Source organism: Xiphophorus couchianus, chromosome 7 (genome assembly GCF_001444195.1).
Source record: "Xiphophorus couchianus chromosome 7, X_couchianus-1.0, whole genome shotgun sequence".
Lineage (NCBI taxonomy): Eukaryota > Metazoa > Chordata > Actinopteri > Cyprinodontiformes > Poeciliidae > Xiphophorus > Xiphophorus couchianus.
In genome coordinates, this window is record NC_040234.1 from 110,363 (window position 1) to 221,069 (window position 110,707).

General features: G+C 39.3%; 4 protein-coding genes and 3 long non-coding RNA genes across 13 annotated transcripts; 3 read left to right on the forward strand and 4 right to left on the reverse strand.

Annotated features, from left to right (window-relative positions):
- Positions 1–2,371: 2,371 nt before the first annotated feature.
- On the reverse strand, positions 2,372–30,877 carry itgb2 (integrin, beta 2). Its single transcript, XM_028024275.1, has 16 exons — positions 30,737–30,877; positions 29,858–29,909; positions 29,408–29,505; positions 27,659–27,860; positions 26,921–27,091; positions 25,326–25,567; positions 24,417–24,575; positions 24,063–24,158; positions 23,883–23,972; positions 21,154–21,291; positions 20,022–20,209; positions 18,909–19,141; positions 16,825–17,044; positions 16,486–16,697; positions 6,921–7,087; positions 2,372–2,773 (listed from the first exon to the last, which is right to left on the reverse strand). Exons 1-16 carry the CDS (start codon positions 30,860–30,862, stop codon positions 2,708–2,710), a joined length of 2,460 nt encoding a protein of 819 aa, XP_027880076.1. The 5' UTR covers positions 30,863–30,877; the 3' UTR covers positions 2,372–2,707.
- Positions 30,878–38,352: 7,475 nt separating this feature from the next.
- Positions 38,353–46,090, reverse strand: LOC114148643 (acyl-CoA-binding protein). 2 transcript variants are annotated; one of them, XM_028024050.1, is made up of 4 exons: positions 45,933–46,090; positions 41,796–41,913; positions 39,469–39,531; positions 38,353–38,958 (listed from the first exon to the last, which is right to left on the reverse strand). In XM_028024050.1, the coding sequence occupies exons 1-4, from the start codon at positions 45,945–45,947 to the stop codon at positions 38,885–38,887; spliced, it is 270 nt and encodes an 89-aa protein (XP_027879851.1). In that variant the 5' UTR covers positions 45,948–46,090; the 3' UTR covers positions 38,353–38,884. The 2 variants fall into 2 exon arrangements, with proteins under 2 accessions (XP_027879851.1, XP_027879852.1); XM_028024051.1 differs by lacking the exon at positions 38,353–38,958 and adding an exon at positions 39,275–39,328.
- LOC114148644 (uncharacterized) lies at positions 43,091–45,925 on the reverse strand. Its single transcript, XR_003596315.1, has 2 exons — positions 44,767–45,925; positions 43,091–44,304 (listed from the first exon to the last, which is right to left on the reverse strand). It is a non-coding gene; the product is annotated as an uncharacterized LOC114148644 (long non-coding RNA).
- Positions 46,091–54,425: 8,335 nt separating the features above from the next.
- c7h2orf76 (chromosome 7 C2orf76 homolog) lies at positions 54,426–78,724 on the forward strand. Of its 4 annotated transcripts, none has more exons than XR_003596253.1 (6): positions 54,426–54,729; positions 56,646–56,696; positions 58,201–58,238; positions 61,707–61,788; positions 69,627–70,054; positions 78,388–78,724. XR_003596253.1 is itself a non-coding variant. In XM_028023554.1 (5 exons), exons 1-5 carry the CDS (start codon positions 54,567–54,569, stop codon positions 78,462–78,464), a joined length of 411 nt encoding a protein of 136 aa, XP_027879355.1. In that variant the 5' UTR covers positions 54,428–54,566; the 3' UTR covers positions 78,465–78,724. The 4 variants fall into 4 exon arrangements, 2 of the variants coding, with proteins under 2 accessions (XP_027879356.1, XP_027879355.1); XR_003596254.1 differs by lacking the exon at positions 69,627–70,054 and adding an exon at positions 64,883–64,981 and having other exon boundaries at positions 54,427–54,729; XM_028023554.1 differs by lacking the exon at positions 69,627–70,054 and having other exon boundaries at positions 54,428–54,729.
- On the forward strand, positions 64,988–66,724 carry LOC114148340 (uncharacterized). Its single transcript, XR_003596255.1, has 2 exons — positions 64,988–65,475; positions 66,007–66,724. It is a non-coding gene; the product is annotated as an uncharacterized LOC114148340 (long non-coding RNA).
- Positions 78,725–82,694: 3,970 nt separating the features above from the next.
- marco (macrophage receptor with collagenous structure) lies at positions 82,695–101,489 on the reverse strand. 3 transcript variants are annotated; one of them, XM_028023438.1, is made up of 13 exons: positions 101,299–101,489; positions 100,169–100,267; positions 99,839–99,987; positions 99,481–99,598; positions 99,288–99,350; positions 94,778–94,867; positions 94,116–94,187; positions 93,908–93,925; positions 93,246–93,326; positions 85,711–85,746; positions 85,553–85,597; positions 84,496–84,660; positions 82,695–83,801 (listed from the first exon to the last, which is right to left on the reverse strand). In XM_028023438.1, the coding sequence occupies exons 1-13, from the start codon at positions 101,399–101,401 to the stop codon at positions 83,671–83,673; spliced, it is 1,170 nt and encodes a 389-aa protein (XP_027879239.1). In that variant the 5' UTR covers positions 101,402–101,489; the 3' UTR covers positions 82,695–83,670. The 3 variants fall into 3 exon arrangements, with proteins under 3 accessions (XP_027879239.1, XP_027879238.1, XP_027879241.1); XM_028023437.1 differs by having other exon boundaries at positions 93,881–93,925; positions 101,299–101,486; XM_028023440.1 differs by lacking the exon at positions 93,908–93,925 and having other exon boundaries at positions 101,299–101,488.
- A 120-nt stretch (positions 101,490–101,609) lies between these two features.
- On the forward strand, positions 101,610–104,061 carry LOC114148276 (uncharacterized). The gene is made up of 3 exons (XR_003596244.1): positions 101,610–103,437; positions 103,506–103,564; positions 103,654–104,061. It is a non-coding gene; the product is annotated as an uncharacterized LOC114148276 (long non-coding RNA).
- The last annotated feature ends 6,646 nt before the right edge of the window (positions 104,062–110,707 follow it).

Genomic DNA, 110,707 nt, shown 5'->3' on the forward strand with positions numbered 1-110,707 from the left:
ACCATTTTATGTTGAACTTTGGGAACAATGCAGGCTAAAAGTCTAAAGTTTAATAATTATATACTGTATAGCAGAAATAGGGTTAGGGTCAGAGTCAGGGTCAGACTCGCAATCCAAGGGATTTGCAAGTATGTTGGATCACTTTTCCAGATGTGTGTATTGAACATTAAAAAAGATGCAATACAGTATGAAGTATATAACAGATGTATAATACAAATTAGAAAAACAGTTCAAATGATTATGCAAAAGCCAGCAGAGATGTAAACACTGAATTTGTTGGGAGGAGTGATGTTTATAAAGTCTTAACAGCTGCTTGGAGGAAGAATCCCATAACACTTGTGCATTTAGGATGCAGCAGTCTGTTGTTGAAGGAGCTCTCCAGTTCAGCAACAGTTTCATGAATGTTGGGACAAATTGTTCATCAGTGATGTTACAGTATCTTAGTTAAAGTCCTTCTGTTTCTCTCCATTACCTGCACTGGGTCACGGAGGCATCCTATCAAAGAGTTGGCCTGTCTGATGAGTTTATCTAGCCACTTCCTCTCAGCTGCAGATAATCTGCTGCTTCAACATACAATACCTTAGAAGATGGCTGATGCCACCTCGGAGTCAAAGAAGGTCTTCAGGAGCGCCCCCTGCACTCCTAGAAACTTCAGCCTCCTCAGCAGGTAGAATCTGTTCAGATCCTTCCTTCCTCTGTTGTTGAGGAGGTAGTTCAGCTGGCACCAGTTCACAAAGTCCTGAGTCTACTCTCTGTACTCTGAGTGGTATTATGGCAGTCATCAAAGAACTTTTGCACATTGTGGGGAGTTGATGTAGGAGTTTGCACTGCTGGTCCAAGACCAGCAAACTTTGGCCACAAGTTGATTGCCCAAATATAATCTCTGGTCCCAGAACCAGAGTGCTAATCTCAAATTAGTTACCTTAGCTTGAAAGAAAAACTCAGGTAAAACACGTTACATGTTTCAATACTGAAAACATGACTCATTTGATTTTTACAAATCGGAAGTATCAGCTAGCTCCTGAAAGGATTGAATGTGTGCTTACAGTTGGATTTTTTCTCTGGTAACTTTCAGGTCCCTTGCCCTCCAGGACCTTCTACTGAGAAACAACCTCACAGCATGATGCTTCTAGCACTATGCTTCATAGTGGGAATGGTGTGTTTGTGGTGATGTATAGTGCTATCTCAACAGCTGAAACTTGGAACTCCTTCAGCACAGCCATAGTAGCCTGGTGACCTTCTTCAGTCACTCAGATTATGAGGACACAACCTGACACATTGACCAGATTCCTTCCATTTCTTGATGGCTTTAACCGAGCTCCAGAGGTTGTTCAGTTATTTAGTGTTTTTGTTTCCACCCCCTAAACTTATACTTTTCTATAACATTTTCTATTAATTGTCTAGAGTGTACTTTTGTCTTCGTACTGGTTCCAGACCCAGTGTCTTTATATACAACCAGTTGAGACTCACTTAAAGCACTCAGGTTATCTCCATTCTTTCTACTTTGAATTAAGGGGGTGAAGATTCATGCAATCAACTAATTTATGTTAGATGTTTTTGTTTACCTGTCAGTATTTTGTAAAAATCAGTTTTCACTTTGTTGTTTAAGTTTTTTTCTTTTGTAAATGGAACATATTAAAAATCACTTTTTATAGGCACTGTATTTTGTCATTACCTGTTCCATTCTCCACATGGTGTGTGGTAATAGTGCAGCTAATCTTCCTTTTATTTCAGGTCATTTCTGACCCATAGTCTTTTGACTATGGATCAAAGAATATTGACAAAAGATGAGATTTTAACAGACATGTAAAGCATATGAGCATAAAGGGCTGCACAGTGGTGCAGTTGGTAGCACTGTTGCCTTGCAGCAAGAAGGTCCTGGGTTTGATTCCCGGCCGGAGTTTGCATGTTCTCCCTGTGCATGCGTGGGTTCTCTCCGGTTCTCCGGCTTCCTCCCACAGTCCAAAAACATGACTGTCGGGTTAATTGGTCTCTCTAAATTCTCCCTAGGTGTGAGTGTGTGTGTGCATGGTTGTTTGTCCTGTATGTCTCTGTGTTGCCCTGCGACAGACTGCCGACCTGTCCAGGGTGAACCCCGCCTCTCGCCCGGAACGTAGCTGGAGATGGGCACCAGCAACCCTCCCGACCCCATTAGGGACAAGGGTGAACAGAAAATGGATGGATGGATGGATGTAAAGCATTATATAAAAAGCTAAATCAATTATCAAGAACATTATCAGGGACACAATGAGAGACATGAACAAAATTTTTCAAACTAATTTTTCAGTTTTTACCTATTAAAACAAAAGAAAAATCCTTGAAGTTTTTTGTTTATGTCTTAATAATCATGACAAAAGAAAGATAAACTCAGTTTAAGGCAAGTGGTCATATTCTGATGAGTTTATTTGTACTAAGATTTTACAGTTTCATGAAAATAAATGGTGCAATTCTCCAAACTGTTGATTGTTAACGTAGAAAAACTGTACAGCCTCCATAAACAGCTAGATGTTATAATATTAGCAAATAGGTTATATGAGCTCCACAAACCAACTGTACTCCATCCTCAAAAATACACATTTTACAAAGTTAAGTAGATTTTAATACAACATAATCATAAAATCACATAAATCAAATAAATGAAAGCACTGAAAGCATTATATGTTTCAAGAAAAGCTTTGAATAAATGTCAATATGTAGTAGAGGGTCTTCACTCTCCAGTAAACAGAGGGTTAGCCACAGTAGTGGTGGGATTCTTGAACAGCGGATTGTCAGCCTGGTAATAAAGAAAGTTTACCATTAGTTACATTTCTTTGTGCTTCAGTCTTGTGAAAACGGCACATTCTATGGACTGAACTAGAAAAAAGAATGCAATATTGGGCGATATTGATTGCAGTCATAATCTTTATTAGCTCAGACAGACAACGTGAATGATCATCACAATTTACTGTTGGGTCTTATCCAGTTATGTACTTCTGAATTTTCTCAATTTCCCATTCAAATGCTCGGAAGTGAAGCTGGTGAGGCAGCAGCGAGCTGAGCCTCACCTTGGATTGCCCAACCTCTCACTAACAGCGCTGGCTGCCATTATATGAGAGCATGTTCCTCCTGTCTGTACATCCAGGGGCGGAGCCAGAGGGGGTGAGGGTACCAAGTGGTCAGTTGCGCTTTATCACAGTCTGGATACGAAACCAACGGACTGCTCTCTGTACTTATCAAGACGAGGGTGAGGAGGGGATCTGACATATTGCTTCAGTGAGGTTTTAACCGGTTTCGTTTTTTGATCACCATTAATGTAAGCAGAATAACTATATATTGTACATTTTGTCGTTTGTCATTTGATGTGTGATCAATTGGAGCGTAACGGTGAAGCATTTATGTGCATTTATTGTCCAGCATGCTGCGCTTGTTTCTGTCTAATGGACTTCTGCACTTTAATTTCTGTCTTTCCTCTGTCAACAGTCAGCTGCTACTCCTCTATTTAAACTACAATAGATCAACACAACTTGATCGCATATTCTCTTTAGGTTTTGTCTGTGTGCTGCAAACTCATTAAATGCAACGTCACCATCAGGCAAATAATTCTGATCCGACCCAGACCAGATTTTGGGATGGGCTACAGATCTAAATTCTAGCAAAAATGCATCTTTTAGTCATTAATTTGATAAAGCATTGGAAGACTAAGCAATCTGTATGGCTCCATATGTGATTTGTTAAAACAGTCAGAGAAAAAGAGCCAACCTTTTCTAAATAAAATCAATTTGTCTTCAAAAGTTCCTGTGTGAAATATAAGAACCAACCTTTTATACTGGCATCTCTATCAGCAAGTACCTGAATCTATGCAGTTTAACATAATCTGATGGTTTTAAAATATATAGTAAAGTGTTCACAGAGTAGGTTTAAATATTCAACAAAATGATTAACATACATACACTGCTCAAAAAAATAAAGGGAACACTCAAATAACACATCCTAGATCTGAATGAAAGAAATATTCTCATTGAATACTTTGTTCTGTACAAAGTTGAATGTGCTGACAACAAAATCACACAAAAATCATCAATGGAAATCAAATTTATTAACCAATGGAGGCCTGGATTTGGAGCCACACACAAAATTAAAGTGAAATAACACTACACGCTGATCCAACTTTAATGTAATGTCCTTAAAACAAGTCAAAATGAGGCTCAGTATTGTGCTCAGGCCTCCACGTGCCTGTATGACCTCCCTACAACGCCTGGGCATGCTCCTGATGAGGTGGCGGATGGTCTCCTGAGGGATCTCCTCCCAGACCTGGACTAAAGCATCCGCCAACTCCTGGACAGTCTGTGGTGCAACGTGACGTTGGTGGATGGAGCGAGACATGATGTCCCAGATGTGCTCAATCGGATTCAGGTCTGGGGAACGGGCTGGCCAGTCCATAGCTTCAATGCCTTCATCTTGCAGGAACTGCTGACACACTCCAGCCACATGAGGTCCAGCATTGTCCTGCATTAGGAGGAACCCAGGGCCAACCGCACCAGCATATGGTCTCACAAGGGGTCTGAGGATCTCATCTCGGTACCTAATGGCAGTCAGGCGGTATCTGGTGAGCACATGGAGGGCTGTGCGGCCCTCCAAAGAAATGCCACCCCACACCATTACTGACCCACTGCCAAACCGGTCATGCTGAAGGATGTTGCAGGCAGCAGACCGCTCTCCACGGCGTCTCCAGACTCTGTCACGTGTGCTCAGTGTGAACCTGCTTTCATCTGTGAAGAGCACAAGGCGCCAGTGGCGAATTTGCCAATCCTGGTGTTCTCTGGCAAATGCCAAGCGTCCTGCACGGTGTTGGGCTGTGAGCACAACCCCCATCTGTGGACGTCGGGCCCTCATACCATCCTCATGGAGTCGGTTTCTAACCGTTTGTGCAGACACATGCACATTTGTGGCCTGCTGGAGGTCATTTTGCAGGGCTCTGGCAGTGCTCCTCCTGTTCCTTCTTGCACAAAGGCGGAGGTAGCAGTCCTGCTGCTGGGTTGTTGCCCTCCTACGGCCTCCTCCACGTCTCCTGGTGTACTGGCCTGTCTCCTGGTAGCGCCTCCAGCCTCTGGACACTACGCTGACAGACAGCAAACCTTCTTGCCACAGCTCGCATTGATGTGCCATCCTGGATGAGCTGCACTACCTGAGCCACTTGTGTGGGTTGTGGAGTCCGTCTCATGCTACCACGTGTGTGAAAGCACCACCAACATTCAAAACTGACCAAAACATCAGCCAGACAGCATAGGTACTGAGAAGTGGTCTGTGGTCCCAACTGCAGAACCACTCCTTTATTGAGTGTGTCTTGCTAATAGCCAATAATTTCCACCTGTTGTCTATTCCATTTGCACAACAGCAGGTGAAATTGATTGTCAATCAGTGTTGCTTCCTAAGTGGACAGTTTGATTTCACAGAAGTTTGATTTACTTGGAGTTATATTGTGTTGTTTAAGTGTTCCCTTTATTTTTTTGAGCAGTGTATATATACATACATATATGTATATCGTAAATCGAGAGCTTCGCTTTTTGGCTCGGCTCTCTCTTCACCACGACGGACCAGTACAGCGCCCGCTTAACAGCAGACGCTGCGCCAATCCGCCTGTCGATCTCCCGCTCCCTTCTTCCCTCATTCGTGAACAAGGTCCAAAGATACTTGAACGCCCCACTTGGGACAGTACACCCCCTCCGGGTATCTTGGGGCAGCCGGAAAAGAGGGTAGAAAGCACTCTACCCTTTTCCGGCTCAAGACCATGGCCTCGGATTTGGAGGCACTGATCCTCATCCCGGCCGCTTCACACTCGGCTGCAAACCTCTCCAGCGAAAGGTGTAGATCAAGACCTGATGAAGCCAACAGAACCACATCATCCTCAAAAAGCAGAGATGCAATCCAAAGCCACCAAATCGGATCCCCTCATCACCTTGGCTGCGCCTAGAAATTCTGTCCATGAAAGTAATGAACAGAATCGGTGACAAAGGGCAGCCCTGGCGGAGTCCAACTCTCACCGGAAATGAGCCCGACTTACTGCCGGCAATGCTGACTAGACTCTGACACCGGTCATACAGGGACCTGACAGCCTGTATCAAAGGGCCTGGTACCCCATACTCCCGGATAATAATCGGACTTGACGACAGAAACTGAAAATAGTTCCTGTCTTTCCAGCAACAAAAGGCGCATTTCTCTCCTCCCTCCACTGTTAACATTTCTGTCATGATGTGTTCAGCTGCTGCTGTCGCACAGAAACGGCGGTCACTCCCCAAGACGCACAGAGGAAATTAAATTAAAATGAAGCCTAGGCGCAAATTCAAACTGGAAGACTCTTTTAGCCCCACCTGCATCATCCAACCGGAGCTTCCGGCTCATCACCGTTGATTGATCGACGCCGGTCCAAGACTCGTCACGTCCAATCACCGTACGAGCCCCAGCTGATAAGGACCACCATCCATGGCGTCTCGTGCTTTCCAGCAGAGCTCAACCCACCTCCACCCCTTTACCCCCACTCGCTCGGCTATCCGGCAGCATCCTTCACCGCCTCCACCACCAGTGCCGGATCCCGGGGGATGACGTTCCTAACAGCATATGGAGCCCATCGCAAAGTTTGCGATAATCAATGTCCTCAGCCGGGGCCCGAGCGCCAAAGAATTAATTCATGCTGTTAATAAACTTCTCTAATTGTTTCCCTTTTCTCCGTCTGAGTCTCTCCAGACTGAATTACCGTACAAGAGAAAATTACTATTTTCTCAATGCACAATGATCTGGATAAGTAACTTTAATCTGATTACTGGATTTGAAATAGTAATGCGTTAGATCACTCGTTACTGAAAAAGTGGTACTGTTAGAGTAACGCTACACACAAACACATATGCAGACAGACAAACAGAATATTAATTATAAAAACAACTTACATTTGCCCACTTGGATTTCTTTTTTTCATTCTCAAATTTCTTGAACTCCTTCAGGTCCTTCATGTGGATCAGTAACTTGACCAGCATCAGGAGCAGAATCCCAATTACAGCCACAGCTGCAAGCGTACCTCCTATGATAGCTATGACGTTGGGTGGTTCAGGGCATTCTGTAAGATTAGAATCAACCTATTAACGATATACAGTTCATAAAATATCCATGACAACATGGTCCATAAGTTCCCAAACCCATCTAATGTAATACATTTACATGTATTGTGCCCAATGCCCATTCTAGACAACATATGCTGAAATGCATGGTGTACAATGAATGGATATATTTGTGGGTTTTTTTGTGAAATATCTTGGGATATTTGTTGTAAATTGTACTATTTAGATCAATTGAATTGAATTAACTTGTCTTACAAAAATAACTAAACTATAGGTATAAAATTCATTGATAACTTATCCTTGTCTATATTTTGTAATTATTACATATTAATACATTTATTTATCTTAGTACTGGCACTTAATAAACTAGCAATTCTTATATGCCTGCTTTCTAGAAGACATTTGGTATTTAAAGACTCATTTTCTGCAAAACCACTTTCATGAAAACTGAAGACATAGACATAAAAACTTTGGATACCCTAACCCTCCTTTTATTTTATGTAAAACACTTTGTATTTCTATATGTGTGAAAAATGCTCTTCAAATAAACTGTGATATCCAGAAGCAATCCAAAATCTATAGAGCGCCTACCACTGGTTAAAGTAGATTTAACTTCCAGAACCCCAAAAAAGGCTGCTAATTGGTTTGGTTCTAATTTGACTTTGAATATATGAGGTAGTGTACCAAATATTTCCTTCCAATAGTTGCTCAAAGGAGGACATGAGGAAATACACATGGTAGGGAGAGGCCTCAGTAAGGTTACATTCAGTGATGCAGATAAGGATCTTTTCCCCAAGTCATATCAAACTTATCAATAGCATCATATTGTAGCCATGTTACTATGAAGATGGTTCTTTGCACTTTTACTTCCTAATTAAATCCTAAATGAAATATTTTATTACTGTTGAAACCATCCATCCATCTATCCATCTTCTTCCGCTTATCCAGAGTCGACAGCCTAAGTAAGGAGGCAAAGACTTCCCTGTCCCCATCCACCTGGGCCAGTTCCTCCAGGGGAATCCCAAGGTGTTCCCAGGCCAGCGTTCCCCTCCAGCGGACTATGCTTCCAGCTCCCTCCTCTCCGTCTCTACTCTGAGACTCTCTTCACCACAATGGACCGGCACAGCGCCCTCTTTACTGCAGATTCTGTGCCAATTCAGCTGTCGATCTCCTGCTCCACTTTTCCCTCATTAGTGAACAAAATCCTGATATACTTAAACTCCTCCACTTGGGGCAGGACATTCCCAGGCAGGTGGGGCAGGTTAGTGAAGGCACGCTAAAGTTTTCTGGCTCAAGACCATGGCCTCGGAATTGGAGGCACTGATCCTCATCCTGGCCGCTTCACATTTGGCTGCACACCGCTCCAATGAGCAAACCGTTCCGGGCAATGAAAGTTGTAGATTAAGACCTAATGGAGCCAGTTGGACCACATCATCTGCAAAAAGCAGAAAAGCCACCAAAACTGATCACCTCAACACCTTGGCTGCACCTAGAAATTCTGTCCATAAAAGTAATGAACAGCATTGGAGATAAAGGGCAGCTTTGGTGGAATCCAACTCTCACTGGAAAGGAGCCCGACTTACTGCTGGTAATGCAGACCAGACTTTGACACCAGTCATACAGGGACCTAACAGCCCCTATCAAAGAGTGTGGTACCCCATACTCCCAAAGCACCCCCACAGTACTCCCTAATAGATATGGTCCAACATCTTCTCCAAGTCCACCAAACACATGTACATTGGTTGGGTGAACTCCCATGCAGCCTCCAGATGATCCAATGTTCTACAACCAGGACGAAAACCACACTGCTCTTCCTTAATCCGAAGTTCAAAAAACGGATCCTCTTCTCCAGGACTTAAGAGTGTGACCCATCTGTAGTTGAAGCACACTCTGTGGTTTTTCTGTTTAAATAGGGCAGAGGTTGGCAACCCAACATGTTGAAAGAGCCATTTTGGACCAAAAAAACAAAAAACAAATCTGTCTGGAGCCACAAAAAATTAAAAGTCTTATATAAGGTTTATAATGAATGCAAAACAAGCTTTAAGTGTTTATATCAGCTATGTTAGCCTGTTATCAAAATAACTAAGAGTATACATAATTACCATTCATAATTAAATGTTTATTTTCCCTGCTGTGCGTCCTGGACAAACAGCAGGGAATGAAGCACCACGTGACTCTGTTGTACGATAGTGCTTTAAGTGCTTCCGTTACAATATTAATGTATTGTGTTTTGTTGAATTGATAAAATTAAAGAAATGCAATTTTATCACACCCTAAGGAAATCTGATTTTTGATGTCATTTTTATTATGACGATCGACAAGGAAAGGGTCTTTTTTTTTCCTTTTGGAACTCAGAAAATCTGCTTCATAATGCAGTTTTCATAACGACGATCGCGCATTGTAAATAATCACTGTAAAGTGTGTGATTGAAAAAACAACTAAACGGAACGTGCCACTTATCTCGGTAACAAACGCAATAAAACGCAACCTGCAGTTATAAAATAAAACAGCAGCCTTTTGAAAAGGGAAAGTATATACAATTAAATTAATACAGTTTAAGTTTGATTTCTGTGCAAATGCCAAGCAAGTCAGTGCAATGGTAAGACATAGCAGCATCCTCTTCTCTTTTGACACGCAACCATCCTTGGAATTGAGCAACAAAACACAATAATATCGCTAAGTGTCATTCTAAATATATACTGACAAAAATCATTAATCAATTTATAAAAACAACCACTTTGTTACTAAATATATGTGCCTATGGTAAGATTGTGTTCTTACGTGTTTTTTTTTTTTAATTTATTTTTTTATTTATTTATATTTTTATTCAAAAAAAAAAGTACAATGTAAGGTACATAAAAATACGGTAACATGAGTTAAATTTGCTTTATCTTTTAACAACCCGACCCCACCCACCCACATTCAACAGAAGAGAAAGAAAGAAAAAGAAAAAAAAAAAAAGAAATGACGGGGAGCATTACGTGTCGACAATACAATAATTTGTCATCATCAATTATATATATATATATTCATACATACATATATATACATACATACAAACATATACATACACATCTTAGGGCTCTATAGGCTTATGGAGGTGATTCTATATTTTTAAGATTTTTAAAGTATTCCATCATAGGGTCCCACACCCTGTGAAATTGTCTTGTTGAGCCTCTAATAAAGTATTTAATTTTTTCTAATTTCAAGAGAGACATTAAATCAGTGAGCCAAACCGAGACTTTAGGTGGTTCAGAGGATTTCCAGAGTAAGACTATAAGTCTACGGGCTACTAAGGAGGCAAAGGCGAACGCATTCATTTGATCAGTAGATAGCATGTGCTCCTCAAGCAATACTCCAAAGATGGCCAATCCTGCAAACGGTTTGATTTTGGTATTAAATGCTTCATTCAATGTTTTACAGATGGATGACCAAAATTCGGTTAATTTCGGGCAATTCCAAAACATATGGGTCATATTTGCTGGGGCAGAATGGCACCGCTCACATCTGTCATCAATGTCCTTATAAATTCTTGAGAGTTTAGATTTGGTATAGTAAGTTCTATGGAGGATTTTTAACTGTAAAAGGCTAAGCCGTGCACAGGACGATGTTCCATTGATTCTTTCCAGAGCACGTTCCCAGAAATGTTCAGAAATAACAGAACCAAGTTCTTCAGACCATGCAATTCTAAGCTCATCTAGTGTTGTTTCCTGAAGAGATGTTATTATATTTGAGATGTTTGCTATGTGCCTCCTGAGATACAAAGGGTTACGCAAAATCCTCTCAAGCCCCGAGTCTGCTGGAGAGGCAGGGAATACTGGACTTTGACTTTGAATAAAATGACGGACCTGGAAATATCTAAAAAGATCAGTTTTTTGTAATTGGAATTTGGCCGAGAGGTCAGTGAAGTTGGCAAAAACACCGTCTATATAAAAATGGTCACAAGTTTCCAAACCATTCCTCCTCCATAAAGCGAAGGTGTGATCCATCCTGGCAGCCGGGAAAAGGTGATTATTACAAATAGGGCTATATAAAGAAAATTCTTTTAAATTAAAGTGTTGTCTGAATTGTATCCATATCCTAAGAGAGGAGGATACTACAGGATTATGGGTGAATTTAGAGGGTGAAAGTGGTAATCCAGTAGTAACCAAAGCAGAAAGAGAGGAAGAGGTGCAGGAGTTTGCTTCAATCCTACACCAATCAAGCTGCGGGCTTTGATACCAATATATAATTTTTTGGATATTAGATGCCCAGTAATAGTTTCTCATATTAGGTAAAGCCAGACCGCCTTTATCTCTGGGCCTTTCTAGAAACTCTCTGCGAACTCTAGCATTTTTATTTGCCCAGAGAAAAGAGGAGAACAATTTATTTAAAGACTCGAAAAAAGACTTGGGCAGAAATGTTGGGAGACACTGAAACAAATACAAAAAACGGGGTAATACATTCATTTTTATACTGTTAATTCTGCCCGGAAGAGATAAGTAGAGACCGGACCATCTCTGAAAATCAGCCTCCAATTTAAGCAAGAGAGGTTTGAAATTCTTTCCATAAAGATCAGAGAACGTATGGGTGATGTATATGCCTAAATATTTAAATCCGGACTTTGATATATGAAAGGGGAGCGCATTGTCTGGTAGCTGAAGGGCTAGGTAGTTAATTGGAAAGCATTCACTTTTAGAGAAGTTTAATTTGTAACCTGAAAAACTTCCAAAGTCATTAAGAATATTGACAATAGTAGGAATACATGACACTGGGTCAGAAATATACAAAAGTAAATCATCGGCATATAAAGACATTTTATATTCAGTATCAAACCTACGAATACCGAAAAAATTAGGGGTTGTCCTTAATTTTATTGATAAAGGCTCAATAGCTAATGCAAATAAAAGTGGGCTTAGAGGGCAACCCTGGCGTGTGCCCCTTGAGAGAGAAAATAAATGGGAAGATATCTTATTTGTAAGAACAGATGCTTTGGGTGATGTATATAACAAGCGTATCCAGGTTATAAAATTTAAACCAAAGCCAAATTTTCCCAGTACAGTAAACAAATAATTAAATTCCACTCGGTCAAATGCTTTTTCCGTGTCCAGAGAGGCAACTACTTCAGGAATCTCCCCAGACGCAGGGGAATAAATGATATTTAAAAGTTTGCGAATATTTGTAAAAGACTGACGACCTTTTATAAAACCAGTTTGTTCTGTTGAGACGATGTTGGGTACAACATTCTCTAGCCTTGATGCTAGCAGTTTTGCTAAAACTTTGACATCAACATTGAGCAAAGATATAGGTCGATATGAGCCGCAATCATTTGGGTCTTTGCCTGGCTTTAAAAGAAGTGAAATGGAAGCCTCTGTTAGGGTTTGTGGTAAATGGTTCTGATTAAAGGAATGATTAAACATTTCAAGTAGCAGGGGAGCAAGTTGAAGAGAAAATTTTTTATAAAACTCAACGGTATAACCGTCAGGTCCAGGTGATTTGCCATTCTGCATTTTATGAATGGAATCAATAATCTCTTGTAGCTTTATAGCTTCCTCAAGGCTGTCTTTGGCTTGCGTATCTACTTGTGGTATATCAATATTATCTAAAAAGCTAATCATTTTGGATTTGTCTTGCGGGGAACAAGATGTATATAGTCTGGAATAAAAATCCTTAAAGGTGTTGTTTATCTCTATTGGATCTACAGTGAAAGATTGTGGAGTATTAGGTATCTGAGGTATTAGACGGGATGCTGTTTTACATTTAAGCTGATAGGCCTGCCTTATCCCCATGTTCATAATATTGTCCTTTTAACCAAAGTTGGTGTTTTTCAGTTATTTCTGTTGACAATAGGTCATATTGGGTCATCAATGTTACCCTTTCTTTATATAACTCAGGTGTTGGAGTGGTAGAATATTGTTGGTCAATTTGTTTTATTGATACTAAAAGATCGTTTGCTTTTTGCTTTCTTTCCTTACTCCGTGAGATAGAATAAGAAATTATCTTCCCTCTTATAACTACTTTAAGTGTTTCCCACAATATGGATGGGGATATGGAATCAGATCTGTTAAAATATATAAACTCATCTATTTCTTTACCAATAAATTCACAGAAATGACTGTCTGATAGTAAAGAAGTGTCTAATCTCCAAACTCTTGGTTGTGTGACATTTTGAGAGAACAAAATATCCAGGGAGACCGGCGCATGGTCGGATTCAACAATAGGATTGTATTCAATTCTCTTTGTAAAAGGGAGAAGTGTCTTGTCAATGAAGAAAAAATCGATACGACTGTATGTGTGGTGAACATGTGAAAAGTAGGAGAATTCTTTTTTGTTAGGATTAAAGAACCTCCATGGGTCAACCCAACCTGCCTTATCAGCAAACTCACCGAGGGCAAGAGACATTTTAGAGTGAGTTAGGTTTCTAGGGCTAGAGCGGTCCATAGTTGGGTCCATGACCGCGTTGAAGTCCCCCGATAGAATAAGACTATGTCTATTTAAGTCTGGGAAAAGAGAAGTGAGTTTATGTATAAAGCCCACATCATCCCAGTTTGGGGCATAAATACTAGCTAGAATTACAGGAGAGTTAAACAACGACCCAGCTACCATCACAAATCGTCCCTGGGGGTCAGAGATGACCTGAGATGGTGTAAATAATATTTTTTTGTGGATCAGGATGGCCGCCCCTCGTGCCTTATTATTAAAGTTAGAGTGAAAACTCTGTCCAATCCAATTCTTCTTAAGCCTGATTTGGTCTGCTATTTTCAAATGAGTTTCCTGTAAAAATATTATTTCTGCATTCAGTCTCTTTAAGTGAGAAAAAATCTTTGTTCTCTTGTTAGGCCCATTCATCCCTCTCACATTCCAGGTAATGAAACGTGTTGGTGTTACACCTATATCTGCCCTAACACTATCAATGTTGTGCGACATATGACATCTTCAAAAATGAAAAGCAGGCTGAGCACCTCCACATATCTGCCAGCAATAAACAAAGACAGCCCAAACAATACAAGACAGCAGAACGAGGTCTCCGTCCAAAGAAAAGGAAAAAAAACCAAAAAAAACACCCTTCCTAAAAATAAATCTCCCTTTAACCCCAAACTGAACATATCCTATGCCTGTCCTCAAAACATGGGCAGACTGCAGATCCTCTTCTAACTCCTGAACCTTCCGATACACACTCTTCTCTTAACTTGTGAAGAGCCTATGATCTTTTACCAGGGATGGCTTATATTAGTTGAAACCATTCCGGTATTAAAATTAAAGTAAAGGCATAATGTTAAACATACCCTTAATTTACATTCAGTTATGTTAAGTATATAGGTGAAAGAGAAAGAAAAAGAAAACATCCAAAATTCTCAAAAACATTTAGGTTATCCAAAATAGACTTTGGCGAGAGTTCACATACGTGTCAGAGCGTCTTCCAAGCGGTAAGATGGTGTCCACACACAACAGGTACACACGACCCGACGAGTCCATGTCAGTCCTCTTCCCCAACCACCAGCTGATTGCAGTAAGCTCATGCTTCTTTCGGAGTATTGAAGTCGAGGGATTTTCCCTTATGGAAGACTCGTAGGATAGCTGGGTAACGCAAGCGAAACTTGATCCCCTTCTCGTAGAGTGCTTGTTTAACGCCATTAAATTCAGCACGTTTCCTCGACAGAGCAGCGCTGTAGTCGGGGTATATTCTCAGTGTAGCGCCCTGGTAGGTGCTTGTGTGCTGCCTTGCCCACTGCAGTAGCCGTTCCTTCTCCTGGTGTCTTTGGAAGCATACCACAAACGGGCGCGGAGGGCGGCTAGCGTCGCTGGGTTTTGCGCCCACCCTGTGTGATCTCTCCAGCACCGGGGCTGAGTCGAAGAGTGCGTTGCTGCGGAGGCCATGGTGGCTGACTTGCTAGCAGTGGTGTTCCGCGTGGTTATCGAGGAGGTTTGTTTTTGCTTGGAGGTAGCCATTAACCGGCCAAAGTCGTCCAACGCGGTAATGTGTACAAGATACAACAATTCTGTGGTAAAGGTATAAGGTTTGGTCTCATAAGTTAAAAGTTGAGTCAGAGCTCTTCACACTCGCTGCCTACTCCTTCATGACCCAAACCGGAAGTCCTGTTCTTACGTGTTTAATGTGACTTCTGTTCATGGACATCACTGGACAGCTTCTCTACATCGGGCTTGTAAGATGTAACTTTAATCTTGATGCAGCAGCTAATGTACCTTCCCTGGAAATGTCTTTCCACATTACCATATTTTTCAGACTATAAACCGCTACTTTGTCCCCATGCTTTGAACCATGCGGCTTATAGCCCGGTGCGACTTATGTACGTTTCCAGTTATTTAAAAAAAATTGTAGGTGAGGCTTATAGTAAAGTGCGCTCTATAGTCTGGAAAGTACGGTACTCTTTTAGTTATTTGACAACTTCTCACTACAGAGCAAACATTCAGGTAAACCTTCCGCATTGGCAATGAATGCAAATGATTCAGTCTAAGAATTGTAGAATCTCTCCTCGGCTATTTTTCTCTTTTCCTCTTTGCTCTCCATGGCCCAACACACACCCGTCAGTTTGTTTACAACACCCACCTGCCTCACGCCCCGCCCAGCTGGAAGAAACGTGCGTTGCAGGCTAAGACGCAAATCTTTGTTGACAGAAATGTTGAAATTTAATATTTATTCTACACATTTTTATAGCATTGGAAAATGTTAAGAATGTTTGTCACGTTTGTCCTCCTACAGCAACCATATTAAAACAAAAATATATTTCCCACCCCCATCTTTTTCCATTTTCAAACATTTTTGAAAAAACTCCAGAGAGCCACTAGAGCAGCGCTAAAGAGCCGCATGCAGCTCTGGAGCCGTGGGTTGCAGACCCCTGGAATAGGGAGACCCCAGTCTGTCAATCCAGGGGGATTGCTCCCAATGTCCAGGCAATATTGCATCCTCCCCCACCATCAGAGCCAACTCACCACCAGGTAGTGGTCAGTGGACAGCTCTGCACCTCTCTTCAAGACATCCAAGACATGTGGCCACAAATCCAATGGCACTACAACAAATGGCGGCCTAGGGTGTCCTGGTGCCAAGAGCACCAGGACACCCTAGGCCTGATTGTCTTTGTTATTTTTTTTTTGTTTTGTTTTTTTGTCTCCAGTACCCCCTCTAAGGACTCCAAAAACAGTGGGTAATTTGAACTGTTGTTTGGCGAGTAAACACAATCAACAGTCAGAACCCGTCCCCCCAATGTACAGGTGCCAAGATGGTAGCAACAAGTATGGCCACTCCTGCCTGGGGCCTCTCACTAGAGTGGAAGAGTGTCTAACACCTTTCAATGAGAGAGGTTGGACTCCCAGGCCACCCCTCTTTAACATTGCAGTTTATTATTCAAATAGGTAAAAAAACAAAACCAAAAAAACAACCTGACAATCAGTGACATACCTCTCTTTTTCAGAATTTCAGCACTGTAGTTATCCTCTCCAGTTAACTGCTCCAGCTTGAATTTGATCCAGCACCCCTCACTGTCCTTCTGGTGGCATTCTTTGCTCTGCAAGTTGAATTTTTCAACCTTCTCATATTTTGAAATGCTATTGTTGCAAACATTGTTGCAGTTCTCTTTCGACTGACTCAAGCCAAGGCAACTAATGCAACTCCTGAGAATAGCATAAATAGAACAGGTTAAAATACAACAGATAAATAAGATAAGGCATAGAATTTTCACAGGAACCATTAACATTCTGGAAGTAACTTAAAATAAAGTAGTAACTTTAATCTTCTTACAGTTTCGTCAGGCATACAGAAGTGCAGCCACTGCATTCCTTGCAGTATGGACGCTGATATCCCCCTTTGCATACACAGTGGTTACATATGCAATTCCCTCTGCCGTAGCAAACAGAGTTGTCTGGTGTACGACAGCCATCCTCAGAAATTTTGCACTCACAAGCAGTGCCTTGGTAATCTTTTTCGCATTGGCACTTTCCGCAGTTGCATTTACCATGTCCTAAAAGTAATGAGAATTCAACAGGTTGTCATATTTTTTCCACTTTAATTTTCATCAACATTAATAATGACCTCCTTCATTTGAGGCTTCTTAAATTTCTTAATTTTTCCATTGCATTTTCCAGGGGTGGAGATTAAGGGGTTTTAAACTATTACTTTAAATGTATTACATTAAAAGTAATAGTTTCAGTATTCATTTTTAAAATTTATTTCATCAACAGTATGTTTGTTTATTTTAGATCAAGTGCACAGGTAGCAGGAAGGAGAAAACCCTTGACATCCCTCTCCCCAGTCACACACTCAAAGTAGGACCATTGTGGCTTTGGCAGGCCCAAAATGAGCTGGACTGAGAGGTGTCAAAGTCCAATCCTCCTCTCCTGAGAAGGATTGGACTTTTAAAACAGCTGCAGAATAATACTGCAGCTGTTTTAAAATGCCTCTGCAAAGCTGAATGACTGATGCTGAAGGTGGAATTCAGCCATTTGACTCCAGTGAGTTGAAGAGGGAATACATCTAGAACTTGAGGGATGGTAACTTTTGAGTACTGGACGTGGGTACTCCTATGCACACTATGTGGCCTCCGCTTTCTGAATAGGGGGACCGGAAATTGGCAGACTGCAATATTGCAGAGTCATGTCAACCAACACAACCCAACAACATCCAGATCCTTAAAGAACTCCAGACGAATCTCATCCACCCCTGGGGCCTTGATCATTCAGTGAGAGGAAATTTATGGTGAGAAAACTTTGATAAAATGATATTTAAGTTAGGCTAAAGGTAGCCTGACTATTTGCCTTCCTACGCAATTCCACTAGATTCTGTATGTCCGGAAAGAGGAATTTGCTAAGGGAGCTATTTAGTTTGAGTTGTCAGACCAGACATAATAGATTTTTTATCACAGGGTTATGAGTTTCCTGAATGTTTTAAATTGATGTGTATTAGACATTGTGTGATTTGTGATTGAGTTTAAAAACTGATAAAAGACTGTGAAACTCAAATTGTTCAGAGCCTTGCATAGAGTGCATGATGTACTGTTCTAATTGTTGCAGCAAGCCATAAAGCTCAAGAATCAGAAGAACTGTCTTAACTGTCTTTGTTAAAAGTTTTTTTTTCCTTGCAGCAACACAGAGTTGAACTGGCGCATGGCATACATCATGGCCAAATGTTAGTGATTTCATAAAATGTAAAACTTCAACAGAGTCCCCACCTCCAGGAAGCAATTGTTTCTCAAAAGCAGAGAGCCCAGACCTTCTGGATGAAGCATTCGGACCAAGGAGGTTTACCCATGCGCTGATGTGGGTGTATATGACTTATTGTCAGGTTTCAGGTGATATATACAGTATATATACGTATATACTTTCTGCTGGTTATGTTTTCTAATAGGAAAGAACTAAGGATGGTTAAAATGAACCTTCAGGCCCAGAGTGCTTAATTTATGCCTGCTGTCTCTGGCCTTAACCAGCATCTGGGAACAGAAACAACAGTACAGATCCTGTTGGCCAGGATGAGCACAAATGACATTCATTAGCTGGAGAGCAGCAGGATGGAATGTAAAGACATGTTGGGTTTTAAAAGCATTTAGATGGTTGTATTTAAACACAAAATAAATATATTTTGAAATGTTATGTTAAGCTCAAAAAATGCTTAATAGTAATACTTGCAAGACCAAACTGCAAATATAATTATTTTTGCAAGTGTTTGCTGTAAATGTTTTCTTTGGTTTATAAATGACCTTTATGACTTCCACTTTGAATTTGCTTTGTATATTAAAGGTCCCATATCTATTTGGAAGTCTTTGGTTGAGAAATACTTTGATATAAAAATATATGATCTACTTTAAAAAAAACTGTTAAAAAATACTTTACCTGCACATAGCTTGTTCTCATACTTCTCACAGTGTTCATCATCACACTCGCAGTAGTCTCCATGGTAAGAGCTTCCTTGCTCTGTAGTGTGGCACTGGCATCTGCCACATACACAATCTCCTCGACCCTCACACTCTGTCCCATTCTGCCTCCGACAGGATGCTCGAATAGAGCCTTCATCTTTATTCCCAACAGAACAGTTGCAGAACTGACCCACAAAACCTTGATTGCAGCTGCAAAACGAAATATTAAAAATAATATAACAACCAGATCAAAATTAGAATTAATTACAGTTGGCTTTGTTTTTAACAGTCTTTACCTATTTCATAAAAATATTTATTCCATACATTATATTCATCCATTTGGCCAGGTAAACCTGTTCAAGGAGAGGGGCTGAGGCTCACCTCACCAGTCTGATAGAAAATCCAGATGCAATGTACTAACTACTTAGACGATTACAAATTACCTGCTTAAAAAAACTGTCAGTAGGTTATAGTGTTGTCAAAATAATATCTCGATATAATCTATATGACAAAAAAGTTATTTAAGGTACTCATTTTTATCAAAATCAATACAAATGGATCCATTCACATTTGCCCAAATTGTGACAATACTGAAGCGAGGTTCTATGATGATACTTTGCCTGTGGCAAAGATGAACAGAAAAAAGAAATGATGAAATCGTTTGCTTACTTTAAATTCATGTATAGGATGGTAGGGTTTCATGGGATTTTCTATCTGGAATTCGAATGTTCGTGAGTAAAATCGGTTTGTGTTTGGTATGTTGCTCCTGCCCTGTGGCTGGACACCACACATGGTATGATCAAACCTGATATACTTAAGATTTTTAATCGGTTCGTGTGTGGCTTCTCAGATTTTGAAAATTGGCCAACTATTCCAAAATCGTGCTGTTTGAACTAGGCTTTAAAACAATCAGCAAAGATCTCAAATGCCTAGGGTTAGGGGTAACTTACCATCTGGGCCTCCCACTACATGTCTCACTCCTATGGCAATACTGAATAAATACTTATGTTTTACTGAAAACAAATTTTTCCATTAGACATCATTATGTGACTAAAATATTAAAAGAGGGACTTTAAGGAAGAAAACTTACCTACAAATACCACAGGTGATGCTTCCTGTATTGTTACAGTGACGATTGTTGCCTTCAATGTCATTACATTGGCACTCACAGTTGGTAGAAATGGTTACCGTCAGTTTGTCTTTAATTCCCAGTGGGCTGATGGTGAAGGACTTTTCCATCATACATGTGTCCGCAGTCACAGTAACCTCAAAAGATATCTGTAAAGAGAGCAAAGCATCTGTCAGAGCTAACAAGCTATCTAAAGCACTGCTTCCCATGGTACATCTCCAGTTCAAAATTAAATGTGTAAAATGCCTCTGTACCAAAGAATTTTAGAGCTCCAGCCCAGTTAATGCCTAACATTACCACTTTGTCCCTTTCTATTTTATGGTTGTTCCAAGACTAAAACATTGATGTTTTACAACAACAGCAAGTGCACTTACAGAACATTTTTCTGTCTGCAATTACTTTGTGCAGCATCTCTGAGCTTAAGCCAGAATGGAACCACTAACATTATTGTTTTAGTGTTCCCACAAAACTTAGCAACACAACACTTAGGTATATTTACATACACACTAAAACAAGCTTTAGTTTTGTCTTTTATAACTCAGCTTTATTGCCAGTTGGAAAACACACACACACTAACAGATAGCAGCTCCAACAGTTTCCCCCCAGAACCGGACACACAGCGCTCACGCTGTAACCACAGTAACAGCTTCAAAGTAACAGTAACATAAAGTAACAGAGTTCTAAATATGGCACAAACAAGCTAGCAAATAATGAGTTTTGTTAGATGTAGTGAGGGCTGCAAAAGAAAATCTAGATTTCCCTTCCTACTCCAGTATTAGCAGGTTGGAAAGGTTGGAAAATGACTACAGTTCCATAACATGTTTCATACACCTATATAACATAAAGGGCTAAGAAAGCTAAACGCAAACGGTTTATTGGGAAAAAAAATCTACAGTAGTTAATCATTTAATCTGTGTCAACAGTTGTAAAAAATGTCAAACAAATCTGTGATTGGCTGCAGATTGCACTAAAATCTGCTGCCAGATAAAAGTTTATCACATCTTTTATCTGATGTTATAAACCAGGTTCAAAGATCTGAAAAGGTTCATTTTCACTGGATTATGACAGAATAAAAGAATCTCTAAACACTGACCTCTTGTTCCGCTTGCACTTGATCGCAGACGCCTTTATTGGGGCTGTCATTTATTCGGTGATCACACAGTGCCAGGTACTCAACTCTTACGTTGTCAGGAAGAATGTCATGAGTCACTGTGACTTTAGATGTCAGGTTCTGCAACAATATACTGATTAGGCATATTTGTAATTTTTTTGCAAAACCAGCAAACAATTATTAGTCTCAAGTAGCAAAAGCACTGTGAAGGCCTGTGTAATGTTTATTAGAAAGATTCTCAGACAAAAAAAAATCCCTTTGGAAGCTTATAAATTCTAGAAACTGTATCCAAAATTTGAACATATTGAATATTTTAAATATCTTAATTGTATTGAATTTAATGGGTGTGACCAAGCTGCTGTACAGAACCTCCTAATGTGAGATAGGTCACCTGGTAAATTACAGAAAGCTGAAATGTTGTACATAGGTAGAACCCACTCAAACAAGAAAAATGTCTTTTGACAGTATACACTAAACCCTACAAGGAGTTGACCATTTTGAATCAAATATTTTTTGAGAGTTTTTCACTTTTCATGCATGTTGAACTTTAACAAATTTCTCAGAGGGATTTTGGCAAGTATACTTGGTCCCATACTTGGTCAATATGCCCTTAAAGCAAAGGGGATTGAAAGTTATCAAAAGCTTGAGTTTTCATGCATACTAAATGGACGGGGCCAGGCTTCAAAGCTGGCTTTCGCATAAAAACTTTGAAACTCTGTAACTTCCACATGTGCTGAAATGCACAAAACTTGGTGTGAACGATCTTTCTCAGGTGTCCAACAATCATATGTGGTCAAATGCTGACATCATCAAAGCCAGGTGGGACCTAGCATCCCCTTCGAGGTGCAGAAATTACTTTAAACAGGAAATAATGTTGTTAGATTCTGTATGCCTTTTTTGATTCATACAGATTTAAACCTGTCTAATGACGTAGAACAACATGATGCTGACTGCTTCTCTTAAGATGGACTTGTGACTAGAACATGTGAGTGTGGTGCTATAGTGAATTTCAATCCCTCATTGTTTACATATGGGTGGCTCTAAATCAAACATGCATCATTTGATTTGAACCAAACTGAATCTGAATGACCTTGGTTAACCTCTGACGAGCCCAATCGGATTATATTGGAATTTGACTCAGTGCGCCCCATAGGTTATTGCAAGACTTATATCTCATGATGCATCACCTGATTTTTTGTGGGTCATCAGGCAGTAAATTATTTATTGTGTCCTCCAGTTTCTCCCTGTGTATGATACAAGATTGAAATAGTATCCACTACCCGTTGACAACCATACATGACTTGTTTAAAAGTCCTCAATAATCAGTTGTCACAAAACAGGAAGGGACAATAACTCTTGGTTGGAAGGTTGGTTTCTGGTATAAGTTTACAGACCTGAATATTTTCAAAATTACCCAAATGCGCATTTGAACGGCATGAGAGCATTCAGGTTGGCAACAGGCTGGCAGATGGTGACAAGATGGAAGCAGGACGGAAACAAGATGGCAGCAGGATGTTGATGTTGGTGGAGCTCCCATGGTTGCCACAAGGCTGGAGCAGTGCCAAGGTGCGAGGGCCGCTCATTTCTGCTCTCAACTTTAAGGGTGCATTCACTCCGGATAGTCCGCTAGACTCGGTTCGATAGGGGACTAAAATTGCAACATTTGTTACATTTTCAGAACTCTAGTTCGCATTCACACTGAACTGAGTCAAAAGACTAAAACTAACTGAAAAACGTGTTCCCCCTGTCACCTGTGGGGGTGCTGCACCAAGAACTACTGAAGAAATTGACACAAAACCTCAGAAGAAGACCAGCGCAACTTTCTTCTTCACAAAAAGCAAACAAAATTGGAGCAGTGTCAGATTTTAGCGGTTGTAGGATTTCTTCATCAATCTACATTACTGGTTTGGACATCGCCTGTTAGCCGCTAACGCTAGCGTAGGAGCGTTCCTGCAGGCGCCGTTACTACACGGTGAGTCTGTCCACTAAACCAGGGTGTTCCAATGCGGGATGAGCAGGAATCAAAAAATGATCGCAGCGCCTTTATTTCTTATAAACATGGCTTAAATTAAAGCTGAGGACATTGCTGATGTTTGTAAGTTTTCTCCCTTGATATAAACAGTTTGGTTTCTATCAAGATGCAAGAGAGGACTAAGCAAATTCCTCCATCCTATTTGATGATTATGTTTAAACAAACGAGGCAGTTATTTCAGTTTTTGTCATTTATTAAAGGTTTAAAATTTACAGCAGCTGCAGAGCGCCACGGCAACGGGACAATAAGCTGACAAAAAGTTGTAAAACATCTTCAAGCCATTTATATTCTGCTTTTCCTTGCTTAGTGTTAAGCGCAAACTCGTTGATATGACAACCGACACAACATCTTCGTTAACCCGCAGAGCAGAGAGTAATATATGACCAGAATGTCCTGCACTGTAGCTAACTTCCTGCTGTTGCTAACTTCAGCAGGTTTTCTACCGTGTTAGAGTTCACTTCAACCAGACCGAGACCGAGGTTTTTAGGCAGATCAGAGTTTGCTTTTTAAGTCCGTTTTGAAATTCAAATTTGCATTCTCACCTCCCAAGAAAATCTGACTTTCTAGACAAACGAATTAGAGTCTGATTCAGAACTCTAATCCTGGGTTGGTCTGAATGCAGCCTAAGTCTCTTTGACGTGTGCATAGAAAAGTACAAGATAACAAACAACAGACTTACTTTGTAGGCATTTTCAATTAGCTGAACAACATTATTTGAATCTGATGATAAGACTCCCACCACTGACTTTGGAATCATTTTAGTGAGTTCCTAAAAAAAGAATGGAATGAACAGATTTTAGATTAAGTTGACATTTTTTCTGTTAAAACTTTCAGCATTAAAAGAAGTGTTCAACATTACCATGTAAACATTCTTCACGTTTTCTGTTACAGCGAATATTGGCTGAATATTGTTTTGTTCCAGCTGCATAGCTAATTGTCCAACAGATGGGTAGTCCTGCACAGGAGAATTAAAGAATTTGTTAATTAGAATTAAAATACTTTAATAAAGAAGTAGTGTCTTTATGAAGCAAGGAAAAATTTAAAAAGAAGGGAAATGTCAGCAGCTATTTCAGTATTTAGTTTTTGTCATTTACCCAATTACCCCTCATGGATCGTGTCAGGACATACTTAAAACAATAAGACAAAACTGTTCATCCTTAAATTCATTGCTTAATTTCTCTTTGTCTGAAATAAAACACAAATTCATACATACCATCTCATTACTTTTTACATAAAGGTTGTCTTTCATGTGGCACAGTTCATCATTGGGTTCTAGAATGCCCGCTAGTTTTCCATCCCCAGCCATGTGGAATCCAGCATCCGTGGCGAGTACAATCAACCGAGTGCTGTTGTTCCTCCAGCCTATTTTATCCTGTAAAGTGTGTCAGACAGGGAACAATGTCTTACAACCATAAACTTCCATCTTCATTGGAAAATGTGCAATGACGGTGAGTACAACTAATAAGATACTTGCACTGATGATGAATGAAACAAACAGCGCCATCAGTTAGTGTAACGGCATTTGTCAGAAATGCCCCTTGGATGCCCCAATTGCCCTTTTTTGAGTTTTTTGATCAATAATTTAGTTTATTTTTTATTTAGAGGGGGCACAAGCAGCAACAAATGCGGTTGGAGGGCCCTAACAAAAACAATTTAGGAAAATACATTAGTCTGGCTGCCCTCGGTCTAAAAATGACTGAACGGATTCTCAATGCGTCTGCCTTCAATTTCCTGAGGGAGTCTTCCCAAGGGATCAATAAAGTACAAGTCTAAGTCTAAGTCTCCTTGTTGTTAAGACTCCATGGGTCTTACCATGGGTTAAGACCCATGGTAAGGGGAGCTCCTTACCGTGGGCCCCTTGGTAAGGGAATGAGGGTTTAATTGCCCCTTCTAGCTACCAAATTATGGGCAATCATTTTTTTTTTCAACCAATACTGGTTTGTGAATAAAACCGTAAACTTGCTGCTTAAATCATATGGAACTTCTACCACAGTGGTTCTGCAATTACATTACATCTGGAGTATTTTCACTTACATGGAAACAAGCCTTAACAATTGTTCTTATGCAGTTTCACTGATTATCAGATTGTAAATGACTGGGCACTCTTTGATGGAGTCCTTACCTCACAAACAGCAGCCTGCATCATGGCATCAAGACTTCCTTCAGGAGAGTCTAAGTTCCCAGAGATAAACTGCTCTGTCACCTTCTGTGTGAACGTCTCCCGACTCGGTGTCATACTAAGCACATGTCTGTAGCCAAAGGCAGCCTGACATTGACTCTCATTTTCATCACATGGTTTCTTGAGTTTCTCCTCATTGGTGTTGGTGTAAGGAAGGACCGTCTTATCAACAAAGGCCCCAAATCCTGTAATTACACAGATGTAAATAAAGAAGTCTAGTAAAAGTATAGAGTCAAATAAAATGTACTGTGATGAGAACTTTGTCAGCCAAACTTGTTGAAAGTTGTAGAAAAGAACTTTAGCTATAGTTCAAAAAAGTGAAAAAGAGTCATTTAGATAAGGTCCTGTTGATCTTTGTGCGTACAAATCTCACATTGAAGTAAAGTCTAAAATATTTTTCATTATTTCACACAAAGCAGCAGCAGAAAAACATGAAAATAAACAAACAAATAAATGTCTCATTTTGGGCTAGGAGGAATTTTGCAGGAACAGACGTTTTACTATTTTGTTTTGACATTTTAAATGGTTATCAACAAGTGTTCATGTCATTCTTTCATTATAGTTATACTCTAAAGCAGGGGTGCCCAAAGTGGGTCCTGGAGGGCCGGCATCCTGCATGTTTTAGTTCTCTCCCTGGTGGTAGTAACAACCTTCTCAGCATGTCTATGTTTTTCATAGGCCTTTAACGAGCCATCATTGGATTCAGGTGCGTTAAACCAGGGAGAGACTAAAACATGCAGGATCCCGGCCCTCCAGGACCCACTTTGAGCACCACTGCTCTAAAGTGTAACCTCAATCACTCTAAACTGTGGAAAAGTGACTCCTGCTAAAATTCACATCAACATTGAACCACATCGGTGGCTGCAGAGAGCAGCAAAAAATGCATATTAAACAGTTACAGTATCAACAATAGTGGCACAAAAATGAAAGCAACCAGAATCCCCTGGTACTGGATCATTAGAAACTGACTTCAAGAAGGAAAGAATGAAGACTTGTTGCTGCATGGTGACTGTTTGTTGAGAGGTGCCTAATGACTTTAACACACACTTTAACTTGTGAAAAAATCTGTATAACCTTCAGGACCTTTTCTTGCCATTTTGTCAGTTTTTTTCTGACCAGTGACAGACATTTTGTCATGTGAACACACATGAAAGTGAAAAGACTCCTGGAATGGTTCAGGGTAACATGAGTCAAAAGACTGCCTCAGAGTATTTTCATATGTTCACAAATATTTAAATATGATTATATGTTGTATGTATTGTGTGGAATTTCCAAACATTGAATTTCCTCTACTATATGTAAATTATCAAACTTTCTCGTGTCTGTGGTTCCCAAAGTATTTCTTTTTGTTAAGTATCCCATTTGATTGTTTTCCAAATGGGTAGAGCGTCAGCTGCTTATTCCAAAAGATTAAATTCAGCAGAAGAACTGAATTAGAATCTCAGTTTTTTTGGTTTGTGACTTTGTTTACTAGTATTGAGAAACAATTTGAGAAATTTTCTGTGCATTTGATGAGAAATGCTTTAAGAATGCATTACCTATTTTAGCATGTTTAGTAATTTTATTCAAAGCATCAAAAAGATTTCCTCCCAGTTTTTTTACATTAGCCAGATCATCCTTCATGGAGTAGGAGAGATCCATCAAGTAGTAAAGATCCACAGGGTAACCTTCAGCCCTTTTAAAGGACACATTGAATTTGTGTGGAAGCCCTGGAAGCAAAGACAAGATACAATTAGTTCCATTTCAGTGCTCATAAAGAATTCAGTTAGAGAAAGAACCCTGACAGTCATCACTGAGAAGCTCCTGCTCTGCTACAATCTGCTGTATGCATGGACCCACCTACTTATTGGTTATTGTGGTTCCCATAACCAATAAGTAGGTTATGGGCACCACAATAACCATACAATGACAGTTAGTGCAATCTATAAAATAAGAGATGAGTTTTCTGAAGGATGATAACATTTACTCCTCAATGTAATAAGCACAAAATTTTTCTAACATATATATTCTAATATATATGTTAGAATATATGTTCAGGGGCATGCTGTGGTGGAGTAGGGGATAGCACGACCCACGTTTGGAGGCCTTGAGTCCTCGATGCGGCCGTCGCGGGTTCAATTCCCGGACCCGGTGATATTTGCACATGTCTTCCCCCCTCTCCTTCCCCCTTTCCTGTCAGCCTACTCTCATATAAGGAACACTAGAGCCCACAAAAGACCTCCTGGAGGGGAGAAAAAAAAAAGAATATATGGACAGTAACAACTGACTGTACTCACCAGGTCGCAATATCAGGTTGATTTTTTGTGGAGTCATTTGGACAGGTTCTTTACTGTCAAACGATTGGGATAAAGGATCTTTTTGCTTAATGTCCTCTTTGTTCTGAGGAGAAATAATCTGTTCTCTCTCGCAGCCTCTTGCAATCAGCTTTGCTCGAGAGTCACAGCGGACTGCTTCCTGTTCACCAGCTTTGGTAAAATTCTATATGAAAGCCAAACAACAAAATATCAGAAATTATCTTTCAAACTAAAGAGCAAACATTAGCATTAGTAGCTGACAGTCTCTGCAAACGGTGGTAAACAACTGTGCAATACTCTACCCCCAAATATTCACTTTGAGAAAAAAAACATGTTTTAGGGCCAATAAAACACCATTTCTATGTGCTTCCACAAACAGTTAAAACTTTTCCATTTTAAAAGAAAATACTCCTGTGTGGTTGGGTCTTTAAACCTCTGGTTTCAAAGCTGTAGCACAGAAAAAACAATAAGAATTAGTTGTGTTGGACAGCAAAGGATCTCCCTTCAAGTGGTGTCCTGTTATGTGAAAGAAGGAAATACATGTTTTGCTCAACAACATGAAAAATAATTTTAAATGTTTAGCTAAGGTGTATTATTTTCTTGGTTGATGTCTCTGATTCGACAGTTGAAACGTCCATAAAATATGGAGACTGTAGTCTGTGAATTATTTAAACCAGATGGAGGAGGAATGTTTTTAGTTTTTTTAGTGTGTTAGGGTTAGTTTAAAATCATATGAAACCAGCTGCATAGCTACTTTAAGTTACTAATGGAAGTATGACTTCAATAAAGTAACACTGATGACAACCTTCTACATGTTCAAAAAAGAAAACATTTTTCAAAATTAAACTGCAAGACGTTTTTCCCTCCCACCTATCTAGCCAGAACATATTCTGCCTGGATATACAGTTGGGAGCTTTGAATATTACCATATTGGCCTTTTTAGTTCATAGTGCATAATGGAGCTGTGAGCCTGGAAAATTATAGTCAGTTGCATGAAACCAAGGTCTATTGTGAAACAGGAAAAAAGGTTGGGTAAAATAGGGCCTTAACTCAGAGTTGCACAAACTTCCTGTTTGGTGACGAAGAAGTGGCGATGAAAGGACAAGTAAAAATAGAGTGAGTATAAGGGTGAGATTGTTCAACACCAACTTATCTGTTATATGACTCAGTTCAATGGTGATATATTTAAAAGTGGAATATTCACCAGAAAAACAGCTCACTTCCTGTTACCAGTGCTGCTCAAATGATGTTTGCAGATTACCATATATGTGCTGATGAGTGAAGTGTTATGACATGGAAACATTTGTGGTGCAAACAAACTAAATGTGTCTATGTCAGCAATAGGACAATTTAAAACCTTGCAGAGGTAGCCGTTACTATGAAACTTAACAAGGATATGTGTTTGGGGTGGCTAATATTAATCATATTAAATCTGGGAAAAGAATTGTGCACTGGGGTAAATACATTTTAAGCCTTTAACTGGCGTGTTGACACTGGTGTCCACTGGTGGACCCATTGACTAACATGTAAGCTTTTTGAGTGACAGTTAAAGTAAATATGCCAGGAATGCATTTATATGTTATTGCAACAGTGACCAACCTTTGTAATCATTAACACATTACTGCTGACTGCCTGTAGTACAGTAAATATAAAGATCCATAAATGCATATAAATAATGTTAATACATCCAGCCACTTTCATTAAACTACTGATACAATAACTGTTTCTCACCAGCTGCTTACACCATGAACAGAATGGCCCAGATGTGATGCAGTCTTTACACGAAGTGATCACTGACTTTGAGCAAACTTCCTCTTGCAGACACAGCCCTTCAAAGAAACCACAAAGTACATGTAAGAAACGTAACATGGTGTGGAACCAAAATGTTTCATAAGAACTTTTAATGTTTTGTTCCAGCCTTCTACAGATATTTAATATATTAGTAAAATGTGGGTAATGCCTGTAGAATGGAAAATATTTTTATCTGCATAATTTTCTGTGTTTATATTATAAAACACCTTTGCAAACTCTGAGGCTTCCTGCCTTACTACAAACAAAACTAAGTAATAACATATTGTTCAGATGGAGACCTTTCTTTTTTAAATTAATTTGTTGCCCTCATGGAAAAACATACCATAAAACTTATTCATGCAATAATTTTTTCTAATTATTCAAACCTACCATGTTTGCCCAGCATAAGGAGCAGAAGTGAAAGCTTACACCAGTCCATACTCTGATGACAGAAAACATACAAAAGATAATTAACTCCAAGATTACACTAAAACATTATACTAGACACAACTAGTAAATCTCTTTAACAACACAAAAATTAAAGCTACAATATAAAATATAATGGTTCTTGCAGCATCATGGCATCAAAGTTCTGTGTTAAATTGACAAATAATAAATTCAGAGAGATCATATTGCAACTTGTTAAGTTTACACCATAAAAGGAAAAAGCTGACAATAGTGTCAGCTCATCGGTGAACTTCCTCTTTCTGATTTAGCCAAGCAACTCACTCCTTTATTAGCAAGATGTGTTAACATCTTCTAAAAAAGCTTTTGTTTCAGTCATTATACCTTCCACGCATTTATTTTGGTAAACAATTAGATGTAAAATGTGGCCATAAAGTTACATAAATTGCTTATGACAAGCAAATATAAGTAAGCTGTAAAATTAACAATAAAGAGTGATGGCAGCAGTGACAGCAGTGATGGCTTGCCCAAAAAAATGTTCCATTTTCTGTATGCTTGCACATATGTACCGGTGAAAATACTGGAAACTTTTTGCAAGTCAACATGTCGACGAGGACACTGGTGTAATCAAGACAATTAATAAAATTTTAGATTAAAATCCAAAATTCCAATAAATTGAAGGGTGTTTCAGACCTTTTCAAATGTGGGGTTTTTAAGCCCTCAAATTTAGTGCTTTAAAGGGCCTAAATCATTTTTAAGCTCTAGATCACTCCTACTGTTTTCAGAAACCTGCACAGCAAAGGGGAAAAAAACACGAGACAACAAAAGTGGTTACTTACAAAAAATATGTGAAAGCAAACTTACCGCTAACAAGATGGTGCTTTTCTGGTGTAGGCAGATAGATGTGCTGTCAGACAAGGAAGTTAACGGGTATGACAGTATGGAGAACTGAGCCTCGCCCCAAACCCCGTCTCCCTCCCCCACACACATACACACACGAAGTTCCCCATTCTCCTCAAACTATTACTGTAAAACATTGTTTTGACATGGTAAAAGTTACTGGTTTTTTTTACTATGTTTGTTTTTATTTATATTGGCATGAATAAGATGGGCTGATAACTCACTATAAACACCCACTGAAAAAGAATAATAGCAAGAATTTTATTTGAACTGAATCCCAGGTTCACTGAATCATTATTGAATCATGATGTAAGAAAAAGACTAAAGGTACTAAAACAAAAAAATATATTTACATCACTACTGCTACCAATTCCAGAACAGCCTCCACATGCTGCAGGTGAGCAAATAGGCTCACCTGCAGAGGCTTAACGTGAATCTCAAGAAAAATGATAATTTAAACTTAATATTTAAATTTTTTAAATCTTGATTAATTTGTTTTTACTGAGTGGGTGTTGTGGTTGCTCAGGGGTAATTACCTAATTTCCTGTCTAACAACCACTCTCATAAAAGGCCACTAGACTAGAGCAAAAAGAAAAAGAACTTTTAAAAAGTACTATCATCTTTCGGAGCAGTAGTTTTGTTCACCTGTATCCACAACTCCACATCTGCTAGGCTTTAAGAGTCACCAAAACATCGGAGTTACTCACTTCTGTACTTCTCTTAACATTTACTTAACTTCTCTGGTTGCAGAAGGGAAGGAGGAATAGAGTCAGGAGGGCAGCTGGTCAACTACACCCTGCTCTTTATGATTGGCTTTAAATCCTAAGCATTTCACTGAATTACCCAAAAGTAACAACATATTAATCGACAAGATTATGCTGCTTTCCAGACAACTTAAATCTAGAGATATTCAGTTCACTTTCACTTTCTTTTGGTAAATTATCACACAGTAACCAACAACAAAATACTACACAGTAAAAACTGCTGGGTTAAAAACAACCCAATTTGTAACTCAGTGCTGGGCCAAATATGGGTCGACCCAAAGCTGGGTTATGGGTTGGGTTGATGATTTGACCCAACACATTGGGTTATGGCAGCTAACCAAAGTTTGAGTTAAATTGACCAAAAACTGGATTAAAACTCATAACCCAACACAAGGGTTATTATACCACTAGATTTGGTTAAAAAAAGACTTATTTATTTTAAATTTCACCATATAGAAATAGGATTAAAAACAATCTTAATTTAAAGTTTCTTTTATTTCCACGTGATAAATATATAGAGCCATCAGAATTCATTTACAAAAGTTACAAAACATATAAGTTACGTTTTTTGAAAAGTGTATCCTTAAATCACTTCAAGTCATTATTTGGCTACAACTCCAGAAGTATCTGTTACTACACATTAGAAAACATTTCATGTAAAAAATTTCAGCCATTAAACAAGGAGATTTTTTATCAACACTTGATAAAAAATCTTTTTGCCTTACGGCTTCTATGTTGTTACATTCTGCAGAATGCCAGCAGGTTTGTCCCAACCTGGTGGAGAAAGAAGAGACAAAAACAGGCCATTAGTGAATTTAAAGGTAAAGCACTGCATTCTCAAAAACAAATTTTTGATCGATTCCAGTTTAACACAAAACCTCACTATTAAATGTGATGCACTTATTTAAACAGCGAACACTTTGAGCATGATTCAGAGATGACTATATATATATATACAGGATACATTTTACATTTATTGGCCAATTTATTGCCGCCAATTTTCTTAACTTTGGGGGATTGGTGATCGGCTTATACTTACATGATCAGTAAAGGGGTTATTAACCCTAACCCTATTGCTGATCTTATCTTCATCAGGTCTGCACCTTTGTAGTTAACAACATTCACCCCACTGTTGCCAACTCACCGATTTTCTTGCTATATTTAGCAACATTTTAGACAAAAAAAAATTCATATCAGCCAAAATCAAAATCGGCAGGTCAGGCTTTTTAAAGATCAGTAACCAGGGATCGGCCAGAAAACTGCAGTCGGTGCAGCCCAACTTAAGATGGAATACATATGCACATATTCATGACATTCTTTGATTAAATTAATTACTCTTAGGTGTAATTACAATAGATAAAAATTGTATTTATACCAGCTGAGTCATTCTCTCTTGAGAATGTGGATCAGTACTGGGTTGATTCTGTCTTCAAACTATTTTAATTGCAGAAGTTTCACATAACTCATGAGTTGATGTAAAAATACAGTTTGTTTTAGATGCATAAATTATCAGCACCAAACAACATATCGTCAACTACAGCTTAGAGTAGCTCATCGATTTATTAATGCACTAGCCATGTAGCCTGATGGTTTGCTAGACAATATCAAACATTGAGAAGTTTTAATTATTGATATCAAACGTTATCAAACATGTTTTGAAGGCAAATAATCTCAGGAACATCCAGGGTCAACCACGAGAATCAAGTCATTTAAAGTTCAAACTTAGCTTCACACAAATACAAACATTTGTGCTATCAAGCTAATTTTCAATTAGCACTTCCACAAATCTTCCTGATAAACATTACATTACCAACACACATTAAAACATACTTTTATCTTGACTTCTTCTCCAGTCTTCCTCTTTCTTTTCTCTTTCCCTGAAGGATAAATCATTTTTTGTGACATTGTTTTGATAACTTATCTTCTGCTGATGCTTTGGAGGTTTGGATGCGCTCTGCACAGCAGCTCATATTACCGCTCAGTGCAGTACCTACCGCGGCCTCCAGGGGGCCCCAAGAGCAATTTATTTATTTTTCTTTTTGTCCATATAAGAAAGATTTCTACATACATTATCAAATATATATTATTGTTAAAAAAATCACAACTTTATCATGAATTTATGTGTTTTTGTTAATATAATCACACGGAAATCATTACTAAAAAAAAAGAAATCAGCCCTAAGCAGGCACTCAGTTTGATATGCCTTGGGCTGGCCCTGAATACACATAAAATTCCTTATTGATTGCCAGAAGAGTAACTGAGCCCTTTGATTTATGAGGGTTCATCAGAGATTTAGCATGAAGTGCTTTATTGTTCCAACCTGAAGGTAAAAGTCAGATAAAAGTCAAAGTGGTCAGGAAATGGAAGGAGGGCCTGTTATGTCTGTCAGATGCTTTGAAGTTGCTCAAAGGATTTCATGACCACACATGTCAAGGCAATATGTCTGCAGTCATTTCGTCCAGTGATGGTTCTTTTCCTGAGGTCAGGGAAGATGAAGGAGCAGAGAGAACCTCACAGGTCGTTAGACAGGTTGTAGATCAGATTGAAGATCTGGACTAGGCAGTCAGCTCAGCTCAGCTCAGCTCAGCTCAGCTCAGCTCAGCTCAGCTCAGCTCAGCTCAGCTCAGCTCAGCTCAGCTCAGCTCAGCTCAGCCAGGAGGGCACACCATCAGGCCTTGGAGCTTTTCTGATTTTCTGACTTTAGCTGTTTCCACTGACCATAAAATGGCAAAAATTAAAATTATAAAATAAATTTGCTTAATGGAATCTTGCCAATTAAAAAAAAAATCATGTTTTTGATAAAAAGTTTTTTTCCTAATAGAGTGGTTTTTCAGTCATATCAAAATTGATGTATTTTGCAAACGTGCAGTGGAAACACTTTTTTCGCATCACACTAGTCACATGATCACTAACTGGATGTTACTAATGGGCAGAAGAAGAAGACAGGAAATATGCTTGGATAAGTATATTATCCAATATGCTTATTGAATATTATCCAATAATATACTTGGATGTAAGCCAGTTGTACATTCTTTTCAGACAATGTGCAAGTGGCTTTTATCTTACAGAAAAAGCACCAAGCCGCCAAATGTACAAAAGTAAACTGACCAATAACATTTAGGCTTTGTGCGGACCTCCAGGACTCACACAGACTCGCTAGCACAAGATTATTTGACACAATAGATCTTTTTTTTTTCTCCTAAATGTTGTTAATAAAAAGAGGGTTAGATTAAAAAAAAAATCAAAAATTATTCTTTTCTGTTTTACTTAAAGGAAAATCTCAAGTACTCACAATGCGTAGAGCTGCAAGCGCCCTGTGCTCAGCTACTTATTACAAGTCCAAAAAAGACACAATACAGCTACAGGATAGATAGAAATGACAAAAATCACAACTGGTCAAATATTTGGAACATTAAAAAAACAAAAACAAAGATAAAATAGATGTCAAATATCTCCAGCAATACCAGTTTAGAGCAGCAGGACAACCTAATGGTTCCAGCGCATCATCACGTTACAGCGCAGCAGCAGCAGCAACATCTGGATGCCGTGGGTCTGAAACCAAAAGGCAGCGCAGATTATATTTGCTGCATGTTCCACAAATTGTGCAGAAAAGAGATGTCTGAGTGGGACAGATAACCAGCCAGACTGCTGACAATATTTTTGCATTAAAAACAAAATGAGAAACACCATGGAAGAACTTTAATGTGTTTGTTATTTAGCAGACAAAAATTAATTTCAATAGCCAACAGAGACCTGAGAACCATCAGCAGCCATCGATATTTATGGCAACTGATGGCTGATTGGCTTTTGGAAGAGCAAAGAGGAAAAAAACAAAACAAAACAAAATATAGACTCAAGCAATTATTTTTCGACCTGAGCCAAAATGATCTGCTCTGGGCAAAGTGTGGGTGAGCATTTGGTCCGGACCGTAAACGGAAATTGGCCCGATGTTCTTTTTTTTTTCACCCCAACGCTATTAGAAAGAAAACATCGTCACAGTTCTATAAATGGTGACAAATACAGAAATTGGTTCAGACCTGGACCGGATCAGAGTCCAAGCCTTTTTTCAGATGTCAGACCAGTTCATGATCCCAACCCGACCCGAAGCTGCCGCATGTGTGTAAACCTTTGACTGTTATGATCTGGAGCCTTAGATTTGGTCCAGATCTCCGTGCTGGAGGTTTTATCTGTACCTCTGTCTGCATACAAACACAGAGATGTCAGTCACAGATTGTCAGAGTTGTGTGCAGCCTGTGAAAATGTCTGGCGGGACCAGCAGGGCAGGGCCGTGAAGTGTGGGAGGAGGAAGGGGGTCAATGGCTCCCTGCCCCGACCGAACAGGTGTTATGCCGAGAGTTGCATGCCCTGTCGCGGGAGCGCGCATCGCTCTAAACTCTCGCATATTGATGAGAAAACGGACTGAAATATGACCGAAGAGGAAACTTTTAAAGATATTCGTAACATTATCATGTTTCTTAACCATGTAAGCCATAAAATGGTGGGTTTTATTTAGCAGATTAATAAATATGGTTTTTACACCTTTATTGAGACATATGAGTCGAACGTTTTTCAGTCAGTGTCTGATAAATATGTTCTCCGCAGATGGTTTGAAATTCCCTTATTTTTATTTTAACACCAAAATAGATTAAAGCATTACAAAACAGAAGCCCATTATGTAGAACTTTTTATATCATCCTTAACTGTCTAGTCTATTAATGTAGGGGGGATGCATTTTATTTTCTGAGCCTGCCAATATTTGTATCCCCTGTCTGTTGATATGAAACTTATAGCAGTAGCTCAGAGAATAAGTGTCATTACGTGGAAAAGGTGAAATCCCTCTTAACGCTTCATTTCTTCAAGTTAGCAGGGGGATGCATTTTTTGGGGCTGCACAGTGGCGCAGTTGGTAGCACTGTTGCCTTGCAGCAAGAAGGTCCTGGGTTTGATTCCCGGCCGGGGTCTTTCTGCATGGAGTTTGCATGTTCTCCCTGTGCATGCGTGGGTTCTCTCCGGGTACTCCGGCTTCCTCCCACAGTCCAAAAACATGACTGTCAGGTCAATTGGTTTCTCTAAATTCTCCCTAGGTGTGAGTGTGTGTGTGCATGGTTGTTTGTCCTGTATGTCTCTGTGTTGCCCTGCGACAGACTGGCGACCTGTCCAGGGTGAACCCCGCCTCTCGCCCGGAACGTAGCTGGAGATAGGCACCGGCAACCCTCCCGACCCCATTAGGGACAAGGGTGAACAGAAAATGAATGGATGGATGGATGCATTTTTTGGCATAGCAAATTATTAGCTTGCCAATGTATGCAGGCCTTATATATTTTCCCCAAATATTATCCAATTGATATAAAACTTATTCCAGCAGTTCATAGATCAAGTGTGATTATGTAGAAAAGGTCATTTCACTCTTAACTCTTTATTTCTCCATGTTAGCAGGGGGATGCATTTACGGCATCCCCCTGCTATAATTAGCCTGCCAATATCTGCATGCCCTCTCTATTTTCCTCAAATATTATCCTATTGGTGTAAAACATATGCCAGTAGTTCATATAACTACTTTGATTATGTAGAAAAGGTAAAATCCCTCTTAACTCTATTTCTCCATGTTAGCAGGGGATGCATTTTACGGCAAAGCCTATTATTAGCATGCCGATATCAGCATGCCCTCTCTATTTTCTTCAAATATTATCCTATTGATATAAAACTTATACCAGCAGTTAAGGGAACAAATGTGATTATATAGAAAATTTTATTTCTTTATTATCACTATTGCAAGGATACTGAAAGAAATAAATCTGACAATGCATCTTTGCTAAATGTAAAGCATGCACAAACAATTTTTATTTTGGTTTAACATAAAAATTAAATCACTTTTTTAATTTCAACAAAAGAATATTCATAACAATAGGACAGTTTTCCTTAATTCACTTGGAGAGTCCCAAAAATATGTGACAAATTGCTTGGAAGCAACAAGGTGAGAAAAACAAGAACAATTATTGTTTATTATAATAAAAAATGGCATAATTGGATAACTAGAATGTTAATTTAACATTTTATCCTCTCAACAAGGGCATGAAAGTGTCAAGGTGGAAATGTGAAACAGTACAACATGCCATCCAGCAAGATGTGATTTCATGTGGTGTGTTTGCTCTTAAAGTAAGTGCTGTTTAAATATATATATATATTACTTGACTGATTGCTTATATTTCCTATGTAATGTCAAATATTGTCTGTTTACAAATCAATTTGTATAACCTTTATGTGCACTGTTCTCTCTTTCCATATATGTATATCTATATCTGTCTGAAGGTAGAATTATATATCAATATATTGGTATACATGCTAGTTTATGTTTTGATGTTGTGAAAAAAAGATTAAGATGAAAGTGGTGGTCTAATAATCACATTGCCATTAATCTAATGCTATTTTGCAGGAGTAAACTTATGAAATGATGAACAGCTTTGGCTTAACAACTTAAACTGTGCATTTCTGCCAGAAATATAATGTAGTTTATGAAATCTATTGCTTTATTACATGGTTGATTTATCTTAATGACAATGGAAAGAGTCTGAAATAAGTATAGCAAAAGTGTTAAATTATTCATAAATGTCATGACCTCTATATGACAATCTAATACTTTGACAAATATTTTGTCTTTGTAGTGTGTCCACTGTTAATCTTCTTTCTTTTTTCAAAAAAATACATTTGTCTTTACAGTTTGCAAACTCAAATCTCTACCTCTTCTCTCCCCCAAAATATAATGTAATCAGACCGGAGAGGGAAGAAGACATGAGGACAGTCAGTGAGAACAACACACTTGTTTTAAGGAGTTATTTTATTTTGAAATTACAATGGACATTATGATAGTAAAAAGCAAATTTCTAACTAGCACTGCAACATTAGGAGAACTTCATGCCATTGATAACCATTATGAGAAGAGGATCCTCAGCTTTATTACCAACCATGTCTTTAATTGAGAAATCCAGATTTATTTGTATATTAGTAGTAGAATGCAGTGGTGGGAACCCATAGAAAATAATCTTTTTCAAGTCCAGGCAGCTGTCCTGGACAGTAGAAACATTAGGAGTTTGGGTGTACACAACACATGTTTTAAGAGCAGCTATTTTACTTTGAAATGACAATGGACATTATAATAACACTAAAAAGCAAGTTGAAGGCAATTTCTAACTAGCACTGCAACATTAGGAGAACTTCATGCCACCGATTATAGCCATTATAAGTAGAGGATCCTCGGCTTTATTAAAATAGTGTTTAAACAGGTTCATTGGAAGAAATTATTGGACAAAGTCCAAATCTGTGCAGCAGCCGTCCTGACTCATTGGCAGTGATTAGATTCCATGCTTCTGCTTTAGCTCTTCTACCAGCTTGATGTACTCATTCATGGAATCCTCTTTGCTTTTGCCTGACAGAAGAATGAAAGAACATCTTTTTTCAGGAGAATAAATCATTGAATATGTCTTGTGTCTCCACAAGGACTCCAGTTTTGCATGCAAAGTGGCATAAACAGAAATAGCGGTAGGAGTTTGTCCTGCAATCGATGGGTCGCTGGTTCGATCCCCGCTACGCCCACCTCTGTTGTCCTTGGGCTACACACTTCACCCTCCTTGCCTGCTGGTGATCTGCCAGACTGATCCCAGGGCAGCTGTAGCTACAATCCAGTAGCTTGCCACCATCAGCATGTGAATGTGTGCTGAATAAAAATGACTGATTTCATGCTATTCAAGACTGACGCCATTTTATTTCATTTCATTACTGACTCAGTTGTTTAACTTCTGTCAAAAAAGGAAAATGTGACACAATCATTTTACTTCATGAGGATTCTTGACTTTGTATCAAAGTATATTAAGTTTCCATTTATATTCCAGACTGTATGTTGGGAGGTTATGGAGGTGTACACTGTGATTCAACATACCTTTCTGCTTCTCCCAGGCGTCCCACTTAGCTTTTCCAGTAAAATCAAGCATTCCAGGACGAGCTTCAGAAAGATGATAGAGATATGATGGTAAGATGACTTGTGTTGCTTTTAAAGTTACATTGCTTAGAAATTCAACCTGGACTGTCATGTTAGCAGACTATTATTAGCTGTTTGATATTGCTCAGTATTGCTAACCAGCAATCATAGGGCAGGGCATTGGGGGGGAGAGTGACCAAACTTACCTAACATTCATGTTAGGGCTGTGGGAGGAAGCCAGAGTAACAGAGAACTGAGGCAACACACTTGGAAATGGCCAGGATTTGAACTTAGGACCTTGTGTGTTGCACCATCATGCAACACACAACTAAATTAATTTCCTAGTATGCTTGACTCAGTGATGTACAATGAAAACAGAAGCCTTAATGTCTGTTTCTAAAACAAGGTGCTCTGTAATTGAAGTGTAGATTAGTGTATTGAGGACATCAAAGCCACAATGGTGTGTGACTGGCTATATAAACGTCTGGGTGAATGACATCATCCTCACCAGAACAGTGAGATTCTTCCCTAGTAACAAACCCTTGGTCACCAGTGAACTAATGGAACTGTTAAACAAGAAAAGAGTCCTTAGGGAATGAGACAGGGAGTTATTGAGGAGTATACAGAAACAGCTCAAAGTCAAGATTAGAGACAAGGAGAAGTACAGGAAGAAACTGGAGAATAAACTGCAGAGGAACAATATCAGAAATGTGTGGTCAGGGATGAAGAAGATTACAGGCTTTAAGTAAAAGGAGGATCATCTTTGGGATGCTCAAAGTCAAGATTAGAGTCATGGACTCTTCTGTTTTCACAAGTTTGTCTTCAACCAAATCAGGAGATGCTGCTGCTCTCTTTGCCTCCCCCTCCCACTTTTCTGTATCTAGAAGTCAGGTGAAGAGGCAGCTGGAGAGACTGAACAAGAACATGGCTGCAGGTCCAGCTCTGAGGGATTCTGCAACATCTCTTCAACCTTAGCCTGTCCCAAGAGAAGGTTCCACTGTTATGGAAGACATCCTGTGTAGTTCTGGTACCAAAGAAAACTCTCCCTTTAGTAATCATTGACTGTAGACCTGTTGCCCTGACAACCCACATTATGAAGGCTCTGGCAAGACTCCTGTTGGTCCACCTGAATAAGCAGACAAACCCGTATTAAGACCCCCTGCAGTTAGCTTATCGCCATGGAGTTGGAGTTGATGACATCATCATACACCTGCTTCAACAAACCCACTGTCATCTGGACACAGAAGGCAGGACTGTGAGGATCATGTTATTTGATTTCTCCAGTGAATTTAATACAATTCAGCCTGATTTGCTCTGTGAGAAACTCCAGAAGACAAAGATGGAGGCTTCAACAATCACCTGGATCTATAACTACCTGACAAACAGACCACAGTTTGTGAGACTGAAGGACTGTATGTCTAACCAGGTGATCAGCAACACAGGAGCACCACAGGGGACTGTACTCTCACCATTCCTTTTCTCTCTCTAAACTTCAGACTTCCAGCATAAGTCCGGCTTCTGTCATCTACAGAAATACTCAGATTACTCTGCAGTTGTTAGGTTTATCAGAGATGGACAAGAGGTTGAGTACAGAGAGCTGGTGGACCGCTTGGTGGCATGCTGAGGGAACAATCATTTCATCTTGAATGTAAACCAAACAAAGGAGATGATTATAGATTTCAGGAGAAACAGGATTAGATCAAACCCCATTTCCATCATGGGAGAAGAAGTGGAGGTGGTTGAGGAATATAAATACGTCAGTGTTCATCTGTACAACAGACTGGACTGGAGATACAACAGTGAAGCATCTATAAGAAGGAACAGAGCAGACTGTACTTCTTCAGGAAGCTAAGATCCTTCAGCAAGATGCTGCAGATCTTCTACAAGTGTGTTGAGAGCATCATCTCTTCTGCTGTCATCTCTTGGGGCAAGAGACCTAAAAAGGCTCTACAGTCTGATAAAGAAGGCTGGTTCTGTTCTGGGGATGACTGTGGAACCTGAACCTGATGAAAAGAAGGAATCTTTATCAAATAAAACAGATTATGTTTTACCATCCTCTTCATGAGACTGTTCTGGGAAAATAGAGGAAAACACAGTGATTTGAAGAGGCTTCTGCAAATCACTGTGATACCAACCACTAGAGGAGATCCTTCCTCCCAACAGCCATCAGTATCTATAACAACTATTTGAAGAATTGTGAATTTAATTTAATTTCCCTTTGATGAGATCAATAAAGTATTTTTGAATGTCATTTAATTTGAATGCACTCTGTGAGGAGGCAGTCTCACCTGTGTTAACATCTCCCACGGTGGCTTGCTTAAACAAGGAATAGAGCAGCAACATCTCATCATCAGAAGGTTTCGCCTTCAGCTGCTTTACTTCAGCTGCGGCCACATCAAAGTTAGCCTACAGGAAAAAGAGGAAGGCTCTTTTAAACATCAAACTGTTGACCTTCTCTGACCCAAACAACTTTCGGTATTATCAAACTAATTACTTTTAGTTGATTGAACACAGTATTTTGAAAAACATTGTAAATTTAAATGGACAGAGATAATAAAAAAAAAAAAAAGTTGGTGTACCTCATTAAAAAGAGAGATTCTCTAATTTCTTGTCACTGGCTTTTTAAATCCAGAATAAAATTTAAAATTCCCTTTCTCATACATAAAGCTGTTGATAATCAGGGTCCGTCATACAACAGAAATCTGATTGCTCCACATGTTAAGTGTTCACTTCTCATGCCATCAACTTTATACTTTTCATTAACATAGAAAGCAATTGTTCATCAGTTCATCTGCTTCTTTTTTGCATTCTGCTCTGTCTTCTCAAAGCTCCAGTCAGGAAGATTTTCCTCTATATTGTTGCTTCATGCATCGGTATGAATGACTCAACGCTATCTACTGGGATTCCTTAGAATTTAAATTTTTTTTTTTACCAATTTGAATTAAACTGAAAATGACTGTTTTGTTTGATAATTAGTTCCAATTGAAATTTATATTGACTGGATCAAAATGACTTTTGTTAATTTCCTTGATATGACGTATCTTGAATTAGCGCCATATAAACTGAATTTTTGAATTGCACTACTGTCACAGCAGAAATAAAAACAGATGTGGGAAAGCAGCACTGGGAACTAATTCTGCTTTAGGGAATTCTGTCAGGGGCCACTGATTTTCTTGAAGTACTTGTACTAAGTTCTCTGGAATAAGTTTATTTAGACATATCTGTCCTCTTGTATTTAATAAAGTGGTGAGTGTATTGACCTGCCCACTCTGTTTTATACTTAATATCACACCAACATACCAGGGAGCAGTGTAATGGTGCCAAACAATAATCCCCTGTGCATGGCAGATGTACAGTAAGTCTTTGTCCTTTGGTTAGTTGTACTGTTTAAACTTGTACTGTTCATCCAACCAACTCCCTACATCCAGTGGGCAGCGCACGTTGCTACAATCGATGGTAGCTACACAGACACACCTGTCTGTATGACTAAAGCCCTGACGTCTTCATCTTTCTCCTCCTTCAAGCATTTTACGCGAAGGCTCCATCTCATTCTGTATCTTTCTTGTTCTCTAAGCCTCTTTTAAAGATCAGCATTCCCCTCATGTAGTTTTTCCATTTTGCTTTTCCAGCTCTTTAACCTTTAACATGCATTCTTTAACTTCATTAGCATTGAACTCCACCATCTTGGCTAGGTTAGCAAGCAAAACACTGCTGTGTGTCACCTGTTGTTCAATATTGCCCACTTTTTCTCCTAGCGTCATAATACTGTTCATTATATCTCTGAGAGATATTTCCTCCACTTCTTCCTCTTCAACTGACCTGGGTCGCTTTTCTCCAGGTGTCTTGCTTGGCCCACGTTCTCTTTTATTTTGAGGGGAGGTACACGTCCATGACGTAGCCCTGGTCTGTCTTAGAAGTTGCTTCTTTCTTTTTCAGGTGAGTTCTAGACTTGAGTGACTTATTATTGTTATGGGAAGCAATTTCAGTAATTTTGGTGCAGAGTTAACTTAAAAGAAGAGTAGAATTTAGGACTTGCACTGTGAGCTCTAGAAAACATGGCTGCACAACCCGCCATCTTGTCCAGCTCTCTAGCTGGCTGAAGACTAGAGTTGTTTGAATTCACAGCTTTTCTCTTCCGGTCTTCATTTATCCGCGGCCTGCGAAGGACCCGTCCTAGGTAGATCAGGTCCTTCGAAGGCTGCAGACCCTGAATTCAGATACGGCCACTAGCGGAACAAGTCAGTCGGCCCGGGGGGCGGGGCTAATGACTGATCCCTTTAAACCCAAATAATAAAGCTCATTTAACTTTACAACATAGACATGCCCACAACAGCGGAGCTTACAAGTTTCACCACCACTGAGAGCGACTATGTCGCTGATGTCTCATCTGACATGAAGTACAACAAACCAAGAGAACAGCAGAAACATCAGCTTACTAATGATGAAACGACACAAATTCAAAGCAATTCAGAACCGCGGATGGATTTGGATCATTTTTAAAACTTTATCAATTTCAGCTCAGAGCCTGAAGCCTATTAACTATAAACGCCATGCTGCTGTCTTGACTCAAAAACGCTCAACCCAAACTGTTGAAAGCGACTAGAACTCAGCCTTCAGTCCCTGACATCACTGCTGTACCACCGACAGAGAGAAAAGAGGATGTAAGCTAGACGGCTGGGCTGATCCAGTTTACAATCAGTCTACAGTTAACTCACACTTTGTGAATAATGTCAGAGTTGCTACCTGCAACCAGTCCGGCTCCTTCGCTGGGCTGGATGTTTTGGTGGGTCTGAATCGCTGCCAACAAAAAAGTTCGGTTCATCTCCAAGACGAGGAACAAAATATGCGTCCAGTTTTTGGCTTTTCCTTGCTCTCTTTTTTCCATCCTTTTCACTTTGCCGCTCCATGGAGCTCCACTCATGTTAACTTAGTCTGTAGAAATGCTCTAGCTAGTTTGCCATCTGTTGCCAAGTGACTGATGATGACGTTGGTGGACAGCTGGTGACAAGCTTTACCCAGAATACACTTGGAGACAATATGGACGATCCATATTGTTAAATGTAACTTAAATGTAATTTAAAGTTAAATGTAAATAAAGCCAGTCATGTAGCACAACATTTTACACCCACTATGTCACATTTTACACCCACTAGGTCTTGTAAAGTTTTAAGCAACCATGAGTCAACAATGACTGGGGCAGCCTACTATATAATCTACTATATAATCTACTGGGGCTCCATGTTATATAATCCTACATACATCATACTCAACAGGAGAGGGCCCGCTTTCTCCAGCTCTCATCAGACGTGGCAAAGGCTTGGATCCCTGAAGTCATATTCTGCCTCCCATCCGGGCCCCTCTAGGCCCGGGCGGGCCAGGGACCCGCCACACCCCAGCTCCCCCTGAAGCTCCGTCCCTGGATACAGCTAAAGTTTAAGTGAGCAGAGAGTTCTGCAAGAGCGCCAGGAGAAAGGTTTGACGTAAACATTACAAGTTTTGAGAAGAAAGACCTAATCCTGCTTTCAAAATTAAAATGCAAGCAAAAGTATTACAAGCTTTCAGACTGAAAATGTGTACTTTTGAATTATGGCAGAAAAATTCTCCCATAATTTTGTCACTTGCTCACCCACGGGTATGTGGGAGAGAGGCTCTCCATCTCAAGTATATCTATCAGTTAGTGTTTCATGCAGTCTCTCCAGGACACCCACCACATATGGAATGTCCTAAACACTTGCACCTGCCGAAATGTTTGATTACGTTAATACCTTTTATTGTTACGTATTATTATTGATAATAATTTAGGTAAGCTGTTGGAACTATGGTAATTCCTTGCAGGACTCCAAAGGACTTTGGATATTTTCCCATGCACATATGGTTTAGCTTTGAAGTATTTTAATCAGGCATCTTGACAAACACCTAACCCACAACATTGTCACCAGTTTGTATAATATAGTTATCATGTTATTGTTATAGTGTTCGAAAACATATTCCTCCAGGACAGCAGCCTACCGATCAGCCAGACATATGAACACGTGTCTGATCTATGATCAGAGGTCTGTGGTGACGTAATTGAAGGACACTTTTCATAATAGACTTCCGGTCTACTTATTAATAAGATTATACGTGCCGTTAGTCACAGTAGCAGCAAGGTTAATAGGTGGTGGGTTGATAACACTTGCTCTTTGTTACGGCCAGCGGCAGATATAAAACCTGATGAACATTTAGTACACCAACGATCATTTTTAAGCCCGTGCCACCAGAAAAACACTCTTCCCGTTAACAGCTCCCTTTTAGTTATTTTAAAATTTACTATTTAAATGGGATTTGTTTCCGTGTGAAGAAGCTAAACACCACTGAACTAAACTCCCCACTAGTTTAATGTGCTAGAATACGCTTCACACTTTAGTCAGTGTATTCATACTCACTTGTAAGTCTGTCATTTTCAGTCACGATCCTCAACTGCTGTATGAATCTACTGACGACGTGCAACCAGCCGACAATGGAGGGTTAGCTCGGCGCTCCGTCCTTCTTTCATTGGGACCACAGTTCAAAGTTTAGACACGCCTTTCCGAGCACTATTTTTTTAATTTAACTTTATTGTTACAACATTCGTTTGCAAAACTTGATGCAGCTGTTTTACACTGACATCTAAGCATGAAAGATTAAGCATGTATGAAACGTGTTTAATAATAATAAAAAATCACCTGACCGACAAGAGTTTAATGCTTGATGTTACTATTTCGTAGTTGCAAATAAATACGTCAAATAAATTGAAAATCTTAATTTGTTCCCATTCATTTCAGAGAAGGGAATTCATATATTATATCGATTTATTGCACATAAGAAATTAAGCTTTATTTCTTGTAATTTTGGAGGTTATTATTTTACACATAATAAAATATAACGTCCCCAACTTTCCCCCCTTTTCTCCTCCTCCCCAAGAAATGCTCTGTTGAACAGACATAATTCAAGATGTTCAAGTATTTCTTTAATAACTACTAAATATATTTAGTTGTAGTAACGGTCTTTACATTCATTACAGTAAACAACTGTTCTACAGACAGATCACAATTTTAAAAAGAAAGCAGCAAAAACTATCAACCTATTGGAAAGGGATACAAAAGGAAATGACTACGTGCCTGGGCATTATAATGCCCTTAGAGCCATCTTTAACAATAATAGGTATATTCCAGAAAAAAAGTTAAGATTACAGTAAGATTTATGTCTTAAAGACATAAATTTCTTTGTTCCCGCAAAGAAAATGATCACAGTCTCATGGCTGAAACTTCAGCCCCCAACAATCTGACAGTGGAAGAATAGAGTGAGGGAGTGAGCGAGGGAGGGAGGTGTACAACAAATTACAGCTAAATTACAGATGGAAAGTGACATCTTCTTAAAAAAATGGTCCCCAATTCAAACACTCATTTCAAACCACAGCTGATGGAGATTACATTGATAAAGAGATTCTCACTTGTTTTTTGGGTTTTTTTAAGACTGTGGACAAACAAAGCCTCTTATGGAGCACAATATGTGAGGTTGTACATGTAGTTTGTAAAACATATTATATGTATGATGTATGTAATATGACTCACACTGGAAAATCTGAATAAAAAGTTAAAAAAAAAAAAAAGAAAGAAAGCAGCGGTACACCGATTGCAATTTTCTGGGTGATCACCGATCTTTAAAAAACCTGACTTGCTGATTTTTTTTGTGTGTGTGCAAAATGTAGCAAAAAGGTCACTAAGTTGGAACTCCATCATGCAAAGACAAAATGACATCACTACCTTACTTGTAAAACAAACCTTATCGTCTGTTCTCCCATCCAGAAACATCCCTGTGTTTGATGGGGACCCCCTGCAGTACAGATCATTTATGAATGCCTTTGAAAACGGAGTGGAAGCTAAAACTGACAACTGGAGCGACTGTTTGCACTTCTTAGAGCAGATCACTAGGGGGCAGCCTAAAGATCTGGTGCAGCGGTGCTCAAGTCCAGTTCTCCAGAGCTACCGTCCTGCAACTTTTAGATGCATCCTTACTCCAAGAGACCAGGATCAGCTCTGAACATACCGGCTAATGAGCCATTCATTTGAATCAGGTGTGTTGGAGCAGGAAAGCATCTGAAAGTTGCAGGATGGTCAATCTCGAGGACTGGACTTGAGCACCCACGATCTGGTGCATAGTTGTCAGCATTTATCTCCTGAGCAAGGTTATTCAAGGTCAGTTATCTTCTTGAAGAACATTTTGGAAATGAAAATAAAATTGCTTCTACATATATTCAGATAATGAGTTGGACACCAATTAAAGGTGACGATGTAAAAAGAGCAGAGTAAAAGTTGCAGAGCAGTGCCTCCAGAGCAGGGGTCTCAAACTCCAGGCCTCAAGGGCTGCAGTCCTGCAGTTTTTAGATGTGCCACAGGTACAAAACACTGGAATAAAATGATTTAATGACCTCCTCCTTGTGTAGATCAGTTTTCCAGAGCCTTAATGACCTAATTATTCTGTTCAGGTGTGGTGCAGCAGAGGCACATCTAAAAGTTGCAGGACTGTGGCCCTCGAGGACTGGAGTTTGAGACCCCTGCTCCAGAGCATCAGGAAGAGATTTGAAAAGGATGTTCACTACAAGGAGGAATACACTGCATGTGTAAACAACATGCTGCAACAAGGATATGCTGAAGCTGTACTAGCAGATGAGCTACAGAAAGGTGATGGACAACTGTGGTACATTCCTCATCATGGAGGTTCATCTGTAGAAGAGGCCCACTTTCCACTATCAGATCTGATTATACCACAAATTTTGTTGCTGCAAATCGAGAGCTGAACGAGAATTTGGCTGAACTGAGCCATGCTAAAATTCAAAATGCTTTTGTCCAGGACAGATTCAAATGGAACTTTAACATCCCAGCAGCCTCTCACCAAGGTGGAGTTTGGTAGTGTCTGATTCATTCCATAAGAAGTATTTTAGTCTCACTTCTTAAAGAGCAAGTTTTGGATGCTAAAGGACTTCAAACTATCTTGTGTAAAGTTGAAGCCATATTAAACGACAGACCCATTACCAAAGTTTCAGATGACTCAAATGATTGTGAGGTACTCACACCCAAACATTTGTTGTTGCTGAAAAACAAACCAGTTTTGCCACCAGGATTGTTCAACCAAAAGGATCTTTATGTCAGGAAAAGGTGGAAACAAGTGCAATACATGGAAGAGCTTTTCTGGAAAAGATGGCTTTCTGAGTACTTACCTCTGATGCAGGAAAGACAAAAATGGGCGTAAAGGACTAACAAATGTCTTATTCCTGGAGATATTGTCTTAATTACAGACTCCACAGCTCCAAGAGGATCATGGATGATGGCCAAAGTCTTGAGTGTAAACCAGGATGCAAAGGGCTTGGTGCGTTCTGTACGATACAAACAAAGACCAGTGTTTTGGAACGACCTGTGACCAAACTTCTTTTGCTACTGGAAGCATCCTCCTGAAGAATTAAGAACATGTTTGAGGAAATAGCCTCTTTTCCTTGTTAAAGTAATTGTGACAGTATTCACAATTAGGGGCCGTAGTGTTGGAGCTATTTATCCGTTACTTCTTTATCAATTTGAATCTTGGTTTACCTTATATATTTTGTATTATTTACAGAGTTTATTTGTAGGTTAATAATTGTTGATTTTATTTATTTTTTGTTTCATTATTTTTGTTATTTGTTTTTCTAAGTAAGACAGGAAGAGCTGCGGGTCCATTTTTTCTAGCAGTATAGAGATTGGTATAGGACCAGCATGCATTGGGTTTGGGGCCTATGGTTTGTTACCAGAGCAGGAGAGACAGCAGGAAAACAATGAAAAGTTTGAATTTTGTTATTTGCTTGCCAAACTGTTGAAAATGAACAATATAAAGCAACCTTCAAATTTTGAACATTTGACTTCTTTTGCTTGAATACGAAACTTCCCCCCAGTGCAGCAGTAGTCGCTCATTGATTGAACTTTTATTGGATGTTTGGCACAAGCATTTAATATAACATGATCAGCAGATGTTAAATAATAATTTTCCCACCACAGTCTCATCATCAACAATAAATCCTGTGATTTTGGTCATGTTTGCTCATTATTTGCCAGAGTTATGAGGGGGGAACCAGATATTTCAGCTGCCTGAAGTAATCTGTTCCCCTTCCATTTCATAGGAACAAATTACTTTACCAGCAAGTCTTGAACTGTGTTTATTCCTCTCTTCATCAACAATAAATCCTGCAAGTTTGAAAACATTTGCTCAATATTTGCCAATGTTATGAGGTGGGAACCAAATATTTTAGCTGCCTGGAATAATTGTTTCCCCTGTTCAAAGCTCTTTGGAGGGGGGACAGGTTATTTAAGGCAGTTGAAATATTTGGTTCCCCCCTCATAACTTTGGCAAATAAAGAGCAAATCCTAAAGATTTCTGGTTGATGAAGAGAAGGAATAAGCAGTTAAAGACTTGCTGGCAAATTAATTTGTTCCTATGAAATGGAGAGGGAACGGCTTATTTCAGGCAGCTAAAATATGTTGTTCTCCCCTGATAAATCTGGCAAATAATGAGCAAATGTTTTCAAACTTGCAGGATTTGTTGTTCATCGAGAGGAATAAGCACAGTTAAATTAATTTAATCCTATAAAATGGAGGGGGAACCGATTATTTCAGGCAGCTGAAATTCCTCCTGCCCCCACTTTTATTTTGGCAAATGATAATGAGCAAATGTTTTCAAAATCTCAATGATTGCTATAGTTACTATAGCAAATACTATAGTATAGTATGATTGAGCCAGTAAAAACGAACAACTAGAACTGTCTTTTATCCAGAAAATTTTACATTGTACGGGATTTTCCCTCCTCCATGGGCTGCCACCTTATCGTGGTGGAGGGGTTTGAGTGCCCCAATGATCCTAGGAGCTATGCTGTCTGGGGCTTCATGCCCCTGGTAGGGTCACCCAAGGCAGACAGGTCCTAGGTGAGGGACCAGACAAAGTGCAGCCCGAAGACCCCAATGATGAAAGAAAACCTTGGACTTGGTGTTCCCTCGCCCGGACGCGGGTCACCGGGGCCCCACTCTGGAGCCAGGCCTGGAGGGGGGGCACGATGGCGAGCGTCTGGTGGCCGGGCTTTTACCCATGGAGCCCGGCCGGGCTCAGCCCGAAGAGGAAACATGGGCCCCCCCTCCCATGGGCCCACCACCCGTGGGAGGGGCCAAAGGGGTCGGGTGCACTGTGTGATGGGTGGCGGCCAAGGGAGGGGACCCTGGCGGTCCGATCCTCGGTTGCAGAAACTGGCTCTTGGGACGTGGAATGTCACCTCTCTGGTGGGGAAGGAGCCGGAGCTAGTGCGTGAGGTCGAGAGGTTCCGGCTAGAAATAGTCGGTCTCACCTCGACGCATGGCTCTGGTTCTGGAACCAGTCTCCTTGAGAGGGGCTGGACATACTTCCACTCTGGAGTTGCCCAGGGAGAGAGACGTCGGGCAGGAGTGGGCATACTTGTTGCTCCCCATCTCGGCGCCTGTACGTTGGGGTTTACCCCGGTGAATGAGAGGGTAGCATCCCTCCGCCTACGGGTGGGGGGACGGGTTCTGACTGTCGTTTGTGCTTACGGGCCGAACGACAGTTCAGATTACCCACCCTTTTTGGAGTCCTTAGAGGGGGTACTGGAGAGTGCTCCTCCTGGGGACTCCCTTGTTCTGCTGGGGGACTTCAACGCTCACGTGGGCAACGACAGTGAGACCTGGAGGGGCGTGGTTGGGAGGAACGGCCCACCCGACCTGAACTCGAGCGGTGTTCTGTTGCTGGACTTCTGTGCTCGCCATGGATTGTCCATAACGAACACCATGTTCAAGCATAAGGGTGTCCATATGTGCACTTGGCACCAGGACACCCTAGGCCGCAGTTCGATGATCGACTTTGTCATCGTTTCATCGGATCTGCGGCCGTATGTCTTGGACACTCGGGTGAAGAGAGGTGCGGAGCTGTCCACTGACCACTACCTGGTGGTGAGTTGGCTCCGGTGGTGGGGGCGAAAGCCGGTCAGACCTGGCAGGCCCAAACGTGTTGTGAGGGTCTGCTGGGAACGTCTGGCGGAATCCCCTGTGAGACGGAGCTTTAACTCCCATCTCCGGCAAAACTTCGAACACGTCCCGGGGGAGGTGGGGGACATGGAGTCTGAGTGGACCGTGTTCCGTGCCTCCATTGTCGAGGCGGCCGATCGGAGCTGTGGCCGCAAGGTTGTCGGTGCCTGTCGCGGCGGCAACCCTCGAACCCGTTGGTGGACACCTTCGGTGAGGGATGCCGTCAGGCTGAAGAAGGAGTCCTATCGAGCCTTTTTGGCCTGTGGGACTCCGGAAGCAGCTGATGGGTACCGGCGGGCGAAGCGGCATGCGGCTCGGGCGGTTTGCGAGGCAAAAACTCGGGCGTGGGAGGAGTTTGGAGAGGCCATGGAGAAAGACTTCCGCACGGCTTCGAGGCGATTCTGGTCCGCCATCCGGCGTCTCAGGGGGGGGAAGCGGTGCAGCACCAACACTGTTTATAGTGGGGATGGTGTGCTGCTGACCTCTACTCGGGACGTTGTGGGCCGGTGGGCAGAGTACTTCGAAGACCTCCTCAATCCCACCAACATGCCTTCCACTGAGGAAGCAGAGCCTGGGGACTCTGGGTTGGGCTCTCCAATCTCTGGGGGCGAGGTCGCCGAGGTGGTTAAAAAGCTCCTCCGTGGCAAGGCCCCGGGGGTGGATGAGATCCGCCCGGAGTTCCTTAAGGCTCTGGATGTTGTAGGGTTGTGTTGGTTGACGCGACTCTGCAATATCGCATGGACATCGGGGGCAGTTCCCCTGGACTGGCAGACTGGGGTGGTGGTCCCCCTGTTCAAAAAGGGGGACCGGAGGGTGTGCTCCAATTATAGAGGGGTCACACTCTTAAGCCTCCCTGGCAAGGTCTATTCAGGGGTCCTGGAGAGGAGGGTCCGTCGGATAGTCGAACCTCGGATTCAGGAAGAGCAGTGTGGTTTTCGTCCTGGTCGTGGAACACTGGACCAGCTCTACACCCTCAGCAGGGTCCTGGAGGGTGCATGGGAGTTCGCCCAACCAGTCTACATGTGTTTTGTGGACTTGGAGAAGGCGTTCGACCGTGTCCCTCGGGGAGCCCTGTGGGGGGTTCTCCGGGAGTATGGGGTACCGGGCCCTTTGATACGGGCTGTCAGGTCCCTGTATGACCAGTGTCAGAGTCTGGTCCGCATTGCCGGCAGTAAGTCGGACTCGTTTCCGGTGAGAGTTGGACTCCGCCAGGGCTGCCCTTTGTCACCGATTCTGTTCATCACTTTCATGGACAGAATTTCTAGGCGCAGCCAAGGTGTTGAGAGGATCCGATTTGGTGGCCTTAGGATCTCATCTCTACTTTTTGCAGATGATGTGGTCCTTTTGGCTTCATCAGATCGTGATCTGCAGCTCTCGCTGGATCGGTTCGCAGCCGAGTGTGAAGCGGCCGGGATGGGGATCAGTGCCTCCAAATCCGAGGCCATGGTCTTGAGCCGGAAAAGGGTAGAGTGCCTTCTCCGGGTCAGGGGGGGTGTCCTGCCCCAAGTGGAGGAGTTTAAGTATCTCGGGATCTTGTTCACGAATGGGGGAAGAAGGGAGCGGGAGATCGACAGGCGGATTGGCGCAGCGTCTGCTGTCAAGCGGGCGCTGTACCGGTCCGTCGTGGTGAAGAGAGAGCTGAGCCAAAAAGCGAAGCTCTCGATTTACCGGTCGATCTACGTTCCCACCCTCATCTATGGTCATGAGCTTTGGGTCATGACCGAAAGAACGAGATCGCGGATACAAGCGGCCGAAATGGGTTTTCTCCGTAGGGTGGCTGGGCTCTCCCTTAGAGATAGGGTGAGAAGCTCAGTCATCCGGGAGGGACTCAGAGTAGAGCCGCTGCTCCTTCACATCGAGAGGAGCCAGTTGAGGTGGCTTGGGCATCTGGTCAGGATGCCTCCTGGACGCCTCCCTGGTGAGGTGTTCCGGGCACGTCCCACCGGGAGGAGGCCCCGGGGAAGACCCAGGACACGCTGGAGGGACTATGTCTCTCGGCTGGCCTGGGAACGCCTCGGGATTCCCCCGGAGGAGCTGGAAGAAGTGGCTGGGGAGAGGGAAGTCTGGGCCTCCCTTCTGAAGCTGCTACCCCCGCGACCCGACCTCGGATAAGCGGAAGAAGATGGATGGATGGATGGATGGACGGGATTTTCCAAAAATCCTACACTCATCTTTTCAGGAAGTAATCTTTGTGCCCTGCTGTCAGCCAGCATCCCTCCTCTTATATTAGCAAAAAAAAATTGTAAATACATACAATGTGTTGGGAAACTGTGTTTGGTTACTGACCTTTATTCGTCAGGCTTAAGTGATAAAAGTAGGAAAAAGACCGATTCTCTTTGCGATTTAAAAAAAAAAAACACAAAACAGTGTAAGAAGACCCCGTTTATTTATTTATTTTACAATTTTGTTATTGCTTCTTTTTTAAACAGCAGCTGTCGATTAAACTGAAAGTTACAACCCTGACATGATTATGTGACTTGTTTTACCGAGAAATCGACCAGAAGCGCCGAGAAATGAACGGATCCTCTCTGGCGGCAACAGGAGGAACAGAATTTCACACAAGATCTCTTTCCTGTGTCCCTGCATGAGGTTCAAGAAACTTCAATCCAACATGACAAACATAAAATAAAAACCTCAAATCAGGATATAAAAGGGAATTTTATCCTTATACTCTGTAATGTTTCACTGACACTATGCTTTATTTGTAAAATTCCCTTTAAGATTAATAAAGTATATTAATTCATTAAACACACCTGAGATGTTTGCCACGTATCGCTGCATATTGTTATATCAATAGAGGTCCTGTTGACTGAGGACGTCCTCCACACCGCCAGGTGGAGACACTTAAGAGTATGAATCCACTCGACAAGGTGGAAGGGATCATGGATCGATTCGTCTGGTCTTAAACTTATAGTTTCTGTTTTCCACATGAGTAGAGGCTTGTTTTTATACTTTTAAACACATTTTTGTGTGTGCTCTTCTAGACGGATGGCCGGTGAAAGATTATCTCATCCGGAGGACTTGAACGTTCCAGCTGTGGTCACAGTTCGCCTCATCAGGTCATTTGAACAAAGAAACTTCAAGCCTGTGGTGTTCCAGCAGGTCAGCCTTAACCAGACCGTGCAGGACTTCATGCGCTGGGTGAGAGACGGTGAGTCGGGGGAGTTGAGAGAGAGACACTTGACTCGTCGGAATATCCCATTTCTGGCTCAGTTCCAGCTCAATTTCGAAGTAATTCCCCTATTCTCAGAACCAGAAATCATTTGTAGATGAAACTGGTTGCTTTACAAATTTAAGCGCATCAGTTCAAGGGAGGAAATCAGATCTCATTATTGGGGCTCGGCCAAGTTACAGTGAAATGTAACATAACATTTGGTGTAAAAAGTTTTTAATGTGTTCAACCTGCAGGCCCAAAAATGACTAGGGAGAGGTAATGCGCATTAAACATGTTTTTCTCAATAAACAAACTTCTGAGACCCACAGAAGTCAAACTAAGGTTTAAATGTTGTTCAGATACGAGTTTGGTTCAGTGTCACTGATCTAATCTCTGCTACACCTTTACACAAATGTAAGGCTCTAAATAAAAAGCTTTAATGAGTGACTATTTAATGAAATTCCTCATGAATATTAATTTATTGTAGTGGCTCTCAATACAAGTTATGGGCTATTTAAATTATAACTTCTTAAGTTGCTTTAATTTTAAACCTTTTTTGGTTTTCTCATGTCCTGGATGGCTGAGAACCAACAAGTAGATAGAAATAATGAATATCTGGGAAGTATCATAACTTAAAGATAATGCTCAAAGTACCAAGGTTTTTCTGGAAAAATATCCAGATTTTATTTTGTGGATTTAAAGGCTCTACGTTGATTATAGTTAGAAATAAAGGCATACCAACCTTTCTGTTTTTCTTTCTGCTCTATCTCTTTTTTTTCTTAGATATTTTTTTTATTAAAATGACTATTTTTTGTCTCATGAAGTGAAAAAGTTATTTGCAAAACAAACTTATTTGTGCATGTCAGAAATCTTTGGTGTCAATTTTCTAATTTTTGGTTGCGCTTCTCTGCACTCTGCTGGTTGTTCTGGAATAGGGAATTAGGAGAACACCAACTTAATTTCATAACATAACACAGCAAAAGGCATATTACATATAATTCAAAAGAAAACTTTTGAATTAGTTTTCAAAAGTGAATTAGTTTTCACAGACACACCAATTAACACTGAAAAAAGGCAGAAATTATGTGAATATTCTTCCTCGGCCTGCGATCTACCAGCTTGGTTTTTAGTTTTGCAAATGGAAGAAAATATATATTTAAGAGTTACATTGTCTCTCCTCATCCACAGCACTGATTATGTGCTTGGTAAATAAATAATCTGTCAGTTTTTTAACACATGTTTCCTCCAGATACATTTGGTATTTTGCAACTCAACAAAAGAGTGATGGTTAATGAATTCAACATAAGGACAGGCGAATATTACACAAGCCTAGTATATTCACTTTACCTAATGCTAACATTAGCTAGCCTAATATGATAACAGGGACCACGGCAGACAAGACTGTCATCATAAGTTGTGTAAGATTTCTTCTTTGAAACAGGGTGGACACTTTAGTAGCTGTTAACGGTGTAATTTTGTAACGATTACTTACCATTCACATTCTGTGTCCCGTCACTGAAGCAAAGCAGCAAGCCCTGCAGTTTGGGACAGAGTTCTGAGGTGGGGGAGAGTCAGAGTCTTCACTTGAGTCAGCGCTAACCAATAGGAACACATCTTACATCGTTCGTCTGTAAGCCCTGCCCAGGATGTTCATGTAAGATTCGCAAGCAAAAGTTTGAGAAGCGCAACCAAAAATTAGAAAATTGACACCAAAGATTTCTGACATGCACAAATAAAAGTTTGTTTTGCAAATAACTTTTTCACTTCATGAGACAAAAAATAGTCATTTTAATAAAAAAAAGTTATTTAAACAATTTTCTTTGTTATAAAAAAATCATTACAGTTCCAAAAGTTTTGATCACAGTACTAACCTTAAACACAACACTTTAAATTGAGACATACATTTCTTCTAGATATTGCCACAAGGGATGGACTTCCTCCTCCTTTCAGAAAGTATGGATACGGTATGTTTGTTTTATTATTTTCACAATAGGTTTCTGGAACAAAGTGTAATTGATTGTCAGTAGTGTTCTGTCATAATGCAAGATTCCACATTTTCAGTCAGAAAACAGGATTTTATGTATTTTGTTCTCAAAACTTTTAATGCTTTTGCTTACATTTTCATTTTGAAAGCAGGATTTTATGTCTTTCTTCTCAAAACGTCTCACATCAATGCTCACACTTGCATTGTGTGTGCTCACACACACAATGCTCGGACTCTGCTCGCTTATGAAACACGGAACCATAATTTGTAGATTTGGAGGATGTGCAAAGAAAGATTCCAAAAATATAAATATATTCATTCTACTTTGAAGAAGTTGCATGAGGTATTTTAAGAAAAGACTCAAAATGGTTCCTATTCAAAAGTATAAGGATGAACAGGGGTGATGAATTTGGCTGGGAATTACAGCACTGTGGATGACTTGGGCAATTGGGTGCAGGTTTTTGTATGTGTGTGTAAATGTATGTGGGTGTGTAAATAGGTACAGTATATATTATTCATGTATATATGCAGGTAAATGCATATGTATATATATGGATGGGTGTATGACTTTCATCTGGTTCAGGAAATATTATTGTTTTATTTTTTTGGAAAGGATACTGGAAACAGAAAGACTATTCTATGAATTAATGGATGGAAAAGGAATATGATTATATAAGTTAAACTTCGTCATACTCCTTTTCAGACTCTCAGTCACAGAATAAGTGGTGTATTTACATTTATTTGACAATGTAAATTTGATGTTATTTTAAACTATAGACCCCTTGCAGCAGGATGTCACCCACGCAAGTTCCCGCCCTCATTTCTCTGCTCGACATATGAAATAAAAAGGGATGTAGTAGTTTGCTATGAATTGTCTACACTATGACTCAATAACAAGGTCAGAAAAAAGTCTTAATTAAGAAAAAAATAGCGAGAGAGAGGAAAGTAAGTCAGTTACTTGCTTGACTTTGACAAACTTAACTTGGATGTGCTGTGGAATAAGGTGTTTTGGTTCAGCTTAAAAATAAAAAAGGTGACCTACACACAAACTGACATCAGTAGAGCAGGTGTTTAATTTAGCTAATCAACTAGGTTGGCTAATAATAGCAGCTTTTTATTACTGTGGCTAATCTACTACAGCAATCACTTATTAATAATCGCAAAATACACATCAAGCCTAAAAACCCCAAAACCTGAATGTTCTGCTCTATGTGGGGGAAATGTTTGAGTGTTTTTTGTGCTGAATCCTGATACATAAAGTTGCGTTGTCAGTTGCTATGGCAACGTATAGCGTAAAGTTGACACGGACAGCGAGAAAGAAGAATGAGTGGTTTTGAGTTATTTTTCCCATTTCATAGCACTAAATGAATCTGACCTACATCTCCAGGTTTCACCTTAAAAAAAACCTAAGAGATCGGCATGATTTTGTTTAGTATTCTGTTAAAACTCAACATAGCTCTAATTCTGTTATTTTGTATTTTCAGACACTATGAAGATTATTCATCAAGCTCACAGTTCAAAGGTATTTGTCTGTTGGAAAGTCACGCAATGCAACATCAAAATGGTTTGTTTCTAAATAAAAAAAGACTTCTCAGATTAAGATTTATAGAGATAGTGTTGAATTATGTTGCTTAACCCTTTAACCCTCGCTCCCCCAAAATCACCAAAAACAGCTGAGAAGGTACACCCAAATTAAATCAGCTGCTGTTCTTGAACACTTTGGAGTACATGCAAAAGCTTAGTCTCTCTATGAAGATGACAAGATACATTTTCTATTTTAGCAGTCAAAAACTGTAAGTAGTTTGTATCTATTATGTTTGTAACACAAAGAAAATTGAAAATTTTGCTTCACCCAGATTTTTCATTTTTATTTCTTGTAAATGCACATTGAGTGTTGAATGTATGGACCGGAAAATACAATAAATCTGTAGAATAAAGTATTCTGCTCATGGATTTCAAGATTGATCAAAATAGCCCAAAAAGAAATGTCATTTTGGACATGTTTATTTTAGAGGATGTACATGTGTTGTCCAAGTGTGCCATTTGGAGACTCCATTTGGAGACTCCAAATGTGACACTTGGACAACATCTATATACAAACTTCAAATGACTGTAACTCCTCAGTGCTTCAACATACAGTCATCAATGAGGCTCTAATGCAGTGTTTCTCAATTCCGGTCCTCAGGCCCTCCTGCCCTGCATGTTTTAGGTGTTTCCCTTCTGCCACACACCTGGATTGAATCTTTGGGTGATTAACAGGCTTCTGCAGTACTTTGTGGCTGCAGAAGACGTCATGCAATCATTTGAATCAGCTGTTCTGGTATAGAGGCACATCTAAAACATGCAGAGCAGGGGGGCCTGAGGACTGGAATTGAGAAGCACTGCTCTAATGAAAGATAATGACCAGAGGAATCCTCTGGTCATTATCTTTCAACATTACTGATAGTGGAAATTACTTATAATTATATAAATAAAATAGCATATCTGGGGGGGCAGAGGAGGTTAGCATACAGTCAGACCTCCTCCCCCTTCTTGCAATACACTGTCCATCCCTGCCCCCATCCGGCCGGCCCACCCCCCAGCACTCAAACGGTACGCTAGCCCCTCCCTCAATGAAGGACCACCTCAATCCACAGTGGATTGAGGTGGTCCTTCGACCACCCTCCCCTGGCCCCCCTCCTTCTTCGCCCTCCCAATGGTACGCTCAGCCCCCCAGTCCCTCAGATGAGATAGGGGGAGGATCTTATCCCCCTATCTTATCTCCTTCTTCTTCATTCTTCCAACCCGCCCCATTCCATCGGCCCCCCAATCTCACTCTTTGGTACGCTCTACCCCCTGGCTCTGACTGTAGCAGCGGACGACTAAAAGTTTCCAGTATTCTCAAATCCAAAACTTAGTAGCACTCTTACGGCCATAATCATCCACTCCCGTGAGTTGTGTTGAAGTTCTGATGAAGAAATATATCCAGTTTTGACACGTTCTGACAACGTGTCTCTCCATTGGTGAGAATAAGTCCTGTAAACACTGTTACGCATGAGGGCGCACAGAGCCTGACTTTGACGCAGCAAGGGCGCACAGATTACTCATGGTTACGCATGCAGCTGGTGGATTCATGTCAAAACAAACCCCAAAATGCCTTATATCAGGGGTCTCAAACTCCAGTTCTCGAGGGCCGCTGTCCTGCAGTTTTTAGATGTTCCACAGGTACAAAACACTGGAATGAAATGTCTTAATTACCTCCTCCTTGTGTAGATCAGTTCTCCAGAACCTTAATGACCTAATTATTCTATTCCGGTGTGGTGCAGCAGAGGCACATCTAAAAGTTGCAGGACAGCGGCCCTCGAGGACTGGAGTTTGAGACCCCTGCCTTATATCCTTATGACAGGACATGTGTTGGCTACACATCAGTGGCTTTAGATTTAGTCTCCGAGTTGACCAGTCAGAAATATTCCAGAAAGAATACAGGCATGTCAAAACGAGCTCAAGTCGCTCTCTGGATATTATTGGCTCGGAAAAGGCCATTTCATAACATTATTGGTCGAATGTGTGTCAATCAAAAGAGGGGGGAGAAGAGGGGCTCTAGGCTGCCCAATAAAAGCGTCACAATGGACACCAGCAGAGTTTAAATCCGTAAATCTCACCCCCGGAAAATACAATGGATAAACGGCACGCGGGTTAAGGGGTTTTAAATGAAATAAACAAATACATGTTGTCGTGAAAACTGGCATAGGGTTGTGAGATCTTTCCAGGTACACGCAGAAACCAGAGCATAAAGGCCTGGGGGAAATACGTAATCTATGAGTTGATTTAAGTATAATTATAAATGAATATATATGTGCACATTTAAACACTGAATGATTTTCTGACATATATTCTTGTATTTTAATCTGTAAGGCTGATAAAAACATGATGATCATGGTTTTTATAAATCCGCAAGCTGGAAACTTCATCTTTTTTCAGGAAGCCTGTTGTTCCTGTTTCATGACTCTCTTTCTGCCTGACTATGATTTCTTATGATTAAATACAAAAAGAAATAGAATTAAAGTTGCATGAGACAAAACAACAAAAACAACCTGATTTTATTGAAATTTGAGTCTACTGTTGGGTCTAGGTGTTACTTTGTGTGATTAAATTTAAAATTAACTTCATGTATTGTTACTGCTACGCTAAAATCTCCAGCATGGGGAAATGGGCTGATTTTGGGTTTTCTTGATAAGTACTTCATAGAGTACTCTGTGAAGTACTCTATAAATGTGTACTTCAAAGAGTACACACTATGAGCACATTTCATAAGTGCACAGAGGATTACAAACCTTCAAAAATGTGAGAATTGGGGCAGGACGCCTCTGGGTTGTAATTTTGACATCCAAAATGTTACTAAAAAGTACAGCTATAACAAGGAATTGATTTTAAATGTACAGTATAGGTATTTTAGATTTCCAAAGTTGTTGCAGGAGATACTTGGCTGTTCAAATATTTATGACTTGGTGAATACAGAGTAAAATTTGATAGTGTGTACACATGTATTCCAGAGCTGAGAATGTCACTGGTGTGTATCTACTCTCTGTTCAGTAATTAGAGTAATTAGGGAAAGCTACAACATTTACAGACTGTCTGAAAAATGGAGTGATCAAATAAATCCAGGATCTGCAGCAAACCAGCTTTCAAAAACCTGTTGAAGGCTGGTAAACTGTGGTTACGTCTATTTTTGCTGATATCACTTAACTAAGCAGTTTGACAGTGTAAGGTATGGTTTGTATTAAACCTGTGACAGGTTATTCTTTCAGAGTACACCATGTCGGGTTTCAGCTAGCCAGACTTTCTTTACGACAAACAAATCTGTTTTGCACAAGATAAACTTATACAAAAATCAAGATGTGCATAGTATGAATTTTTACCCAAAACTGCTTCTTCAACTACTGATTTAACAGGAAATATTTATTTTAAAGTTATACTTATAAACTATACACATTTGGTTCTATTATTTCAGACAAGTGAGTTGGTAATGAGTTTGGATGATGATGAAAAGTTAATTTTACAAGATGACCAAACCCTCAAAGCTGCTGGAGTTGGTAAGAACTTTTAATTGCTATCCCTTTTGAATTGTCATTAGTATTTTTTACCCTGAACACCAAGTGAAATGGAATGTTGTAATTCTAATTAATTTGGTAACACTTTATTTGACGGTGTGTGAATAAGACTGACACGACACTGTCATAAACATGACGTAACACATGTCATGAACATGAGTAAGTCTTCATGAATATTTATTACTGTTGTCATAAAGTGTCATTTGGTAAATCATGACACTTTTAATACAAAGTTGACATTATTCAAAATGTCTTTATGACAACTTGACATTAACTAAGAAATTGTGATCTGTCATAAATTTGTTAGAAAAATATTACTGATAAACTTTAAAATTATGTAGCTTTATCTGGTAATATTATATTGCCCTGCCATTTTGTTTAGTCTTAAATTTCTAATTGATCTGAAGTTTTACAGCAAGATGTCTACAAAGCAATTATGAACTTTGCATGTGAAACATTATTTAAGGCTGTTTTTAGTATTGCAATACACCATCTCTACCAGTGAGAGGCAGCAGTGCACGAAGAGGTGTGCAGTGTGTTGGTGAAGAAGAAATCTTCCATCTTGTGGCAAGTACACCCAAGTACACCTCAACTACAGCAAACCTCGCTGCAGCAAACGGAAAGGGGCGGGGACGACCACTGTCAGTCTCATACCTCATTTGGAAATAGGACCATTGCACTCCGGAAGTGAAGGGGGCGCTATTTCCTATATTATCCGCAGTCTCCCGTTTTTATTTTCTTTTGAAATCTGTGATATAGCTTCATCTTTAGGAAGGAGTTTCACTCTCAGCATGTACTCTTTTATTTACTTCAGCGCAGCTCACCGTTTTTTACAAATTTCGTAGCTTTCTGTGAACTTCTAAATCTGCTTCTTAGTTGTATCTTTTCGGGCCTGCTACTGCCTCCAGTGGTGTGGGGGTGGTAACACATCTAATATACCATAATTGCGTCACGAAACTAGAATACCACACAGTCTTTATTATTTACTATAAATTACTGGCGATGTAAAATATTAATTATCTTCTAAAACATCATATTTTTCCATTTTCTTCAGGATGTAGAGCTAATTAAGTGACATAAACAATACCTTTATACATTATAAATAATATCTGAGTATCTCCATCAATTATAGGAGGAGCAAAAGAAATAGGACATGAAAAACAACATGATTAATTATAATAAAAGTACCAATTACAATGTATACATAAGAAATTTAATTGAGCAAAAGTCAATAATGAACACATTAATTAGGTTCACAGACGAATAACCAGGGTTGTTAAACAGATACAAGCAATAATTCACATTATTTTTACTGTGCCATATATATTATTTTGAGACTTTCTGTTGGTAGAGTCTTATATATAGGAAAAAATATGGTTAAACTATTTAGTCTTCCAAGGTGGAAATTTTTCTTAGACTCTAAAATGATAAAATAAAACTCATTCATATAATGACGATATCAACAATTTGTGCATCGAGTAAAACACTTTGGATGCTATAGGTAAATGCTATTATTTAGTTTGGCTAAGAATAATTATTGCACCGTCAATAAATCACTTCTAATAAATGTTCTATAGTTACCAGAGGAACACAATAATGTCTTCATGAGCTCAAACTATTACCTACTATTTTACCTGCCATTAAAATTATTTAAAAGATTGTCTGTTAGTCTGCAGCTCATGTGACCAAACCAGCTGAAAAGATGAAAAGTTAAAACACCCAACAGTTAAAACTTGAGCTGAGTTAAAAATCAAGTTAAAATGTTACGTTTTAACATTTTAACTCAACAACCTCTACCTAACTAGAGGTTGTACACTACCTCTAGTTAGGTAACCCCAAGATCACTGAGTCTTGTCAAGTCTGAAAATTTCTGGAAAACCAAGAGTCAAAGTTAGAGAACAAAAACAGCTTTATTACACTTGCAAGTGGAGAGCACTGATCAGTAACATTGTCAGAGAAACTCTGAACTAGACATTGTGATTCCCTATCCTTATACACCGCTTCACAAATCCGAGGGACATATCAGAGGGCGTTAACACATACCCAAGAGGCTTTCAAGATTAGCACATGTACAAAGATGCAATATAACAAACACAGACAGAATCAGCTACACAGGGTGGATCTATAATTAAGAACAGCTACATCCTCTTTTCTGTTTCCCTGTCAAAGTGTGATAATTATTTATTCTTTGTGTGTTGTCAGGCCTCTGATGCACAGCAAGAAGCTTTGAAGCAGTAGTCTGGCAGGTTGAGTTTACTGAGGCCTCTGGTTTGGCCTTTTCCTGTTTTAACCATTTCCTGTAGAGAGCTGCAGTTTCTGTCTGCAGAGAGACGCAGACAGCATTAGCAGAAAACAAACATATAAGTAAAAATAATCCTGTAAATGGTTTAATGATTTAACTATTTAATAAAAGTAAACACACTGAATAATTATTTTATTCCACAGTCTTCTTAAAAGATAGAGTCTCTGAAAACAGTTCTTAAAAATATAGCCAGTGTTTTCAGCAAAATTGAGCTGACTGTCCAGGAATGACAGAATTTGCCACAGTTTCAACAGGAGTGAAACTGAAACCACTTTCAGGTCTTGTTTATGTCATTTAATTAGCTCTACTTTGTAAAGGAAACGAAAAGGTATCGCGTTTTGTGATCAAATTTATCTTTTACAGTTCCAGTAATGCCAGAATTAATAATAAATAATAAAGACGTTGTGGTATTCTGATTTAGTAATATAATTATATTAGTTGTGTTACCAACCCCACGCCACTATAGGCAGTAGCAGGCCCGAAAAGATGAAGACTAAGAAGCAGATTTAGAAGTACACAGAAAGCTACGGTATTTGTTAAAAAGTGTGAGCTGCGCTGCAGTCAATAAAAGAGAGAAGTTCAAGTACATGCTGAGAGTGAAACTCCTTGATAAAGATGAAGCTATATCACAGATTTCAAAAGAAAATAAAAATGGGAGACCTTTGAAAATATAGGAAATAGCGCCCCCTTCACTTCCGGAGTGCAATGATCTCATTTCCAAATAAGGCATGCGACTGAGAGTGGTCTGTCCCCGCCCCTTTCTGTTTGTTGCAGCGAGGTCTTTCTCTCTTGTGGGGCCAACCTAACACAACTTATAACGGTCGGACATCCTGTTTAAAAAGAAGTCGAAGTATGCCACCTAATACATATGAGGTATGTGTCTTATTAACTTAAAATTTTCTTTGAGAAAATAACATTGACTATGATCTCTTTCTTTATAATGTTTGCTATGAGCAATTCAAGTCAATCCTACCTTGCTGTAAGTTGTTAGCTAAAGTTATTAAACTCCATTACTGTAACATTAGCCCTTAATGTTAAACATACTTTAAAGGCAGGCAAATAGGTTTTTACCCTCCAATTTTAATCTAGCAAATTAAAAGCTAATATGTTAGCCAAAGTTATCCTTTATGTGCATTATTTTGCAACTTGGCTGATGTGACATGGTGCTTGTGTTCATTGCTTTAACAACTTTAGCTACATTTTAGCCTAAGGACACATGGTTGGGAGTAGGGGTGGGGGGGTCAACGTTGGCTAATGAAGACATGCTACAGGTGTGGAGGATGATAATGAGGACCAGCCACCGGAGAAAGAAGTCCCTGTTTGACCAAAGAGAAAGAAGCAGATGAAATATTCTCCAAGAAAATTAGGTAAGTCATTTTTGTGTTACTATTTTCTTCAGGTGAAGTGGGATGGGACGGGACAGATAAGTCGGGAAGGGGGAGCAGGAATCAACATCCATCAGCTGAGTTAATTACGTTATGTTTTAGACAACTAAACACTGGTGTTAAATCTATTTATTTATTAATAAACGTCTTAAGCTATAAGCCAGAGTATCTGGTTGGAAATAATTTTGAATGCTTAAGTGAAAAGATACACTCGTGCCTAATACTATACATTAAATGATGCATTCTGAATAACAATAGGCTGTATGAATTTCTGCCAAACAAATATTTGATCAGAATAATTTTGTTCAGTTATAGTCATTATGCTCCTTGTATTAAGAAATAATTGTATTGCACTTTATGGCAACCAGTCAAGTTAACTACTGTAGACTTTGTCTGCCAGTCTAGTATTCTGACAGTGTGCAGCAAGGGACATTATTGGAATGATATTTAAATAAATGCTGAAAAAAGATCACATTGCATTTTTGTTCATTTGTTTTTGTTCCTTTTTTGAAGTGACCATAGTGGATTGAGTCATCACCCACTATAAAAATGTCCAGAAGAGATTCACCAAGTTTGAATTCATGAAAAGGCTTTCACCATGATTAACATTGACCACAACCATAGCAAGAACAGCTATAATTTCGAGCATTTCCAGACACCTTTAAAGTGCTGCTTCCAGGAAATTAAGACAAGATGAAGATCTCCCTGTTTTCAGAGCGTTACAGGAAGGCTATAACAAAGGAGATGGCTGACACAATTAAAGCAAAAAATGTTAGGACTGTTTAAAGAACCTATTTTCTTAAGTTAAAGAATAATGTAATTCTGTTTGTTTTTCAATCAGTATTTCAGAGTTACATTATACTGACCAGAAGTTAAATCTTCTGTTTGAAGAACAAGTAATGCTTTGTTTAATTCCAATGTACAAAGAGTTTGTTCTTCAGCTATGATGGTAGTTATAAATAGTCTAGTGTTTTCCACTTCACTTGAGGTAAAACTTAGTATTAATGACTGTTAATATAGGACTTGACACTGTAATGACAATTAATGAAATCTTTATAACTGTTGCTACTTGTTTCACTTTAATTGAGGTAAGAGTTAACATTAATGACATTGTAATAACACTTAATGACATGTCCATAACTGGTGCTACTTGTTCCACTTGATGTAAGAGGAATTATTAATGACTCTGTTATTAAAATATTTGACAGTGTAATAAACAGTGAAATCTTTATTTCATTAAGCTTGTTCCACTTTATTTCAGGTAGGGGGAAATATTTTATTTATACTATTTCTTTCAAGCTTTTGACAGCATAATAACACTTAATGACATTATTACGCCTATGCCTATGACATATTTATGACATATGATGATTCTAGGTTAATGTCAAGTTGTCATAACAGACATTTTGAATAATGTCAACTTTGTATTAAAAGTGTCATGATTTACCGAATGACACTTTATGACAACAGTCATAAATATTCATGAAGACTTACTCATGTTCATGGCAGGTGTTATGTCATGTTTATGACTGCGTCATGTCAGTCTTATTCACACACCGTCAAATAAAGTGTTATCATTAATTTTAATTTATTTGAAAATTGTGGACGACAAATGCACTGTAAAGAACTTTATAATGCGTAAATGTGAGAAAATCAATCTTAGGTTAGAGGTTTGTCACGTTTTTATAGCCAAATTTGAAGCCAGCTGTAGCATATATAATTTTAGTCTCCGTTTTTCTCTAGAGCTCAATTTAGGCTGTCAGTTATTTATAGCTGCTGGTCATAAAATTAGAATATCATGAAAACATTCATTTAAATCAGTAATTCCATTCAAAATGTGAAGCTTGTATATAGTATTCATTCATTACATACAGACTCAGAAATCAGAATATTGTGAAAAGGTTCAATATTGAAGACTACTGGTGCCACAGACTAATCAGCTAATTAACTCAAAACACCTGCAAAAGCCTTTAAATGGTCTCTCAGACAAGTTCTGTAGGCTACATAATCACGGGGATGACTGCTGACTTGACATTTGTCCAAAAGATGACCGTTGACACCTTGCAGAAGGAGGGCAAGTCACAAAGGTAAAGAGACTGACTGCACAGAGCTCTGTGTCTGAGCACATTCATAGAGAAGTGAAGGGAAGGAAAATATGTGGTAGAAAAAGTGTACAGGAAATAGAGGTAGCCACACCCTGGAGAGGATTGTGAAGCAAGACCCATTTGAAAACGTGAGAGAGATTCACAGAGTGGACTGCAGCTGGAGTCAGTGCTTCAAGAACCACAGACAGATTCAAAACGTGGTTTTCAGCTGACACATTCTTCTTGTCAAGCCACTCTTGAACAAGAGCCTGTGGTCTTAACAGAGGGCTCAGTACCAAGAGGTCAAACAGAAGGTGCTGAACTTTTGAGATGCTATGGAGGTATTGCTATTTTTGTCTGCTTTTAACTGGCATGGACGTCTAATGTACCGTATTTTCCGCACTATAAGGCGCACCACATTATAAGGCGCACCTTCAATGAATGGCCTATTTTAAAACTTTTTTCATATATAAGGCGCACCACATTATAAGGTGCATAGAATAGACGCTCCAGTAGAGGCTGGGGTTACGTTATGCATCCATTAGATGGAGCTGCGCTAAAGGGAATGTCAACAAAATATTCAGATAGGTCAGTCAAACTTTATTAATAGATTATAAACCAGCGTTCTGAAAACTCTGTTCATTCCCAAAATGAATAAACAACTGTTTTATTATTTTCCCCGAGGTAAAGTAAGTGTCGTGGGATTTTCATGACAGTTTATCTTTTAACAACAGCAAGGTATAACATATAGTGGAGGGGAACTTTTCCTCGATTCAATAAACACGTAAAAAACAGTCTGATACTGTTACGGTAAATCAAACATTAGTGCAATCACAATATATCCACTTCTGCACCATTGATTCGTTCATGTTAAATTCTCTGGCTGCTGCTCTATTCCTGTGTTCTACTGCATCACTGATCGCCTTGAGCTTAAACTGTAAGAGCGGAAATACTTCTTATGGAGTTGTTTTTTACTGAGGAAATCTGGCGCCATAAAAGGTCAATTTGACTTAGCCTCCCAACTTTCCCTTGCGTGCGAAGCCGAAGTGTGACTGAAAGAATGTCTGGGAAATAAACTGGTTGGGTAGATAAGAATAATAATTGTTGTTTGGCACTTCTGATGCTACGGTGGCAGATGAGAGAAAGGTTGAATACCCCCAGAAAAAGCCCAATACACATTCAGTACATGGGCAACCAAGAAGTCTACGTCAAACATACGCAAGACACGAGCAGTAACATTATTGGTTAAAACTTGCCAGTTCAGACCAGTGAAAGTGAGATTATATATAAACAGGTTGACTCCAAGAAGAGTTTGAGATTTTGGGGAGAGTTTGGGGAGATTTTTGAGATTTTGACTTTATACTAATGAAGCTGTAAGATAATCTGTGGATCAGTGTAATAAATGTCCACCTGGCGTGGCCTGCAGCAAAAGGACTTGTCTCTGAGTATTATTTCTTATCTATAAAATATAATTAAGAGTTTAAGACCTTTTTTGATCCTACAAAACTCTGCATCGTAAGCGTGTCTCTTAAAAGGAGCCATTTTGGGGTCTTTACACAAAACCCAGCGTGCACCACGCGCTTCTTCTTCTACGGGGGAAAATGAAGTCGGCGGCTGCTTACCGTAGTTGCGAGACCTGTTGTGGCTCAATATTGGTCCATATATAAGGCGCACCGGATTATAAGGCGCACTGTTGGCTTTTGAGAAAATTGAAGGTCTTTAGGTGTGCCTTATAGTGCGGAAAATACGGTACACTCACTGGCCACTTTATTAAGTACATCTTGCAACTACTGGGTAGGACATCCTTTTGCTTTCAGTACTACCTTAATCTTTCATGGCATAGATTCAACAAGGTACTGGAAACATTCATCAGAGAGTCTGTTTCATATTGACATGATAGCATCATGCAGTTGCTGCAGATTTGTCGGCTGCACATCCATGAGGCGAATCTCACCATTCCACCACATTCAAATCAAATTCAATTCAAAAATACTTTATTAATCCCAAAGGGAAATTAAATGTTGTAACTCATCAATTTATATTCTTCAGAGTTATTGAAGATGGTGATAGCTGTTGGCAGGAAAGATCTTCTACAGCAGACTGTACTACACTGAATCTGAAGAAGCCTCTAACAGATTATGTTCTGCCTTCCCAAGATAGCATTGTGAAGAGGTTGGTCAGGGTTGTCCATAATTGTCTTGATCCTATGAAGAATCCTTCTTTGCATAATAATCTCCATAGTCGTCCCCAGAACAGAACCAGCCTTCTTTATCAGACTGTTGAGTCTTTTTAGGTCCCTGGTTCTGATGCTACTGCCCCAAGAGATGACAGCAGAAGAGATAACACTTTCAACAACAGACTTATAGAAGATCTGCAGCATCTTTCTGCAAACCTTGAAGGATCTTCGCTTCCTTAAGAAGGGCTGTTGCTTCACTGTTGTGTCTTCATTCCAGTCTGTTGTACAAATGAACACAGAGGTATTTATATTTCTCAACCACCTACACTTCTACTCTCATGATGGGAATAGGATTTGATTTAACCCTGTTTCTCCTGAAGTCTACAATCGTCTCCTTTGTTTTGCTCATTTTTGAGATGATTGTTCCCTCAGCATGCCACCAAGCGGTCCACCAGCTCTCTGTACTCAACCTCTTGTCCATCTCTGATAAACCTAACAACTGCAGAGTAATCTGAGTATTTCTGTAGATGACAGAAGCCGGACTTATGCTGGAAGTCTGAAGTGTAGAGAGAGAAAAGGAATGGTGAGAGTACAGTCCCCTGTGGTGCTCCTGTGTTGCTGATCACCTGGTTAGACATACAGTCCTTCAGTCTCACAAACTGTGGTCTGTTTGTCAGGTAGTTATAGATCCAGGTGATTGTTGAAGCCTCCATCTTTGTCTTCTGGAGTTTCTCACAGAGCAAATCAGGCTGAATTGTATTAAATTCACTGGAGAAATCAAATAACATGATCCTCACAGTCCTGCCTTCTGTGTCCAGATGACAGTGGGTTTGCTGAAGCAGGTGTATGATGATGTCATCAACTCCAACTCCATGGCGATAAGCTAACTGCAGGGGGTCTTAATACAGGTTTGTCTGCTTATTCAGGTGGACCAACAGGAGTCTTGCCAGAGCCTTCATAATGTGGGTTGTCAGGGCAACAGGTCTACAGTCAATGATTACTAAAGGGAGAGTTTTCTTTGGTACCAGAACTACACAGGATGTCTTCCATAACAGTGGAACCTTCTCTTGGGACAGGCTAAGGTTGAAGAGATGTTGCAGAATCCCTCAGAGCTGGACCTGCAGCCATGTTCTTGTTCAGTCTCTCCAGCTGCCTCTTCACCTGACTTCTAGATACAGAAAAGTGGGAGGGGGAGGCAAAGAGAGCAGCAGCATCTCCTGATTTGGTTGAAGACAAACTTGTGGAAGAAGGGTCCATGACTCTAATCTTGACTTTGAGCATCCCAAAAATGCTCTGTTGGATTGAGATCTGGTGAGTGTGGAGGCCATTTGAGTTCAATGAACTCATTGTTGTGTTCAAGAAACCAGTCTGAGATGATTTGCGCATTATGACATGGTGCGTTATCGTGCTGGAAGTAACCATCAGAAGATCTTACACTGTGGTCATAAAGGGGTGGACATGGTAAGCAACAATACTCAAGTAGGATGTGGCATTGACAAGATGCTCAGTTGGTACTAATGGACCCAAAGTATGCCAGGAAAATATCCCCCACATCATTGCACCACCAAAATCAGCCAGAACCATTGATACAACGCAGGATGGATCCGTGCTCTCATGTTGTTGACACCAAATTCTGACCCTACCATCTGAATGTCGCAGCAGAAATCGAGAGTCATCAGACCAGGCAATGTTTTTCCAATCTTCTGTTGTCTCAATTTTGGTGAGCCTGTGCGAACTGTAGCCTCAGTTTCCTGTTCTTAGCTGATAGGAGTGGCACCCGGTGTGGTCTTCTGCTGCTGTAGCACATCCGCCTCGAGGTTCGACGTGTTGTGCATTCAAGTTGCTCTTCTGCATATCTCGGTTGTAACAAGTGGTTATTTGAGTTACTGTTCCCGTTCTATCAGCTCCAACCAATCTGGCCATTCTCCTCTGAGCTCTGACATCAACAAGGCATTTGCACCCACAGAACAGCAGTTTATTGGATATTGTCATGTTTCGGAACATTCTCTGTAATCCCTAGAGATGGTTGTGTGTGAAAATCCCAGTAGATCAGCAGTTTCTGAAATACTCAGACCAGTCCATCTGGCACCAACAACCATGCCATGTTCAAAGTCTCTTAATTCACCTTTCTTCCTCATTCTGATGCTCAGATTGAACTGCAGCAGATCATCTTGGCCTAAATGCATTGAGTTGCTGCCATGTGATTGACTGATTCAAAATTTGCATTAATGAGCAGTTGGACAGGTGTTCCTAATAAAGAGAGTGTATATTATATAACTTCTCCATTTTTTTCACACAATAAACACAATAAACACCATCTATAGAATTACTACGGTGGTCATAGTAAAGCTCTGCCACACTGGACATCATCCTCACCAGAACAGTGAGATTCTTCCCTAATAACAAATCCTGGACCACCAGTGAACTAAAGGAACTGTAAAACAAGAAGAAAAGAGTCCTTAGGGAACGAGACAGGGAGTTATTGAGGAGTATACAGAAACAGCTAAAAGTCAAGATTAGAGACAACAAGGAGAAGTACAGGAAGAAACTGGAGAATAAACTGCAGAGGAACAGAATCAGAGATCTGTGGTCAGGGATGAAGAAGATACAGGCTTCAAGCAAAAGGTGAAGTAGACAGATGGAACTCTGGACAGAGCAAATGAGCTGAACACATTTTTCAACAGGATTAGTTCAGGAACAAGGTCATTATCATCCTCTCCTGTTCCCAGCCATACAGACATCCCATCGTCCTCTGACCCTCAGCTATGTTGTCAAAACTCAGATGTTTCATATTTCACCTCTGTCATGGATTCTTCTACTTCCACAAGTTAAACTTTCATAAGTTGTAGATTCAGGGCCCACAGTTTAAGCCAACGGTCCCCAACCTTTTTAGTCGCGCGGACCGGTCAGCGGACCGGGGGTGAGGGAAGAGAAAGCGTGGTATGAATCGAGTCCGATGCTGTTGTTCGGGGGTGGGGAGGTTAGGGTTAACCCCCTAGTACGCGCGCAGTACTCTGATGTTGTCTTGTTACTCATTCTGCTGTAAGTTGGCTCAATTTTGTCGCGCAAGACGTAACCTGTAAAATCCGGGTTAGGATTTTCAAAATAAAACATCCGGAGCGGCCCGGTACCAATTGGTCCATGGACCGGTAGTTGGGGACCACTGGTTTAAGCGATTTCAAGTATTTGTTCATTGTTACATAATTTGGGCTTCCAGCTCATCAAACCCACAAAAATAGGAATTCAAAAAATGAGAATACTCTGAAGAAATCAGCCTAAGCTACTTCTCAGTTTTTGCAGAAAAAAGAAAAATATTGTTTTTAAACATATTGTTTAAAACCAATACGTCAATCTTCAATACTTTGTTGGGAATCCCTTTGCCTTTATCACTGTCTCGGTGCGATGTGGCAATGCTTGCGCGTTATGGAAGCCAGTGTATCCTTTGTTGTAAGGTAATTTTATTTATATAGCACATTATCAGCAACAAGGCAGTTCAAAGTGCTTTGCATAAATTAAAAAGTAAATACAAACAAAACAAATTACCAAAGGAAAGGGCAAAAGAAAGAGAATCTATTAATATTGATAATCCATTCCTGTTGAGTTGCCAGGGTATTATTTCTGGATTGTAAGTTTTTTTCTAATCCCTGTTCTGGGTTGCTAAAGTACAAGTGAGTATGTATTCTCTGGACGTTCTAATTATGTTCTAATTTTGTAAAGTAACAAGTACTTAACAATTTCTAAGTAGTAATAAAAACTAAATGTTCCTGTTCTGGAAGTAGTTTTCCTGGATTCTAAGTGTGTTCTAATTCCTTTTCTGGGCAGCAAAATAAGAGTCTCTCTGCATAGCAATGTAAAAACATAATCTAAACAGTAAAGCAAGTGTTCTATGGGCTTTCTAAGTATGTTCTAAATTTGTAAAAGTAGTGAGTACTCCACAATTTCTAAGTAAAAATAAAAACTAAATGTTCCTGTTCCTGGAAGTAGTTTTTCTGGATTCTAAGTTTGTTCTGATTATAATAATCTCAAAAGTAATCTAAAAAGTAATTGAATACAAATAAAAATAATTAGGATGAAAAGACAACATTGGGTAGGATATGGCACATATAGCAAGACAGAAACATGCTGGCAAAGACCTTGAGGTCAGGGAGTGTGTGTTTGTCTGTAACTGTGACCCGCTTGCAGATTAGCCCATGTGTCTCAGAGCCTGTTCTCCCAAAGAAAGTCTCTAATAAAGGTGGAATAATCAAGAGTGAGTCCTTGAGAGTTAGGGTTAGGGTAAGATAACGCTTTTTCATGTTGGTGTTCCCGCTAAAGCCTTTTGGGTTTTTTTGCCCCAATTTTTCCTTTACGATAATCTTACAACATCCTGCAGTGTGTGGTGTGTTATGTGGTGGTATGTTGAATATGCCCGATCTAAAATCTGGCATATTCCAACATTGTCTTGGCGCGATTATCCAGCCTGTGGGGCTTTTACTGACTGGGAGCGAGAACGCAACCTGTTGAATGTGACAGGTAGCCAATCAGAAAGCGTGGTGACGTAAGCACGGCGAGGAATCCCAAACAGTTGACATGGCAACTGAGAGTCCAGTGGACATCAGAGGTGATATGTGAAAATGTTTATTACTATATGTGAAGATCATTTTTATATATGTTTACTATATGTGGTTATGTTTAATCAGTTAAAAATGTTAACTATGAACAAACATAACTCACCTCCCAATCATAGTGCAGCAAATAGAGCGGCTGCTCCCGCTGTCTTTTATCAAACGCCTTTTCTTTTTGTTTCATCTTTTATTGCTTAAAATGAATCCATAAACTAACACTGCTGCTTCTACATCATCATCCGGGTTTGATTATTCTAAATTCATGTATGGTATGTTGGGGGTTTTACTGGATTTTCTTGTGGAATCGGGATGTTGGTGAGTGGAATCGGTTCGTGTGGTGTGTTGCTCCTGCCGTGTAGGAGCGAACCGACTGAACCTGTTGGACTTTTATCATCTCTTTGGTCACAGAGGTTTGGAAAATCAGCCGACAATCCTTAAATCGTGCTGTGTGAACCAGACTTAAGACTCATAAACTCTACTCCTCTCATCTCGTCTCGACCACTGCCCTAACGCTCTCCGACTCTGGTTGCTATGATAACGTTTACATATCCCTTCAAAATAAGATACAGATGCGCCACAAAAACGAATATGTTATTTTTGTGAAAATTTTAACTCACAATAACGACTAATGGAGCCCTGAGCTTGTTTCTCTGCATGCAACCAGACGGTCCATCTGGGAGTGATGAAAGAAAAATAACACCAGAAGTGTTGCTGATGCTCAGGGTTCTTGGTCTCTAGTGGAGAAGCAATTTAAAGGCTTCATTGCCCCATTAACGAGCCGGTCACCATATTATGCAGAGCGAGCTTGGAAAGGCGGTAATCACTTACCGGGATAAATCCATTCTCCTGTCTCTTCTCTGGGCCTTTTTCCTTCATAAAGAAACTTTCCAAAGAATCTCATCTTTTTTGTAGGATCGAAAAAGGTCTTAAACTCTTAATTATATTTATAGATAAGAAATAATACTCAGAGATGAGTCTTTTTGTTGCAGGTCACGGCGGGTGGAGATTTATTACACTGTTCCACAGATCATCTTACAGTACAAAGTCAAATTTCCCCAAAATGTCATCGTATTCTTAGAGTCAGTCTGTTTTATAGAATATCATTTTCATTGGTGTAAGTTGGTAAGTTTCGACCAATAGCATTACTGCCCGTGTTTGACTTGTGTCCTTACGTAGGAATTCCATCAGCTTTTAAATGAGTGTGTATTGGAGTTTCTTTGGGAATATTCAGACATATTGACCTCCAACATCTGCTCCGTTTCAAAAGTGCAAAACAAGCCACTCCATCACTCATATGTTGTTCTTATCAGTCTTAACAGCTTTCCTCCCATCGCAATTCGGTCCAATTTTATGCTTTGAAAGCAAGAAAAGGAAAGGGAGTTCCAAGTTATTCAGGTCAAACTGACCTTTAACGGCACCAGATTTCCTCAGTAAAAAACAACTCCATAAAGAGTATTTCCACTCTTACAGTTTCTTACTCATTTTGCTGCTTGTGGACTTTCAAAATAAAAGATCCTCCAGACTCAAATAATACATAAAACGGAAATATTTAATTATTTCTTGCACGGCCTGGTACCAACTGGTCCACGGACCGGTACCGGTCCGCGGCCCGGGGGTTGGGGACCACTGCTCTAAAACATTCTGGTAGACCGTTGCAGTGACCTTGGACTTAAGAAAGCAGAGTTTACCAACACCTGCAGCAGACAATGCGTCCCAAATCATGACTAACTGGAAGCCCAAATTATGTAACGATAAACAAACAAATACTTGAAATCGTTTGAACTGTGGGCCCTGAGTCTATATCTATGAGAGTTTAACTTTTAGAATGGAATTATGGGAAATAAACAACTTTTCCATGATATTCTAATTTTTTAGAAAAGGTCTGTAGTTGGCGTGAGAGAAAAAGACGGGGAAAATAGAATACATGGAGACAGATGACTCGCTGTGGCGATCCTAAAGGGAAAAAGATGAAAGGAAGAGAAGAAGACGGCTCCCCAGGTTGACTGTTCTTCTGGAATATGACAACATTGGAGCAGAAATGTCATGTTTCATTCTTCTCAAAGGCACAGTCAATTTACATTTTTGGATCACATTGAGCAGGACTAGGCCTGTCGAGACAAATAATAAATCAATTAATCGTACGATAAATTAAAGTTATTCACCTCATTTTAATTTATCGGCTTTATCATTTCTTCCGGCCTATTTCTCTTTCTGTTGATGACACTGAATGAAAAAAGACTTAACTCTGGTGCTCTCCACTGACCCCTCCCTTCCTCATGTCCTTAGTGTAATGCCCAGCGCACACTACACGATCTTGGAATTGTCTGCCGATCGCGAGGCCATTTTCAAAATCGGAGAGACCACATATTAGCCGACAAAAAAATCCTAGGTATAACGATCGTGCTGTGTGGTGTTGAGCCACAGGGCAAGAGTAACACACCACACACGAATCGATTTCTCTCACCAACATTCAGATTTCAGACAGAAAATCCTGTAAAAGCCACTATAACACACGTGAATTTAGAAACACGGCTGATGACGTAGACCCAATAGCGATAGTTTGTGAGCTTATTTTAAGTGATAAAAGATGTAACAAAAAGAAAAGGCTTTGGACAATCAATATTTTACTAGAATCTACCTGCAATGCCTAGTGTCAGCGTAAAGTCCTGACTGTATGAATAACCCTATCATTATAACCTATTTACAGTGTGTCACGTTAACAATGAACAGCTGGAAAATTATCAGGTATATGAACTGCAGTACCAGTTTCGCTCCAACTCCTCTCCTTGTCATTTCTGTATTCTTTGCACAAAATGTTGAATAAACATTAAATTTGTTTCTACATATCATCTCCGATGTCCACCGGATTTTAGGTTGCGCCGTGTCAGCTGTTTGGGATTCCCTTTCATGCTTTCCCCTCTGAAAACATGTAGGGGAATCCACGCTTTCTGATTGGCTACCGGTCACATTCAACAGGCTACGTTCTCGCTCCCAGTCATGGAAAACCATTCGCCGTAGTGATAAACTGGCCAAGACAATCCAACATGTTGAACATGCCTGATGTAGAGTGGAGCGGCCACGAGGCTCTACCGACTGAACCCGATTAGTCGTAACACACTACAGGATGATCGGTTACGATTATCGCATCTAAGAACGCTGGATGTTCTAAGATTATTGTAAGGGAAAAATCAGGGCAAAAAAATGTGTAGTGTGAACTGGGCTAAAGGGAGGAGTGAACTATTGCATCAGACAGACTTTAGAATCTGTACTCTTTTGGTTGAATGTAGTTTCTATTTGTACTTTGGTTTTATGTTGTTTAGTTTTTATTCAAGTGCATTCTTTGTTAATGGAGACTGAGTCCATTTTATTTTTGGTTGTTTTGTTTATTTAGTTTACCAGTTCCAGTGCTAAATGTTCTTTTGAAAATAAAGTGTATTTATTTTTTGCAGGATATCATTTGCATTATTATGTCATTACTATTACATCAGTTTAAAATGGTCGTCAAACAAGATTATCGTTTATCGCAATAATTTTTGAGACAATCGCTCAGCAAAATTTGTTATCGTGACAGGCCTAAGCAGGACTTCAGCACAGTCTTGTTGACTATTTGCAACAAAATGAGTCATGGTTGTATGCTCACGCACCGATAGCCTTCATTTTTAAGAGTGCATTTTGACTTCTGAGTTGGTTGAAAACTTTTCTGGAACATATTGCCTAAGAAAGAAAAGCTGCCTGATTTCTATGCATAGCTTGATACAAGACATTGATCTGATTAGGCCCTCAATACACAAATTAACATAACAGGCCATGCTTAAAACCCCATTAAAGTTTATGCAGCTTGATTGATCATTGATCATTCAGGGGGAAAAGAAAATAATTCCTAACAGATGGCTGGTAAGACAATAAATGATACTGAGCTCTTTAATAATTGTACAGTAATGTAATTTTATATGGCAATAATAAATGCTACATAAATTACCAGAACAAGCCGGTCAGTTTAATCTAAATATTTGACTTTTTTTCTCTCCAGCTAATGAAACAGAAGTGGGATTCTTCAGAAAAGAAGATTATGTTTTCTATAAAGCAAACCCCAAATCAAAATGGTGAGCAAACAGTGGAGATTTTCAGCTTGGTTCTTCCTGGAACCACTGCCAGAATCACAACAACCAGGACTTCCATTTTGATGTAAAAATGTGGGTGTTTTTATTTTATTTTATTTTTTTATTTTAGTTGAAGGAACAGTATAACACTGACCTATTATGTCCCTTTATTAATATGGTATGTCTCTGATACATGTTACCATTGAAATGTATATGTTGTGATTAGTTTTACTAATATGTTAATAAACTTTGAATAACTGTTCTTCATTACTGTGTAACAGTAATAACACAATAAAGGTAAAGGTAATTTTATTTATGTAGCACATTTTCAGCAACAAGGCAATACAAAGTGCTTTACATGAATTAAAAGGAAATGCAAACAAAATAATAAACCAAAAAAAGAGCAAAAGAAGAAAAAGAGTCTAATGTTGATCTAAAGTATGTAAACTAGGTGTTCCTGTTCAGGGTTGCTAAATGTCCTCTGGTCTAATTCCTTTTCTGGGTTGGAAGAATAGGAGTCTAAAACATAGTTGCTCAGGTAGTTTTTCTGGATTCTAAGTTTGCTCTAATAACTGTTCTGGGTTGCTAAATAAGTGTAAGTAAGTATCCTCTGGACTTTCTAAGTATCCTCTAAATTTGTAAAATTTAGAGCATACTAAATTTTACTATTATTATTACTTCTAAGAAGTATAATTTTGGTCTAAATAATGAGTAGTCTACAGTTTATAAAAAAATAAGCTAAAGGGCGACTAATTCCTTTTTTGGGTTAAAAGTGAATACTCCACAGTTTCTAAATAATAAAGGGGAATAAAATAAAAAGAGGAAAGGACACATTATGGCACATAGCAACATTCAGACAAAACAAAGACATGAGTGAAGGCAGTGACATCACGGAGCCTTGAAACCACGTTGCTCAGCCTCCCAGCAGAAGTCCGATAAGATGTTGTTTTCAAGGAATGTCCTTGGGAGCGCTCAGCTCCACAGCTGCATGGATAACAGGAGGGGGTGAGATAGGAAGGAGCGTTATGTTTACATATCTTCAAGGAGATTGGAAATATGCAGCCCTTCCAAGGCAACAGGGGAAAGCCAATTCAGATACAGAATGTCTTAGGTCGGGTAGATTATAAATTTCAATCTTCCCTAAAGTCTCTCCGATACATCTCAGTTCCCAATCATCCAAATTAGTTTGGTTGTTCCACTGAACCGAAACTAGCAACTTCTCCAAGATGTATTCCTTTCCATTAGTGAGTTTTAGAGTCCTCAGCCCAGCTGAGGACTCGCATCCAACTCACATCCAACTTGCGTCTCTGTCCACACCAACGGTCTGAGTGTCTGCTAGTTCAGCCAAGTTCGTCACAAATTTGTCGATAAGCCAGGTATCCGCAGGTAACAGCAGAAACCCTGTTATCATGAATAAATCCAGGGTGTTTCCTGCCGGGTGTGTCCCCTGTGGCCACTCTTCTCGTCGAGAAAATTTGCATTGAGAGACCAGTTGAACAGATCCATAATTTGTAGATTTGGAGGATGTGCAAAGAAAGGCTCCAAAAATATAGAAAAAGACAGGACAAAAACAGAGCAAGCAGGGAAAGGAGGGAGCAGAGAAAAAAAGCGTCTGCCTTCACCGAGAGCAAGAGGGAAAGAACTACAATATACTACAATGTAATGTGACTGCTAAGTTATTATTTGATGGTGTTGAACATGAAAATGTGTTTATTGGGTTAAAGATCTATTGGTGTCTTCCTTGAGGTCCTGCTATATTGTGGAACCACAATTTAGTGCTGTTGAAAGACATTGTTTTTGGATGGATACTGAGATTGAACTTCCATTGTTTAATTGTTTTACAACTGCAATAATTGTACAAGACTGAATCAAGTCAGTCCATCATACAGAGTCCAAGTCAAGGACATTGCATTCCAAATCAATCTTAATTAATATAAATTGTTGTCAAGTTCAGTTTATTCATCAAATTGATAACATGATCCTCACAGGCCTGCCTGCTGTGTCCAGGTGACAGTGGGTTTGTTGAAGCAGTTGTATGATGACGTCATCAACTCCAACTCCATGGCGATAAGCTAACTGCAGGGTTCCTGATATGTGCTTGTCTGCTTATTCAGGTGGGCCAACAGGAGTCTCCTTTATCAGGGTTTCCCTCAGTGTATTATAAGCCTGGTGGCCCCACATGCCTTACCTGCACCCTGTGCCAAGTGTTGGTTGTTTTAGAAAATAAATAAGTAAAAATCTCTTAATATATATTTTTAAATAAGCCGGATTGCAAGTGTCTCTGTTGCGCTGAGCGTTTCACTGGCGGAGCAGAATTATTCCTATAAGATAGTTTATAGTTGACGTATTTACTAGGACACAAAGCCGGGAGAGGACCAATCACACCACTGGCGTCTCTGTGCGTTGTCTCGCGCCCTGTCGCTGTTTGATGTCTGAAGTGTACCTCAGTGAGGATCACACACGTCTCCAGTTTGACACAGGTCAGCCTGTATCAAACTGGACACAGGCTGACCGGTATGGATATCTATATGAACCCCTTGTGAGAACTTATGTTTCTTTGCAGAATTTTTCATCAAGGTAGGAAGGAGTCGAGTTTAAAACCCACCACATTATCTCTGGTTATGCAGCTTTATGTTAATCCAGGTATATAACCTGTCGCGCTTTCAGAGGTGCGCGTTGAATGAGCGGTGAGAATAATTTGTCTTTGTGAACAAAGAATTATGTGCGGCGTTTACATCTCAACACATTGCCAGCACTTGGCTCTGTGTCTGCACTGATCAAATGTATGTATTGGTAACAGTTGGCCGGTGCGTTAGTGGTTAAGCGGTTCAGCCTGTGGAGGATTGTTCGTGTTCACCTTGTAGATATGCTGGTTTAATTTGATCATTTTTTTACTATTATTTTTCTGTATCAAATGCTTTGTCCACTTAGTCAGCCAGAGTTAATGCATGTGGTTGTGTGTCCATATCAGAAATACTTGTCCTATAAAACTTGGGCATCCAAATTAGTTTTTGTGGCCATTAAACGTTCAACAGACACAAAATGGAAGAGCTACTAAATTCACATAAATTAAATCTTTGTTTGTCCCTCGGTATCCAGCAAAGATCTACAGTGCAGCGAATTCAACTCATCATGCAGGGCCTGTCTGAGGCTGCATTCAGACCAACCCAGGACAAGAGTCCTGAATCAGACTCTAATCCATTTGTCTAGAAAGTCCGATTTTTGGGGGGGAGGTCAAAATGCAAATTTGAATTCCAAAACGGACTTAAAAAGCAAACTCTGATCCGTCTAAAAACCTCGGTCTCGGTCTGGTTGAAGTGAACTCTTAAAACGGTAGAAAACCTGTCTGAATGCAACCTGACTAGAGACTGTTCCAAATGCAGTACTTAGACAAATTTTAATGTAATTATTAAATGTTAAAGTTCGGTCAACTATTCAATAGAGTTAAAGTACTTTCTATTTGAGGAAACATATAAGAGGAGGTCACATTTGACCTTTTTGTTCAATGTTATTTGTATTGTTGGATGTTGGATAGTTGATTTATTTAATTTTGATTATACATTTATTGCCATGTTCTTGAGCAACAATACTAATGATGTTATTTATATCTTGTACCTTGTTTGACGTCTGTACACATTGGACATCATTTCTGTGAAGATGGAGGCTCTCCTGCGAAGTGCACGCCGCCTCATATGGAACCATCTCATATGGGATTGGTGATCGGCTTATACTTACATGATCAGTAAAGGGGTTATTAACCCTAACCCTATTGCTGATCTTATCTTCATCAGGTCTGCACCTTTGTAGTTAACAACATTCACCCCACTGTTGCCAACTCACCGATTTTCTTGCTATATTTAGCAACATTTTAGACAAAAAAAAATTCATATCAGCCAAAATCAAAATCGGCAGGTCAGGCTTTTTAAAGATCAGTAACCAGGGATCGGCCAGAAAACTGCAGTCGGTGCAGCCCAACTTAAGATGGAATACATATGCACATATTCATGACATTCTTTGATTAAATTAATTACTCTTAGGTGTAATTACAATAGATAAAAATTGTATTTATACCAGCTGAGTCATTCTCTCTTGAGAATGTGGATCAGTACTGGGTTGATTCTGTCTTCAAACTATTTTAATTGCAGAAGTTTCACATAACTCATGAGTTGATGTAAAAATACAGTTTGTTTTAGATGCATAAATTATCAGCACCAAACAACATATCGTCAACTACAGCTTAGAGTAGCTCATCGATTTATTAATGCACTAGCCATGTAGCCTGATGGTTTGCTAGACAATATCAAACATTGAGAAGTTTTAATTATTGATATCAAACGTTATCAAACATGTTTTGAAGGCAAATAATCTCAGGAACATCCAGGGTCAACCACGAGAATCAAGTCATTTAAAGTTCAAACTTAGCTTCACACAAATACAAACATTTGTGCTATCAAGCTAATTTTCAATTAGCACTTCCACAAATCTTCCTGATAAACATTACATTACCAACACACATTAAAACATACTTTTATCTTGACTTCTTCTCCAGTCTTCCTCTTTCTTTTCTCTTTCCCTGAAGGATAAATCATTTTTTGTGACATTGTTTTGATAACTTATCTTCTGCTGATGCTTTGGAGGTTTGGATGCGCTCTGCACAGCAGCTCATATTACCGCTCAGTGCAGTACCTACCGCGGCCTCCAGGGGGCCCCAAGAGCAATTTATTTATTTTTCTTTTTGCCTATATAAGAAAGATTTCTACATATTATTATCAAACATATATTAGTGTTAAAAAAATCACAACTTTATCATGAATTTATGTGTTTTTGTTAATATAATCACACAGAAATCATTACTAAAAAATATATATATATATATTCCACTTAGGGGGCCCCCTAGCGCCCTGGCGCCCTAAGTGGCTGCTTAGTTTGCTTATGCTTTGGGCTGGCCCTGGTGTAATGTATCATCTGTGGAATGATCAATGCCAAATACACCCAAGAAGGTCAGATGTTAAGTTAAGCCAATTGCAGGGGAAGGTTTTTCATTCATAATATGGGACCTACTCCGAGAAAATAGTGCCTCTAAAGTTATGGTCCAATAGTGTATAACTCAAGCGATATGACTGGAAAGAAAAACATGGAATAATGTGATAAATTTCAGTCTAACATAAGGACTAAAAAGTTAAGTTTTGCACAGTTCAATCTCTCTTCTGCGTCTATGTACATTGTACTCCCACATCCTCATCATGACTACAGTTATGAACACCAAATTCACTGTGTGGACAGTCAAAGATGTCAGACTCTGCTCCTGTGCATTGCAGCTCATCCAACAAGATCCTACCGGTACCTAAAAACAGACATGCATTAATGAGACACTTCTTTAAAGAAATCTTTATTTAAGTACCTGGCTAGTCATAGGATGGTATTTTGTTCGTTCTCTTCTATTTATGTTCTACTTATGGCACAATTTATTTTGATTTGAACTATATTATCTCAGAAAATATCAGGAGAATGGTGATTCCCAAAAAGTATTAAGAAAAGATTTTGATAAAGGCCTCTCTCTATGTACTGAAGAGTGCTGCATCTCTCAGATCAGTTAATTGGCTTTTTGATCATTTTCTACTTCTCTACTAGGGTACTACTTTACTTCTGAAATGAAAGTCAGCCGATGTTTGTTCTGCTTCTTAACTACTTGTATTTGTATTTCCATTTTACAAAATTTTTTTCCACATCTGAGTGAAAAAGCATCCAAAGTATACACATATTTACACAAAAATGGTGACAAGCTACAGTGTAGCTACAGCTGTCCTATACTGAGTGATGGTGAGTCTGCCATTCAGTCTCAGCCACCAGGCCTTCTCACCACCAGCAGGTAAGGCAGGTGAAGTGTCTTGCACAAGGGCACAATGACAGACGGATGAACCAGCAACCCCCCAGTTATAGGATAAAGCCCTACCTCCTCAGCCACTGCTGCCATAGGGCCCCCAAAAATGGAGAATTAAGATCTTTGACTGAAAAATAGGCTGAGCATGCTTGCTTACCTGGGGTAGCAGTGAAGGTGGAAACAACAGACTGGAACCCTAGCATCTTACAGATCACTCTCCCATCTAAAGTTCCAAAGCTGTCATCACAAATGGTGCCCCAGATGTTACTGTGCATGACTTCCACTCGTCCTCTGTTTTTTCCAGGCACTAGACGCACTTTGACTGGGGAGGCACAAAGTTTAAGATTTAAAGTCATTTGGATGTGAATTAACACTAATAGAAATGACTAACTCTAAAAGAAAAGACATACTAGCCAGTATCAGATAAAGAAGCATTGTAATGTCTGAATTCTGATTGGCCATATTTCACATATGTTGGAGGAATGGAAAGATGTATAAAAAGAAAAACTAGAAGCAACTGACAGAGTGCAGGGTAACTGCAAGACAACTATTTAACATTTTCACCAGTATAAAACAGTTGTATGTAGAAAAAAAACCTGTGTCAAGCAATAATTTATTAATGGCTAATCACTTAATAATTCTATCCACTTTAAGTGTAATAAAGGGAGTAACACACCTATAAAGTAATAATGATTACAGTTTTGTCAGTAATCTAACAAGTTATTACAGTTAAATCATACAAATCCATTTGTTGGATTTAGTTTGTTTTAATTCTGTACATCAAATCATTCCTTCAGCCAGGATATGTACTATACAGCTCATATGTCTCCAACTATAGTTTCAAATGCTAAGGATGTACATGCCGCTTTTCCATCTATGGCAACAAATGAAAGCAGCTGTTGCTAGAGCCTGATTCATCTGGCTGCACTCGCTGATGCTCTAATCGCTGGACCACTTGGGGTAACGTGAGCATGTGGCAGGAGGAAGGAAGCTGGAATGGAGACCACACAGATTGCAGGACTGTTCTGAACCACACTTTCCCATACTTTTACTAATTACCACTTTCTCCTACTCTCCAAAATAGTAACTATGATTTCTTACCCCATTAATTTGGTTTAGTTGATATTTACATCAACAGATCAATTATGTCAAACGTCTTTTTGTTTTTCGTAGCTGCTGTGTTTAAACTGTGCTCTCTGCTATAAGTTACTTACTCTGTTTTCCTGACTCGCCCTTTTCTCCTTGCAGTCCAGGTTGACCTGTGGGTTTGAGGGAGTGGAGGAAAAAATATTACAGCTAATTCAGTTGATTAAATAGTTGGTAAAAGTTCACAACAAAATTAATCTTACGGTTTGACTAAGTATGTACATACCCTGAGTCCCATTAAATCCAATAGGTCCTCTTGCACCTGGTAAAACAATACAAAGCACAAACAATACATTGAAACAAAAGCTGTTGGGATTTTTTAAAAAACACATCTTTTCAAGCATTGTAAAAAAAAAACTTTGCTGAAAGCCAGACAGTTGAGAGAAAGATTCATAATTTTTCATAATTTTCTTTCAAGTCAGAAGGTTACAAACATTAAGATGATTATACCCTTAAACAACATGGAAAAGTCCTTGTGATAATGACATGGTTCTGTGAGCCTCTGTCACTTCAAACATTTAATTCAGTAGTGAATTACTTGTCTTTTATAGAAACACTTGTTCTGTTCCATCTAGGCATAGAACCAGCTTTGTGAGGAACTAAATGGGTAATTTTATGCCTTATTGTATCCCTCCACTAAGTTTGACTATGTTGGTTTTGCTTTCAGGATAACAACTGATGCTGCCAGCTCCATCGCTTGAAACAGATGACACTAAATGGTTTTTGCTACCCAATATTTGGTCCATGAATGGAAGATAAAGAAAAGACATGCAGAGATGAGGCAGTTTTGAACTCTTTTGTTTGCCATTCTGCAGGAAACTAACTGAAAGAACCACATAGGTCTATTTCATTCACATAAAAAAAAATTGTCAGTGTGTTTTAATAGAATTTGTGCTTTGTTGAGGAGGAACATCATTGTGGGCTAACTCCCTTATGACCAAAAATCTCAACTTTGATTTAATGTCTGTAAAATACTAAGCATTGTCTGACAATGGCAGAATCCATCTGCATACTTGTCATTGACCTATATTTTTTAAAACTTTATTTAAGACAACATAAAAAAGAGAGAGGTACTTCAAATTGGAGCTCTAAGCATGGTTCATAAAATTTAGGTAGTCAGCTATGAGCATGAATATTGAATTACATTTAGAACTAATTCTTGATAAAAATAACTGGATCTCCTAAGGTCTAGTTTATACTTGGGGACAATTTCTAGATGCTTGACAGCACCATGCTCAATGTTTATCTGATCAAAGGGTATGCAAAGAAACAGCCTGGGAATGATCAGCTGTCAATCTGTCCAATCAGGAAGAAGACTGTTGCAGTGTTCTGGAGGTGGACATGCTTTGTGAAGATTTGGTCTTACATGGGTCAGTCAAAGAATAGAATGGAATAGAATAGAATAGAATAGAATAGAATAGATTAGAATAGAATAGAATAGAATAGAATAGAATTCAACTTTATTGTCATTGCACTGTCACAACTACAAGCAACGAGATGTAGTTTGCATCTATCCAGAAGTGCTCTACGAGATATAAATATTCATTTACAGATGTACAAGACTATGTGTGTATGGACTATAAGGGGTTATAGCAAAGAGATATAGATATTGTGTATAAATATAAATATGGGAGCTATATGCACAGATTATACAGAATATACAAGAATGCTAGGGAATGGATTATAGATAAATAATGGCAGATAAAATTTACAGGTTGTATGTGTGTGTGAAGAAAACAGTCCGTGATGTGTGTGTGTGTGAGGATAGTCCATGTGTTATTGTTGTATGAGAGGATAGGGGAGTACAGTCCTTATAGATTATGTTTTATGTCAGGAGGTGTTCAAAAGCGTGACAGCTGTGGGAAAGAAGCTGTTCCGGTGCCTAGTGGTTCTGGTCTGTAGGCTTCTGTAACGCCTCCCAGAGGGCAGGAGGGAAAAGAGTGTGTGTGCTGGGTGAGTGGAGTCCTTTGTGATTTTCCCGGCCCTTTTCAAACACTGCTTCCTGTAGAAGTCCTTGATGGCAGGGAGCGGTGCCCCGGCGATATACTGGGCAGTTTTCACCACCCTCTGCAGCGCCTGCCGGTCGGAGACGGAGCAGTTCCTGTACCAAGCTGTAATACAGTTGGTGAGGATGCTCTTAATGGTGCAGTGGTAGAAGTTCGTGAGGATCTCTGAGGACAGGTGATTCTTCCTCAGGGTCCTCATGAAGAAGAGGCGCTGATGCGCCTTCTTAATGAGTTTGGAGCAGCTGGTCGTCCAAGTCAGGTCCTCGGAGATGTGGACTCCCAGGAACTTAAAGGTGTCCACACGCTCCACCACTGTCCCCTTAATGTGGATGGGTGGATGTGGGTCAGCATTCCTCCTGAAGTCCACGATAAGCTCCTTGGTCTTCTCGGTGTTCAGCTGCAGGTTGTTTTTGTCGCACCACTCAGCCAGACGGTCTACCTCCTCCTTGTAAGCGGCCTCGTCATTATCTCTGATGAGGCCGATCACCGTGGTGTCGTCTGCAAACTTGATGATGGCGTTAGAGCCATGGTCTGCAGTCGTAGAGGAAAGGACTCATCACACAGCCTTGTGGCACTCCGGTGTTTATGATGATGGTGGATGAGAAGTGGTTGTCCAGCCGGACATGTTGAGGTCGACTGGTCAGGAAGTCGAGCAACCAGTTACACATGAGTGGACTGATGCCGAGGAAGATGACTGATTCCAAAAGCAATATAAAAAGCGAAATTATAGTTTTCAAATGTAATCTTGGATTAACAGTTTATATCCTGATAAAATGTTCTTTGGGTTAGAGAGGACCAGCCACAGTTTATTTCTCTCAGATCCACTGTTAGTGGTTGCAGGCCACACATAATCTGTAGTGAAAGGGAATTTTCTTCTTTTTGTCTTCTCACACCAGAATGGAATGCAAAGAATGAAAATTACTTTCTTTGTTGTGTAGATAGAACGTAAAGCTGACATTGTGGCAGATGTGTAGTGGTTATAAAACTATTTTAGACAACCAAAAGGGAAAACGAGATCTAGTGATCTGCGATCGATTGTTTTGGTCTTTCAAGTTCAGTGCTACAGACAGATACAGTAAAAGATAGCCTAAGTTTAATGAAGTTTAAAAACAATGTATTTTTCTTTAATGTTACTTTTCCGGCTATGTTTGTTTATAATTCTTGAAAAGTTCAACCTTTTAGATTTTAAGTTATGAGAGTTTAATCATTCGAGTTTCGATTGGTTTTGTCTGATCGGATGTAGGGCAACACAACGCTTCTGCTCCTCCATTATAACACTGGAGACGAAAGCAGTGACATCGTGTCCGTGTTTTCATTATTCCATGATAATAATTAAGAAGGTGATTGTGGAAATTATTAAACCGCTAACATATATCTGTAATCTGTCATTTCAAACAGGAATATTTCCAAATAAAATGAAAATTGCAAAAGTAATCCCACTATATAAATCGGGGAATAGACATGATTTCACAAATTATAGGCCTGTTTCATTACTTCCACAATTTTCTAAAATTGTGGAAAAAACATTTGTTGTCAGACTAGACAGTTTTCTTAGTAAACATCATCTACTGACTGAAAGTCAGTATGGATTTAGGTCACAAAGATCCACAGCAATGGCAGTTCTGCATTTAATGGAAGAGGTGACCAGTGCTTTAGATAAAAAGAAACATGCTGTTGGGGTATTTATTGATTTGAAAAAAGCATTTGACACAATTGATCATGATATACTACTCAGAAAACTTGAGTGTTATGGTCTAAGAGGAGTAGTGTTGCACTGGATGAAAAATTATCTCAGCAATAGGCAACAATTTGTGCAGTTGGGTAATTTCCAATCCTCATGCTTGGATATTGTTTGTGGTGTCCCTCGGGGCTCGGTATTGGGGCCAAAATTGTTTATTCTGTATATAAATGACATATGTAAGGTATCTAAGAGATTTAACTTTGTACTATTTGCTGATGACTCAACCATCTTTGGCACGGGTGAAGATTTAAGAAAGATGTTGTTTGAAATGAATCAAGACTTATGTAAACTGAAGGAGTGGTTTAATATTAACAAATTGTCACTAAATTTAGATAAAACAAAGTTTATGTTGTTCGGTAAGTTGAAGAGTGATTTAATAATACAAATTGATAATATGATTGTGGAGAGAGTGACTGAAATTAGGTTTTTGGGAGTACTGATTCAAAACAAGATCTGTTGGAAACCTCATATAAGATATGTCCAATCTAAATTGGTAAGACGTATTGCAGTCCTTGCTAATGCTAGAAAATATTTAAACTCCTCTGCCCTATACATTCTGTACTCCTCACTTATTTTACCTTACCTAACTGTGTGGAAATTTGGGGCAACACTTACAGAACGTTACTACAACCACTATGCACATTACAAAAAAGAGCCATTTGTTTAGTTCATAAGGTTGATTTTTACTGTCATACCCACAATCTATTTATAGATTCTTATTTATTGAAATTCACTGATTTAGTAGAGTTTCAAACTGCACAGATTATGTTTAAAGTCAGAAATAAAATATTGCCAGAAAAGATTCAACAATTATTTTCCGATAGAGTGGGGGGATATGACTATAGAGAAAACCTTAACTTCAGAACTTTGAAGGCTCGTACAACAATGAAAACATTGTGCATTTCGGGGGTTGGTGTGAGGATCTGGAATAAACTCTCTAAAGAGCTGAAGCAAAGTCCAAGTATGAGACATTTTAAGAAAGGTCTCAAGGCAGCTATTATTCAAAGTTATAAGGAAGAACAAGGGGGATAATCCTGGTTGGGAACTAAAACTTTAGGTATGATGTCATCAAGTAGGTGGCATGTCGGCGCAGGTGTGGGTAAATATATAAAGGTATGAAAATAACAGTGTATTTTGTCTATAAGCAGATGGGTGTGTGTATATGGGTGTATGTACGTATATATGTTTGTATATGTAAATATATATATATATGCATGTGTACATATGTGTATGTGTGTGTATGCACTATGTTCATCTAGCTGAGGAAATCTTATTATACTTATTTCATTTGTCAGAAAGTATATCGGACATTGAAAATACTGTGATAAATTACAGCTGGAAAAGGGGTATGACTACATAAGTTATACTTCAGCATACTCCTTTTCAGACTTATAATCACCGATGTGATGTGTTTTTGTTTTTTGTTTTTTTCTTTTTAAAAGAAATATATTATGTACTTTGTGTCGTTTACACTGTCGGTGAAAGGTTTGTCTGAAATAAACTAAACTAAACTAAACTAAACTAATTCCCCTACAGGTAGAATCATTACTCATAAGGGGCGTAACTGATGCAATGTATATATTTCACACTTGAATGTATACTTTATTATGAAGGGGTTTTGTGTATTGTGCTAAAGTAACGGACCGCTGCTGGACGTGGCTAACAGCACCCCAATTCACACTTTTGGATCGAGGTTGGTGACTGTCTGTTTCAACAGACGTCAGTTTCAGTGGGACTTTGTAATAACTTCTGTGTCTTTACCAATTTTGTGTGCGGATTTTTTGTGTGCTTTTAGGTTATTAGTACATGTTGCTAATAGCTGCTTAGTAGATGCTGTATCTTTTGATACATACCCCTGTAAACTTGGCGGCCATCGACCCCTCGCCAACACGCTTGCCACAGGTGATGAGTATCAGCGTCTGTTAGCAGAGTTCCCATCTTTAACGGTTCCCACATTTTCTGCTACCGTGGCAAAGCATGGGGTTGAACATTGTACACCTATGGTCGGTCGACCGGTTTTTGTGCGAGCGCGCCACCTAGACACCGCTACGTTAGCAATAGCGAAAGAGGAGTTTGCAAACGTGGAGCGTCTTGGCATTGTACGGCGCTCCAAAAGTCCTTGGACATCTCATTGCACATGGTTCCCAAAGCAGACAAGGTTTGGCAATCCTGTGGGGATTTTTGGCGCCTTAACAACGCAACCAGTAATGACAGGTACCCAATTCCTCACATTCAGGACTTTTCTGCCCGCCTGGCTGGAGCAACCATTTCTCTAAGGTGGACTTGGTGCAAAGTTACCATCAGGTGCCAGTGCATCCTTTAGATTTACCCAAAACCGCAGTTATCACGCCTTTTGGTCTTTATGAGTTTTTACGGATGCCCTTCTGTCTTAAAGGCGCAGCGCAGACTTTCCAGTGGCTTATGGATTTGGTCCTGCAGGGTATTCCGTTTTTGTTCGTCTATTTGGACGACATATTGGTGGCTAGTCCCTCTGCGGAAGAACACATGATGCACCTTGGTCAGCTGTTTATTAGACTCGGTGAACATGGCCTGATTGTGAACCCAGCTAAATGCCAGTTTGGTCTGCCTGTTGTTGAGTTCCTGGGACACAAAATGTCTTTCTCAAGGGGCGATTCCCCTACCTGCAAAGGTTGAAACAGTTTCTGCTATTCCACGCCCTTCCTCAGTGAAGCCCCTGCAGTAGTTTTTGGGGATGGTAAACTTTTATAACCGTTTTATCCCACGGTCAGCTAACCTCGTGCACCCATTGTATGAAGCACTTAGAGACAAAAAATTGGACCAGCAGATAGAGTGGACCCCCGAGAGGGTGCATGCATTTGATGATGCCAAAAAGGCTTTTGGTCTATCCATCTCCAGTGCCTCCCGTGGCTCTGACAACTGATGCCTCTGATTATGCAGTTGGGGCCATTGTGAGCAATGGGTTAGACCCATTGCTCACAATGCCCTGGCTCGGGCATTTATCTCCTCCTTTAGTGTGCCATTGGACTTGACCTCTGACAGAGGTCCCCAGTTCCCTTCAGAGTTGTGGACTGCAGTGGCAGAGAGCCTTTTGGTTTAACTCCACCGTACAGCTGCCTACCATCCGCAGGCCAATGGTCTTTGTGAGAAGTTCCACTGTACAATGAAGGCTGCATTGCAGGGCTCGTTGGTGGATAACAGCTGGATAGATCGCCCGCCTTGGGTTCTATTGGGCCTGAGTTCAGCTCCAAAAGAGTACCTGCGGTTGTGTTTAGCTGAGTTGGTCCAGGGCCAGCCTTTGAGGGTACCAGGGGAATTTCTTCCAGGTCCAGCGGGTTCGGTTGATTCCCAGGGGAGTAGAACAGTTCTAATTGGGGAATCTAGATCTTTTGCCCCGTTGGCAGCACATCACTGCCTTCCACAGGTGTTTGTGCCAAAGGACCTAATGTCTGCCGAGTATGTATTTATTTGCCGTGACTCACACCACTCACCACTTCATACGATGGTCCATTCCATGTTTTGGAGAGGGGACCTAAGGATTTTTTGGTGGAGTTGGGGGATAATCAGGAGAATATTTCAGTGGACCGTTTGAAGCCAGCTCATGTGTTACCAGGGGACCCAGTTGAGTTGGCTCAGCCACCTTGCCGTGGTCGTCCCCCAGTTTCTTTACCCACTCTTCCAGGTCCTCCCTTTCCAGCTGGTTTGTCCCCCTCAGATGGACAGTTTGGTAGCAGTCGATCTGGAGAATTATATTTACGTCTTTTTCTGCTGACTTCCACAACATGACATTTTTTCTTTCTCCCATTATTGTCGCAGTTAGCAAATATTGATAAATGCAGTAGTCCTAACTGACCAAAAATATGGTAAGGAATAAAGTGATTGAATCATTTTATACATTACTGTAGAGTCTGTATATCTGTAAACAGATTGTATTATATGCACTTGTTTTCTGTCACTTCTAAATCCTGTCAATAAACAAACTATGACTTAAATGCTCTGCAACTATATATTGTGGAATGTGAACAAGCAGATGACCTGGGGGTCCCCGAGGGCCAACACTTCCAGGGTCTCCTTTTTGTCCTTTTAATCCAGGTGAACCAGGCAATCCAGACTCCCCTGCAGAAATGAAGAACAAAATGTATTGCGTAAATACATACACCTTTACAAACATTCTGTTGTTGCTAGGATACAGACACAACACCCCAATGCATTTGTGACAATATCTGGTGATTTTAATCATGCCTCACTCTCTTCAACACTGCCAACATTTCACCAGTTTGTCAGTTGCTCCACTCTTGAAGCAAGATTTTGGATTTGCTTTATGCTAATGTCTCCTCTGGAGAAATCAAATCATAATATTGATGATTTCTGCTCTGATTATGAACCCCTTGTTAAAGGGCTACCTGTTAGGAAGATGGCTGTTAGGAGGTGGTAACAGGAAGACATTAACACAGTGGTGCTCAAAGTGGGTCCTCGAGGGCCGGCATCCCGCGTGTTTTAGTCTCTCCCTGGTTTAACGCACCTGGATCCAATGATGGCTCATTAGAAGGCCTAAGAAGAACACTGACCTGCTGAGAAGGTTGTTATTACCACCAGGGAGAGAACTAAACAGGATGTCGGCCCTCCAGGACCCTCTTTGGGCATCAATGCATTAACACAATTTTGGATACCTTTCTGTCCAGACATTCCAGAGTCACCTTTTTCTCCACGAGGGCCTGTAGTCATAAAAATAGATAACACAAGACAAAAACTGTAAGGAAATTGTCTACTGCTAAACCAGAGGGACAATAATTTATGAAAGAAACAAAAAAAAAGCTTTACATGCTGACAGACAAGGTCGGTGTGTATTCATTCTTATGAACTACCATTCATAAGAATACCCTAACCCCTAACCTACAACCTTACCTGGGGCTCCTGAGTCCCCTGGCTCCCCCTTATTGCCTGGTGCTCCTGGATTCCCTGCTGAACCTGTGGGACCTACAGTGGCACACACACATGCGCACGCATAAAAAAATACACACACCAAGACCAGCTGGTTGATATTTTTCAAGATTTTTTTGTTTGACCAATATGCCATCTGTGAAAATATGTTCTGTCTTCCCTTTAAATAGCAGCATGTCAGCAATATTACTGATGATCATCAGATTAAAGGGGGAAGAGACACTTCAATATTTCATAACAACAATCTGCTGACACATTTTCTGTTCAGGAGTTAAAGGAGTTCATATATCTATCCTTATTAAGCATGTAAAGCAAGAGATAAGTTTAATTTGCTTTTAATTTTGGTTCACTGAACTCCAGTTTTAGTTCCGTTTTCCCTTATGACAGTAAGGGTAAACAGGACTGTTTCCTCACACTGTCCTGTGATGGAGTGTGAATTCCGCTTTTTACCCACTGATCTCTAGACATAGATCCCAGCTGACTGGGACTGGGACATAGAAAAGTACCAACAGAGAAGATGGTTCTATATGTCAGCCATAACAAAGATTATGCCAATTTCAATTTGCAAATTTCTTTGACCACTTTCCATACATACATCATTAGTGTAACTGAAAACTAAAACTCACCAACATCACCAGCAGCTCCCTGTTCTCCTTTTCCCCCTTTAAGTCCTGTTTCACCCTTTTGACCAGAATGGCCAGGAACCCCACTGTCACCTGTCAAAAAGAAGCACTACATACAACCCTTTTCTGTTGTGTACAACGCATCACATGAAATGAAAGCATCTTACGACACTTTCCAGTGGCAAGTTGCTCTCTATTACTACGGAAGCCCGTTTCCGCCACTCTGTTAAAATAAATAAATAAATAATCTCAAAATAATGAGAAACTATCTCATTATTTTTGAGATACTATCTCATTACTATCTCATTAGTAATGAGATAGTAATGAGATAGTATTTTGAGATACCATCTCATTATAATGAGATACTATCTCTGTTCGTGGCTATCTCATCACCGGGAGGTGCTGGTGCCTCTCCAGCTAATGTTCCGGATGAGCGGCGGGGTCACCCTGGAGAGGTCGCCAGTCTGTCACTTAAAATTTTAATAGAGGATAGTGTGCCTGGTGTAATAGCATGAATTACCACTTTTTTGTATCAGTTGGTCACAAGGCATTTATTTACAGGAGTATTTGGTTCGGAAATTTACAGTCCCAATGTAAACCTCCAAGCGCTTGAGGAGGGAGGAGTAGAGAAGAAAACAAGAACAACTGTGGCAGTTACTATACTGCTAAGGAAAACTGTAAAGTCAGGTTTCCAAAATTTGTAACACAGTTTTTCTCCAACAAAGGTGAGTACATAGACTGTGAGAGATTATCAACCATTTAGCACAGTTAGCTTAGCTACAGACTACTGTTGGCCTCCATTTCATTTAATGAATGAAGGAACAAATCTACCACCATATTCATATATTTAACTTGCACCTATACTTTCTTAACAGGTGAGTCAGTCAGTAGCAGCTCTGAGCCCGATACCAGCATAACCTTTAACCTTTAACCCCTGTACCAGTGAAAAAAGGTGAGCAACTTGTGTTCAATGACAAGCTAGTTAGCATCATTACAGGGAGTCTAGGGATTTCTCTCTCTTTGCTCTTTTTATAATTTCACAACAAAAGTATGTTACCATAGCAACAATCTTGTTGCTATGGTAACATAGCACCAGATGATGCTCTCAGTTTAATCTTTGAGTTTTAGCTGTTCCTTAATGCATCTTAGTAAACAACAATTACATTTGACTGCTCAGTCAATTAAACTTCCAGATTTCACTAAATCCAAGGTGAAATGGGTTAGGGAATGGATTAGTGGATTAGCACATTAGTGGTGCTGATGTTTGCAGCAAGAGGGGCCCCTAAATCAAATTCTGCTCAAGGCCTCATTCAGCATTGAACTGGCCCTACATGATGAGCTAGACCTGCAGCACAGCGCATCTCTGCTGCTGGATGTAGAGGGACAAACGGGAGATTTAATTTTTGTGGCTTTAGTAGCTCTTTCATTTTGTGTCTATTGAGTTTTTAATAAGCACCACAGAGATTGTTTTGGTTGCCCAACCTTCATGGAACAAGCTGCTATGAGCTTCGCGCGGCTGCGCAGCAACTCTGCCTGAGTTTAAGTAGACAAAGCATTTGATATACATCATGTTGCCACAAAAAAGAAACTGACATAAAAATAAACCAGCTGTCACGAGGCGAGCACGAAAGCTCCTCCACGGTCTGAACCACCGGGCAATAATGCACCGGCTAACCAGAAATTCAGACTTTATCAACGCTGAGAGAGACAGAGAGTTGAGATGCAAATGCACACGCTGCATGCTTTGTAATGCTTTGTTCACAAAGAAATATTCTCAACGCATGCTCAACGCACACCTCTGTACCTATCAGCATCCTGTATATACTTCCATTTGGTAAAATGATCAGATAAGAGGAGTACAATTCCACTGTTTTACTCATGATACACAAACTTTAGACATGTTTTCAGAACGTAGACATTTGGATAACTTTCAGACAAAACAAACGTTTAAAACAGACTAAGTTTCTTTTTTATGGAAAAGAAACTTAGTCTGTCAATTACACATCTAAAGGGTATTAAAGGACCTTTGTGTTATTTTTAACAAGGATGTTTCTTGCTTAATATTCTAATTAGAATATTATGCAAAAGAGTAATATTTCTTTCCTCTCATCTCAGAAAGTGAAACTTGTGTAATATATAGAATCATCATACATGGAGTATATTCCAAACTTTTTGTTCCTGTAATTTTGATTAATATATTTATCAGATATAAATGAGAAGCCAAAAGTTTGTATCTCAGAAAATGAAAACAGTCTGGAAAATGAGATTAATGGAAATTTATGGAGTCACATCCTCATCAGCTAATTAACTCAAAACAACTGCAACGGTTTCCTGAGCCTTTAATGTTTAAATAGACTCTCACTGTGGGTCAGTGAGCTTCACAATTAGGGGAAGACTGCTGTCCAGAAGACAATCATTGATGGCCTTCACAAGGAGGAGAAGACACAAGAGACCATTGGTGAAGAAGCTGGTTATTCACAGATTTCTGTATCTAAGGATATTACTATAAAATTGAGTGAAAGGAAGAAGTGTGGTAGGAAAAGATGCAACAGGGAGAACTGGAGCTATGAGAGGATTATCAAGTGAAATCTATTCCATAAAATCCACCAAACACAGGTGAATACAGGTCTGGTCCACTGGGTTCTCTGAAGTCCACACTCAAAGGACATGCTAAAGCACTTCATGCTCATTTCTGCTGACAATCTGGATGGAGATGCTGATTTTATTTTCCAGCAGAAATTGGTAGCTGCCAAAGATATCAAAAGCTGATTCAATGACCAGCTTCTGCAACCGAGGATCGGACCGCCAGGGCCCCTTCCCTCGGCCAGCACCTATCCCACACTGCACTCAACCCCTTTGGCTGAGTGCAGCCTACTGTTGGCCTCCATTTCATTGAACCAGGTCATTGGGTTGAGCTGAACCCGGTTCTTGAACGCCTCATCCACCGTGGTTCTGAAGGCCCACATAAACCGGGTCAAACATAACCTTTGCTGTTAATGAAAGCAAAGGTTCATGGGCTCATGGGAGGGGGGACCAATGTCTCCTCTTCGGGCTGAGCCCGGCCAGGCTCCATGGGTAAAAGCCCGGCCACCAGGCGCTCGTCATTGTGCTCCACCTCCAGGCCTGGCTCCAGAGTGGCGCCCTGGTGACCTGCGTCTGGGTGAGGGAACTAGAGGGAACTAGATCCATTGTTATTAGTCATCATAAGGGGTCTTCAGGCTGCGCTTGGTCTGGTTTTTCACCTAGGACCTGGTGCCTTGGGTGACCCTGCCAGCGGCATAAAGCCCCAGACAGCATAGCTCCTCAGATCATATGGACACTCAAACCCCTCCACCACGATAAGGTGGCAGCCCACGGAGAGGCCAAGGAGAAGCGGCCAAAATGGCTACCGTGATACAGGAAATTTATGGAAAAACACTAATATGGGAGCATGGCAGGAAAGAGGGGTAAATACGGTAGTTTCCCAGCCAAAACAGAAGACTTGACAGATATGACCTGAAGTCAGCCATAAGCTGTATGGGCTTCCATCCCATCTGTGCAGTGCAACAGACAGGTTGCCTCCATGCCACACCACATTGATGCAGTATTTCATGCAAGAGGAAACCCGACCAAGTAATCAAGAAATGTTCATACTGGACATTTGTGTTAAAACGTCTGTCTTTGATAGCAGATATTATAATTTTCTGACATTAGCTTTTGGTTTTCTTTACTTGTACACTATATTCATAAACAATGCAAAACACAAAAGCTTCAGATATTTCACTCCACAATTAATGAATTTCAATAAAATATCCATTTCACTTTCTGAGGTGAATGGTAAGCAATATTGCAGTTTCACACAATATTGTAATTTTTTTAGTTCCAGTTCATATCCAGAACTAAAGGAGCCTTTTAGATGAAACATCATCAAGAAACAAGTTCACTTGTGGCTATTTAAGCACTTAGGATGAAAACATGGATTCATTTATTAATAAATGGAAAAAATATATTTTAGCACAAGGCCACCTGTGAAACAAATTGATCTGGATTCTGTCCAAGAGAGTAAATCTCCATGTCCATATTTTTTGTGAAATCAAATCAAGAGCAAAGCAACTATAACAAACGCCAATAAACTTTTAAAATCGGTTCTTATTAGTCATGTAACAAGACAAACTCTCTCCTAAGTGGTTGCATCCTTGGCATACCAGTAGCAAAAGCAAGGTTCTAAGGCTGGAGTGATCACATATTTTAACTAATCATAATTCTCACAGGTCATGTTATGTGAGACTAACTGTAATTACTGTATTCAAACTATACCTCTAATTGTCCAAAGACCAAATTAAACCACATATCAACCACTGCTGCAGTGTAAAACCCCTTGAAATAGTTTTGTTTTTGTTAACAACATGCCAAAAACCAAATGTGAGCAGTAAGAGTGTGGCCAAACAAGACACTTGTTCTGAGAGATGCACTCAAAAATCTGAATGTGACTCTTCCCATTCATGTTAGTAATGTCCAGTTGAGATGGACTCACCTTTTGGGCCTCTCTCTCCTTTCGGACCTTGTAGTCCGGGTACTCCGTTTGTACCTGGTGGGCCTAAAAGCACAAAATAAAGTTATTCAAGAGATATATTTGACCTCAGATTGGTTTCTCAACACAAATGTTACTGTATGTAACTATGATGTAAATTTTTAACAAATGTACTAAACCATGCATATATATGTACCTGTTTTGATTTGAATGTTTGTTAGTTTGTTTTCCAGGTTGTGGTTGCTGGTATTGAGCAAGTTCAGGTCAGCCCTTAATCTTTGTAGCTGACCTTCCTCACCACACAGACTCTTGACCTGTTATCATGGTAACCAAAAGATATACAAATGGTTTACATGTTAATAATCAATAACATGTTACATATAGCCTAATTAAAATACTTACATTGGTCATTATAAGTTCTAACTTATTGGAAGACACATTTATATTTTGAGTTTTTGAAATTATTGTTTTTGTGACTCAAGTCTGCACCTCTGAAAACAAAACTCAGAACCAGCTGCGTTAATCTTCTGTGAAATATACAAATGTATGTGAACCTGATTTTGCAAAACCCGTAAGTGGCTTCTCAGACTGTTGGCTTCTTGGCTGTTGTTGTGGATTAGAAGGTTGAGGTCAAGGTCGTTGTTGCAGAGGGCGCTATGATGAGACGTTGGGCTCTGTGGCTCAGGGCTCGCTCCCAACACAACTACAGCCAGAAATAAAAAAGAAATAAAATAGCACTTCTTTCATTAAAAGATTTAGGGTTTTCAGGACTAACATAAGTTACATCATATTTACAATTTTCTTTAATTGTTGTATCTGAATTAAAACTATCTTAAATCCGAACTGTGATTTTAGTCCAGATTTTTTTGTCTAAATATTTGTACCTTTATAAATGAGAAAGGCATCAAGCGCTGTCTGTAAGATGACCCAGATAATTATCACAGTAAAACTCCAGTGTCTTCTGGAGGGGGCTGGTTTCAGATCTGAAACACAAAGAAAAAATGCACATTGACAGATGTTGATCTCTGTGAAGCAGGAGAGAGTTATTGCTTTGTTCGCTGTAGGAAGACATTTATAGTGCAGATCATCAAATAGAAAGAAATTCTCCTTGTTTTAAAGTAAGATATATTTGGGCGTGCCACTTAATTATCAGACAAGTTTATGTAACTGAAATATTGAGCTACATTAGTTATTATAGTCTTACACATTTACAAATGCAGAGGAAATGTTTCAGCCTCTAGCAATATAAATAAACTGAACATATTAACTGGTAGAAGGTCTTACATGCCTTGAGCCAATGCTGTAACCAAGCAGGTATTAACTGAAGAAGGACTCAGTCAAGCTGCAACATTCTTATTCTTTTTTGCTAAATTAAGCCATATACCAGTTTATGTGTTCACTGCTCTTTTTACACTGTTCCGTTTTAAAGATTTGAATCTTTTCATTAAACTATGTGATTTAGGTAAGTAGTCCTTGTTGTGCATTCAGAATAACAAAGTTCTCCACATAAAGAGCAATTAATGAACATTTTTGCTGAAATTTAAAATTTGTGTAGTGTGACAGTGAGGTGGTGATGCTGATTTTTATTGTACTTTTTGAAAGTGTAACCCCACAAAATCAATTAATTGAAAATAGTAAAAAAAAAAAAAAAACAGTTCTTTGTGTTTCTTTCCTGCTTTCAGCTGTTCATATAAATGTTGGCATTTGTTTTCTATTGGATTTCAGGTGAAAATTTTAACAAGCTGCACAAGTTATATTGTACAGTATGTGAAACTAAATCTAGTTATACTCATATTTGGTTTTTTGGAAATCTGCAAATTTCCTGTCATAACTACAGTCAAAAGCAAACATTTTGGCAAAGTAAAACTGGTCAGAGTAAAATGACAGCCTTTAGTTGTGTCCACTGTATGGAAATATTCACGGTTAGCTAACACCAGTAGTTTTTTGTGTGTAATTTCCCAATATCTAGAAGTTCTCCATTAATCTGTTGTGAGAGGTTCTCACTGGTGCTCACCATCATGCTGGAAGCTGTAGCGCTCGCTCCTGCTCAGCGACATGTCGAACAGTGGATTATAATGTGTGACCTGGTCCATTGTCTTGTCCACTGCTGTCTCCATTCTCACTACAGTTTAATGTCTGCCTTCCTCTTGCTTAAGTAGTTCTTGATGTTGGGAAAATAACTCCTCTCAGGATTGCAACATAAGACTCATGAAACTGCATAGATGAGCACAAAGAGCGGAAGTGGAAAAACTTTGATTTTGACTCTGTGTGTGTTGAAGGGCTGGGGTATTGTGGGGTATTGTGGGGCAGCATTGGGCATTATAGGTACAGGATATTATTACAAATGTAATAACACCCTGTGTCTACGATACAGAGACAGAAATAAGCCCAGCTCTTCTTTTCTGAGAATGTTGTATTAAATACCTTTAAAATGCAGTGGGGTTTTTCCCTCATCAACTCATTGGTATCTGCCTTGATTTTTCTTTCTTTAATCAAGCTGGGAAGAAAATGCTGATATGCCAATTTGATTTTTCAAAAGTACAAAATGTCCAAGCATGACTCGTTTTCTTTTAAATCAGAATGCAGAAGTCGCACAGTGTGGCACAATGCCATACAACATCTTCCAAAATCTTATGCTTTGGAAGGTGAAATCTGAGAAAGATTTCAGAACCTCCACTAATCAGCAAATGGAAAAAATGATCTGGAAAATTTATAGCCCGGAGCAAATTCCATTTTCTCTGTCAAGAAAGGGGAAGAATACCAGTAAACTAGATGTCCTGTAATAACCTGTAGTCTTGCTTTCCTGACCAACAAGGAACTTGAAGGATAGAATCTGATGGACTCAGGATTCTTGATCTGATGTATTCCATTTACATCTGTTCATACATTTGCAGCCTTGTAGGCTCAACCTTACACACCTGTCTGTTATGATGAGCTTATCTGTCTGTCCTTATGTTTATTCTTTTTGTTTTGCTGTTGTTTTTAAAAAATAAAAATGAAGCCCATGTACTATTTCAATCAGAAGGAGTTTAAAATGTTTAAAACACACACACACCTTTTGATCAACATACACTTTTACTTTTGGGGGGATTGAGGGAAGGTATTATTATTTTTGGGTTTTTCATTTAGCCTTTTGGTAAAAGTAAAACTGAGTTTTTCAGCATATCCTAAAATAGAAACGCCAGTTCAGATCGAACTGCAAATTAAAGTTTGCTAAAGGAGACTGAGATATTTAAAAAGAATGATCCTAAAATGGTAATGATCTTTAAGGTACATAAAACTTTTTTACAGTATCTCACACAGCGGTGCCCCTGAAGCTTTGCTCATGGAGGGTGCTCTAGGATCAGGCTCTTTCTGGGTAATATTTGTAGACAGTTCATTGACCTCCCCAATAAAGTGATCTGTAATAGTTTTTTCTCTTTTTTACTTTGATCATTTATGGTGGAAAAAATAGAGAAGCTAAAGGGATTTTCTTACTGACCTTTCAACCAACAGTCAGTGACTACAATAGTTACTATAGTTTGTGTTACAGAAAAAAGTAGTGATGTGTTACAATAAATTAGAAATCTGAATACATTTTGTGTCAATAATAAATTCATACTTTTTAATATAAAATGCTTATTTTCTTCAGTGTTTCTCCTGAGCTCAGAATAGATGTAATTTAGAGCTAAATATGATCAAAACTTTTTTTGTGTTTCTGGTGTTTAAAGACAAGAAACACAAAATCTCCTCAAAGTTCAAGATGACATGGCAAGTGTGACTCATTACTGTTTAAGTTTATTTTACTCCTGTGTCCGCCCCAAATGACCTCTGCACACATTCATGGATTTGGCGCAGAGTAGAAGGACTTTGGGCTCTTTTCAGAAGAGACAGCTCATTCGGCTCCCAAATGGCTCTTATTATCATCTGCAGTCTCATATTTTACCATAACTTGGCAAATATGAATGTTTTGCATGATAAATCATTTTGCAGTCAATGTTTCCTATACAAGAAGCCTAGGCTTATACTTCCTTAATTGTTCTGTTATGAAAGCACACATTCATACTTTGTATATTTTAAGTAAGTTGTGCTGATTTGGCGTTTTTATACAGGGCTGCATTATTAATGACGTTCCGGTAGCGTTACCTGGGCGTGTGGTTGTTCGACGCCGTCGGTAGGTTTAAACATTAGTCTCTTAATCAGAATGAATTGTATGTTTTTTATATTGTTTTTATCTGGTAGGTTTGCACCAGATCTGCTACACCAAGGTTGATCTCAGAGTGCTGGTTAATACGATGCAGGTATGCAGTGATTTTTAATGTGTTTTAAATTAACTTGATTAAAATTATTTAATAAGTATTTAGTAATTTTTGTGTGTTTGTTTTTACAGTGTTGGCACTGCTTCCTGCTGTCCTTTTAGAGTTTGGTTTTCTGTTAGTCCGCCCAGTTAGGATTGTTTGTTTCTTCTATACTTGTGAGGTCAGGCTAACAACTTTTCATTTATTTTGTTTGTTTTGTCCTCCGTTTGTTTCTGGGTCACTTCCCTGATTATCTATATCCTGTGTCGCTGTTAATCTTAAATAGTTGAGACCTGATCCTGTTGGTGTGATCTCGGTTTGAATTGCATGTGATCATGTTTGCAGTGAATCCAGTGCATCTTAGGTTTGCAGTGAACATTGTTGTGGTTTATGCGGTTTGTCCGCCTGAAGTGGTTAAGTTCGGGTCGAACATTATCGGCGGATAAAGTTAACGGGGAATCCCTTTTATGTGTGTACCAACAAATGTTGTTAATAATTAACTTCGTTCTGGTTGTTTATTGCCCTTCGGCTTGACTGAACTATAACAAAAGCAAGAAGTGAATTCAACTCAAATAGCCACTTGATGTGTCGCAGGTTTCTGGCTTACGCAGTTCCAGAAATACCAAAAGTCAAAAATGCAGTTCTTTGTTGCTTTCTTCCATATTCAGGCAAACAAGTTACAGGATTCTGCTGCTTCTCCTGCTCTGACTACTGTCTGACGGCTTGATTGATTCACTCACTGACTGACTGACTGTAGACTGGTAAAAAAAAAATAAAAACATGTGACCACCCACGTCCATAATGAGCAGTTTCTTCTTCTTCTATTCTATTATAGCGGATCGCAAGCAACTTTAATGTGCATACCGCCACCTACTGTACACAAGTGTGTAGCAACATTACTTTACATCTATCAAATTCTATTTTTTAATGTTGTATTCTGAAGATAAATAAATAATGCTTTCCTTAATTTGTAAATATCCATTATGTTTCCTTCATTTCCCAATATTCCTTTAAGATTCCATTCTTGACCTGTCCTTCCAACCATTCTTCTCAATTTCTCCCTTTCAGGTTCATGTGTCCTAGGGTTCATCAATACATGTTCTACATTTTCTTTCTCTCCACATCTTTCACATTTATCATTATTTTTCCTTCCTATTAAATATAAAATGTCATTTAAATAGTTATGACCTACCCTTAATCTAATATTATTATTTCTTCCCTACTGTTTCTGTCAATAATATTTCTAATTAATACTGACTTTTGTATTTCATATAATCTTCTTCCTTTCTTATCTTCATTTCACCTTTTTTACCATTTTTCCATTTCTTTACTCTTAAGTGATTTCCCTTCCCCTTTCCCAAAAGGAATTGTAATCGTTATTATCTATCTAAAGCCCTTTTTGCTAATTTATCTGCCTTTTCATTGCCTTTAACACCTTCATGTGCTGGCACCCAACAGAACCAAATATCAATGCCACCCCTATATAATCTCAATAGACTGTGCTGACTTTATAATACTAAATCTTTCCTATTATTTCCTTCTCTCTGAATACTTTCTAAAACTGCTTTGCAATCTGTGCACACCACCACCCTGTCTGGTCAAACCTCCTCCACCCATTGCAAGCTTAGTATAACTGCCACCATTTCTGCTGTGAAAACAGATAGTTGATCTGATATTCTTTTAGAAATATATTTTTTAAACTCTGGTATATTTATTTCTATTCCCACACATCCTTTTAGATTCTTAGAACCATCTGAATATATTTTAAGGTAATTGTAATACGAGTTTCTTAAATATACGTATATCAGTCTTTATCCCTATTTCATTTAAATTCCACTCATTTTTCATTTTAAGAAGTCTCATATCTACATTTACCTCAGGAAATAGCCATGGAGGAATAACACTTATTGGATTAAACTGAGCTATTTTCTTATCTTCTAATCCATACATTTTAATCAATTTGCTTACAATCCATCCAAATCCATTACTCTGGAACTTTGAATATTCCCAACAATTATGTAAAATTGTTGAAGTTACATTTTTGGGGCCTGCCATGCAAAGCAATGGCAGGAACCTATTACTATTGTCGGCAGAAAGCGTCTCTTTAAGTATTATTTATTTTTCTTCCGTAACCGTTAATGCGGCTCATATCGCTGCGTGCACACCTACAAATGAGGTATCAAAACGTGCAGAAAATTCACGCCACTGGAGCTATTATTTTTGGTGGGATTTGGGGTTAACGTGGCGACATAATTCGCAAAAAACTACGAAAAAAACCCCATTATAAGTCAATGGGAAAAATCCTACATATACCCTATTTTTGAGGATTCTCTGTGTCGCCACGAATTCACGTAGAAATGCCATTCAAATTTCATTTTGTAGACACGTCTGTGATCTCTTCGAAAGTGAAGACGGCTCGTCGATACCAGTTACGGTTTGTCCACAATTTGTCTCTAAGCGACCCAAAGTTTCTCATTTTTCCTAAAATTAGAGTGTGAATCTTCCTGAGTGCCCCTCTGCTAGAGTGACAAATGAAGACAATTTTTCACCCCAAAATAATTTTGAAATCGCCATCACGCCCACAAATATCGCACGATTGGTATCAAAATCGGTCCTGACATTGATACGCATGTCTGCTCCGGTAAAATGTTTTCGAAATTGATCTAGATCGTACGGTTTTCTGTCACGGTGCTTCAGAGCAAAGTCATGCGACAGGATTTTCTCAGGCTGTCTCAGGCTTTCTCCCATGTATTTGACTAGAATTTCAGATCTGGGCACAACATTTCTTTCTCTCATCGCTGTAAATGCTCTGACTGAGGTACAGATATGAATCTCGGGACTATTGCAGAAGACACATAGCCCTCTCATACGCTTCAAACGCTTTTCGAATATGTATTATGGTTCCCAAACGGAAAGGATTTGTTCCCAATGCTTTTTTTCAGTCAAACTGGCTGGCTCAAAGACAGTATTCTCTGCCCCAGCCTCTCTCACTAACAGTTCACACCTTGGTGAGAAACTTATTTAACATAGCAACGGAACTCAAGAGGCTATTGGCTGATGATTAGGACTACAAATACGCATCACTGTAGTTCTATCTATAGTGGAACCCTCAGTTGAAACAGAGGTTGACTGAACTGGCCTTTAGAACTACTTGCTGCTATGGGCTGTATATAACTGATTTAACCCAATGACTATTACACATGGTATTAGTTTGGCCCTTTGAAATGAAGCTTAACAAAAATTTCAAAATAAAAGCCTTGAATATTTTTACATCATGTAATTGCTCTTTTTGGCTTTATTTGACTTTTTCATCCAAAGCACTGTTACACATGGTATTAGTTTGGCCCTTTGAAATGAAGCATACTGAAAATTTCAAATTAAAAGCCTTGACAATTTTACATCAGGTATTTGCTCTTTTGGGCATTATGTGATTTTTTTATCCAAAGCACTGATACACATGGGATTAGTTTGGCGCTTTGAAATGAAGCTTAACAAACATTTCAAAATAAAAGCCTTTAATATTTTTACATCAACTACTTGTGTTTTGAGCATTATATAACTATTTTAACCCAACGACTATTACACATGGGATTAGTTTGGCCCTTTGAAATGAAGTTTAACAAAACTTCCAAAATAAAAGCCTTGACAAAATTTTAAATGATACTGAATGGTGCACGTCCACCTTACTTAACGTTCTTGTGATTCTCCACATGCTATTGATTACGTTGCAGCATTCTTTAGCATCGATGCTAATTTGTAGCGTGACAACGCCGGGCCCAAACCGACGGGCACGCCTTGGCAGGCCCCGGCTAAATTTCTTCCGAAATTTTCTAGTCTTCCTTACTACTCTTAATTTTTACATAAAGCCCTACTCTTTAATCTATTTATCTTATGTAGTGTTTTAGCTGCTGCTCCATATATAAAACTGCCATAATCTATTATTGATCTCATAAGAGCCCTATATATGTTTAATAATGACTGTCTATCTGCACCCCAGTTATTTCCAGCCACAGCCTTTAATAGATTAATAACTTTTTTACATTTAGTTTCCAAGTTATCTATATGTGTTTTCCATGTATAAGAATTATCCAACCATAGTCCTAGAAATTTAAATTCTGCTACCCTTTCTAAAGGCCGTCCATATAATGTTATTGTTCCTACATCAATATTTCTCTTATTTGTAACAATCATAAAACAAGACTTGCTTGCTGGTCATTTAAAGCCCCATTCATAAGACCATTTTTCTACTTTATTGATTGCTTTCTTAATATTTCCTACATGTTTTATATTCTTTCCCCTTCATCCATATAGCCCCATCATATGCATATAGTGCAGATTTTATACATTTATCAGTATCAGAAAAAATATCATTAATCATGATATTAAATCAAATTGGGCTAATTGCACTACCTTGAGGTATTCCATTTTCCACATTAAATTCTTTTGAATAATCATTCCCAAGCTTCACTCTTATTTTTCTGTCCAGCAAAAAAATTGCTATCCATTTATACATCTTCCCACCTATTCCCATCTGATTAATTTTAATAAGTAGCCCTTCTCTCCATAATGAATCATACGCTTTTTCTATGTCAAAAAATACTACAATCGTTATTTCCTTCATTTTTAAAGCTTTCCCTATGTCATTTTACTGACTCTAGTTAGAGCATCCATTGTTGATCTCCCTGTTCTAAAGCCACACTGATATCCATTAATTAATTTCTTATGCTCAAGAACAAATCCTAATCTGTTGACCATTATTTTCTCCGTCCATTTACTTAAATGAGAAGTTAAAGCTATTGGTCTATAATTATTTGGACTGATAGGATCTTTCCCTGATTTATTAAACCATAGTATTGTTGCCCTTTTCCAGCTATTTGGTATTAAACCTTCTTTCCATATTTTATTAAACAATTTTAATATTAATTTCAAAGTTACTTCCAGAATCTGTCGAAACATAGCATAGCATAATTGATCCTCCCTTGGAGCTGAATATTCTGTCGCTTTCAATACTGTCTTAAGTTCTTTCATGGTTATATTCATGTCTAATGTTGACATATATTTTTATGATTTCCAAGTTTTTGAATCATCTGCCGTCTATGAATGTCTGTAAGATGTTCACCACTATAAACTGCAGCATAGTGGTCACCTAATAAATCTGCCTTATCTTTATGTAAAACTAATATCCCCTGACCTCTAACTAAGGATGGTATTTTAACATCATTCCTTTTCCCAGACATTTTCCTAAACATTGACCAAACATTCTGTAATTTTATTTCTGAATCTATTGAGGAAAAATATTCTCTCCATGTTTTCTTTTTTGCTTCCTTAATAATTTTTCAAGCCTTTGCTCTTTTCCTTTAATATCCAATAAGGTTTTCGGATGTAAAATTTTTCTGTAATATTTTAAATGCCTTGTTACGATCTTTAACTGCTCTACTACATTCATCATTCCACCAAGGAACTACTTTTTTCTTACCTTTTACTTTTATTTTTGATATGCAAGAATTTGCAGCATTTAAATATGGTCTGTTATTTGACTTGTACATTCTTCAATGTTGTCTTTTAATGTAACCATATGACTGGTTTTCTCACAATTTATTTTAAATTTATGCCAATTAGTTTTATTGAAGCACCATCTTGTTAATATGAAATCATCTTGCCTGTTTATATTGTCATTAATTATTGTACTCACTGGTAAGTGATCACTCCCTAAGTAGACTCCCAGTTAACATCCCATTCACATGAACTAACAAGATAACCAGATATTAATGTAATATCAAGACATGAAACTGTACATTTACTCTTGTAACTTTTCCATTATTGAGACAAACTAATGACCTTTCACTCATTATTTCTTCAACTATGTTACCATCGTGATTTGTCTTCCTGCTTCCCCAAAGACTATTGTGGGCATTAAAATCACCACACCATAATTCTCTTCTATGTAGTTTCCCTGCTATTTCTTTAAACATTTCACTATAAATATTTTTACATGGATTATAATCATTTTAATATTTCCATATTTTCTTAAATTAAAATATTTCTATAATAACACATTCTAATTCTTTATTCATTAGGTTTTTCTTATAAGCTATTCCATCTTTAATTAAAGTGGCACATTACGTCTATCCTGTCTTTCTATGCTTTATCCAGGAATTTTAAAATCTAGGTTAGGTTTTAACTATGTTTCTTGAACACATTATTTCTAATTCATAAACAAACTTTTAAAATTCTTGTCCATTGGCTATTAAGCTTCTGGCATTCCATTGAAGAATATGTAGAACCATTAGAAAAGCTTGGATCCTAATCCTGAACATTTTCTGTTGTTTCACTCAAAATGATATGAATCTGTTCTGCTTGGATTTCTTTCATATCTAAAAACCTTCCAGCTGACAATTGCTTTTATTTTATCACTTTTCGTCTTCATTTGTACTGCAACATTAATAATATGGCACATATATGCTACAAAGTTTTCTTTTTTCACCACCATTGTATTTTCATCCACTCTACATTTATGTAAACATGCATTTTGCATATTTGTTGTTGGTACCAAGATTTGTCTCTGATAATTCTGCCCTTGATTTGTATTCCAAGCTGTGTTTCTTTGACCTGTTTCTCCCAGCCTCATTCCTCTTGCACTATCTTTCCTTACTCTTTTTAAAGCTTCAGCATATGAAACTCTTTCTGTTATTTTGATTCTTTGGGCTTCTCTGGCTTCCCTTTGTACTTTACATCCACCATATGCTGCTCTGTGTTCTCCTCCACAGTTACAACATTTGATTTGAGCATCTTTATCACATTTTCCAAATTCATGTGGACCTCCACATCTTGCACACCTAACTTTTCCTTTACATTCCTTTGCAATGTGTCCCATTCTTTGGCAAGTAAAACATCTCAGGAGTTTCGGGATGTAATCTCTAACTCTGTAATTTATGTATCCCAGCTGGACATTTTCTGGCATAATATTTTCAAATTGTAGAATCACTGCCATAGAGTCTTTAAGTTCTCCATCTCTTTTATTTTTAATCCTGGTGGCATCTGTTATTTTCCCTCCTTTGATTTCTTTTCTCACATCCTCTATTGTCATTTCAAGTGGAACTCCTTAAATTACTCCTCTCAGCCTTGCTAAAGATCCTGGAATATATG

Excerpts from the sequence above, each read along its gene's own strand:
- LOC114148643 (XM_028024050.1), bottom strand. Across the intron at positions 39,532-41,795 it reads CGTGGGAGATGTTAACACAG|CTCGTCCTGGAATGCTTGAT; the intron begins GTGAGACTGCCT and ends ATCTTTCTGAAG. Across the intron at positions 38,959-39,468 it reads CGCCTGGGAGAAGCAGAAAG|GCAAAAGCAAAGAGGATTCC; the intron begins GTATGTTGAATC and ends TTCTTCTGTCAG.
- itgb2 (XM_028024275.1), bottom strand. The coding sequence starts at position 30,862 with ATGTGTGTGGGGGAGGGAGACGGGGTTTGGGGCGAGGCTCAGTTCTCC. Across the intron at positions 29,506-29,857 it reads CCTTATGCTGGGCAAACATG|GGCTGTGTCTGCAAGAGGAA; the intron begins GTAGGTTTGAAT and ends GTTTCTTTGAAG. Across the intron at positions 25,568-26,920 it reads TACTAAACATGCTAAAATAG|GATTTGGGGCCTTTGTTGAT; the intron begins GTAATGCATTCT and ends GTGTAATTACAG.
- marco (XM_028023437.1), bottom strand. The coding sequence starts at position 101,401 with ATGGAGACAGCAGTGGACAAGACAATGGACCAGGTCACACATTATAAT. Across the intron at positions 100,268-101,298 it reads CTACAGCTTCCAGCATGATG|ATCTGAAACCAGCCCCCTCC; the intron begins GTGAGCACCAGT and ends TTTGTGTTTCAG. Across the intron at positions 99,599-99,838 it reads TACGGGTTTTGCAAAATCAG|GTCAAGAGTCTGTGTGGTGA; the intron begins GTTCACATACAT and ends CCATGATAACAG.
- c7h2orf76 (XM_028023555.1), top strand. The coding sequence starts at position 54,567 with ATGGCCGGTGAAAGATTATCTCATCCGGAGGACTTGAACGTTCCAGCT. Across the intron at positions 54,730-56,645 it reads CATGCGCTGGGTGAGAGACG|ATATTGCCACAAGGGATGGA; the intron begins GTGAGTCGGGGG and ends CATTTCTTCTAG. Across the intron at positions 56,697-58,200 it reads TTTCAGAAAGTATGGATACG|ACACTATGAAGATTATTCAT; the intron begins GTATGTTTGTTT and ends TTGTATTTTCAG.